We start from the raw sequence: 121,620 nt of genomic DNA, 5'->3' as shown, positions 1-121,620 counted from the left end.
AGCTGGCTGAACATGAACCAGCGTATATCCGGGTGGCCAAGAAGGCCAGTGGCATCCTGGCATCCCTCAGCAGTGGTGTGGCCAGCAGGACCAGGGCAGTGAGAGTACTCGGCTCTGGTGAGGCCGCACCTCAAGTGCTGTGTCCCGTTCAAGGCCCTCCACTACAAGAAGGACATTGAGGTGCTGGAGCATGTCCAGAGAAGGGAAACAGGGCTGGTGAAGGGTCTGGAGCACAAGTCTGATGGAGAGCAGCTGAGGGAACTGAAGGTGTTTAGCTTGGAGAAAAAGGAAGCTCGGGGAGACCTTAATGCTCTATGCAAGTGCCTGAGAGGTAGCCAGGTACTTGCACCTGTAGCCAGGTGGGGCTGGCATCCCAGGTGACAAGTGACACAACAGGAGGAAATTGGCATAAGCTGTGAGAGAGGAAGTTTAGGTTGCACATCAGGAAGAATTTCTTCACAGAAAGAGTGATTAGACATTGGAACGGGATGCCCAGAGAAGTGGTGGAGTCGTTGTCCATGGAGATATTTAAGGAAAGATTGAACATGGCACTTAATGCCTTGATGTGGGGTTTGGTCAGATTGGGCTCAATGATCTCAGAGGTCTTTTCCAACCTAATTTATTCTGTGATTAAGTTTTTAAACTTGGCGCCCAAAAAAGTCATGGAAACTGAATTGTAAAAGCCTCCCTGTTTTGGTCAGTGTGGTATTGGAGTGGCTGTGGGACTGGGAAGAGCCTCAGGCTGGTGTGCTGTGTGAAGCAGAAAGGCAGAGCAGTTCTGCCCAGGCAACAAAACTAGCCCTAGGGCTCCATCATTGGTAAAATGTGTTTAAGCTTTGCAGCAGAACCCCTGTTTCCTCCTCTTAGCTGGCAGAGGGGTTCCTCACCATACAGGCTGGCTGGATTTTAACTAGAGACAGAATGGCCCTATTAGCCGTATAGTTATGGACAGAACAGCTTCCTCAAAGTTTGGCCTATATGAGGATAAAACAGCAGATTCATACAGAAATGACACTATGCTTAAAAGCAGTTTCATCTTAAAACTACACCAGCCCAACCTATTAATAACTAGCTCAATCTAGCTCTTGCAAGAAGAGGCACAACAGCAGTCTGGCTCTTCTTTCTATCCCAGCTGTGCCATCTTCTTCCTTGGTGCCAACTTTGATCTTCATTTTATAGTGCAGGGAGTTAAACTAGCAGAGACACATCCACTGCTCACTTTTGTTTTTCATGAGTTCCTTTTCTGCCAGTTTGGTGCCTTCAGTTCACTGCATGGTCAGCTGAGCAAGGGGCTGTGGGCTGGGGAGAGGGTGGGCTCTCCTGGCTTGTGGGCAGTAATACATGTGCTCATTAGCTCAGCTGCAAAGTGACGCCATGCAGCAAATAGGGGGAGAGTTTTGAGTGGGCAGTGATGTTCAAGGGACAAGGCATCTATTTGGAAATCAGAGCAAGCCTTTATTCTGTCACAGAGACGAGGGAGAGAAGGAGGTTAGGGATCACACTTTAACATTATTTATTTTATTGATTAATGGCCCTTGTGGGCTTACTCTGAGCCTTTCTTCTTCCCTTTTTCTCATGTCTAAAGTTCTCTCTGTCTTGACACTCTGAACCTTATTTTAAACCCTTGCTATGCCTTGAGCAGGATTTATTGTTTGTCAGGGCACCCAAAGAAGGTCATTTAGCTTTGGGTGGAGGCTGAAACTGCTGTTGTTTAAGTTTTCAGGGAGAACCCCTAGATAAACGAATCCAGCTCTTTCAGCTGCTGCCAATTCCTGGCAGAAGGGTTACATAAACATACTCTAAACCTCAAGGGTATTATAAATAAATCTTATAAAATACTAACTTTTTTTTAGTCTCTGAACAAAAAGGGTGCTAAACTGATTTAAACTCATAGTAAGAAAGGAATAAACTGGTTGTTTATATAAAATATTAATCCTGACCTTGTTCTCCGTCATTTGTTCCTTACTGTTCTGTACCTTTCCTTTTCTTATTAAAGTGCTTCTTTTTTTCTTTAAACAAATATTTTAAGTGTCATGTGTAATTATTGAAAATCTTCCTCAAGACTGTATAGATTCTAGTAAGTTAGTTTTTTGTGCCACCAGCTCAGTGGGAGTAACGATTTGGCTTAATGTTTAAGCAAGTTTTTAACGCTGTAGATGAAAACTGAAGCTTTGTAAGAGTCATCTCCAAACTTATTTTTCATTATCTAACTCTCTTAAAAAGCACATTCCATCACCTTTTTCAATATTTCTCAGAAGCTGAAAGGGGACCACCTCTCTGATGTGTACTTCTTAGTGAATATTTTGTCACACTGACTCCTCAGACAAAACTCTGAAATCCTTGAGCAGCTGTGCAAGTGACGGCAATGACTGGTTTAGGCAGAGATAGTTTAGTTATTACTCTAACCTGGCATTTCTGGGAAAAAACCCCAAATTCTGTGTCAAGGAAATGCTGATCAGTTATAGCCCACCCTTGTTATAAGAACATCCAGATTTAATTTGTCAACAGAGAAATGAGAAAAGAGCCCCTCAGCTGTCTCATTGGCCAGAGGCTGAAGTTTAGGAAGTCTGCATATCCTCATGTAGACACAAAAGTCTTCATGCCGAGGAGAACAGAGCAGGGAGGGGAGAGATCTCCCCCAGAATATCCAGTGACTGGAGGCTGGGGGGTTAACTGGGATATGGGGACAGTCACTGGGATCCCTCATCTCTAGCAACAAGAGCAGAAAGTGATCTGACAGTTCTCTGCACTCACATGGCCAAGGATATAGTCTCCCTCTCTCTCATTTTCTGAATAATCCTGGATTAATTCCAATATCAGAGTTAAGGAAAAATCTGTGTGTACTAATGATAGTGTTTCCTGTCGAGTTCCGTGCCACAGCGAACAGACGTATGCAGTTATTTTTACCTGAACTACTGGAAGTATTCAACCAAAAATCTTTGTTTAAGGAGAATGCTAAGAAAATGTGTTCAATGGCAGTCATTTAAGTCCTGGCCAAAGAATAATACATTAATGTGTGTGCTAATAAATACTGGGCCACTTTAAAACACATTTTCCCCATTTTTCATGCTTTAAACATCTCAGTCTTTAATTATGAAGCAGATGAAAAGCTGTCCCAAAGGACATTGCAGTGAAAGGGTTTAATCTTCATTTGCTGCTGCATTTTTAATTTTTGGTATGTTTCTCTGTAGATAAATTGCTGGTAAACCTTTGTTTATTTCTTGTTATTATTGTGCTCTTTCATTTCCCAGCTTCAAGCACAAATGAGGTTGTACAAGGTGGCATGCTAAAAGCAGTGGGAGACAAAGGTCTCAGTGATTTACAGAGAGTGAGAACCACTGCAAGCTTCCTTGGCTTTGTGCTGTGGGATTGGGCTGGAGCAACTGTCCTGCAGAGGGGAAGGAAACAGCAATTCTTCCTTATCCTTTGCCAATCATGGGCATATGCCACTGCACTCAATAGGAATGGCTGCTCATCTGATAGTCCCAAGCCTCTTGGGGTTTTACCTGGGATTCGGGTATACTCCTATGAAACAGATGGATCTATCAACACACTTTACATACACCATCAAGTAAAAGCCAGATGTTACTGACTTCCAATTATTTCAGATTCCGACTGCATGGAGACTTGTGAGTGAAACAGTCTTATGCAACTTTTTGATACCTATCTTTTGTTAGGTTAGGCTCATCTCTTTTCAGACAGGAGATTAAAATAGGACTTCTACAGAGAGTAGTTCAGAATAAGGAATAGCTTCAGCTAATCAACTTCATCCCTCTCCTTTCTGTAGGTTACTGACTGTTTCTGATCAGGAACCTCTCCATAGCTGTGCCACATTCTTTGAACACACAAACACACAGATGCAGAACTTGAGGCCAAGTTTTCAAGTGTTTAGTGCATCATAACTGTCCAACTTCAACTTTGGGATCAAAATAAGACCTTCAGACCTTAAGAAGTCTTTGCTATTAACCTAAGAAGTTCCTTCAAAAATCCTGCTCTCTGGGGGACAATGTACTCTCCTCAGAATTTTGTCTCTAGTTTTTAGCACCCATCATAAAACTTCCATACTGCCATGAGAAGAGATTACTTACTTGGCCACCCTTTCACAGGAGCGTAAGCCCACACAAACACAGTTTGGTTCCGTGTTGTTGTTGGGTGTGACACACAGTATCAAATGCAAATACAGTGAATATTTGAATGGAATTCACAAAGTGTGTGCTTTTAGCATAAATGAAAGCCAAGTCCTTCTACTGCTGCTTTGGATGCAAATGTATTTGTAATGAACTCCTGGTTTTGTCTGTATCCCTTATCTTGCACCTGTTATCATCCTTGTAAAAAGCTTAGGGGGAAGCTTGCCAAATGATATGCCCCATCTGTGCTACCTGGATAAACAGTGTTAGCAAGAAGTATGCAAACTGAAAAGCCACAAGTTCTTGAGAGACAGGTACCAGCACTTTCTCTCTGGCTAGCAAGGACAGGGTCTTTGTGTTCTTTCAGCAAGTTGCCAGCCTTTTCTTTGAAATTCTTGTGAAGTTGTTGGTAGGGAGATGAGAGAAAGAAAGAGAGGAAGCTGAGGGTGTGCAAACTTGTTTGGGGCATGCAGATGAAGTCAACTGCAAATATAACAATGATTTCACCAAGTGAATGTTTCTTCACCAGAAGCTAAATTGACCTAAATGTTGTGTCTGCTGTGTTGAAAGCAGGTCTATTTGTTGTGTACACTGCTTTTGTTTATATCTCTGTGCTTGGACCCCTGCAGGCCAGACTAGCTCTCAGAAGGAGGGAAGGTGAGTAATGAGAAACTGCATCACCAGGAATTATCCCTGACAAACCTGGAAAGAAGTGACAGCAGATACAGGATGGTGAGAGAGGCCTCAGGCATTTGGGCAAGGCAACAACAGTAGAGAGAACAACTTGTTCTAGAACCTTATCATGTTCTGCTGAGGTCTCCACACTTCCCTATGTTTTCTTTTTTAGGAACATAGAGGAGGGACCATTATTGAGTAATTAAAGCACAAAGTTGGCAGCTGGGCTTCAGAAGTCCTGTTATTGGGTTCCTGTGGCTACACATGTACTGTCTGCAATGGTCACCTCTGAGAGAGGTGACCATTCATGGTCCTAGGTCATTTTAATTGACTTGCATCTTTTTGTTCACGTCTAAGGGCCTTTTTGGTGCACAGGGCTCATCAGTACTGCATATTTGTGGGGATACAGGGTGGTATGAGAGCTGTCCCATTTGGGAAAGATTCCCCAGGCCTGAGTCCAGCTTTGCTAACTGAGGCAGAAGAGATGAAACCAGCCACACTTGCAGTGGCTGGATACAGACAGCTCCCTCTTCTACTGTTCTTCTGCCTTGTGCTCCCTGTGCAGGCATGCTGGGGCTTGTTACTTTGGTGTGTTAGAATGAGGTAAAGGGTGGGACTTGGCATCAGGAGGGACCTGCAAGGGAATTTACCTAATGCCATGTCACCAAAAGAAGAGACAGAATTAGGACCGACATTCCTTTGGCTGCTTGTCATATGGGGTCTGTGTTGGGAAGAGCTAGGAAGGATTCCTCACCTGATCTGCACGAGCCTTGTCAGTCAGCAAGGATAATTCATAAACTGGTTACCCTGGCAGAGTCCAAGATGACTGCATGTTTTGGCATTTGGATACATTCCACCAGACACAAGCCAGGAACTTCTGAGGTCTTCTGCTGTTTAAAAAACTGGTGGCCTGAGGGGATCCCTTTTTATTATGGTCAGTTCAGCCTAACCCCTGACCTGTCCAAGAACTTTAACCAGGCTCCAAACTCTTTCAGGGTTGGGTTTGCTGCCAGGCAGCTAGGCAAAACATTACAGGTTTGCTGGCAGTGCTACAGCAACCAATGCACCCTTGCTGCCTCCAAGGCCCTTGTAACAGCTTGTAAAAGGGCTCAGAGAAAACTTTCTGTGCAGAACAGACCTAGGATGTTGCAGACCAGGCAGTGTGCCAGTTTCCAGGGATAAGACAATGCTTTGGGAAGCTCACCTGTAACCAATGACTGGCAGTAACATGTTCAAAACTTGTAGAGCTACAGGGACACAGACAGATTCATTGCATCTTGACTTTCACTCTCTGTCCCAGTGGCAGTCTCCTTCCCTGCTCCTGATATGAAACTAACTTCTCCTCCTCTCTCCTGTCTACATCCCAGACCCTCATGGCAGGTGTTGGCAGCCCCAGTGAGAACAGGCTGTAAAGTCAGCTGCTTAGCAGGAGACTGCTCCAAATCCTGCAAGCTTCTTTTTGAAAAGTTTCTTTTCAAAATCCGTTGTGCAAGGGTGCAGGGTTGCTAACCCAGCTAAAATACCCTAAAATTATCTGATAATTTTTATACCATGTAGGCCATAAGGAACAATTGTAGGGACAGTACTGCAGAATACAATGTAAAGACACATGCCTAGGCTCCTGAGACTGTGCAGCATTTGTTCTATTTGCATTCATTTTAAAATGGTTGCTCAGGGAGTATGAGGTTTCCTGGGACTGGTTCCTGAGGTGAGTAAGGGGTAGTGATGTGCCAGAGGTCCTGTGACAGCCGGCTGTACCGAGATAATGCCACATGCAGAGCCAGGATCTTGGGTGTCTTAAGTATTTTTTCTGACAAAAACTTGGGCACTTCCAGCTCCTCAGATCAACAACCTGGGCCTGACTGTCCAGTCAAACTGCTAGTCTTTCTGCCTAGTCTTTATCTCAGGTATAAATTCTGAAATGTCCCCTTCTGGAACTCAGCCTGGTTCCTCAGAGGTCACACAGAGTGCTTCCATCCTGTCACACTGTTCTGCTCCATCTCACAGTGGGATCCTACTCTTTCAACCATCCACATGAGCATTGTTACAGATGGTGTTGTCACTCCTCAAAGAGAATCCCTCCCAGCTCTGCTTGGACAAAGTAATTTGTCCACGGGGCCTAGGAGAGGGGACACACTTGGGCAGAAGCCAAGAGGATCTTCTGCAGAGGGCTTCAGGGCACAAGTATACATAGGAATTTTGATACTGAAATTTGCTGTGGTAAGTAGAAACAATCACCCTCAAAAGTGTTCCTTATCAGCCAACCATAGTAATTAGCAGAGTACAGCATTTGCTGGAAAGAATGAGGTGCCTAGCTACTGCCCTGCTTTTTACTTCCCCACATCTTTCTGATGATGTGGAATCTCAAAGCATTTCTAAAACACCTTTTAGAAATCAGCTCTTTTCAAATCCACAAACACTCCAGTTCTGAGCATTAGAAATGGTCATGCTAATTAAATGCAGCTAAAATAGTGAAAAGAGTTGCGAGGCAGACAAGATCAATGACAAAACACCCTGAGAGAGCACAGAAGGGAAAAAAGTACTGTAGAAAGGTGATTTATGGTGATTCTCTGGTTGCTGAAGCAGAACAATTATTGAGAATCTTAAGGAGAAAGGAGCTTTCGGTTGGAAGATTGACGACTGAAAACCATGGGGAAGTAATTCTTTCAGCACTAGCATGGCAAAGCTTCAGTTCTGGGAGGCAGGTCAATGTAGGTCAGCGCTGGCTCTGGAAATGCTAAGATGGGGAACCTCTCTGGTTGCTTTCTTACACCATGTTGCCTCCTCCTCACCCCCTCTTTGACAAAGGGAAGCCAGTGCATTTTGGTGTTGTCATTTCACATTCAGCTCTACAATCTAATTCCTAACCAAAGGCTGCAGCCCTAGACAGCCTGATGCCAGGGTAAAATAAATTGCTCCAACATGGTGATTCATACTTTAGCCTAGAGTTAGGAAGTTCTTAAATGTAGGTAGCATTGGAATTTGTCTTCTGTAAGGGGTCCTTTTGTCATCTTTTACCCTGTATAAGCCACTATCACCTTTTAACATAAAGCCATTTCAAGGTCCATCTTGTGCAAATATTCATTTGTGAGTTGCTTTGTGGCCTCCAGTAACTTCATGAAAAAAAAAGTGAGAATAAACTTTTATTCCAAGCGACACTGTTATACTTTTCTGTAGAAAATTGTTCCTGCCCAGGGCAGGGGGGTGGAACTAGATAATGTTTAAGGTCTGTTCCAACCCAAGCCGATCTATGATTCTGTGACTGTATAATCTGAAAACATTGTATGCAAAGATTCTATCTCTATATTCTCACAATAAATAATATTCCAGCCTGACCAGTAAGCCCATTGCTACACAAGATGAGAACTGGAAAGTCACCATGTTGATTTTTGAACCTTTTAAATTTCTTTTGGAGTAAAATAATTGCATATTTGAACAATTGTACTGTTATGTTTGGACAGTTATGACTATCACAGGCTGTAATTAGACATAGTTGTCTCACTTTAAAGATATCATTTTCTTTGTTTCAGACAGCAATTATTGCAATTGGATGGTGTTCCAATAGCTGGTCTCAAGAAAACTCCTATGATGAGTCACACCATCGGCAAAATATGTCAAGTGTGGTGTTATAATGTCACATAATAGCAAGTCAGTGTCTTTGCTAATGTTTTAATGACAACCATCTCAAGTAGTCCAGGTTTTCAAAAAGTGTTTCTTACTCACACATAATGCAAAAACACCCTTGGAGGATAAAGCTAATAAAATAAGCAGCTAGTCATTACAAACTTCTTAGCTTAATTTTATTGTGTGGAAAATAGCAGTTTTCTTGCATGAGAAAGACTCTGCTGTTGCCTGCAAAGTTTCCACGTGGCCCTGCAGCTTTCACATTGCTCCACTCAAAGGCGTCAATCAGACAGTTGCTGCACTTTCACTGTTGCTGACCTGAGCACCTCTCTGTATTTCACAGGTTGGCTTTATTCAAAAAGTTATGTATAGCTGCAAAGCATTAGTCATTAATCTGGCACCATTTGGGTGTAAAGTATTAATAATTAATCTCATTAACCCTTTACATGCTGGGTTTGCATTCTCATTTTCTTTTCTTGATACCAAAATAATGTTTGCAAACAAAATGCAAGCTCACTTTTTTTCTCTGTTTCAGAGAAGAATTTCAGAAGTCTCCTGTTGTGCTTCTTTCCCTCAGAGGGTAAAGCAAACCTGCCCAGCCCATTGAGCTACTTCACTGCTCCTTGCTCACTGTGACTAATGCAGTTACACCAGAAGGAGGTTTAAAATAATTTCGTTAGCATTTGGAGCATGAAGTTTGTCTTCAGCCAGACCTCAGACTGTGCTTTCCACAGCATTTGGATCACTGAAATTCCCTTATATAAGCCTAATTGGCACAATTAGAAGAATGACTCTTTACAGATGTGTGTTGCTGTAGCAACCTGGAGGGAGGGCAGCCAAAGTGCCCTCCATATTTAGCAAAATAATATTAATCATAATAGATAGATGCACTTTATCCTTTTTGTAAGGCACTTGCTCAGGAGGTAACTGCCTTAACATGTCACAACAAGGATCGCTGTAATGGAGTTTAAATAATTTGATGCCAAGCTAAAATTCTCTCAGTAGTAACCAAAATTACATCGAGGCAGAAACACAGTCAAATGTTGATCAAATCTTTTGGAATACAGGCAGAAGTCTTAGCTGTTCAATGCTTTGATTCCACTGCTGTAGGAGCCCTGGAGGAAAAAACCACCAAAGGCATCCATGGTGGCAAGAAGAGGCCTGTGTTGCTGAGCTCATCTCAAGTCTTCCTGCTGAAGACCCCAGTAATTCAGTGAGAGTACTCTTGGCAGACTTGAAATCCACCTGCCACCTCCTTTCTGTGAGAGGGACTCCATGTTGCTGGCAGTGGATGTGGATATGTATGAAAGTGTCAGTGGTGCTGGCAGCACAGTGAAAACAGATCTCCTGCTTCTCATGTGGAAAGAGTGGGAACAGCTGCTTTACAGAGTGGATCCAAATGGTTTGTTCCTGACTCCATCTTGCCTGTCCCAGTAAAATTGCACATCTCATCCAAGCATCACAGTCTCTTTGAAGTGTCAAAGGGACCATGTGAATTACCTAAGACTCACGACTTAGGACTTGTTTTCATGAGCTCTTTTGATTTGAAGCCAATGATAAGTCTGGTATGATTGTTTGCTCATAGTTATTAATTTAACACAGTTTTAAATTTTGTCTTTATGTCTTTGCGCCTTCAACTGTCACATTGTGTTGCTACAGAGTACAAGAAAAACCTGAACTCAGCCCTGACTGGAACTGAATAATGGGATTTCCATTTCTAAGATGAAGGAGCAAGTGACTAGCATGAATAAACAAGCAAGTCTGAAAAAAAGCAAACACTCATCTTGTGGATGAACATGGAAAATAGAGATTAAAAGGTATCCCAAGAAGTTATCTATACCATCCCACTCTTTACAGATGGATAAATTTTATCTCTGTCATTACTGACTAAGTTTTATCTGATCTCTTTTAAAAAGATTTACAATCCCCAGGCAATCTTGCCTAATGCATCACTAGCCTTATTTTTAGAAAGTTTTTCCTAATGTCTAACCAAAGTCTGTTTCTGCTGCAATAGAATGTCTTATTAATCTGTAATATCTTTATTTTTGAAGACTGCTTTCACATTTCTGTTAGGTTTCTCTTCAATAGAACGAGCACCCTTATTGGTCCAGTCTTCCCATGTAATTTGTGTTTTTCTAGAACTCTGATTGTACACATTGGTCTCCTCTGTAGCTTGATGGATGTTTTATCTCTCCCAAGCATGGCTGTCCAAGCCAGGCTTGCTGAGTTCCCATTGATCTTTGCCAGTACTGGGAAAAGTGGAAGAATCACTTCATGTGCTTTATTGCCTCTATTTATATTTGTACCTCTCAGTATATAGTTTGCTTTTTTTGAAAGAGTTGGCAACATCCAGAATATTTCTTCAGGGCTGCTCCCTACTCATTTGCTCTGTGTTTTTTGCAGTGGATTATTCTTGACCAAACATAAAATATTTGATTTCCTATTCTTAAATAACCTCTTATTTTTTTCAGCTATGTAGTTAACTGGTGTGAAATTGATTAGTTGAATGCTAAGCTTATATTTCTTCCATCTTTCAAACTTTTTTCAACTTTATCATACTGGTTTATGCCTGGGAACTATAAATCTCCAGCTTTGCTCTAGTTATAGTCCCAAAGCCCAGGTACATTATGTTCATGTGCAGCCTCCCCTTACCCTGTTCCAGGTACGGTGTTATGATTATAGCTGTTTGACCTGTTGCACCACTGGAAGTTCAGCTTGTCCTGATAATAGTGCAGTTATGTTTACTGTCCTTGCAGCTCTGGCCATTACATCTCATTACACCATTTTAATAACTCAAACACTGACATTTGAGTGATATTATGTCCAAAATTCAGATCCAGAGAAAAAGGGTTCTTTCAACTTCAGAGTCTTTTATTTATCTGTTCTCTTGAACTGCCTGTTTTCTCACAACACATTCCACACTGTCACAACCACTCATTGGGTTTTTCCAAAAAACCCTGGAAGACACTGTAAGGCCCTGCTTCAGCCAGAAGTTTGTTCATAAAAAATTATTTCTTATGCTTCAGCACTTTCACTGCAGCAGGATGAAAGGTGTATCTTTAAAATACATTGGGTGTCATGCCTTAAAGCACTGGCACAGCTGAGACAAGTGGTTTGTAGCACATCAGCTGTTGGGGCTGAGCCCTGGGAGATACCAGGTGCTAGGAGGGCATCATTCTTAAGTTGTTACATGCTGTCATACTGTCACTCATGTTTTGGTGTATTTGTTTAAGAACTGAATACTAACTTACTTTCTCTATGATTTGGACCTCACACCTGCTGAATTGTCAACTGGAAGAATATCCCAGGAGCAGCTCTACTTCACCTTACCCAAGAACCTTTCCAGCAACTTACAGCCATTTGAAAAGTTCTTAGGCAGCCTAGAGTAAAAAGGGTTAAGTGCAAACACCTCTCTTGCATCATCCCAGTGGAGTGCCTGGCTGCCTGACCATATCCTACACATGAGGAACTCAGGCAGAGTTACACAGTCTGCCCAAAGCCATGCAACAGGTTAGCAACTAAATCTGGAGCTACAGCTCTCTCACTGTAAAGGCAGGACAACATGACCTTGCTAGCAAGTTTTACTAAAACCTTTGCTGTCACCTGGGGAGTTATATTGCTATGTAGGGAAGCTAAACCTTTCTGTGAACATTACTTTTTCCAAGCTGGAAGGGCATGTGGAAGGGACAATCTGTCCCTTGACGAAAGGCTTCATTAGCACATATCTTGAAGAGACTAAAACCTCATAAATTCATTATTGTGCAGGACCAATTTGAAATGCTATCTGAAAAAACAGCTGTAATACCAGATCCTGAGCTGCAGAGATTCAGTAGGCAAGAATGATACTCGCACCTAGCTCCTGTGAAATGCTTAACCCCATAGAGAAGACCTCCCACGTTATTTATTCATTCAGCCACACTCAGCTGGCACAGAGTGCTGGTGTTCTTGTGTGTGAGCTACAAAAACATGCATATTCGCTGCAATACACTGCATAAATAAATCATGAAATAGACAAAGACACATATATTTGTATATATTCCATGTTAAAACGGGGTTGGAATGTGCAAACTAAGGACACTGAAGTATTGACTGCTTTGTTACAAATGTAGTGCGTGAGACCTGGGTGCAGGAAAGTTCATGTCCTTTTTATGCACCATGATCACCTCAGCCTCCATTGCAATAGACATTATTTTTTTATTTTTTCTTCTCTCAGAGGCCTTTGGCCTTTTTTTTTTTTTTTCCTAATTGGGACTGGTTTGAGCTACGGTGAGGAACATTGGGCTCAGTATTTGTAAGAAGCATCTATGGCTAAAAAGAATAACAATGCAGAATTATGGTGTGTGGCTTTGTACCCTGAAAAGACTAAGAAATCTTTCAAAAATAATGGTAATTTACACTTAGATGTAATCTTATAGTTGAACTCCAAGTGCATCTAAGCATATGATATGATTTATATTACTTGGTGCTAAACTGATGTTGCTAATTCTTTTGTAACTTGTCACAACAGAGCAAAGATAGTGAGCTCTATTTTAGGAAGCATATGAATCAGTGGGAGAGCCAAAAGGAAACAAATGGATCACTGGTGAGACTAAAAATGCCTCAGAGATGTGAGCAGTGTGTCTGCTGACTCTGAGGTTGTGCAGAAAAAATTCAAGGAAGGGTTTTAAGCATGGCTAGCCACACAAAAAAACCCACATTTTGAGCTGACAATTTAAGGAGGAAGTGATCTTGCACACTGTCCGTCCTTCCTACGTGATTTAAACAAAAGATATGATACAGACAGACACTGCTTATTCTCTCACTGAATAGAGACTGTCATCTGACAGTCTTTAAAAGGTAAATCCAACTGATGAAAATAAATTATATGACCAAGGCAAGTTCCTCTGAAACAACCTGTACTAACTTATAAAGCAGACTTGCCTATACATTGACTGTGGAGTGCTGATCATCCTAAAATCACCACTGAAATGAAGAACAAAAAAAACGAAGGGTTAATAACCATGGTAATAACCCATCAACATCTGAAGCGTGCAAGAATTTAATAAATGTAACAAATACATGTTCAATGCCATAGTCAAAAATTCACAGGTCATTTCCCCTTTGGATGTTAAGAACACTTTGCTTGGCTGTGTTAGGTGGGAGGTTTGCTTCTGGAAAGGCTCTCTAATCACATGGCAAAGAAGAGAACAGTAGAAGAGTATTCCTGGCTGTACCCAGAGGTACAATAGAGTCTTTTATTACTGAGTGCTGAAGGAGAGGACAGGTTCAGGCAAGAATAGTGAAAACACACTGGAATTCTAGTACAAGAGACAAATATGAGAGTGGACAGGCAATCCCAATGGAAAATATTTGATGAATGCCTCTGGGCTCACAAGAAAAATCATTCCCATAATGACAAGAAGAGGCATCTGTCTCTGGCTCTCTGCTGGCTGCCATTGCAGTACAGCACTCCCTAATGTGATGCCCAACACACTTTAGCCCAAGCTAACAATTCAAATGCCGCCACTGAAGGTGCTCTAGAAAAAAACAGTTATTCAGACCACTGAAATGTGTACTGACTTCTGAGAGGATTTTTATTTTGACAAGAAGAAAAGTGCAGCTAAAGCTTACCATTATTTTTTCAATCTGAGTATGATTTATAATGGCTTCCTGCCAATAGCAATTTGAAGGCAGAGTTGTACCTGGTTTTGCTCTCAAACAATACAAAAAGCAGGATTTGTGTTTTGACAGTTTTAAAGGAAAATGCATTTTTTCCTAAAATGCACTCTGCTGAAAAGGGCAGCAGATTGCCTTAAAACAGATTGTTTTAAGATAACAATTATTCTGAAAATGGAATCCCTCAACTTTTTCCATCTGTCTTAGAGGATCGTATCCAGTAATTTCTGCCTCCTTGGATCTTGCTCAGCCAAATCATGAGTGTTCTAGTCATGTCTAAATTGGAATCTTGAATTTGCTGAATTCATGCTGCAGAAATACAGTAACCGGTCTCTAACACCTGTTTTGCATAAAAGTCTGGAAAGGCCTGCTTTTACTCAAATTGTAATTTGCTGTTTGGGAAAATAGCATTAGAAACTTGTGACTTATAGCAGAAACAATCAATCTATCATCTTGAAGCCAATGCTGCAGAGATCTTTGCACTAAATAAAGTCAGGGGAAGAAGAGCAGTAAAGTAAGTGCCTGTTTTAGTTGAGACTGATGTTTAAATCTAGAAGTCCACTTCAAAAATGGGATTGACATTTGTACAAGCACACAAATGTCAGACGGTGCTTTTTTAGGCTTGGATCTGTTTAGACTGTTCATGTTTTAAACATCAGGTTTGAAGTGTTTGTACCTAAATTTGGACAGAAGACTTTGGGCTCTTTTGAACAGTACCTAGTATCTTTTCCATAGGAAAAACAAATAAAAAATCCAAACCAACACAACAGTATTTCATTGTGGTTAATCATAAACTTGAGATATTTTTAAAATTAGAAACCCTGGCTGTTTCAGCATAATACATTCAGTAGGACAGACCAGGATCTATCTGACAGCTGTGATCTTGCAGTATCACACAGAATCTCTTCCCATACAGCACAGGACGTTCTGCCACAGCCAGATGGAAGCTGTAGGGCAGAAGGTTTTAGACTTCGTCTTAACCAGAGTTAAGTTCAGAGAATCGGTTTATAACTTACCATTAAACTGAAACTTCCATTTTGGTAGCTGTGCTAGACTGACCTTAAATCAATGGCACACATCAGCAAAGGTGACTGGTGTGGAGGTTCCTGTACTGATATGCCAGGTTTTTTCTGTGTGGGAACAATGGGTGTGTTTATGCAAATCACTCAGAGTGATATCAAGCTGGTTTTTACACATTGTTTGGAAAGAATTCTTATTTATCTTTGTCTGGAGGATATATCTTGTCCAAAGTTTAGAGGGAGTTTATTTTTTTAGTATGTGCAAGCTCTGTTTGGTGTGGTTCTCCCTCCTGCCACTCAGTATTTCTAATACAGAGACAGATCTGCATTCTCACGTAGCCATGAAACAAGCACGGCTGTGGAGTAGGGCCTCTCCAAGAGGCACAACACATGGCAGAGCTTTGTTGTAAGCTCAATGCACTCATTGTAACTCACAGGTCCTGTGGTAGGAAGGTCACTCTCTACTCCATGGCTAGACACATATTGTGCCTGCTAAATACTGCTGTAGTATTTCATCACAGTGGGAACCCAGACAATAGGTCATGCCTTGCATTAATGTGTAGGATCTTGAAAAATCAATACAATTCAAATAACAGGGGACTGCTGCCCAGGCATTTACTGTTCCCAGGACACACAGAGCAGCAATGGCTGTGCCATTAAGCTGCCACTGAGCACACAGAAAGTACAATGTGCTCGCTGCTAACTCGTACCAATAAATCCAGAATCATGCATGGGCACATGTTACTGCAAACATGAATGGTTCTCTTCCTCCAGACATCTCTTCAGAATATTTTCTGTAATACAAATATAAACATCAAATTCCTCAAAGGAAGGCCAGTTTCTGAGTAAATTTTTGTGTCCAGCAGGTCCCAGACCTAAGCAACTGTATCTCTTTTTGCTGAGGGCCTGCTCTAACAACAATTAGAATCAATAGAAAGGCTAATTGATTTGAAAGGCTTTGGATAAAGCATCTAAGGCCACAACCTGCACTGCTACAATCACCAGAAAATTTATCGTTGACTGCAGTGAGTGCAGGATGAAATACCTGGGCTCTTGCTCAGCAGGTATTTGAGTCCACACACATAATTTATTTCATTATAAACCATTCATATGCTTAAGTACTTGTCAGATATGGAACAAAAGTCTGATGGTTGCCAGGCTGAGAAAGAGAGTAGCTTTCAGAACTACCTTTCTCCTGCCAACAGCAATGATATTTGGGAGAAAGAATAAGCAAGTTCATTGTTTCCACCATTTTGTTACAATAAAGAATTAAGAAATAAGTGAAATGAAAATGGAAGAATTTGAGAGCAACACTACAGGAAGAAGAGAGCTTCTATTCCTTCAATTACTTCTCAAGGGACTTTCAAACATATGAACAGTGACTTTTTATCTTCTTTAGGAGTCTGTGTCTCAAATACAACCCAAGCTTTCCTAGGGCTTGCCTACACTGGAAAAATACATTATGTTAATTGATTAACATTTAATGCTTAATATAACAGTCAGTACAAAGAAAGACTAAAGCTTTGACATTTTTTGTTGTTGTTGACCCAAGGTAACCCAGCTGCCGAACATGACAGTTCTTGTCTACACTAAGTGGTTTGTATCACCTTAATTAACGTGTTCTAACACAATGTATTTTTGCAATACAGATTAGTCCTTTGGGGCATTTATTCTGTACATTTAATTTTCTGTCTCGCCTATCTTGAATTTGCAGATATGTGCTGCTTCTCCCCTCCCCCTTCCATCCTGAAGCCACTATCATTGAAAATTGAAGAGACTTTGTAAGCATTCTCATTTCTTGCTCAACTTCTAAACTGAAAGCTCAGTCAAATATTCTATTTGTTTATGTCCCTTGATAGTGCTGATGTTTTAAAAATAAAGTTGATCTTTTCATACAGGAACTGCTAGTTCTGCATTAAAAAGTATCATCAAATGCTAGCTAATTGAAGCTTTTGCAAAAATATTGCAGATTGTACAGCTAAGCAGTCTCTCGGTCAACTCACACAGCCTATTCCCAGCCACAGGAAGGCACTCTGCAGCATTTTTCCAAAATCTATTTTCTCTGTTTTGTTTTACATATAGAAGCTTTGTCTTTACAAGAAAATGAAGGGGTGGGGGGGGAAGGGAAAGGAAAAAAGTAGACAAAAAAGATATCATTAAACATTGAGGTTAGAAGATCAAGTTTATCTGGACTCTAGCAACCGACACACTTGTGCTGCACACATAGTATTTTATTGCAAAATGCTATTATTTTGTAATAAACCAAGTTCCACAGCACAACTGAAACTGTGAAATATCCTAAATTGGTAGGACATGTTGCATGTAAAATGCTGTTTGCATACAGATCACTGATCCATTTCAGCATCTTCTGAAGGACACAAATCTTTGCCCATCCAGCACTCACCGCAGTCGGAAGTGACTTAACTTTCTGATATACCCAGTAATATTAAGTCACCGAAGGTGTGCAGCACAACCACACCAGCTCTCCCGGACTGTAGCTTCACTGTCTGGAAATTCCTTTTTGAGAGATGAGCAGCTAAAACGAAAAGTGCTGCATTTACATTCATTGCCTCTTCTATCTTTTTCCTAAAAAGATGGGGTAAGTGACCTAATGCATGAGTTTTCTAGGGCTTTACATCTTTAACTTGGTAACTTTACAGCCCAGCTAAGGTTCTTCAGCCTAATAAATGTTAAGAGAGAGAGATGTGATTCTTCTCCTATACTCTGCTCCCCTAAGACCCCATTTGGAGTCCTGCATCTAATCCTCAGCACAGGAAGGACGTGGACCTTAGTACAAGAGAGATATGAAGTTCCTGAAGCAGGTCTGGCAGAGAGCTACAAAATTGGTGAAGGGACTGGAGCATCTCTCTTATTAAGAAAGGGTGAGAGAGTTGGGCTATTCAGCCTCAAGAGGAGGCATCTGAGAGAGGACCTCATCAATGTCTATCAGTCTCTGAAGAGAGGCTGTCAAGAGGATGGACCAGACTCTTCATGGTGGTGCCAAGCAATAGGACAAGAGGGAACAGGCAGAAATTGATGCACAGAAGTTCCACCTGAATATGAGGAAAAACTTCTTTGCTCTGTGGCTGACTGAGCATGGGAACAGGCGAGGTGGTGAAGTCTCCCTCACTGGAGATATTCAAGGGCCATCTGGACATAATCCTGTGCCATGTGCTGTGGGATGGCCCTGCTTGAGCAGGGATGTTGGATCAGATGACCCACTGTGCTCCCTTCCAACCTTGTCCATTCCGTGATTCAGTGACCTGCTGGAGCAAGTTCAGGGGAGTAACACCAAGATGACTGGAGGGATGGATCACGTCTCCTGTGAAGAAAGACTGAGAGAGTTGGGATTGTTTAGCCGTGAGAAAGCTCCAGGGAGACCATAAAGTTTTCCAGGGTGAGGGTGGTGAGGCACTGGAACATGTTTCCCAGAGGATCTGCGGCTGCCCCATCACTGAGAGCGCTCAAGGCCAGGTTGTACGGGCCCGCGAGCAGCCCGGTCTGGCGGAGGTGCCCCGGCCCACGGCAGGCCACCGGAACGCCCCCATGGCCCCGCTCCCGCCCGCCCAGTCCGCCCCAGTCCGCGGAGGCGGGGCGAGGGGCGGGGCCCGGTGGGTCCGCCCCGCCCCCTCCGCTCCCCGCCCGCCCGTCACGTGCGTTAGCGACAGGCGACGGCGGCGCCCATTGGCGGAGGGGCGGGGGGGCGTGGCCGGCGGCCGGTCCGTCAGCTGCGCCGGGCCCTGACAACAAAGGGCTCCGCGGAGGTGGCGCGGACGCGGGGCTGGGGTCACCGCGGTCCGGGTGAGTTCGCCGTGCGGGGAGCTGCGGGCCCCGGGTGCGCTGCCGGTGTCCCGGGTGGGATGGTCTCCCGCGGTCTGAGCGGTGGAGAGCAGCAGCAGTGGCGGAGCCTCCGTTTTCCCGTACGCCCATCCCGGCTTCTTTCCTCTGGGACGGCGCCGCGGCCGGGGGCTTTTGGCGATTTCCCGGCTGTGGAGCAGCCGGCGGTCTCGTCCGTCCGCCCCCCGGCCAGCCTCGGAGCGTGGCCGGGAAGGTGCGCAGCTGCTGCGGCTGTGCCGGGTCAGCCCGCGCCTCTGGCCGCGGCCGTGTGGAGCCTCCTGGCGGCGGTGGCGGAGCTGCGGGCTGAGGGCGCGGGGGATCGGCGGCTCGGCTCTGACCACGGACTGCACTGGGACTGGGAGGTGTCTTTTTTGGTTGTGTTTTCTTTTTGCTTAGCACATACCTCATCTCCTTTTCTAGGTTAGAAACAAACAAAAAAAACCATAAAAAAGGAAAAAATACTTTTTTATTGCAGCGACACTGTATTGACATTCATTCGGTGTGTTATCTATAACAGCCTCTTAATCATTACCGTAGCTGAGTCAGTTGTTCCCAGGCTTGTGTTTTCCTGCAGCTGACAGTTCCTGACTAAGAACCCGAACGCCTCTCTCGGTCTCTGTCCTGTTTTCCTCCACGGACGATGGTCCTCGATAACAGCCTAACTTCTCTGTTGCTGTCTGACTTGCACAATAGCACACAAGCGTGGCCTTTATAAATGCGCTTGTCCAAAAGGATGTCAAAGCATCAACCGCTTTCTAAATGTGCCGTGGTTTTAAGCCCAGCTGGAGACGAAACCAGGACAAAATGATTCAGATGTTTTTTTGGATCCTCTTTGGGGTGGGGGAAGGGAAAAATGGGACAAACTGCTTTTGATCTACAGAAAGTCATTTGTGGGTCAAAAGCTGAGGTTTGTTTAGCTCACATTCTCAGGAACAGTGATCTCTCTCTTACTCGTTAGAGGGTAATTATTTCATGTTGCTGTGATGCCTTGGGAGCCTTACCAGAGGAGTGTAAGCTCTCATCTTGCTCCACTCTGCACAGAACAAAAAGACAGCCTCTGCCTGAAGGTACCTCCAGGCTTGATCTAGGAAAGAGGCAACACACGTGTGTGGGAGTACAGGGAAAGCCAGTGCTCATCAGCAGCCACACAATGGCTTACTAGTTAGCCTAAAGAAAAAACAAACTCATTTTTTCATAGGCCTGGTGCCAGGAGGGAGTTAGGGAAGGATGTGGAAGGTGACTGGAAAACTACAGACTTGAAGCTTTCACTTAGAGTTCATTTCCTTATCCATAGTAAGCTCTGCCTATAACTGAAGCACTCAAACCTTCTCAAGAACGTGCTTAGGAACACTGTAGGCATTTGGCATTTCCTTAGGTAACCCATCCAGGGCTTAGCGACCTTAATGTTAAAAGTGTTTCCTGCTAGTAACCACTGAAAGTTGAGCTTTGCTGCAGTTTAAAGCCACTTCTGCTTGCTCTGGGTATAAAAGAAGGCAATAAATGTTTGCCTCTTTCTTCACGGAATTGAGTACTGTTGTAATTTTTTTCCTTTCCTCTATTAAGCTTTACCATTTTTAAAATTTTGTTGATTTTCTTTAGACTTCTGTTAATTTCTGTAGCTCTCTTTAGGGGAGACCTGATGTTTCATTTTCAAGTGTGGTCCTTAAAAATAGACCTATATCACTATTGCATCTGTGCCTGTTGTTTCTAGTCATGTGTTTTCCTGCAGTCAGTAATTTCTCTTGAGCATAACTTCTTGAGTTTCACTGTACCTTTTCATATTGCTCCTGAAGACTACTTTAAATTCTACTTCTGTCCTTCTGTGCTGTCTGAATAAGGAGGAAGCTGCATGGAGCAAGTGTTTGTCCTTACCTTGAACAAGTGGGTGATGGGGTTTGGTTTCCTGGGATAAGATGACACAGGAGGCCAAATGACTCTTTAGTGTGGCCTGAGAGTTCTAGGGTGAAACTTGTTGTTAAGTTGGTGAATATTTTCTCCATAGTTTTTGGTTTTTCACCTGCTTTAATGGCTTCTATTTATTGGCTCATATGTAAATATCAAAGGCAGTTCTGGGGTGTTTAAGCGTTGTTTCTTGGTACTAATGGGATTTTTCATCTTAACTGCCAAATGGAGATGTCAGGCTTACAGTGACTAATTACATGTAGATTTAAGGGAGTGAATTGAGAAATAACCACTGCGTTTAGTTAAACATATCCAATACTTTTCCATGTTCCTTAGACTTAGGATACATGACTAGTTGGGTGGTTGCTGTGAAAATCATCTCACTGGTAACTGTGTGGTGTACTTTGAACCTGAAGACAGGATGTGCCTTGCTACTGTGTTAACTTGCAGTCAGGATGGAACAGAGAAGAAACACTGCTCTGGGCTTCCCCGGGAGCCCTCACAGGGGCTCCTCTGTGTCAGCAGGGGAGATGAGTTGTCTGGAACAGAAGACATGCCCTTGCCCTTGGTGTCTCTCTGACACGGAGGAAGACAGGGAGCGAGCTGGGGGAGCATAGACACAAGAGTTCTATACACCTCCTCCCTTAGGAGAAGGTGGGACTGACACCTGAACAGACTTTTTTTGGGGAGGACACCTGAGACAAAGGCAATCAGCTCCCAGGAGAGACCTAGGATTGTCTTTTTTGCACGTATCTAGCTGGGAGGGGATGGCAGATGCCACTGGAGCTGCCTCTCTTCAGGGAAAAATGTTCACTGGTACCTCAGACTGCACTAACAAAGGGCTTCTAATTTGTTTCCCTAGGGATATTACCTGTGGTTTTGTCATTAAGATGCTTGTCATCATTTTTTACAGGTTTCACGTAAACTGTTTACAAGTCATGCTTTTGCATGTCCTGTACCTAAGCTGATAAAGCATCTATGCACTTTAATCTCAAGTCTATGCCACTCTGCTAGTAGTGTGAGCTGTGCCTTGAACCTTGGATATAAAGACCTACCAGCCAAAGTCTTGTTCCTGCCTTAGTAATGTTCCAGAGGTTAAATAACATGCTCATGGGAGAGATTGATAGCTTGTCCAGCCAAGAGCCAGAGTTCAGTGAGAAGGAAGATGACGAGTGGATTCTGGTTGACTTTATAGGTAAGATGTCTGTCAGACTTAAGTTCTGCCTTTGTCTTGCTCTGGCTCTTGCTTGTCTTACTTCCATGTGAACAAACCAGTAGCTTGGGGAAGCTTTATCTCAGCAAAACCAGTGTGGGATTAGAGTGTAGGGTGTCTTCCAAACAAATGTTACATGTTGTGTAAATTAGTGAGAAAAATGATGTCAGGTTTATAAGCCTGACACAGATTTCAGCAGAACCGCTTGTACAAATAAAATCTATTTGACTTATTTCGCAATTATATAGCTTTACTGATAACAGTGGTTTCACGTGTCTAACATGGCTTGTCTAGGAGCTCCCTTTTCCCCTCCCCTGCTTTTAAGAAGTAAAAATTTGTGTATGTACTAACAGGGCTTTTTTTTGTTTTCTTTTTTTTTTTTTTTATTATTATTATTTCATATCCTGTTTCTGGCTGTGTGCAACTGTGTTGTTTTCAACCTTCTGCTATCACCAACATCCATGGTTCCTCTCCGCTGACGAATGGTCCCCTGCAGCAGACACTTGCACTAATTGCTCTGTGGAGGAAGCAGACCTTGTTGAAGCGCCGGCCACGGACAGCTCGCCCGTCTTCTCTTGTTTATCGTCTCCCTTGGAACACTTGCCGGAGGCCAGCGAGTCTTGCTTCATCCAGTTTGAGTCATGTCCTATGGAGGAGAGCTGGTTTATTACCCCTCCCCCATGTTTCACTGCAGGTGGATTAACCACTATCAAAGTGGAGACCAGTCCGATGGAGAACCTCTTAATAGAGCATCCCAGCATGTCTGTGTATGCTGTGCACAATACCTGTCACGGCCTTAATGAGACTGGATGTGGGGATGAGGAGTTTCACAGCCCAGGTAGTCCCAGGTATGTCTGAATTCTCTTGCCAAGGAGCTCTGGTGCTGAAAATATCTGGTTTCTCCTTGATCAGCTTAGACACTTAATACTGAATTTTCCAGCTTATTTTAGGGGAGGTGAATAAAGCATGAATACCACACAAGGTGTGTAGAGTTGTCAGGTGCTTGCCTCCTCAGAAAAATGTTGTACAAGATGGCAGTGTTGGCAAACAGTTGGGTATGCATTTTGGCACTGCAGTGAATATTCATGGAGCCTTGTTACTCCCTTGCAGAGTATGTTCCAGTTCTGTGTAAACTGGTGGCAGTTAACTGTATAGCCAGTAATGTAGATATCAAAGCACTTTGCCCCTTCACAACTACGTGTGTTTTTCATAACTGCTAGTCAGTATTCTTTCAGTCACCTTGTGAGATGAAACATAGAACTTTAATGATCCTGACAGGGAAGTGGCTTTGGGTTTAGGTGGGAGGCTTCTATGTTTTTTTCATTCCTCAACCTAGTGATAAGGATAGGATTAAATTTGCCCACAAGTGGCTTGTGGAGCAGAAGTAAAAGATTCCACAAAACTTAATCTCTTCAATGTGAAAATCTGTGCTGCAACCTTCTACTTTTAGTGAAGCTTTTGGGTCCTAAAAATCTATCCTTGTGGGTTTATTGTAGAGGCACGCTTGCCATGCACTGTCGTTCTTTGGTGTTGGTGTATGCACCTATACCAGCATAGTAAACATAGCTGTATGCAAATAGAGGATTCCTTTGCCATTATGACCCCATGCTTGCCCATGTATTCATTGGGTTTGAAATAATTGGGTGTTTTGTGAATCCCAGTTAGTAACAGACTGAATTTTCATACCATCTAGTTGTCAAGTTTAGAAGCAATAGCACTACAGAAAAAACATCACAGCATACTAAGCTTTGTTATACAGGAAGAAATTAGTATAGCACTTGAGTTTCTGTAGGTAGATGCCTGTTGACTGGTCCGATCAGCCCCTTGCTGTATTTAAGTTTTTAGCTCAAAGAAACAGATGACTTCGAAATGACATGCTGCTGTATAATGTTGAAGTATAGTGCTGATGCTATTGATCTTGGTGTGGGATTTGTATAATTATTTGGGGAGGACAGTTTATGATTTAAGCATTAGGGTCTAGTTTAAGTTAAATTGGAGGAAACTGCGAGTATTCAGCAGCTTTAAAATGAGGGTCTGAAGGAATCTGCAGGAGTGCTGCAGGAGATGCCATAGCAAAAGATAGTAAGCCACTTTATCTAAAATACCAATTTGCAGTGAATAGTAACACTCAAAAGTTGGATACTGACTTTTCAGTCACTTGAACCGGGGATCCTGATGTAAATTCAGCCAGAGAAGGATCCTGTCTTGTGTTACACAGTACAGTTAACCTGCTTCAGTGGCCGGGGAAGCTAGAGGTAGGCTCTTCAGCTGGTGTGTAATTAAGTTTCTTCACACTGAACTCTGTGCTATTGCTTTGTCAGAGGATCTGGGTTCTTCTACTGGGTCTTTTATGTGACAACTGGGGTGAGACTTAAGTCTAAAGCTGAGGTAGACTGCAGAATTTGGGAACGTTGGTTACAGTGATACTGGAGTAAGTTTCAAACGCTGTTGTGAAGTCTCTAGTGGTTTAATGGTTGGCCATTTAATATTGTAGGGCCAAGAAAAGCTGCTTAAGGCACACTGGCACAGTAAGTACTACTGTTTTGGAACAGTGCTTTTTGTTTGATCAGGCTGCTAGCAACACTGCTTCCTCTAGAGCCTTGTCTGCCAAAGCAATACTGGTTTTAGGACTAACCTTTGTGCCAAATGATTACTTGATCAAGCCTAACTACATCTGCTTTAACAAGCCAAAATGCTAAGTGCAGAAAAATTACTGAAATGATTGGGTTGGGTGTCTGAAGCCTTTAATGTTTCTAGTGAGCTGTGGTTGTGTAGCACAATGAGCAGGACACTTGTGCTTTCTAGCAAAATAGACACTGGAAGCACAGCAGCGAATGTATGTAGTGATGGTCCGGCTTAAGACACAGCCCCTCTAAAACTCCATTCTGACAATATGATGGAGTCTCATCAACCCTGTTCTCTCAGTGCATAGAGCTCACTAGTGCCAGCCTACCAAATGCACCTAAGGTACTGAAAGGCTGCATTTCGGAAGGGCACGTGGCCATTTAGCTAATTCAAACCACCTCTGCTATCCCGGTGTCACTTTGATGACAAATAGAAGAGTGTTGGTTTGCAAACCATTGCTGGAAAGGTATTTGATAAGGGGGGAGGAAAAAGCTGAAGTATTTTCAGCCATCAAGTTTAAACCAGTTTTTCTCCTTTTGTGGAGGAAATCTCTTTTTTCATTTTAAATTCCTTTCAAAGCAAAAGGATGTTGTATAAACTTCCCTCTTTGTCAGATTAGTCATATTTTTCCATAACAAAACCACAACAGTTTGTATTAACAGTTGCTGCCCTTTGCTAGCTAAGGGTATACTTAGGAAATACAGGTTGCAATAACTATGGTGTGGCTTCCTGGCTCTGTAATAGCTTTCCCTAGAATGGCTTCACTTGCAGTTCCACCTCCAGCACTGTTGGATGCACTAAGGGATCACTCCACAAGGAAAATAGTAGTCCCATATTTGCAGGTACCCTCATATAAGTAAAACTGGTGTTTAATCTGCAAAGATTGTATTTACAAGGCACTGTGAATTGATTTGTGCTTGTTTACTCCCTTACTTTCTGCTTGGTATTTCAAGTGCTAGGTTTAGGACAATATCCAGTGAATAAACAGGGGAAGACCAGCATGCCACATATGACTGTTCTGCAGTCTCTAGTCTTCAGTCAGTCATATCAAACTACGCAAAGATCCAAAAGCAAGATTAGGATATTTAAAATAAGAAAAAAGTAGAAGGGAGGGAGTATTCCCTTGATAACAAGGAATATTTCCCTCCAGTGTGGAGTGGGCGGAGGCAGAAGAGCTTACTTTGTGTCAGGCACCTGCAGCCTCCCAGAGTAAGGCTACAAAGGGCGTACCATGGCCATGGCAGACCTGACTTATGTCTACAGAGACATCATACAATAATTGCAAGTTAAGCTCTTCCAGAAGAGACTTTATGATAAAGTCATGCTAATGTTGAAAGAAACTTCCCAAGATACCTCTTGCTCGTGCCTGGGCAAGTTCCTGGTCTTGCAAACATCTTTTCCAGGCACCACTGACCAGTTGACAGCTGGTTGTTGGGCCCTGAGTGGGGATAGAGAAGGCAAGAAACTCTGCTGCCACTGGTCTCACACCAGCTCTAGCACTCAGATTAGGGTTTTGCTTTGCTTTTAAAATGGCTAGGCTATTTTTAACTTTACTTTGGAAGTTTCAGGAAATGCCAGTGATTGTTCTGTCAAGTAGGGAAGTCCTTTTTCAATATGTCAGTCGCTGCTTGCATAGGCTGCTGGTTTGTTTTTCACTAGTGCATGATGAAGCAAGGGTTTGCCAAAACTGCTGACTCACTGCTCATGAAATTTAGGGGGCTGGTTGAGGAACAATCCTTCTAAGTTATTTTTCATGTGTGTCACAACTGGTCTACCTTTCCATTCCTCTGCATGAACATTGTTTGTTTGGATTTATTTGTGTGGCTGGCAATTGAAATGCACTTTTGTTAGTGTGCTTCTGTTTTAAGGCTGAGCCCCCCATGTTCAAGATGATTTTAAACCAAACTTTGCCTAGTGGATAACTCTCAAGTCTTCTAAAGCTGGAGCAGTGTGACACACATTGTTTTATATTTCTGATCTGTATTGCATCTTGGGCTTAGGGTGTGGGGAAGAAAGTCCTTATGGTAGAATAAGACGGCGAAAGTCCTAAGGCTGTTGTGGGGCCCTCATACAGAAAGTGATTTGGCAGCACTGCATATTACTTACCAGTGTGGTAAGTGGCTTGACCTTACCTCAGCCCAAATCTCTGTCAAGTAGAATAAGGGTACTCTTTTGAAGTGCTGGATGCTGATGTCCATGTTCTATCTACCCTTTGTTTTGCTTGTCTTTCCAATGCACCTCAGTGGTGACTGATACCTACTTGTTACATTTCTAGACAGGAGGCCCGAAATGAAACGGGACAGCGTGTTCACTGCTATGTCACGGCTCTTGCTACTAGTTCAACTTTTCTGGAAAAAAACAAGAGCTTTCGTCCTACCCACTGGATAAAAGAACATAACGAAAGACACTATCTCAACAGGAACAGTCTCCGTCGCCAAAACCTTACCAGGGATTGCCACTCTCGGCAAATCAAGCACAACGGACTGTTTGTTCACCAGCCGTGCCAGCGTCAGTTCAATTACTGATGGTTCTTGTGGTTTTAATCTATGGTCTAATTGTTTCTTAGGTTGCTTTTGTCTTCATGTGTAGGTAAGTGTGGTCAATCTGAAGCTGATTGTCAATCCCTCAAACACAATCGTAACTAGTGTTGCATTATTTTCAAAAGATACATAAATCTCCAGACATCTTGCATCAAGTTGTAAATGCTGATGTTAAATATCAATGTCTTGGAAGCCTATCAGTACGATAGTTTGTGTGCTGTTTTATAAACTTTGATGTATAGATGGGTTATTAGTTGGTATTTTAAAGAAATTTAACTGAGATGGAAATCAGTTACATTTTGCATTAATCAAAACAAAGTTAGAAAATTTGAGGTTAGCCACGTGCTTTAATGACCAGTACTTGACAGCTTGTGTATCTGTCTGTATTCAGCATATATGATTACTTTCTGACAAGGAAATTCTATAGCTGCCAGTGGATATTACATAGCTGTGCTGAGCTGTTGCAAGAAGGACATCTCATCTAAATTCCTAGAACTTACTTGTGTTAGTGGGGTCTGTGTAGGTGTGCTGGGTACTTCATATGGATATTGAAAGAGGGTTAAATGTCCCACCAATATTGTTGCAGTACAATATGGCACCCGTGTTACAGATGTAGTACCTCACAGTGGAGTGGGAAGAAAAGTGAACCTTTGGGTAACGTGCAGATGCACAACTCCGAACTGAACTGGGCTTTACTAGATAAAGTTTGAGTTTCTCTAACTATTTCTGTCTTTGAAGCATGTATTTCCCCTACCCTATCTCATTTAATCTCTAGTCTAGTTAAAAGAGAAAGATGGTGGATTGACTGTTCTTTTAATCCTGTCAGTAGCTGACTGCTCTTCAAAGAAGTGAGGCTGATAGACAGCTATTTCTGAGCTTCAACTTGCTATTAGATTGTCTCATGTTCACAGATTGAGAGTAGCTCAGAAGTAGCTAGAAGGAGCTTTTATTCTAAGGTCTCCTAATTTTCTCTCTTTTTCTCTATGAAAATGAAATCCAGGTTAATGGGGACTGGAAATGAAGGGCAGTGTGAGGCAGGGAGAAGTGGATGCTGAGCTAAACACAGTGATAACAGTGTATAAAAATTGATCAATCAGCCATGGTTGTTCTCCTAGCCCACTGGAGGCTGAAGGACTTAATAGCAATTCCATGGGCCAACAGGAAAGAAAAGCCATTCAAAACTATCCAGTAGTTTTCTTAAGAACACTGAGCAAGATGTTTTGGAAGTTGGCAGGCACTGCCAACTAGAGCTACAGGTAAAGTAAAGTTCACCTGTTAACAAAAGCTGTGTTACACAGCAGCCAGTGGTATGCTGAACCCTGATAGATCAGTCTGGGAAGTGGATTAAATGGGAATGGAAGTAAGGAGGCAGAAATCTTCAGTGAAAGAAGGGGGGGAACCAAAAGTAAGTTTATCTTCTTTTCTGCCAGTGCTTAATGTGACTTGCTGTTTTCCCTTATGTTTAGTGCCTAGGGCATTACAGTGTTAACTTTACACTCAGCTGTGTCTTCCAGTAGTCCTTACACAGAAGTTGGTACAAGAAGTCATGTGAGGAGTCTTTGAAATAAGACAAGGTCGATAATATGAATAGTTCCAGACCTATGAAGTATTTAAATTCAGCCAGATGCTTCAGTTTCACTGAAGCAAAACCCCAGCAATTCAAATTGATCTTGATGTAGTGGTACTGTTGTGTGTTCTGCAGCTGGAATTGTTGTGGAACCTACTTAGCTTATAGGGAACAGCATTTATAACTTATGTTTCACTGCAGATGTGCTGCTTCACTGCAATTAGGATTGTCACAAAGGGATGTTGACAATAATTAAATGTACAAAAGCAAGAGGTGCTTTCTGTGATAGTTTTTGGGGTTTTGTTGTTTGGGTTTGGTTTGGGTTTTTTTTTTTTTTTTTGACAAATTGAATTCACATGGACACTGAAAGAAAACAAAATTGGTCACACCATGATTTTCCAAAAGAGATATTTTGTTACTGCTGTTTTAGCAGTATGTGCCCATGTCCATACAACAATTCTCATGTGGTCCAAATTCTTTGGTTTATCTGCAAATAGCTGTAGTTTCACCAGTCTTTTATCTGTTCACAAGTATTCTTACTTGCCTCAGATTATCTACCTTTATCACTCCAACTTTTTGTCTAGCTTAAACTTCCTTATCCTTGCTGCCAACTTTCTAGCTCAGGAAAATCCTTTGCTTTCCTGTATTGTTTTTCTTTATATAAAAGTAACTACTTTCCTTCAGCTTTAATTTTCTTAAAGTGCAATGAAGGAAGATGGAGTCTCCACCTCTCTTTGTTGGAAGGAGTAAGTAATCCCTTAACTCCTAATGGGGAGGTGGAGCTGAGAGTATAAGGCTCCCAGGCATTAAAATGAGAGCCTTGGTCTGTTCTTCTCAGTAGGCAAGTAAATGCAACTTTAGACTGCTCCTAGAATTGGGAGATACTGATCTTTTTATACTGCATTACTAGATAACTTTCTGGTGATGAAAACCTATATCTTTCAGGATATAAACTATTGTGTTGCACAAAGCTGTGCTTCTCAATTTGTAATATTGGAAACCATATTATTGTGTGAGATAGTACTACATCAACGGCTTTTTGTTAATTTGTTTTACATATTTATGTTGGTCTAGCCCTGTTTTGTGCCTGGAGCTATTGGGCAATTAGATTTGTTTTGGTTTACTGTTTTAATAGTGAGCTGTGTGGCTTTTTATATGGTTTTTTGAATTGTATTAAAGTGTGTGTTTTTTCTTGTAAAAGTGGAGGCCTTGCACTGTCTCATACTGATTGATATTCATGAATCTTGCTGAAATTGTATTTTCATATGTATTGGTCAATGGACAGATTTGCATTTTAAACTGTGCCTTCTACACAGCAAACTTGAAGATTCAAAAGGGACATTTCAGTTGGGATTAATACTGTACATCAGTCTATGCATAAATGGCAGCTTCTCTCCAGAGCCACTTCTCTATTTGTAGCAGTCCTTTTTGATATGGAAGAATCTGTGGCTCTTATTTTTAATAGTTTAACACAAGCTGAAAACAGACAAAATACAGCACTTTGCCAAAAAAGGTAGCATTGCTTAACCAGTGTGTATTTACTAAAGTGATCTTCTGTATTTTGTTTTCATAGTGCGTTCTGCGCACTGTGGGGAAACATGATCTTAACTCTCAATAAAAAATGGCCTACTAAAACTTGTCAGTCTGTTCTTTAATGTTACAGGTTAATGAAAATCCAAATGCCTGAGCATCCTGTTCAGGTGGCAGGTCCAAGTGCTTGTCTCATTGCTTGCTCTAGTACAGCAGTTGCTCTGGGACTTGGTTTGCATTGCTGGTCAGGTGACTGCGTGCGTCCAAGCAGTGCTGCACATCTCTGCTGACTGCTGCCTTTCCTGACCAACATGCAGGAACTCCATGGGTGAACAGGACGGAGATAAAAACCACATGAAATGTGCACTGTTGGGGGGGGATTTTTTCTATATCTTGGCTGAACCTCTCTTGTTTCAACTCATGCCCTACTGCCTATCATTTCCCTGCCATCCACCACCATGAAAAAATCAGTATGGAAAGCTGCTGGTACAGGTATCCTGTGAGGGGGCAGAGACCCTGTGCAGATGCCTAGGGATGGGGTTAGGGAAGGCAAAGCAAAGCCACCTGCAGCTGAACTTGGCCAGGGGTGTGGAGGGGGCCAGAATCCATGTGACAAAGGACTTGGAGAAGGCTGAGGTACTCCATGTCTTTGCCTTGGTGTCTAATGGGAAGACCCCCCCCTGGGGAATGCAAGCCCCTGATGCCTGTGGGAAATGTGAAAGCAATGAGGCTCAACCCTTGGATGAGAAGTCTCAAGGTAAGAAATGCTTAAAAAAATGCACCATACGCAGTCTTATGGGATGCACCCATAAGTGGTGAAGGAGCTGGCTCAGAAACTCAGAGCTTGCTGGGCTGCATCAGGCAGGGTGTTGACAGCAAGGAGGAGGGAGGTGATGTTGCACCTCCACCCTGGGCCAGTGAGACACATCTGAATGGCATGTCCAGTGCTGAGCTCCTACCAAAAGAGGGCATGGATGTACTAGAGGGTATCCAACAAGGCCAGGGCATAATAGGATTGAAGACTGAAATAAGCAGGAGATGATGAGAGCTGGGATTGTTTTGGCTGGGGAAGAAAAGGCAGAGGGGATCTTGTCAAGGTATATAAACAGCTCAAGGGGGCAATAAAGGCAGCAGGGCCAGACTCTGCTCTGGTGGTGCCCAGTGAAAGGACAAAAGGCAGTGTGTGCAAGCTGAAATACAGGAAATCCTTGAATGTAAGAAATGGCCTCAGTGATCTTCTCCATGTTGTTATTATGGCTTTTTCTGAAACTGTATGAATGAGTGGGGGTTTTTGCCTCTAGTCACTGGGGATCCTTGATCTCTGTGGCTTTCCAAAGATCATGGAAATTGGCCTTGAAATTACATCAGCCAGCTCTCTCAGCACATTGGATACAGGCTTCCATGGATTTGTATGGGCTGAGTTGTTACAAGTAGTTCCTGATTTAATTCTCACCCACCAAACAAGCAGGGTGACAAAATGATCTATTTAGCTGACAGCAGTGAAAAGGTATTTGTGCAACAAGGCATCCATCTTCCCAGAGCAAGAATTGAGTAAAATTTTTCCCTTTGAAATGTAGATTTTGTCCTGTACATTTATCAAAGCAGCAGGTTGATGCTGAGAGCTGTACAGTATTCTTCAGGAGAAGGTTTGATCAATTATGCTTGTATTATTGTAGCTATACAGATAACCTAACATAGTTAAGCTGATAGTGTTCCTTTTGGTGGTGTTTATTTCACACCTGATGCAAATTTTGAAATTTAGCTTGGACAGTCTCCAAAACACCATGAACTAGTGGTTTTTGTAACTTCTCTGTGCTGAAGCAAAAATGTTTGTATGAAGGGTTGCATTAGTGTAGCTATTGGCTTAAGTTCTCACTTTACATTCCAGTTTTCTGTCTATATAAATCCTTGTCTGTCTCTGATACAGTGCCTTCATCTGTGTTCCTTGTTTCATTGACTTCTGGTGCATGTTTATAGCCACAAAACATTGTGACTGTTATTGAGTGATACTTGCAAGGAAGGTTTGGGCTTTTTGGAACATATAGGAATGACTCATCAAAAAAACATGCTGATGCTGCTGTGGCATTGTTCTTCCCACGGTGTGGTCATGATCTATCAGTCTTAGAGAAAATGAGACTGAGCTGAGACTTAACAGGATACCTTTTGCAGCCAGCTTTTTCTTGATGAAAATACTGTTCTGGAGTTACTGCTGTATAACTAATACTTCAGAAGAGTCTTGACTTGTTCAAAAGTTCTGTGGGCAGACTGATAGCTCAACACTCAAATGCCTTAATAAGGCAAATAACTATTGCAATTTCATGAGAAAGCTAGGGAAAAGGAATAATAACAACAACAAAAACCCCAACAAATAGATAAGAGTAACAAAACTAGGCTAGTGTCCAGCAGCAGGGTTCAGATCCCAGCTTGCAGACATGGGCTGTGCCATATGTCTATATTTTTCTTCTATAGACTTCAAATTGTTGTGTCAAAGCAAGGTGACTTGGGCAGTATAATAAAAAAAAACCCTTCTGCACAAAAATAAATCTATCAGAGTGCTAAAAGAATTGTAGATTCCCTGAAATGAGGCTGTACAGAGAATCAACAGCAGAGAGAGGTGGAAAAGAGAAGGGAGACCTCAGGCTTTTGGGATATGTGGTTATCAGCCAAGAGCTGTCAATTCTTGCAAGGTAAACAAAGGAGATGAAATCTTGATCAAGAAAGGGGAGACTGACATGGGCAGAAGTATCCCCTTGTCTACTCCTAGCAATGGATTTCAATTCTAGCTCTTCTATCTATGGTGTGAGACTGAAGAATAATTGATGGGCCACAGCCAGTGGTCTGAGATACTGTAAGGCCAAGTGCTGGATCCTTTGCTTGAATCACAACAACCCCATGCAGTGCTGCAGGCTTGGGGAAGAGCGGCTGGAAAGTGGCCGGTCAGAAAAGGACCTGGGGGTGCAGGTTGACATGTTTGCATGGTTACAGGCTCTTTGGGAGGGTTAGACATGGCAGAGGAGGTAGGGGTTGGCACTCTATGTAATGGAAGGGCTGGAATGTGTGGAGGTCACAGTTGGCAATGGCACAGTTGAGAGACTCTGGATAAGAATCAAGGAGCAAACAATGTAGATGTCATTGGGGAGTCTACTATAGAGCTGTCAGGCAGGACAATGACATCAACAAATTATTTTTTGAATAACTGAGGGACACTTTCAAATCAACTACTCTCGTCCTTATGGGGAAGTTTAACCTGCCAGAAATTAACTGGGAGCATCACACAGCTGGTACAGCCTGGGTCAGAAAATTCCTAAAAGCTGTGGACAACAATTTTTTGGAACAGGTACTAAGGGAGCTGACTCAGAAAGGTGCTCTCCTGGATCTGCTGCTTGTCATCAGAGTGGATCTTGTGAGCAATGTGGTGACTGATGCCATCTTGGCCACAGCAACTACAAAGTGATTGAGATGACTAGAGGAAAAGTGCAGGAAAATCCTTGTTGATAGGAGGAAAAGTGCAGGAAAACCTCAACTCTGGACATGAGGTGAGCAGACTTTTGGCTGCTCAGGGAGCTAGTAAGAAAAGTCCCCTGGGAAATGTTTCAGTAATGCTGGGGTTTGTCAGAGATGGTCACTTTTAAACATCACCTCCTAAGGGCACAGGAGCAGCAATTCCCCAGTGTCAGAAGTCAAGCAGAAGGCTGGTTTGGTGAACAGGGATCTTCTTTTGGATCTAAGACAAAAAAGGAAGATGTGTGCCCAGGGGAAGCAAAGTCAGGTGACCTGGAAGAATACAGAGATGCAGCTTGCCACTGTAGGGAGAAAATTCGTGCAGACAAAGATCAGCTGGATTTGAAGCTGGCCAGAAATGTGGGAGACTGAAGTTTTTTCAAATACATTACTGGCAAAAGGCAGCATAGAAATAACATCAGGCTGTTACAGGATGTGGATGGGCACCTTACAAACAGGGACATGGACAAGGCAGAGGTGTTTAATGCATTCTTTGCCTCTGTCTTCAACACAGATGATGAACCAAGGGGGTCTCAGTGCTCGGAGCTGGAGTACCATGGCTGTGAAAATTATCAAATCCCAGCTCACCCTGAACTTGTGCAGGATCTACTCCTCCAGCTGGATCCCTAAAAATCTAGAGGGCCTGATGAGATTGATCCAAGAATCCTCAAAGAACTAGCTGATGTCATCACAAAATCTCTCTTGACTTTGAACTGGGAATCTGGAGAGGTCCCAGCTGACTGAAAGCTGGTTAACATTGGCCCAATTTCAAGAAGGGCAAGAAGGGGAACCCTGGAAAATGCAGACCTGTCCCACTTTAGTGCTAGTAAAATAATGGACAATATTATTATTCTGGGAGGTATTGAAAAACACCTTGAGGTCAATGCAGTCATTGGTCCCAGCCAGCACAACTTCATGAGGAGAAAGTTCTGCTTATCAAACCTGACTTCCTTCTGTAACAGGGTAACCCACCTCGCTGATCTAGGAAAGCCTTTTTGGACTTCAGCAAAGCTTTCGATACTGTCTCTCTCAGGATCCTTCCGGACAAAATGCCCAGCACACAACTGGATAAACACATCGTGTGATGGGTGAGCAGCTGGCTCAGGGCTCAGGCACAAAGGGTTACAGTGAATGAGGTGACACCAGGCTGGGGACCTGTCACTCATGGGGTTCTGCAGGGCCCCATCCTCAGCCTAGTTCTCTTCAAGAACTTTATTAACAACTTGGACACAGTGCTTAAAGAAATCCTAAGTTTATCGAGAACAGCAAACTGGGAGGAGCTGTTGACTCCCTTGAGGTCAGGGAGGCCCTGCAGAGAGAACTCAGATAGAGAGATGGGCAATCACCAACAGTATGTAATTTACCAAGGACAAGTGCCAGATTCTGTGTGCGGGGTGGGGCAGCCTGGGGAACGAGAGACTGCAGAGCAGTGCCACATAAAGGGACCTGAGGGTCCTGGTCAGTGGAAAGTTGAATATGAGTCAGTGCCCTGCCAGCAGTGCCCTGGCAGCCAGAAGGGCCCACCCTGTCTGGGGGAGCACAGCATCACCAGCCAGGGAAGGGAGGGGATTGTCCTGCTCTGCTCTGAGCTGGGGTGACCTCACCTCGAGTGCTGGGGGCAGTTTTGGGCACCACAACATAAAGAAGACATTAAACTATTAGAGAGTGTCCAAAGGAGGGCCATGAGGATGGTGGAGGGAAAACCCTTATTAGGAGCAGCTGAGGTAGGTTTGTTCAGCTGGAGGAGACTGAGGGGAGACCTCAACATCCTCACGAGGGGAGGCAGAGGGGTGGGACTGATCTCTTCCCTCTCATGACCAGTGGCAGGACCCAAGGGAACAGCATGAAGCTGAGTCAGGAGGTTTAGGCTGGTTATCAGAAAAATTCTGGTTCTTCACCCAGATGGTAGAGAACATTGAAACAGATTCCTCAGGGAAGTGGTCACAGCACCAAGCCTGACGCAGTTCAAGAATTGTTTGGACAATGCTCTCAGGCACTTGGTGTGATTCTTGGGGTGTCCTGGGCAGGGCCAGTAGTGGGACTTGATGATGTGGATTATTTCTACTCAGCATAGTCTATGATTCCATGACAGCAGCTGAACATGAACCACCACTACAGGTGCTCCTTCTCAATGGAGAGACACTGTCCCTACTGGGGTGTGACTGTGGGCTTTGTTCAGATTAAGTGTAAGAATTGTTCTTTAAAGGTGTTTCACCTTTCGTGTGTTCACAGCAGGAGTTTAAATCTTCATGTACAGGAAAGGAGACATGAATATGAGTTCTCATGGATACAAATAAAGTGCCTTCTGCATAAAAGGGCTTTCAGAACAAGAGACTGTTTTTTTTCCAAGCTTTCTTCTGATAAGAAAGGTGCATGATCTCAAAAAGAAAGAGGATACTAATAAGAGTCAGAAGGACATAGTTCATTGGTTTGCTTTATAACTGCTGTGAAGTGACACCACCTACCTTCTGAAAGTGAGTTTAAAAGGCTGGTGACTCTGACTCCCCACCTCCTTTAAAAGAGTGCCTTCAAAAACTTAATTCAAAGAGGAAATCTTTGTATCATGCTATACTGTCCAAGGCTTGACACTGTAAATTGTAAAGGAACTAGTAACTTATTCGTGATCTTTACTTGAGTTTTCTTCCTCTATTATTAAAATAATTCTTAGTTATTATCTTTTAGTTAAAACTCTTAGTTTAGATGTCTTAAGCTGATTTGATTATCATACAAGCTGCTTATCAATAGCTGCTCTTTGCCTATGCTCTCTGTTGCTGGTATTTGCCTAAGAAAGAGATATTAATTTGCTTATGACTAAAGGTTTACTCTGCTATTTTTTAGCTAACAGGTTCTTAATAACTGTAATATGAGCTCTCTCCCCACCATATCAGAAAAAAATCCAAAAAAACCAACCACAAAATTAGTTCATTTCGTAGGGTCTTAAAAATACTCTTTAACTCATATTAAACTGCATCATGCCTTGTTTAAAAATAAAGAGATTGTGAATATCCCTCTCACTGGAGATATTCAAGAACTGTCTGGATGCAATCCTGTGCCATGTGCTCTGGGATGGCCCTGCTTGAGCAGGGAGGTTGGGCCAGATGACCCACTGTGCTCCCTTCCAACCTGACCATTCTGTGATTCTGTAAAAAGGTCTCTGAATGAAACAAGAAGAAAGTAGAACACTGTAGATTCTAACAGAAAACAAGAGGTTTTTAAACCTCAGGGTTTCAAGCTGTCAGACTCTTCAACATAAAAAAATACCTTTATGGAAGGGTGTAACTTCCTGCTAAAGTATTTCTCTTTAGGAGGTATAAAGCTTTAATGATGCTTTGTTTAGGTTATGTAGCTGAAGCCATAAATAACCTTAAAACTTTTAAAAACAGTGACATTCATCCACAGAAGAGCAGGCCTTTCCCGTAACTACCTTACAGAACAGCTTTGACAAAATGGCTGTGACTGAGAAGGACAAAGCCTGACAGCACAAGCAGATGACCATAATAATAGATTTACTGCAAGGGAGGAGGGATATGGGACATGATATTCCATGTTATTTTTGTGCCCAGATCACAGTGGAGCTGTGTACAAATGTTCTAATGAAATCCTGCTTCTTTCCTTGGGAACAACGAAATGGATTCAGAAACTCCCTGGCAGAAGAGCTGTATTGGGCACACAGTAATTGGATTGATCCTCACAGCTTTAGATCTGTGCATTTTAGATCCTTTGTAGATTCCAGGCTCCTTCAAATAGATCCATAAAAGGATAACCAAGAAAAACAATCTCAGGTGTGTAAACTTGTAAGGAATGCCTTAACACCTTCTCTGGAATATACCTACAAGTGATATAGGGAAAAAAAAAAAAAAAAAAGAAAACCACTAGGTATCTAAAAGGACTTGCCAGATCCCAACACAAACACTTCTCAGCTTAAAAAAAAATCTTATTTTACATTCATCCTCTCTAAGGAGGCATCCACACAGTGAAACAGGATATATTATGTATCAATCCACTTGGAAATGTCCCAGTGCAAACTAACCCACTTCAGCTTTATTGTCACATCAAAAGGTCAGTGTGTTAACTTGCATTAAAATCATAATTTCATTGTCTGCTGCAGGATTCAATTGCACATTAGCTTCTGGGGTTTTGGTTTGGTTTGGTTAGTTGTTCTGTGTGATTTTTTTACTGATGAAAATTTATAGGAAAAGTTGCTGGCAGGATGAGGAATGCTCATGGGACCTGGTGCATATTCCACTACTGAATCAAAACCACAACAATGTGGCAGGTGACCTGCAGCAGCTCACATCAAAAGGTCTAGAAAAATGAGCAGCATAATCATTACAGTCTTTGTGCTAAGACCTATTCGTGGCCAACTTGTCCCATTCAATTTTTAGCTACCATTCCCTTTACAGTATTCTCCTTTCACAATGCACCATGGAATTTATTCCTGATGTACCAAACCCACTTTGCTGTGTGGAGCCTGGTTGCCAACAAACCCTAATCAGGCATCTCTGAGGGGTATAGGGTTTTTTAGGGAAAAATTCTAATTTGTCTCTCTTCTCTTGCTAGCTGAAGTTTCAGTTGTTTTTAACAAATTATCTATGGTAGAATTTCAACTTCAGCAAGTCAGCTAAAGGCAGGAGGTCAGTTAGGCCAAGTTGGCCCAAATTCAGGGGACCACCTTTTCTCTGTAGTCAGTGGAGTAGGAGATGAGCTTCCAGAGAGCAGGATGCATCTTGCTGGTGAATTTCAGTGGAAGATATACCTGCACGTCTACTGCAGGCATCCTGAACTATGACATGGATTAGATTTCTTGCAATGAGCTGATGCAATATATTCAGTTGACAGAAGATTGTTTAAATGACAGTGAGTTTGGGGCTTTTTTGCATTCCTTTTGAGTCGCAACTAGCAGATTTTCTTCATGACAAGGTCTAGAACAGACATTTTGCAGAGCTGAGGTGGCTGGCTGGCTGCAATGTCCATCTTGCACATGTCAGTGCTTCACATGAAGTTTGCAGGAATTGTTGGCCCCACTTCATCAGCTGCTGTAAGGACACACAGCTGAGAGATGGCCCTTTGCTGCCCAAAACTTGGGACCTGTTAAACTGTTGTCAGTGACCCTATTGTGACATCTCTGCCTTGGTGGGCTGCACTGCTTTTTCTCTTGCCCTTTAAAATGGCAAAGCTACCAGAGGATAAGCACCTGGTTGTTGTGTTTAATTATTATAATACATACTTGGAGGAAAAACTTATGCTTACTCTTCAATAATGTTACACTTGGGAAAAGAAAAATAAGAAAAAAGAAGAACATGTGGAGTTACTTGAAGGCAGACATGGCTTCTCTTTTTGCTGTCTTGCAGGACGTGCTCAGCACTGCGAGAAAGTGCCAGTTGTTCCCCATCAGCAAAATGGCTGTGGGTGCCCTGCACTGGGTGTTTTAAAGAAAAGTGTCTGCTTACAACATTGCTAGGTATGTGTGCTGTGGGGTTTGGTTGCTTTTGGGATAGTGTGGGGTTTTTTTGGGAGTTGCTTTGGAATATGTATTAAGAAAACTCCATGCAACCATTGAGTGATGTTATCAGGAGGTGTACTGGCTCTGAGGGTAAGCTTCAGTATCATTTGCTGGAGAAGGGGATTGCAGGGTGGGTGCTCCTGCAGTGGGACCTGCCGCCCTTGGACACAGTGGGACCCTGAGGTGGGCCTGGCTGGAAGGTGTGGAAAGCTGCTCTGTAGGGAATAGGGCTTGTCCACATGATGCCATGGAGGCTGTGCTTGGGGTAGACCTGTCTTCAGCTGGCACACAATCACAGAAATAATTAGGTTGGAAAAGACCTCTGGGATCATCGAGTCCAACCTCCAAACGAACACCACCATGTCAACTAGACCGTGGCACTAAGCGCCATATCCAGTCTTTCTTCAAACACCTCCAGGGATGGTGACTGCACCCCTCCCTGGACAGTCCATTCCAATGTCTAATCACCTTTTCTGTGAAGAAATTCTCTGTAATGTCCAACTCCAACCTCCCCTGGAGCAGCCTAGGACTCTGTCCTCTTGTCCTGCCCCTTGTTACCCGGGAGAAGAGGATGACCCCTACCTGGTTATAACCTCCTTTCAGGTGGTTGTAGAGAGCCATGAGGCCATTCTTGAGCCTCCTCTCCACCCCGCCGTCGTGCAGTGGGGTGCATGACAGCCTGCGGCTGCCGGCGGCCAGCCCCGGGCATGGTGCGGGGTGTCGGTGCGGTACCGGCCCGGCTTGGTGGCGGGGATCCTGTCAGGCCGGTGCCGCGGGGGCTGACAGCCGCGGCGGGCGGGGCGGGGCCGTGTTTACATCCCGGGCCGCCGCACGCTGCCGCCGCTCCGCGCGCTCCCATTGGCGGCTCCGCCGGCGGCCCCGCCCCGGGGCGGGCGGGCTGAGCCCCGCTGGGCGCGCGGGGCTGCCGGCGGAGCCGCCGCTGTGTTGACGGGGCCCGGGGCCCAATGGAGCGGACTGGAGCGGAGCGGGGTGATGGTGCCGAGGGTGCCCCCCCCCCCCAGCGGGGCAGGCGGCGGAGCGGTGCCGGGGCAGCGGGCGGTGACAGCGATGGCAGCGCTCCTGCCGGTACTGCCTGCCGCTCTGCCGGCGGAGCTGGAGCAGCCGGGCCGGGACGCGGGGTATCCCGGGGGGCGCGGGGGTCGGCTCGGCTCCGCCGCACAGGGGCGGCGCTGGGGCGAGCGGGGCGCGGGCGGCGGACGGGCGGGGGAGCCGCCTGCCGCCCTCGCACATGCGCAACGCGGGCCGGGCCGCGCTATATAGCGGGTTGGCGCCGGCGCCAGCTGAGCAGCGCGGTCCGGGCGGCAGCGGCGGAGGTGCGCGGGGGTCCCGCCGGTGAGCACGGGGGCTGGCTGGGCTATGATAATAATAATAGTAATAACGATGATGATGATGTTAATGATGGCATCAGTGATGCTGCTAAGGATGATAATGGGAACGGTGGCCGTGCTGAGGATGGCGGTGATGATAGTAGTGGTGGTGGCGGTACTGGCAGACACGGTGCCGGTGGTGGGAGTGGGGGGGGGGAGGGGGGGTGTGTGAAGGGGGCACTGGCAGCGGAGGCCGGGAGCGGTGAGGCGGGAGCGGTGACGAGAAGTCGTGACCGGGAGCTGTGAGGCGGGCTGCTCGCCCGCCCGGGCAGCGTTTTGGAGGGAGAGTGGCTGAGGACAGCCTGGGGGGAGATGTCCCCGGGGACGGCCCCATCCGCAGGGGCAGAAATGTAGCGATGGCCCGGACGGCATCACCGGAGGGAGCAGTGCGGTGGGCCGGGGTGCCGGCAGGATCCCGCCATCGGCTGCCCCCCGTCCCACCGCGGAGAGCCCCGCGGGAGGCGGGCTGCCCGGTTTTGGAGGGAGCCCGGCGCGCTGGGGGCGGGGATGCCGGCCGAGCAGCTTGGCGGGCTGACCCCGGCCGCCCGCCTGCGCCGCACCCCGGCGGGACCCGGCTCCCCGCCCTGGCCCTTGGAATGGGGTGCCTGTGGGGACATCCCCTCACAGCCCCGGTCCCTGCACTGGGGGGTCCCGCTGAGGGGTGTCCCGGCGGGGGGTGGGTGTCCCCGCGTGTGAGGCGCCGTCCCGGCAGCCCCTTCCTTCCCCCTCAGGTTTTGGAGGGAGCCGCGCTCTCAGCCAGGCGGGAGCGCGGGGGGGGGTGGGGGCGGGACGGCGGACCTGCCCCTCCCGCGTCCCCTCAGCACCCTCGGGAGCGGGTGGGTGTCGGATCGGCCCTTCGGGAGGGGAAGGCGGGCGCCGGCGGTGCCCCCAGCCCAGCCTGACCCGGCACAGGCCGCCACCGCCTCCCCGCTCGCTGGAAATTGGCGCGGAACCGGCGCGGCGGGAGCGCGGGCGGCGGCGCCCGGCCCATCGCGGCCCCGCCATCCCGGCAGGTGTGGGGGGCATCGCCCCTGAGGGAGCGGCAGCGTCAAAACCTGTGTCTGTGTGGGTGCCTGGAATGGAGGGTGTGGAGGGACTAGAGGGGTCACAGCCCCCGGGACTCCCCACATCCTCTTGTGTGGGAAATGTCCCTTTACAACTTCCCTGCCCCCACCCCCCGGCAGCCTGAGCTAAACTGCTGGCATACCTGGGCACCCTGCAGCAGGACATGGAGCTGCATGTGCTTATATACCACAGTCCTGCTCTGCTTGGGCATTCCTCAGGCCAGTGGAATACTTGTGCCCTTCTGTTTGAGCTGTGTCAATCATGCTGCTCTTTGTGATGATTTCATGACACAAAGTGGGGAACTTGGCTCTAATTTTGTGAGGACACACTAACTGAGCTTATCCTATTACTTTGATCCAGGTAGAGACCTTATAGCCCAGAGAAGATGTCAAGACGCAGGTAAGCTATTAGCATTGTACTAAGAGTATCTCTACTAGTCTAACAACTGCTGCTCTCCTAACATCTAATGTCTTTTTACTCTTTGCTCTTTACAGTAGCCGTTTGCAAGCCAAACAGCAGCAGCCACTGTCCTGTCCAGAAGAGGCTCCGCAAGAGCTGCAAGCACTAGATTATCTCCAGACCAGAAAAAGGAGAACAGCAGAAGTAAGCAATTTGAGCTACTTGGGAAGTTGGGTGATACTGTAAGCTCTCCAGTGCATTTGGATGGGGCAGTCTTTACTTTGCCAAGTTACAAAGTGGGGCAGGGGTAGCAAGAGTTTTTCTGAGCTGTAGGAAGGTGTGCTGGTCACTGTCAGTGTATTGATGTGCATCTCTCTTTTCAGCAGGAGATTAAGAAAAGAGAAGATGGAAAAATTGCAAAAAAACATCAATATGAAATTAAGGTAATTCAGTTGTGAATACCATTTCAAACTAGGTGAGGGAGTCTGTCAGGTTTGTGTTGGGTGTGAAATCATGCATTCCACACCAGAAAGTACTGAATAGGGAAAGTTTGTATTTTTAGGTATTATAAACTATGGGAGTTTAGCACCTTTTTATCTGTTTTACACATGACTTGGTTGCAGATAAAAGATCCTTCAATGTAAAAGCCACTGCAGAGTAAGATTAGGTGAAAAAAGAGAATGACCCCTGATATTTCAGAACAATTCCATATATAGAGCAGGTAAGGCCTAGAGGCAAGTCTAAACAAGATCACTGCACTTGTTTTAACTTTAGGTGTGGTTTCATGGCCATTTAGTTAAGATTCATAACCATCTTTAGTTTCATTTAACAGTTCTTTTGATTATTTAAGTCAATTTAGGAATGTGTTTTCACTAACACAGTAAGCTCTTAAAACTGACAGGTCTTATGGTTTTCTATTGTAAAGGAGACTAGTAAAATATTACAACTTTCTCTTGCAAACAATATTGTTTGTAATTATTCTGTTTGTAAAGTAAATGAGACTAACAGCTATGGTGAAGCAGAACTCTTCTGATTGTGAAGTTGTCTTTGTAAATCTTGAGTAGGAAAAAATGCTTCATAAGTACATCAGCTGTACCTGGAGCAAAATTTAAGTGTTAAGTGTTTCAACTTTGCTGAAAGGGGGAAATCCTGTTTCCCTGTCTCTTCTTCCTTGGTAGCTGGCCACACACTCCATCCCCAGCTTTGCTCCATTCCTTGAGCAAAGCAGTAGGCAGGTTCATCTTGCTAATTTGGCATTAGAAAATAAGTTAAAGTTCTGCCAGGTTAGTGAATTAACCCTGCAGAGGATCTGGCAAGCATTGAAGTGGAACTTGGGCAGTGAGGATCACAGGAGAGAAGGAGGAGTAGGACCTACCCTTTCTCTTGGTTGTGTGCATTAAGGTCAGTTCTGCTGCAGTGTGTACCTTCACTTTTGGGTTACTTCAGTCTGGCTATAAACAGGTTTGGATATACTGAGGAATCCTGTGTAGCTTATCTTGCTAGTCAGCTGTATAGGAAAAGCTTCTGTGTTCAGGGACAGGCGTTGCCATTTTTTGTGAATGGGATTCCCTCTCAGCTCCACAGGGAATAATTGAAGTTCTGTGACACCATTTTGAAGGCTGTCAGCCATTACAGCATTGCATGTGCTCCAGGGATTTGATACCTCCTTACTCATATTGGTTATGTACAACCAAATAAGCATTAGTGAAACAAGTTACAGATTACTAAAGTAATCTGGAATTGCTTCTCTAAGGCTTTCTGTGGGAATACCTTTGCAGTCTTCTTATTTTGAGTCATTGCATCCCATATTTGGCATTGGCAAGCTGAGAGAGAGTTCAGCTGCTGCTTGCTCAGTGGGTATCTAGCTCTGGAGCTGAGATGGGTGGCTCCTCTCTGGAGCACTAAACTGGAAGATAACAAGTTGCTGAATTTCCACTGAGAGACAGTAAAACCTCCACCCCCTCCTTTCTTTTCCCTCTGAACAGATAAGTAGATTGGACTAGCAACCTAATGTCCTGTGTTTTAGTAGCAATTAATGTCTTTGCATTTGTACTGTAACTGAGCTTTTCAAGCAGTGAATAGGCTACTGGTGGGTTCATAAACTAAAGATGGTTGTCTTTCTTAAAGCTGAGTTCCCAAATACATCCAATTTATCCGTCTTGACTATGGAAGGTTTAGTTGGCATTTCATTTTCTTCTTTCTTGGTTTCAGTGCTTGAATCAATGCTGAGATCTAGAAAGACTAATGTACATTACATATACTGTTGCTGTTACTCTAATCTGCTCCTTGCCTTTCTTGCTCTCATAGTAAACTCAGCATTTAAAAGATACCTTGTTTATTTTGCAGAGTTGTTGGCCCCCCACGATAACAGGAGGCATCTCACCTTGTATAATTATTGAAACACCTCACAAAGAATCAGTAACCACTGACTTCTCGAGATTCAAAAAGTACAGATTCAGGAACCTCTTCATAAATCCATCACCTTTGCCAGAACTCAAGTAAGTTTAACAGATGCAGTAATCATTGTTGTCTGAAGTATTCTAACAAAATCTGTTCTATGTACTTATATAATACATACATCTACTTGTCTCCTCATCTCATAAAAGATTTGATGTACAAGCAAAGGATAGAAATTGTTGGATTTGGTTGTTTGAATATTTTTTTCCCTGATCTTATAAACACACCAGACATATAGCTTTCACATTTCAGAGCTGTCCTTTTATAACTTAACACTGGACACTCTAAGGGTTAAGAGGCACATAATAGTTAAAATAAACTACTTTCAGTGCTATTGGAACTGTGGCCAAAAAATATTTAACAAAATTTTCTTAAAGAACTTAAAATGTTCAAATACACTTGTGGCAATATCACTGTGCAGGTAGCTTGCTAATGCAATGCAATGTGCTTGGTGCAGTCACAGTTCTAGACAATTGCCCTTCTGCAGAGAGATAGCTTAGATTAGGCTGTGTTAGAGAAGTCCCCAGTTGCTGTTTGTATCAGCCTGGGGTTTAATGACAGAGGTGGTAAATTTACTGCAACGTGTTAAGGAAAACTTCTGCCAAGATAAGTGAGAAGAGAAGCAGAACAGGTAGCATTACTTTCGGTGAACCTTTCTATAGATATACCTTGGTGGTTTTTTTGTGCTGGCCCAAACTGGATCAGAACTTCAAGATGCTGCCAGGTGATGCTTTACCTCAAAGACCCGTTCAGATACAGAGTTCCATGCAAGGTGCTTAATCCTGTTGTTGACAGGCATCTGGTAAAGCTGAACTCCATCATTTCTGATTAGCTGAATGAGAGGATAATTTACTTTTCCTGCCTTCTTCATCCTTCCCTAAGTACTGTAAGAAGATCATAATTCATTTCTCAATGCCTGACTGCTTAAATGGAGAGAGTTATGTATTAAACAAGCAAATATCTCCCCAGCTTCTAACTTATGAGGGGCAACAGAGTGAAACTGACTTGGGTTAAAATTTGTAGGCAATACCACTGATCAGCTCTGTCTCTCTGCTTCTCCTTGGGGAAAGGTAAATACATAACTCCAAAAATTTCAGTAGGAAATCATAATTTCATTGGTTAACATGCTTTTCCTCTTGGTACCTGCAGGATGAGAAGTGCATCTAAGAAAAAGCCCATATGGATTGATAGTGACAATTACAAATAAAGCCATATTGATGATATAGGCATCAACTTCCCAAACAGACTGGAGTACTAATAAATTATAAGTTAGCAATAAAGAAGAACACAATTTTCCTCTAAATATCTTGCTTCTGAGCCTTGAAGTAAGCTAGGAAATAAAGGGATGGATGAGTGACTTTTAAACACTATCTCCAGTTTTTCTCAAGCTAAGCTGGACAACTTAAGTATGCTTTGTGTTTCCTGAGGAGTATATTGTTCTCTTTTAGGCGGAGGGTTTGGCTTTATCCTGCTCTCTGAACAGCCACCAAACTAGGCAAAACAGGGAACTCTAGTTGCATGTGCAGCCTTGAGAGGCACATGTTCAGTTTTACTGCCTCTTCTGTAGAACTGGACTTGTTGGTCGTCTTGCCAAGCTGCTGTTGCGGTGATGTAAAATGTTCCAAATATTCCTGCAGTTTTCCAATTACCATAAGGATCTTATAGTATGGAATTTTTCTTTTTGTTTTTGAATGTCTGTAAATAATAACGTGTTGTTTTTTGGGTTTTTTTGTGAATTGTGTATATACTTAATAATGCTTTGTGTTACTTTTTTCCATAGCTGGGGAAATTCCAAAGATGTCTGGCTCAACATCCTGACAAAGGAAAACAGATATGCTCACTGCAAACACTTCACATCGCTACATTCTAGTTTGCAACCTCACATGAGATCGATACTGCTAGACTGGCTCTTAGAGGTGTGTATCTTTAGTTACTTTATCATGTGTTATGCCTGTGAAGCAGGCAGGTAAAAGCACAGCTTTTTCATAAAGATCTCATAGTAACCAGAACAAGTGACTGCTTTTGATGCTCTTGGTGATCTACATCTGGGCCTTCCCAGGCAGGAGGCACTGAACTTCCCCCCAGGACAGTAGCTAGCAGTGTTTAACTTTTGCTTGTGGCACCCTACAGCCTGCAAGGGAGAGAAATCTGGTTTTGAGACACTTGTATTGAAATTATGGATCTCTAACTTGCAGGGTAGACTGTATCTAAGCCATGAGAAAACTGCATCTGTTGAGGATTTATGACCCAGACCATGTCAAGAGCTCTTGAGTGTCAGTCCATGATGCTAATTTCTGATTTCATAGCACATTTTAAATTTTATCATAGGAAGAGACCAGACTATATCAGTGGCTGACAAGGAAAGGTTCTTGATACAGACAGCTTCTTATGTGAAAAAGTTACAAATAAGTCATATTAGCAAGGAATTTCAAGAAAAATTAAAGGTTTTTTTTAATACACTCTGAGTAAAAAACTATTCCAGTTGTGTGCTTCACTAGTTCCTCTAATGTGGAATTTACATGTCACCATTAAATTGATTTGTTGCCTTTTTTTTTTTTAAATTTTGAATTAGGAAATCATCTAACTTCCAAACAAAAATATCAACAAGGGCATTGCTTTTGTCCAGCTCAGTGGTTCTATATGCCACAATGGATTTAAATCCCAGCAACTTTGAGACCTCTTCAGTAGTTCCTAACAGACTTCTGTAACATTATAACAGATACTGCTGAACATGACCAAGTGTTATTATGTTAGGAAATACGCTTCTAGAAACTCTGCCGTTTATTTATGGGCAGGCCTGGTCTGTACAGTTTTAGTTCTGAATCTTCTTTGGAGCAGTTGTTAATAGTATCAGGGTAACACATCAATTATCAGGTTTAAAAGAGTGGGGCTGTGCTATTTCTGCCAATCAGTTGCATTTTTGGTGGTCAGGAAGGGCTTTAATTTGCAAATGAGCTTCCAGCCTTATCTTGGGAAATAGCTTTTAGTAGCGAGGTTTTATTCTGACTTTGTATTCAAGTAAAATAATGAAGTGGCTGGGATCTGTTTCTTGGATGTTCTTTTCTGTTCTTGTTCTTTACTGCATGTAGATTATAAGTAATTAAATAAACGGCTTTCTACTTGTGAAAGGAGTATGGAGTTGCAGATGATATGTGTTAGCCCCTCCCAATTCAATTAGAGATTAGATGAAATGTAGGGCTCTCCCTAAGATCTCCAGGTCTGGGCACTCTCCTTTCTTTTTTTGTTGAACTGGCATTTGAAACACTTTGATGCAATGCGAGTATTAAAAGTTCTCCCTGCCAGGGAAACCAGCAATGGGATGGAGCAGATGGCAGCTCCTGCAGTTTTGTTCCTGCTTAGTGAGGCTGTTGGTGTGCCTGAGGGGCTGCAGGCAGTGCTCCTGGCCTGCCAGCACGGCCCACTCCAGCAGGAGCTTTCAGGCTTTTTTGCTGTAGAGCCCAAGATTTTGATTTTTTTAGTGGCTCTGCCCTGGGACAGACCTACTGGGAATTCAGTGAGGATTTGACTTCAGCTTAAGGCTTGAGAGTATTCTTAATCAAGGTAATTAGTGTGTGTATGTGTAGGTGTTGCTGTTCTGTTGGGTTTTTTTCCTCAACAGGCTTTCTTCTTTCAGTGGAAAAATGGTTGCTATTTCATTTGGAAAAAGCATTTCTTGAAAGTCTGTTAGTACATCATAGGCAATTCACATTGAGGTGGGAGCATGGGAAATACCTTTTCCAATCCCATGCTAACCACTGCATCATACCACACCTTGGTATGTGAAGCTTTGTGTGTGCAAAAGATGAACCTGCATTTTGCTGTTAAAGCTTGAATATTCCAGTGTGTGTATACAGAGTTTTATAACAGAAAACTTTTGGGTTTTTTCCCCTGTTGTAGGTGTGCGAGGTGTATGCACTCCACCGGGAAACCTTCTACCTAGCTCAAGACTTCTTTGATAGATTCATGTTGACACAAAAGAACATTAACAAGAGCATGCTTCAGCTCATAGGAATTACCTCATTATTTATTGCCTCCAAACTTGAGGTAAGAAGCTCTGTTACAGGGAGGAGGATATTGAATTTGGAGTAACTAAAAAGACAGTTATAACAATTATTTCATGTCTGAATCTTTTGAACAACACTGAAGGTCAGAAGGGGAAATTTTTTCCTCTTCCTTCAGTCTCTCGGAGAGTAGTTTTCGTCCTCCCTTTCTCCAGCAGCAGGGAAGGAGACCACATAAACTTAAAAGGCATGCAAATGTGCTAGAAGTAGTTTTGTTTTGTCTTGTCTTTTTCCAAATATACAGTAGTTGGCAGACAATCTCAGGAATGGGTGTGGGACTTGAACAAAACCAAGCCTAAGTCTCAAACTGCCTGTGCATCAGGCTGATACCCTTACAATATCCTCCATTTAGTGGAGTGTGAGTCCTGAGTGCAGCAATGGTGATACCTGACATTGTGGGCTACATCCATGGGCCAAGAGCACGTACTTTTGGATAATGCATAGTGGGTTAGACTGACAGGAAAACTTGGGTTTAAGTTATCTTGGAACCCCCAGATCTTACTGTGGCTCCCAAAGCAAGGTTGTACACTGAGAGCAGTCATTCCTATCCTAAGGAATCGCATGGGGCCATGGTGGTCACAGAGCCAGCTGGTAGGGAAGCAGTTTTGCTGGCAAACTCTCTTCTATTTACACACCAAACTATGCTTGGCCCCAGCTGGCATGACTGGCTTTGGCAAATTTCCTTGACCATCTCTGCACCATGGATTTTGACAGTTGCAGTGGCTGGTTGTGGAATTTTCTCTCATTTTTTTTTAGCTTTTCTCTTTGTATTTTTATTTTTTTTAAATTTAGGCAATTTCATCAGTACTGACAGTGCAGGTAACCTTTACCAGCAGCCATCTGTAGGAGAATTGGGATGATGTATGTTTTTACAGCATTGGAATGGCTGAGTAGGAAGATTTATAAATGAAAGGGTGTTCTGATTGCTTGGTCAGCATTTATTTCCCCAGAAGCTCAAAGGGTTGCAGTAAGTCCATTGCATTGTACCACAGATACTAAAACCCAAGAAGGTTATGTGTCATCTCTTTATCCTGTAAGTTTCATGTCAGTTCATATAATGAAAAAAACACTGTTGTAGCATAAGAAATGTTAACATGTCAATATGGACAGAAAAGTATTTCCCAGTATCTTCTCAGCCTTTCTTAGAACTGTAAGTTATACTCATCTTCATTTTCCCTCCCTTTAAAGGAAATCTACGCTCCTAAAATACAGGAATTTGCTTACGTCACTGATGGTGCTTGCAGTGAAGAAGATATCATAAGAATGGAACTTATTATGTTAAAGGTAATAATTTGCTGTGTTTGTAACTGCTGAGTGAAAGACCCTCCAGCTGAGCCTTCTGTTTTAATGTCACTTAGTTGCTTAGGAAAAGGAACCTGTCCCTGTTTCTGCACAATAGTGGAACCTTTGTTTTGTGTGTGTGGACCTCTGACACCCTAGCTGGGATGCCATCCCTGACTGGTAGAAAAGGGCAGGTTTCTCATGCTTGTGTGAATGTAAAAGCTCTCAAGAGTGCAGCCAGCCACAGGCAGGCTGGAAGGCTGTCACTGTAATGTACTGCACTTGCCAACATCCCCTCCTGTCTAGGTGTCTGGGGAGACAGGCAAAAACTTCACACCGCTTGGTGCTCCTCGTGTTGGAAAGGATCTATCTTTACCAGCACAGGATTCTATACATTTATTCTTCCTTAATAGATATGAGCTGCAGGGTCACAGACCTAGCCCAAAAGCTTGAGGAAATAAGATTAATTTTCCAGCTTCTGAATGGAGAAGACATCAGAAATCCAACTACATAGGTGAAAGGATACAGATTTGTGCTTGATCCTAATACAGCCTTTTCAAAAAGCAGTGAGAATGCAACCTAAAAAGAATACTTGTACTTAAAATTGTAAATAATTTTTAGTGTCTTTTAAGGACATGTGCAATAATCTCAGGATAGGTATAGGAAGAAATCAGAGCAAGAGCACAAAACTATCCTTGATTGGTTTAAGGCACTTAACTGTTTGTTAAATGTTTTCAGGCTTTAAAATGGGAACTCTGTCCAGTGACAATTGTCTCTTGGCTGAACCTCTATCTTCAAGTGGATGCTCTGAAGGATGTTCCAAAAGTACTGCTACCTCAGTATTCTCAGGAAAAATTCATTCAAATAGCCCAGGTAGGTGGTAAAATGTTGGAAAATGGTTCTTGGGGCACTGAATGTTACACCTTGAAAGCCACTTTGTCCTAAGTGTTCCCTTGTTTCCCCCTCACCTGTTACGTTGTTAAGGAACATGCAAGTTTGAATCCACCAAAGAAATTCAGTTTTGAGGACAATTAGCCCCGTGTTTCTCATCTCCCTGCTTTCACATACTTTAAGACTTTTCTGTGAGCTGGAAAAATAAAAAATCCATTTTATTTCTTTAATAACTCCAGCCTTCTGTAAACAGTAGTGACAGCTCTGAGAGGAAGGTGGATAATTTCAGACTCTAGGCTGTTTTTACCTGCGTTGCCCTTAACAGTGTTTCTGTCTAATTGCCAGGAAGGCAGCCTGGGGAGTGTTTTGACTATTTTGGAAGAGCTATGGTTCTGTTGGTATGGGCATGTGTTGTGCCCAGCCTCAGAGAGGCTTACTGCAGCCAGGTAGCTCAGTGGTGTAAATACTGCACTAGGTAGTATTTAAGACAATGTCTTCCTGGAGCTCAGCCCTGTTCTGGGGCACAGGCTGTAGGAGGCCTGCCGTGTGCATAGCCCTCTCTGAGAAAGGATCATGCTAAAGTATCAGCTTGCTAAAATTTGTTACTCTTCCTGTCCTCAGCTTTTAGACCTGTGTATTCTGGATGTGAATTCTTTGGACTTCCAGTACAGAACACTAGCTGCTGCAGCGCTCTGCCACTATACCTCAGTTGAAATAGTTAAGAAAGCTTCAGGTAAGATGCCTCTGCAAAGCTTGGCCTTGTTGGGCAGGGAATTCCGGAAGCTGTCACAGACCCAAATTTGCTTAAGATGGTATTGGTTTTCCAAGCTGCAAAGACCAAAACCTACATGGACACTAATATTTGTTCTGTGTGCTTCTTTTCCTTCTAATTTCACTTCCTACCACTATTTCAGATGTTACAGGGACGCAGAAGAAGGAAACACCAGCAGTGCAGCTTTTGCTAAGGAATTGAAACATTTATTGTTCTTGCTTTTGGGCTAATATTTGCTCTATGACTTCCAGGTGTTTGGGGGATCATTAGCTATATATTTGGCCACTTTTTCTCCTGAAATGTAGTTTTCAAGTAGTCGTGCATGTCTGTCAGCAACACCCAGTGTGTTTTTATAGCATGACCCACAATCTTGTGTTCAAGCCATAGATCACCTCAGCCTCCCCTGGAAAGCAAGGACAACCCTTGTGACCTCCACTGACCCTCCAGCCACCACCCTTATAAGTAGCAATCATTAGGAAATGTTGGCTGTTTCTGGGAGGATGTTTCTGAATTTTTATCTGCAGTATTATTTGTGTTTTTTAACTCATGGCCATATGGGAACACTGTGCAACTCCCTCATGATTTCAGAATATATTCTGGTGTTCTACCCTTCAGGATTAGATTGGGACAGCATTTCAGAGTGTGTACAATGGATGGTTCCTTTCGTGAATGTGGCAAAAAAGGTCCCTGTGAAGCTGAAGAACTTCAAGAAGGTTGCAGCGGAAGATCGACACAATATCCAGACCCACACAAATTATCTGGACATGCTGGTAAGTGGTTTGTGGATGTGCAGTTTGGGCAGCTTAGAGTTCATTACACATCCCTTGTCCTGAGGCAGCTCTGAGTGGCCAAAGCACCTCCCTGCTCACACCTGGCCTGGCTCACCTCAGTTGAGTGAGTGCCAACCACCAGTGATGCTATAAACAACACCTGCTTTACCCTAACACTCCCAGCTCACACTTGCATTACCAGTACTGTAGAGCTGTTTGTAACTTTGTTATACAATGTCACTTCGGTTTTCTCAGTATCCTGACTCTAGAGCGCTTGAATTGTGTGAGTGGTGTGAGGAAGCACTGCTGCCTCCTCCTGCCACAAAAAAGGAGAGCTTGTGACAGGTATTAACTGCTGTCTTCTTTCCCCATTATGCAGGAAGAAGTTAATAGTGCAGTAGTGTCTACTGCCCCAGGGCAGTTATCACCTGTGTCAACTGGAGGAATAATAACCCCTCCCAAAAGCACAGAGAAGAAATGAAATACAGTCATGAACAGATTCAGAAACAGGACTTGGTGCTTCAGAACAAGACCACACTAAAGGTGACTCATGCTCTTTACTACCATTAAAGATTTGGGCAGCAAAAGACAGAGTAGATGGAAACTGAGACGAGCATCCTCCTACAGACTTGACAAAAAGAGCTCAGCTGAGCGTTGCACCCTGCTGTCACAAGAGCCTGGACCACTTTGGTCCATTCTGACATGATTTAATGGTGAGAACTGAATTCCTAACTTATAACTTTCAAGAACATTTTTAAATAGGGCTGGGTGGCAAGATTTGTCCACTCAGCTTACATGGCAGACTTGCTTTAATTTGGGTTAGCTGAGCAGGAGAACATTGACAGCTTGTACGTATTACCTCTTCTTGACTCTTTTTCTTTTCCTGGGAAGGTCAGAGCTCACTCGTGTCAGTCAGTGCCCCCAGCTCAGGTGCAGTATTACAGAGGCCCATGGGTGAGCAGTTCACATTTCTGAAACCACTCTGCACGTGCAGGACAGTGCAGCCAGCCTTGTATCAAATCCCAGCTCCACAGGAGGCTGATGTATTTAAGGCCCTTTAGGCCTGCCATAAACTTCAGTTTTAGTGTATCACTGACCTCAGGTAAGAGTACCAGCAAAGAACCTGCTGCTGCAGTAACCCTAACTGGAAGAAGTACAGTCCCCAGCTGCCCAATTGCAACAAGAAAGAAAAGCATGAAAACTGGAGAAGGTATGGAACAAAGGGAGCTGCAGGTACTCTACAACCACTCATGTCATAGGAACAGTATTTTAAACTGTGGAGCTGTATGTCAGCAGTGTTTATAAACAGCATTAACTACTGTGTTTGCCTTGGAATATTCACTACCTCTGAGTCACTTCTGTGATGAAGGGCAGTACTGGGAAAGAAGGGTACCATTCCTCTTCCCTCTTTCATGATGCTCCAATCTGTGCTGCAGACCTAGGGACAAGTGTTACATTACACTGAGCAGCCCACAATGCTGCACTAGAGCATCAAGTGCCACCCACATCCACATTACACTCACAACAACTTTGCAAACTTGAATTCATGTCTTCTCAAACAAGCCATTGTGGAACTAGCTGCAGTTGCTTCCAGCCTTCTGTACAGTTTGTAAAAATAAGGGGTTTATTGTAAGATTTCATCTATTTCTAAGAAGAAAGATACTAGACTGTAAATGTTGTACAAAAATTTAAATGATTTTTTTTTTAAATAATAAAGTCTTGAAAGATTTTTTTTTCACTTCTACACATTTTGTAAGTCTTCCAGCATTAGCCTAAAAGTAAAGTTTTGCCATTGCTTGAAGAAACTTCTTTTTCCTTCTTTGAGCAGCAAGCTGTAGGACTTCCTCGGGATTGCTGGCATTCAGCTCTGTCTGGCCAATGGCTTTTATCTTGAAACAAAAGAGGAGACACAACCAGCATGAGGTCTTCCAGTAGAGCTGTTTCATTTCAAGGCACTTTCAGCACTAGTTCCATGGGTGATTTACTTCTGCATTTATTTCCTGTATGCCCCATCACCCCACCCCTTCAGCCACAACTTTACATAAGCACCCAGATTCTAAAAGAATGGTGTGACAAAATTTAGACTGGAACTGAAACCATCTTTTCAGAGGTGATTTCAGGGGCGGAAAGACTCTCTAAAGAAATCCCAGCACCCTGAGTTAACTTACTGCTATCTGCCGCTTGTCTGTCTCGCCTCTTTTGTGGTGGAGATCTGAGGATGAGTCAAGAAAAGTCACTTAGGTAGGTAATGGACTTTTTCTAATCTGTCAACATCCAGTATGTGTGGTATTCCAGCAAAAGGATACATGTCAAGTACTCCAAGATGGTGACATCCCAGATGTATTCATAGTAAGAATCCATGGCATCGTGACTGAAAGACAAGGCAGGTTAACTGACAGAGTCACATACTGTGTTCAGGCATCTATAAACTTTGTTGTAACATTTACCTGTTCTGTTCCTGCAGTGCCTTAAAAGCAGTTTTATAGTCTACTTCTCTGAGGAACTGGCACAAAATAGCCACCTGTAAGGAAAGACTTGAGTGACTCTGATGGCCTCAATTCCCCAAAACACACCTTCCATGCAATGCTTTGTTCATTCCACTCTTTTCTAGACCTAATCTAGACCTTGTTTCCAGGGCAAGCAAGTTCTGAGCACCTGAACACAGATCATTCTGACATGGCAGTAGCAACAGCTACAAGAAAAGAGGACTGACTCAGATCAGAACGGAGTGACTTGGCTTCCAGGTTTCCAAATGCATTTAAGAGCTTTTAAAGCAGAGCCCAGTACAAGCCTTGTTATTTCTTGGAGAATGACTGACCCCATGGATCAACAATAGCACCTGGAGTTATGAAAAACAAGACCAGGTTCTCAACACCACCCCACCGTTACCTTCTCTCTTAAAATAAAAAAGTCTCTATTAGAGAAAAGTAGGACAAAACACCCCCAGACTACTTCTACTTTTTACATTTTCAATTATGTGTTTATTTACTCATTAATTTTAGTCCTACAACTGTCCTAGAAGCAAAGGTAACAAAGCCTACTCTGCTGCAGATTGTATTTCCAAGGGAAGTTGAATTCAGTCTTTTTTAAATTTATCCCCTATATAAATATTTATAAGCAAATGTTTTAGTTAATACCATGTTTCATCTCTTACCTGGGTGTGGCAATTGAGTAAAGAGCAACACTTGATCATTCTTTTTATCACCTACAGAAAGGTTAAAAACAAAACACATTCTGAAATGCTTGTTTTGGAACACAAACTGCAATTTTTATTATTGTTTTCTTTTTTAATTCAAGGGACCGCTTAAATAGCTATCTACATTCTTCTACCCCTTAGAAATGCCCAGGCTTTAGCACATCCCTCTTCATCACTATAGAGATTTCCAGCACAGTAGGAGCCAGATGTTTTCAGCAGCTGGAGCTCAGGTGAGCACCGCAGCACTGCTGGTGAGGCAGGGCTGCTGCACTGTCCTGGGCAGGTCTGTCCCCAGCCCTCCCAGCATGTGTAGCTCTGCAGGGATGAGCCAGGGATGGTCACACCACAGACCGATCGTGCTCTGGGCTTCTCCATTTGCTCTCCACTCCCCTGGTGTCCCACAGTGCTTTCCCAGCACACAGCTCTGCAGGCTCTATGAACTAACAGAAAAGCCTTCTGTGATTCAGCAAAGGAGAAGTCTTGGGTTTTCTATGGCTTTCATGCAACAAGCCAAAAAAGAAAAAGGACCAGTGAGGCCATCTGTTCCTAAAAGCATCAAGAAGTAGCACCTCACATGCTACAGGAAAGTGTGTGTGCTGGACAGTTTTGTCTCTACATAGAAGCAGGCTGCTGACTGAATCCAAAGAGAGATTTTTGCAAATCCCACTTAAGCTCACCTGATCTGTGTACACATCTGGTGGCACCATCTTATTAAAGAAGTCTGAGCATACAGCTCCTGCCTGTAGGTAATAGTGAAGGGCTGCTGAATACTGATTAGTTGCTGCCAAGGGAAAAAAGCAAAATAAGGTCTCAACAGTAAATACAGCAGTTATTTAAGACTCAGATCAATTGCTTATAGAATTATTCTAATGTGTATCTCATAGCTGAATTCTACTGGGACAATGACTTGTGTTTCACTGTTTAAAAAGCGTGGACACACAAAGTGGTCACACAGTGGTAGATGGAAAAACTACACAATCAGGGAAATAGCACCACAGACAATTTTTTGCCTTTTGGAGATAACTTTTTATTTTTTCAGGTAGTTGGTCTTGAATCCATCAATCTTAGATTGAAGTTTGTCTTCAGTGAGCTTAGCACACACGGGGTAGTGGTTGGTGTGAGTGAGAGAACAGCACTCATGGCTCAGCACTACTGCACTCGCAGGAAGCCCTTCCTGAGCTGCAGAGAAGGCAGCAGCCTCCCGGGGCTCTGTGGCAGGAGCAGCCTGCTTGCCCATGGCTGCTGAAACACAGACCACTGCCATTGCTCCAACCACTGCTCTTTCACACACCAGCTTTGAGGCTCCCTACATAAATGTCCTCCTTCTGGGAGGCTGCTGCACTTTGTACAGGCAATAAATATTGGAAAACAGTTTAACAACCCTGAATCACTCTCCTACAGGTAACACGACAGCACTGAACACTGGATTAAGACTCCTCCTCTTACCCCAAGGGCTATAAAGCTGTAGCTATCCCTCATTTACAAAGCTTTCCTCATTTACAAGCCCTTGATACTTCCCTATATAAAATACAGATCCTCTCCACTCTGCTCATCTTGTGCTCCACTGAAGCTGATCTCCACATTTAAAATCAACCACTGTTCACAACTTTCCATTCACTCATAAAACACTGAAGTGCCATGGTTTTGCACAATTACACCACTCAAGGACCAACTGCACTAGAAGAGTGAAGTTAAGGGTAACTGTAAAAGTTTCCCTTACCCTAAAAAGCAAGTCTGCATGACCTATCAGAAGCGCAGGCTACCTGTGAGCTTAGACACCTTCCCAGACAAAATCCTCCTACACCACTGCATCTGAAGATTTTAACCTCATATATCACTTAAACTTCTTTTCACAAAAGGAAGTACAAGGAGGGTTATGTCAAACACATTTCAGAGCAGCAACACACGTTAAACAGACACACTGGTTTCACTTACCAAAATAAATATCTGCCTGAATAATTAACCAGAAGTGGTTGTTTGCATTGATAGTCAAGGCATAGCTGACCAGCTCTTTTACTGTAATAGCTACAGCTTCAAAGTCCACTGATTGAAGACTAAAGAAAAAAAGAAAGAAAAATAATTCTTAACTTACTGCTTTGGTTTTTTAACCACTAACTTGTTTTCCCATCTATTTGAAGTCCAAAGCACCTTGCCTTAAGTGTGAAGCATAACTAACTCCAGAAAGGATTTTGTGTTGACTAAGACTACTGTTGTTACAATACAGTAAATCTGACTGAACAAATACAGCCTTCACACGCTTGAACTAAAAGCCAGAACTAAACCAGATTCTGAGATCCCACCCCACAGAGCCTCTAAATTTCAGTGGAGAAATACAGTTCAATCCACTCAGAATAAATCAATACATACCATTTGCTACGTCCTATTTTGGCTATTATTCAAGCATACCTCAAAAAATATTAGTGATTTCATCTTAAAGTATTATATAATTCACATATGGTGAACATATAGTTCATTAAAGCATACGGATTTAAAAAACCACGTCTTTTCTTCTCTTTCTTCTTTCCCCTATCTCCTTCAGGACCATCAAACTAGGAACAAAACTCTCCATGTCCTCAAACCAACCTTCCCAGAGACAGAATGGGGGCAGTGATGCCTTTACATGGAGAAACCACACTAACAGTAACTGGGACCAAACTCATCACACACAGTATTTTGAAAAAAGTGTTTTTAATCATCATCTTACTTGGGGATGGATGAGGGCCAGATAGATATGTGTTCTGCTGCAATATCATTCACAATGTCTTCCTAAGAGAAGAAAGATGGTATGAGAAGAAATCACAAGAAGAAACATTCAAGAAAACCAAGAAAGACTTTCATGATGTATACTAACCCGAACGTTATGAAGTTTGACAAACAGGGACAATATTGTAGTTAGAACCAATGGTTCCTGTAGGGGAAAAAAAAAATATTACCATGAACTGACAAAACTCTGCTTTCTTCCCTAAGTTTTAAAACTATGTAAGAAGTTATGCTCTCATTATAGTTTCCTATTGAAAGAGGACAATATTTTGTTAAGAGATCTGCAACACAAGGACACTGCCAGAATATTTCTGTAGAAAGTTTTTAATTACTTCAGATTTTCCTGAATAACTCGTGGATATAAACTTTACTTTTGTTTTACACATATTTATGTTGTTTCTGTGATTACTACCTAACCTTAAACTTAAGCTAGGTTTACTACAACTTTCTATGCATTTACAAACCCAGAAGCTATAAACAATTTCCCTCCTTCTTACTTCTGCTGCTTAGTATGATGCATGTAGCAGCTTCTGTCTCCCTCCAAAAGGAATGCTTTGCTTCGTGACAGCTGCAATAAAATACACTCCCAATGTAAACAGATCTCCATCAGAATTCAGGGTAACTTTTTTACAAGCTATTCCACACTGCTGTATGCCAGGTATAGCAAACTCAAGACGTTTTTCAGCCATACAAAACACCCATATAACTGTTAGATTTTCTGGAATTTACCACAAAGTCCAGAAAAATACTACACCAAAAGGATGTTTTCGTTAAAAACATATTTTCAACACCACTGTGACTTACCCGAAGCTTTTTGATGAAGGACAACAATTCACTCCTAAATTAGGGACACAAACACCCATGTAAGTAATCATCCAAAATAAAGAATATACACACACCTAAAACATGAGTCAGTAGAGCAAATTCTTTGTCTGTTAAAATACCCCTTCACCTATAAGTCCACAAATGTAGGGCATGTAAATGAAAATGCTCAACCAGCCCACTCACTTTTAATACACTTACTAGTAAATTTTACACTAGAAACAGGTTAAGTATGTTCTTCTATCAAGCAATAAAAGGCATGAAAATCACAGAAGTCAACACTGACTCTAAAGGGGAAATCAATTGAACTATACTGCAATTCCCCAAGCTAGGTTTGCAACAATGACCTACACACTTACAGAAGAGGGTACACAGTGATCACTTATAACGTACTTCAGTTTCCTTGTAATGAACATCAGAAATTGTCACCACAGGACAATCCAGACAAGGACAACCTTTGGAAAAGTTTTCACTACTTCTTTTCCATAGTAACAACAGGGTCACTGCCCTTTACTTGCACTTTTTGTTTGAATCAGAGGGATGAGGAAAGGTTCAGTAACCTGGAGTACATCTGTACTCCTTTTCCTTGCCAGAGTACACAACTGGAAGCTATAGCACGTTGGTACCCCTTACACCTGCCCCACAGCAGTGTAAGCAAACGCAGCTGGCCTTTAGCACACCTTGACCTGATTAGCTCAAGGAAGGCAAAGACACAGGCAGAGGTTTGACAGAGGCACCTTTCCCAAGGCTTTAACGAGGAAAGCTGTTCAATACAGTCACATCAGCCAAACTGTACCGTATTAGACAACTTATACTTAGGCTCAGACTTCAGAACAGGCCAAGAACACTGGACAAATCAGAGAGTCCTGAATCAGTCATTTGAGGCTAAGGCTGCCAAGGTGTCTGACAGAGAAGACTCTTGACCAAAGTAATTTGATTTTCTTACTCTTTGCAGAGTTAAGCTGAATTGGAATTTCATTTCAAGATTGAGTAACGTTTAGCTTTAGACTCAGAAACAAAGCTAAGTATAGATACCCATGCTGTGAACTGTGTGCTTGATACAGCTATAAAAGTATAAAACTGATACACATAATTCTATTTGCTGCAAGGCAGACAGCTCCAGCCCATCAGCTCTACTGCCCTCTAGATGCCATTGACTTTACTGGTTATAAAGGGAGCACAGCCATATACACTTCAGTTCCTGCATGGAGAACTGCCTCCCACACACTCCTCTTCTGTCTCTGAAAAGGAAAGTCAGCACATCCCTGCTAATATCCAACTCCCACAGGGGACAGGATTTTTACTCAGATCTTTAGCTGCTGCCACCACTCTGGTAGTGGAATCTAGACAATTTTTCATGAGAACATGGGATCAAACAAACCATTCAAGCCATCTTCAAAAATAATTTTAGAAACCATACCTGTACATAATACCCAATGTAGACTCCCTGTGTTTTATCAAACTCACTCTTCCATCATTGCCACGTTTGTGCTGGTTGGATACACTGCAGATTTGTACAACGACCTCCCAGAGATCTTTAGCTGTGCGTCTACTTTCTTTGGGACCTGGCAGTTCCTTGCATGTAGCAGCCAGCAACTGGCCCAGCTATGCAGTGCAACAGAAAAAAAACAGGAACTAAGGCTTCTCTGCATATCATCTACAGCAAAGGAATTACTGGTCTTTAAAGTGGCTAAGCAAGTGATTTAAAATTATGAACTACAAAAGAATGTGACTAAATTTTGCAGCAGAGAACACTGATGAAGAAGCTGGAAAACAGAACTAAACAGAGCATTTTTCCATTTATTAGCTTCCTTGGTGTGTATTTCATTATTACAAGCTCCAGAAAACAAACTTACATAAAATCTAATCCCCATAAAATACCATTTTACAAAGACTGGCTCTTTAGAACTCAGTTAACTTCCATACAGTAATTAATCTTAAATGTAACTGGCACAATGTTATACAAAAAAGCTGAACCTCAGAACAGAAATTAGGAAGTATCATAGGTAAGCAGAGCAGGGTAAAAATGAACCTGTCCTGTAATACAACCTGCCTTCTGCTCCCTGGCTTAAGTGTGAAGTAGAAACATTGCTGCAAAACAATTTTGAAAACAAAGTTTCAAAGAAGGTGGGGCTTGAATGTCTCCAAAAATTCAACACTGGTGTTGGGTTAAAAAACAGAACTTTAACAGTGCCTTTGGAACCCAAGTATTTCAGGAATAGAAAAGAAGCCAGACTTGAAAACAGAGATCTGCACACTTCTCATACCTCCTACGTAAACCTAAGCTGAATTCCAGCTAAGAGGAGAATCCTTTAGGAAGTGCTACAGCCTTTCAGCCACCGATGGTAACCACGCGCCCCTGATGGAACCAACCTTAGCTGGCAGCCGACAGGGGCCAAGATTTCACGCGTTCCTGCAGCACAGTTTCCATGTTTTTTGTCAAGTGCTAAACATGTTTGTTGCTTAGCCCTACCATGTTCTACCCCATACTTAATTCATTACAGTCACAAAGCCCCACACTCTTGAGCAGAAGGGTACTTGCTTTGAAAAGTACAAAATACTTCAACAAAAAAGTCAATTACAGTCTGAGAAAGCCTTGAGAATGAGCACTTGTTACCTTCACATAAGGATTAGTCTGAACCAGAGGTAATGGAACTTGCATGGTCAAATACTCGTTCTCACACCAGTTTAACAGGAAAGCAACGCATTCTTCAGCTATAACTTGTCGAAGCGGAATATCTAAAAGGAAAGGGATTCTTTGTTTAACTTTATTTTTGAGAAAGGAGTGTTGTAAAATGGTGTTGTACGAAAACAAGCATATCCCATTCCCTCGAATCAGCTGTTTTTGTTCCACAGCTATCACAGGAAAATATGATGCTTAGCCAAACGAGAGACCTCACATCTGGAAATTAGGAGCAACAAGGGTTTCACCTAATCACAACAGTACAATGCTACACTCTAATTGTGAAACCAGGAGAAACCTTTAACAACAGGCAAAACCCTTCAGGCAGAAGTGCAGAGATGTTTATCCAGTTCAAGTCCTTTAAGTGGCACTGAATAGAAACTGTCAATGTTTAGCAACAGGTAGGCATCATGCTCACTTCCAAATTCCAAAAACTAATGAAACTTCTGAAGACTTACTAAAACCACCATCAAAGTCACTGGTTTTCCACTTACATACCTAAGCAGTTAACCTGCAATACAAAGTTGTTTTGTTTTGCTGTGGATTTTTTCCCATTCTCTCAAGGTTTGTGCTTTACTGCATCCTCAGAAAGACAGCAATGTACTTACCAGGTACTCTCATTTCCAAATATCCTCGGACTCTGCTTATAAGATCAGAAGGAGGACGCTCTCCAGAAGCACCAGCTCCAGCTTCGTGAGTGTAAATGTCCAAAAGCAGCATTTCATTCAGCATGACCTGACGGAGCTTTGGAGAGAACTCTGTCACAAGCTCCAAGCAAGCAGCAAAAAGCTGTTTTGCATGGACAAAATCCTGCAATAAAAATACATGCATTATTGATTCCTAATGAATTCATAAGGGGAAATACTACAAGCTAAAGTGCATTCAGTTCTCTCTTGGCTGAACTAGCCTTGGCATCCATTAGCATCAGCACTGTTCAAATATCTCACAGTGTCTACTTATGAGTCCTTTGGACTTGCAATTAAGAGTTCCAGATCTTTTAAAAACAAAATAAGGAGTTTAATCAAAAACATGCTAGAACCAACTACTGGTATGCTCGGTACAATTTTGTTTTAGCTGCAGCTTAGCAAATTTGTCAATTACAAGGAAAACAGAACAGTGTTCCAATAAATTTCTTATGTAAAACACTTATTCAAAAGAACAGCACTTCATTTCAGTAAATCAAATCACCATTGGATGTAGATGCCACATGATCCAGAACAACATAATCAAAACTTTATATGAATGAAATTATCTCCAGGCCCAACTCACTGGAAAGCCATTATCTTTGCTCTGCTGATGAAACTTCTGTCTGAGGGACAGAAATATTTATCCATTACACAACACATGGAACTTCTTACAACACCTCCCCCACCACCCAATTTTTCAGTTCTTTTTCTAAAAAAGGGTCTTTAAAATTTTCCATTTCATTAAGATTCAATTGTCCAAACCAACCATTAAGTTCATATGGCTTGCTCACCTTAATGGCACAGCAGTGTAATCCCTTTGCCATCAGGATGTAGACCAAATCTCTAGTCAGACTGTCTTTGATTCCTAAAATAACACTGCCGTAAACATTTGGTACTTCCCACTGGGAGAGAAATGCATAGGATATTTGCACAGAAACAAGTTTTAGAATTCACATCACTGCTTGAAAAAACACAAACAAACCCCAAATACTGAAAATGACTGCCAATTCCTGTCTTTAAATCTAATCACAAGTAATGTATGGCTCATTTAGAAATACAATAAAAACGCCCAAGTACCCATTGTTCACACTCTGAATATGCAATAATTAAGGGGAGAACAAAAAAAAGGACAAGAAATCTTTATTTAAACAAAGTCTTCCTCTCTCCTGCTTCCACCTTCTAATGACAGCGAGAAATTTAAGGTGAAACAATATTGCTAGCTAGTCAGAACACTAAAAGCACAAGCTATGAAAACATCTTTTCTCATAAGGAAAGCTTGTGATACACCCAGTAATTCCTTAAAATAAAGGTTATAGGTTTTGTTGTAATACTCTTCACATAGAATGTGAGTTTAGATATATATCATCATTCTTATTAAACCACCACTATGCAGAAAGGGAAAAGATAAGTCACCCTGAGGATCTATGAGAAAATGTTTGTTGTTCACTGCAGTATGATACCTAACCAGTCCTTGAATTATAGTCTCTTGTGAGCACATGAACTAAGTTACCTTATTAGAAATTGTCCAGAATTGGCGTTCTGAGGTCATACCATGCAACTCGATCAAGATCTGGCGAATCCTCCAAGGATCCACTGACAGTATGAGCTGATGTTCAAGCTGGCCAATATTGACGCTTGCTGAAGCTGGAGGAAAAGCAACCAGGTCTTCAGCACATTTCTTCTCAATGTAGATACTTCCAATTCTTTAGTATATAACACTTCAATCAGAACATGGTAAGAACAGCAGATATATCATGCTTCCATAGGTCCAGCCATTCTTTTGGGCCCTCTGACAAACCCTGTGCTACCTTCACCCTGACCTAAAGGGCCACTTGCAAGTCCCCTTCCTCACTCCAGCAGCTCTGAGCACTCTTGCTACAGCAAAACAATAGATTCAAGATCTTCATTAAGGGTGTTCCTATACCGCTCTACTGAAAATACACGTTGTCTTAACTGGCTTAAGTTACTGCAGGACTGCATTAGAGCAGAAAAGGTAAGGCCTTTCCAGCTCCAGCCACCACCTGGCACCTCCTGTTGGCTTTGACTTGTGCAGCTGCATAGCCAGCCAGCTGTATCAGGGAATTTAACTGGTTGAAAAGATCTGTGGTTTACTTTGGTAGGTTAAAAATTTCATTCAGATGGCACTCCTGGTCCCGCTTACCACGTCATCATTAATGAAGTAAGTCCAGAGGCAGGGTTCCCTTTCTGGGAACAGCTGCCACAGCCACATTTTGTTCAAACCAATGCCATACTCTCCTCTCTCACTGTATCACTGAGGACACATTAATTTGAGCTTATCTATTACACTCACTTGAGATACAAGCAAGTAACAGCCACCTTCTTGAACAAGCAGGACACGCACCAACTAACAACAGAAGTACTTTCTCTAAAAACATTCTAAACTTTTTTGAGAACATAATGGCACTTCGTAACCTCAAGGTTTTCATCATGGAAACAGGGCACTGTCTGCTCATAAGTTAATGAAAATGCTGTGAAAGTTACCTGGGATATCATAAAAAGAAGTCACAGGTTTTGTGCACAGATTGATTCGAGGAGATCTCTTCCGCATTTGGTCAATGAGCAGCTTCCGCTCATCATCTTTCAGCAGTTTTATGAAAAGCTCATGAGATGAAATCATGAAGACAAACTGAAGATCTTCCATGCCCAAACACAAGTTTCTAAGCAAATAAAAATGTTAGTACATAAGCAGGAAAAAAGTGCTTATTTTTCCAGTTATAAGTTCTTGAAATATTTATTGTGCTGTATTACACTGCTTGCAAATTCATGTTATCTTAATATGGGTACATACTTAAGAAATGCTGCCATTCTTCTCTTCAATTCTTCAGAAGCACTTTCCAAGTTTATTGACCCTGAACAAACCTGGAAAAGAAAGCAGAAAGTAACTAAGCAACCCCCTTGCACATTTATAATATTCAGTTACAGCCAGTGTTACTGTCCAGCTTTCTGTCTCACAAGCAGTAACAGCCAGTAAACCTCTATTTCAAGCAAGGCAACAAAGTTACAGAATCATGGAATAGTTTTGATTGGAAGAGACCTTAAAGATCATCCAGTTCTAAAAGCCCTGCAATGGGCAGGGACACCTTTCACTAGAGCAGGTTGCTCAAAGCCCCATGCAGCCCAGCCCTGAACACTTCCAGGGAGCATCCACAGCTTCTCTGGGCAACCTGTTCAAGCGTGGAGCATCCACAGCTTCTCTGCGCAGCCTGTTCAAGCGTCTCACCACCCTCACTGTAAAGGATTTCTTCCTAATATTTAATCTGCCGTTTTGAGTTTGAACCTATTACCCTTGTCCTGCCCCACAACAAAATGCAAAACAACTTTCTTCTAGTCCCCTTTAGTGACCTGAAGGTGCTCCAAGATCTCTTTGGAGCCTTTGCTTCTCCACACTAAACAATTAAAACTCTTTTGGCCTGTCTGTGGTTTTTACTTTGTAGAGTAATTTTTGAATCTGCTCAAGTGCTGTTGGGTGGGAACCAAGTGAAGAATTGCTGGGTAGTTACCCTAATTCATCTGGAATCAAAAAAGGATTTCTGTTTTGCTCTGTGTAACCTTGTCATGACTCAGTTACTCTAACTGTAGAGATGAGACCAGCTCTCAAGGGTTTCTTGTAAGCCAAAAAAAGTAAGATAAGATTGGACTGACAAAGCTTGATGCAGAAATGTCAGTACAACTGTGTGAAATAAGACTGTCTCTGTAAACCTGAGAAAAGCTATCACCATCACATATGGATCAGTTTCCTTCAACCTGTACACAAGACAGGATGTTTCAGACAACTGTCATCTTCTGTCAGACATAATCCACATTCCTTTTTCCTACTGCTCTGGTACACAGAAGCACTGACACCGAGTGCCACACAAGATCATTTAGCACGTGAGTTTAAAAATGAAGTATTTCTAAGTGTAAAATGATAAGATTCACTAGGAGTTGGGGTTTCTTTTAATCCAGAAGTTGAAAAATAACTAGACAGTTGAATTTATCAGCTTGCAATAATTTTTTTCAGAAGTACATTCCAGTTCCAATATGAGCAGTTGATACAAGCTTTGACTTGCTCTGCAGTAGAGAGCACTGTCAATTAATTTTTGCCACATGCTTGAAGTGACAAGAAAATGAACTAGGCTCAAATTAATAAAAGACTTCAAAATAACAGCAAAGCAATAAAATGATTAAGTTTAGCTTAAGCAATACTCAGTTTCCTAAAAAGCTTCACTAAGGGTAACAGGGTAGGTCTCACACAGTAACTCAGGATCACTTTACCACATGCTAACTTCTACAACAAAGCTGGTAAGGGAAAAGTGGTCCTCCTTCCACAGGTACTTTTTCTACTCATTCTGTCTTGGAGAATTCGATTCTTCGTTCCACTAAAACAAATATTCAGTAATATTGCTACATAATTTAACAGTGTCAGGAATAGCAGTGATTTCAAATACAAGCAGAATCAACAGCTCACCACTGGATCCTCCCTGACAGATGGAAACAGAGCTATGAACAACAGATGCAGAACTGATCACTGAGTGGAGCTGTGCTAAGTGCAAACAAGTTGAATAATGTTTGAGAAGTTACCTTTCTCTGCTTCAGAAAGCAGAGCATCACTTGCAATAATAATAGTTATGCAGGGAAAGAAATCTCTCACTAAATACCATTTTCACTTGCAATTTCAGATTAATGTTTTACCTCAAGAAGGAAGTCTATTTTCTCTTTGCTGGGTTTCAGGAACAGTTGACAAAACTGAATATCAATTATTCGACCTTGTAATACATCACAGACTGTGTTGCACACACAGACTTTGAAACAGACTTCGTCCAGAGCGTCATTCCTGCATGAACACAAAACTGAAGATCACAGGACAGCTCTGACACATGAAGAGTGGTATCACAGCAGTTGGAAAAAATTTTTAAAAAACCAGGTAAGTCATAAAATCAACTGTTAATGTTCATGACATTTTTTCCCATATATGGCCACAGTGAGATACAACCAAGGAGCTGTGGTGTGATGTAAAATGTAATTTAGACTATTGCTAACAGAAATGAAGGCTGCTATTTTTTGCACGTAAGTAGTTTGTTGTTAAAGGATTTTACATACTCTCCACAAAAAACACAACTAGTGAAAATTGCTCTTCATCATTATTGGACATTAAGAAATGATCAATGCCTCACCCTTGCTGAGCTTTTTGGAAGAGTTCTCTCAGCACTGATTGTCTGAACTGTTCAGGTAAACTGAGTGTTACGTTATCTTCAAGGAATATCTTCACTAAGTCCTGCAACAAAAACAGCTGGAATAGTCAATGCATAATGCAAAACAACCAGACAGAAAATTATTTTATCTGGTAAAAATGAGGAAACTAAGAGAAGCATCTCACATCCATATTTAATACTAAAATTAATTGATCAAAAAGGAATCAAGTAACAAAAGAAGTTCTTTATTATCGGAAAAATCAAATAAAAAACAAAAAAAAAACCCCAAAATAAACTTGCACCTCTAAGTAGCAACAGTCTCTGAAATCCAAGGAATTAGAACCTGAGAGTTCACTGAAAGAATAATTTTCAATACCCTAAGAATTACCTGAAAAGCCCTTATCTCAGTTGGCAGGAATTATTTAACATTGTATGGAACCCAAGATATTTTAATCTAATATCTACCAGATTATGTTATATTCCTAAACAAACAGGATTTAAACAGTATGTAAATGGTTAAACTGCCATTTAACATTTCTTAAAATCCATACCAGTTCAAGTGGAAACCTCCACAAAGAATTATAAAAATCCCCCTCAAATATACATGGGTTTGTTTAGGCATTCTACCTGATATTTGCCAGATTTCATACAGCTGTGGATTTTACTGTATGGAGTTGCCTGTTGAGATGCATCATCAGAAGATGAGGTGAGAACTTCACAAGCTTGACAATACCCAGCTAACCGTTCTTCATCTATGGTAAAATGAAGTGATGATGAGCCATTCTGAAAAGAAAGAGTTACAGCAGATCTTAGTAGCCAAAGAATTATGAAATATATGCTTAATTCAGAAACAGAGACTCACAATTTCCCCAAATAGCAGCAAAAGATCAAAAGAATGTAAATGTACACACCTCATTTAAATAAAAACTGGAATTCTGAAGTTTTGAAAATATGAATATGAAGTAAAATAAAAAAGGAAGCCTACCGTACTTATAAATTAAGATGTACTTTTTAAAAAGATTAGAACATGGACAATCTGATTTCCAAGGGAAAGCTAGATTAACAATAAAAACTGGAAGTGCTGTATGGTTACCTTCCTCAAAAACACATCATCACCATGGACACAGGATGTACTGTTCAGTCAACTTAGTATTAGCAATGGAGATTGAATTTCTGCATCAATATAATTTGTGTAAAAGCCTATTCATTAGAAAATGTAGAACAAAGCAGCAATATACCACAACCAATTAATATAATTTCAAATTAAGTACAACATGAAAAAAAAATGCTCTCAAAACTTCAGGAAGGTTTTTTTTTTAAACTCTATGTACCATTAAGAATTATTAAACTGCTAAAGAAGGAAGCAATAATTTAGACAAGGGGTTTTATTTATAAAACAGTTGAATACATATGCTAAAAGAACACTTCTTACCTTTGCAATCAACTCCTTTGTTTTGAAAAACTTTTCCTTAGCCTTTTCATGAACAGCTGCATTTGTAGATCCTTGTTGGAAATAGATTGCACCCAAATCATAGCAAACCTGCAAACAGCACTGATATCAAAGTCTTGGACATCATGTTCCAAGTCAAGATTAAGTATTTCAGTTCAAATGTTGCAAATACTTAAAACTACTCCTACTTTTATCTAATTTACCAACATACACTGCACACCTTACCCCACATACTTCAATTGTTCCCCCTTTAACTGTAATCTCAGTCTGAGTAATTCTGCACAAGCATTACAAAATGAAAGAATGATTTCCCTATAATCACTGAAAGCAATGCAATAAGCTGTACTTGTCATATAATGGGTTATTTCAGGGGATTGAGAGGGCAAAAGTGAGAGGTTAGTGGGAAGTAACAATAGTTACAATGATTTAAAAAAGTTCTATTAATGTAAAAATGAACCCAGTATTATTTCATTGCATTACAAAAGAAACCAACAGATAAACAAAAAAACCAAACACAAAGCAACACAGGGAACATTAACAGAAAAAAAACGGTGATTTACCTCAAAATTACTACTTAACACTTTTTCTAAAGAAACAGATATAAACTGAAAGCTTTAGTACAAAATGTGAACTACCTGGCACTGTATCTCCTCTGCACTGATTTTCAGTCCAGCTGTGGAACTCTCTGTTTCTCCATTCACCATACCAGGTTCCATGGCCAATAAATCCAGAGTTCTTATCGTATGGACATAAAGATCTTTGTTTAATTTAAGTGCTCCTTCCAGGACCAGGATGGAATCAGTAGCCTGCTCCTTCAACTGTAATAGTTCAAATACATTAAAAGAATTAACCTCTTGGTCTTAAGTTTAACTCTGGGTTTAAGTTAATGCTACATTTTTAACAGTTCAGTAAAATAATAGTTTTAAAAAAGTCCTTTAAAAAAATTCTACACAATGTAGAATTGGCTTTTTTATTTCTTATACAATAAAGAAATTAGTCTTTACATGTAAATTTGAGCAAAAATATGAAGGGAAAAGAGTCTCACCACTTTCAAAATATTTTCAGTTAGCTCCTTTTCTTGCTGAATATGATTCATACTGCAAGTTAGACACAACAGGTCAAGAAATCAGTTATAAGGCAGATCTGCACTTTATTTCATGTTCTAGATCACAATAATTCATTCATGCTTGGTTTTGCTTAACTATATTTCGAACATCAAAATGCAGGACCACTGACTGCTCTTATCTATCTATATCTGAAATACAGAACTTTATAATGAAAAGATAGCTTTGTATGAGAATGTGGTTCAATAAAAAAAAAAGTTGCAAAGTTATCATTGCCTTTTTTAAGATCAGATTGCTAATATCAATTCAATAGCAAAACAATAATGAAGAAGGCTTCCATAGCTTCAAGTCTCATGAAGCTTCAACATTTAAATCTTCTCAAATATGTCAGGGGCAGAAGCATGTTCACATGTTTATGTAAAAATTAGAAGTATTTTCCAAATATTTTCCCACATAGATTTTTTTTTTTATTCAGGATCAGACTCTGATACATATAGGACAATATAAGATCTATAGTAAAACCAGGAGGAGGAAGAAGAGTATGTTTAATCAACATATTTAACAGACTGTCAAACAAGTATGGTATAATGCTTAAATGTAAAATAAACATAAAGCATATGAAAAGCACCACTTAGACACTTCAAACTTTTGGAGAAATCTTAACATAAAAGTCTCAGACAAGTTGTTACTAAAGCCTCACAGTTTCTAGAAGGCAAAATGCAAAATTGATTTTAAATTACAAATTATTGCCTAATGAAGCAAATACTTCACTATTTCTAAGGTTATCATACACAACGCTTCCAACTGTTGCAATAAAACAGTCATATTAAGAAAGCTACTGCAAGTAAGGGATGCAAAAGGATGCAATAAATGTATCCTCTGTAAACTAGAGCATAAGCATTCTGCCAAGGCAAATTGTCATCTCTCTTCCTCTCATGATTTTTCATGCCATGACAAAGTCACAGAGATTATAACATCGACAGAGTGGAACAATAGACAAGTATATGTACATACGTATCATATGTATATGGAAATTTCCTGTATATGACAGGAAAGTGAGAATATACTTGAAATAAATCCAAGTTTTCCATGTAACACTAGACATTTTAAGAAACTGTATGTTATTAACATGATTTAATCCACTTAGAAATTACATTCTTAATTATAAAATACCTATGACATCAAAATTAATTATATCTGTAACTTACACATTTAACTGAGGTGGACCAGGCTTCACTTGCTTTACAGGAAAACTACTTTGAACGATGGTCCTTATGGCCCTACACAGGGGAAAAAATTAAGCAAAAAATGGTATTAGCCTCAGAAGTGTAATAAGCAGATTACAGGCCTCTTGATAATAGCAGTTTACCATTTCAGAAACATTATACCATTAGAATACATCCTTTACTCAAGAGCAGCTAAGAAATGCTCTTATGTTCATAAAAAGCTGAAAGATGAAGATTTTTATATTTATAAGGAGAGAGTTCAAATCATTATCTTGACTATTTTTTTAGGGAAGAAAACCAGCTCTATAATAGCTTTTCAGACTCAGCTCCTTTACCATAACCTAGCAACAGATGACATGCTCTTATGTCCATAAAAAGCTGAAAGATGAAGATTTTTATATTTATAAGGAGAGAGTTCAAATCATTATCTTGACTATTTTTTTAGGGAAGAAAACCAGCTCTATAATAGCTTTTCAGACTCAGCTCCTTTACCATAACCTAGCAACAGATGACAACATTTATTAGTACTTTAGGATTCTTTCTCCTTCTACATACAATTATACAAATAGAAGAAAGCACTGCTTTGTTCCATAATGATTTTATATTATTGCCATGTAGTAGTTTACCATCTGTTGTAGAGTAGTATTGCCATTGCAGTGGTTGGGGGTAAGCTGGACAGATCTACATCCACATGTTTAGTTCCTGGGGGAACTTTGCTGATACAGAGAAGTTCATTCAATAGCATGTTCAATACAGGAACAGACAAGCTATTAAAAAATAAAAGACAGAATCAGATACTTCATAGAGTAAATCTACTTATGGAATGTTAAACAATGTACGCTACTATTCAGAACTGGTTACTGAATACTGTTAAGTACTATTCAGTACTTAAGATCACATGGATGTTTCTTCAGCATTTGAGATCAGGTATGTAAAGCAGTTACCAGTATTAGCTGCATAAATTAAGCCCAAGAGGATGGGTCCAAGCAGTAGTTCAACTGTCCTGACAGCTGAACTGCTACTCTGCACCACACAGGCACCATACCAGAATAATCCAGTCACCTGTAAGAGTACGACCCAGCCAAAAAGAAGTTCTTTCAAAGCAGCCCCAGATCATACTCCCTCAAGGTAAGCAACGCTATTTCCATCACAAATGAAATTTCACTCACATAAAGTGAAGTTAAGACTAGGAACTTTTTGAATAGTGGTAAGTACAAGATACATTAGCTGGGACAGGACTCTCTTTAATAAAATGAGAAGACATACAGACTGGACTGCACTGCCCCAAGCTTTTGTGGGATAATTTAACACTACTAAAATACTATTACTGATTTAGACTTTATTTGAAATTAGATAAGCTACTGCCAAAGTACCTTTGATCTTGTGAAAAATTTGCATGCTTTGCAACAAGTATTGAAAACAACCAGTGAAACTACACTTTTAGCAGCTAAAGACAAGATTTCTGTTTAACAAATTTTAGGTCTTGTGTTCAATCAGAAGCATTCTACAAGCAGTGGCTGAGGGAACTGGATGTGTTTAGCCAGAAGAAAAAAAGGCTCAGAGGGGACCTTAGCACTCTCTACAGCTCCTCAAGAGGAGGCTGTAGCAAGTGGGTGGTCAGGCAAGTGACAGGATGAAAGGGAATGGCCTCAAATTGTGCCAGGGGAGGTTTAGATTGAATTTTAGGAAAAGTTTTTCACCAAATGGGTGGTCAGCCATTGGAACAGGCTGCCCAGGGAAGGGGTTGAGTCACTATCATACCCTGAAGGTATTTAAATTATATGCAGATGTGGCACTTAGGGACATGGCTTAGCAGTCTCACATTAACAGTTGGCCTCAATGATCTTAAAACTCCTTTCCAGCCTAAATGATTCTACAATTCCATGCAAGTTAGAACCAGGGCAATTATGGTCCCCTTAAGACTTTACATAAAATTACAGATAAAGGGGGCAAGAGACCCGTGTGAATGAATAAGGAACTTCTGCCATTACCTAAGGGCAAACAGGAAGCCAAGTGTAAACAAGAATCACCTGGACACAAGCCTGTGCCGTGTGTTTTGGGATGACCCTGCTGGAGTATGGAGGTTGGATCAGATGACCCACTGTGGCTCTTTCCAACCATACCCATCCTGTGATTCTGTGAAGTGTAGCTCCCCAACATACACAGCACTGCCAAAGTGAAGTAGTTCTCGACTGTTCTAGCTCATCAGACTATTTTTCAGCTGAAATTTCCAAAGGAAAGATGCTGGGGTCTGTCTATTTCAAGCATAGTCATTTCAGTGACCAAACTCACGCTAGTTTTGTCACTGAAGAAAACATAACCTCCAATTCATCTTTATAAAGCTTACACGTAGATATCTTATAGTCTAAGACATGCTGTTTTTCCACTCTAAACACTGTTGATTTGTTCAGACACGCTGCCTTTATCAAAACTGTTTTTTAACTTACAGCTAAAATAAAACTAGATTTCAATTTTCACACCCAAAAGGGAGCAAGACAGATTTCCATTTTTTAAAATAAGTATCTCAAGCCATTTCAATTTAGTAAACTTAGCATGAAGATATAGAGACTGTACCTTTTTTCTAATACATCCAAATCCCACTTCAGATGAGCAGCAACTTTGAGAGCAAGAAGTTTTAGAATGCGGTTTCTTTTGTTATCAGGTGGTGGCTGGACTTGGTTCTGTTCATTCACTGATGGTTTTGAAGCTTGTTCCAAGAACTGAACAATCAGCTGCACAGGTGGTGGGTCTGCAAAAAAACACAGCCACTCCTCAAATTCTTTATAAGCCCAGAAATTTTTTTTTTTCCCCAACTATGAACACAGTTCTTTTATCCTTGGTGTTTATAGTGCTGACATTGTTACACTGGTAGATTCTAATCCCAAATGGTGTCCTGCATGTGCTGACTGAAATCAGACTATCAACATATCTTTGTTTAATGTTAAAGTTCACTTGACCATGGTAACCACACTCTCACACTTTGATTTATTTTCACTATTTTGTATTAATTATGTTTTGAAACTTGCATCTACTGAAAACAATCTGCCTAATAATATGACAAGATATAAAAACTATACATCTACTTGTAATTATCCTCTGCACATAAACTATATTTACAAGTAAGTGCTGGTACTTCTGAATACATTTAGAAAATACCTTCAGATTGGTTAAAATACAGCATCAAAAATGCACCCAATCTTTCCCTGACAATAAGATAGCCAATACCTTTCAGCTCTTTTGAAAAAAGAGGCCAAGCCGTAGCTATTACACTCTCACTGAACTTTGTGAAACATAAAGCAAATATTATCAAATTACTTAATTCATTACAAAGCAGAGTATAAAATCTAAGCACAGATCTAAGATAGATTACGCTTAAATTGACTTTCTGTAGAGGCAACACTGGCCCAGGTTTTCCTGTTCCCTCCATCTCCTCGCAGAATTCAGGTGCTGAAAAAGACGACTACCACTTATGACTGTCAAAAGATCAGGTAATTTTAAATATGGCCACTTTCTTTTAATACATCAGACAAGATTTCTATTTATTCCTGGTCCAGAGAGCAATTTCAGCACTGAACCTTCCGGAGGACTTCAGCTCCTGCCACTAACAGGACTCCAATGGGAGACAACCAGCTGCCAACTGCAATGATGTGCACAAGCAGCACTTCCCACCGAACAAACAAACTACACTTCCGCACACAACATTCACATACCCAAAAGGAAAAGCGATCTACCAGAAAAGAAAGACAGAGAAATGGAGTTACTAAATAAGAAGGATAAAGTGAAATGAGAAAACCCGCGTTACTGCCGGCGGTAAATGCCGCCGCACGGCCGCGGGCAGTGCCCGGCTCCCTCTGCCCCCCGCTCCCCAGCGAAGCACCCGCACTGTTGCCTCACAGCCCAGGAGGGGCCGGGGAGCGGGGCCGGGCCGAACCCGAGGCCGCGGGGAGGCGGCGGCCAGCAGAGCACGCACCGGGAGAGGGCTTCTGCAGGTGCTGCTCCAGCAGCGCCTCCTCCAGCACGAACTCGAACCACGACGTCTGCGGCGGCGTGCATGGCCGGCTGGAGGTGGCGGCTTCCCTGTCCGCTGCCTCCGCGCTCATGCCGGCCGCTCAGCAAAGACCCCCGCACGAACCCCGGAGCACCGCAGCCACCGCCGGCTGCACAAGATGGCCGCCGGCCGCGCCCCCTCGGAGGCGGCCCGCGCAGAGCCCGCCCAGCGCGGCGCGGGGAGCGCGGCGTCCGTGGGGCGGCCCTGAGGGGCGGGCCTGTCGGCTGAGCAGCCTGGCTCCCTTATGGAATTGGTGGTTTTCTTTCAGAGGTCGCTAGATCGGTGCATATCCCCTGCCTGTCCCCGCAGCCGTCCCTCTGCCTTTGCGTCCACTGCGGTCCTGTCCCCGCAGTGCTCCCTGTGAGCCCTCAGGCCGATAAATGGCTCACTTTCCATGCTCCTGCCCATGAAAGGATAAAGAAATTAGGACTTTGATCCATGGAGGCAGATTTAAATAATGGAATCCTAGAACGTTAGGGGGTTGGAATGGACTTTAAGGATCATCGAGACCCAACCACTCCTGCCGTGGACAGACACCTCCCACCAGGCCAGGTTGCTCAGAGCCCCATCTAGCCTGACCTTGGACACTTCCAGGGTTGGGACATCCACAACCTCCCTGGGCAACCTGTTCCAGTGTTTCACCATCCTCACAGCTATAGGAAAGATGGGTGCTAATGTCTTTACAAATTATTCGATCAGAAGATGATTTAGGAGATTTAGGAGAAATGGGTGTTACTGTCTTTGAAATGGGTCTGTAGGAACATCAAGCTGCATGGGTTTGTGACAGAACCCAGGCGTTTTGACCAGACATTTTGAATTCCTGAACTTTAGGGTATTAGGAGAAATGCATCTGGGCAAAGTCTATTGCAGAGCCCAGATGGTCTGAACTTTTGGTGTATCCACAGAACCTAGACAGTCTGAACTCCCGAACTTTCAGGTAAAATGATGATACATGTTTTTGGGGGGAATATGTGGTAGGTGGTTTGGGAGGGCTGTACCTTCCTAGTACCTCAGCCAATGTGAAAACCAAGAGGACAACCTGTGGTCGGGAGTTTAGGATAAAAAGAGGCTGCGTCCTCCAAAACCTCAAGAGAGACCCCGTGGGAGATTGGTTAACTCTCTCTCTTTATTAGAATAAAATTGCAGGACTCCTCTGCCTCCTTTATGGACATTGGCTTTTCATAGCGTGGCTTTTATGCACACAGTTAAGAATTGTTTCCTTACAGTTAACCTAAATTTCCCCTCTTTCCATTTGTATTCACTCCTCCTTGTGCTATCACTACAGTTCCTGACAAAGAATCCCTCTCCATCTTTTATGTAGGCTCACTTCAGATACTGAAAGGCTGCTATGAGGTCTCCTCACAACCTTCTCTTCTCCAGGCTGAACAGCCCCAACTTTCTCAGCCTGTCTTCATAGTGGGGATGCTCCAGTCCTCTTATCAACTTCATGGCCCTCCTCTGGACTTGCTCCATGTCCATCTTAGCAGTAACAGCTTCCAGTGTTATTAAGGTGTCAGTATTTGCATGATAGTCCATGTGCAACTGTGCTACTCTCTCAACTGCAACTAGCCAGAATCTGGTTCTGAAGCTTTTCGGGTATCCCTGTTCTTAGAACATACATGTCCTGGGGAGAAGCAGGTTGACTAGCAGAAGCTTTTATCTATTTCATTAATTTGGCTGAGTTTCTGTAATACTTTACCAAGAGAAGAGTTCACAAAGGCTGCACAGGAGGTTTGCAATGTAGATATATGATTACATACAAAAATATTACAGTACTGGAAAGGTTTTTCACCCAGAGGGTGGTTGGGCAGTGGAATGAGCTACCCAGGGAGGTGGTTTCAGCAACAAGCCAGGCAGTTCAAGAAGTCTTTGGACTATGCTTTCAGGCAAATGGCACAACTCTTGGGGCTGTCATGTGCAGCCCTCAGCTATAAGTATTCTTGCTTATAAGTGACCCAAGGAGATAGAGGAAGATTTTTCTTTCTCACCTTCCATGAGGAGATATGTCCATTACATGTCCTGAATTCAATGCAATTTATCTTCTGTAGCGCATGTTACTTTGTGTGCTCAGTTATTTGAGGGAAAAAAATTAACTACTGCTTCAGCTTTCCTGAATTATTGTTTAATGCATCCAAATGTAAAATGTTCAGTTTCAGAATATGAATTACAAAATAACCCTCAGGGAGATCATAGTCTGTTAGCATGATTTTTAGCACATTGTTCAAATTAGCCTCTTTTGGAAGAGACAGTTTACCAATAATTATGCTAAGCTTTACTTGATTACAAGTTCAGAAGAGGCAACTTAATAAAGAGCAATAAAAATGTATATCCACTTCAGGAAAATGTTGTATGAATTCAACACTTGGAAGAGTCACCTTACTGAAGTTCTGTGGCTCAGCAGTTTTCATTTGCAGCAATCACATATGTAATATCCCTTGGTGTAAGAAACGTTGTGGTTTCTTACCACACTACACATATATCTTTAGAAAGGAGGAAAAATTCACATTAAACAAGATGTGGCTATATACAATATATCCACCATATTTATTTTTTATGACTTCCTAAGAACAATCAGGGCCCAGCCATGTGAGGTTTTGGCATGAAGAAGTGGCTCATGGTGACTCATTCTCCATATCTTTCTAATAAATATTACTAATTTAGTGTCATTTACACAAATAATTTTATTAAATGAATGCAAATTGTTTCATTCTGTTCACATGGTACTTTTGTTCAGTCCATTTTTGATCTAAACTATTTGTTCTAATAGTATCAAAATCTTCCCTCTAGGTACAAAACTAATTTACATTTGCATTCTTCATGCCAAGTAAAATAATGAAAAGTGATGAAAGATCTAATTTTAAAACATTAATAATAAATCAAAGCAAGTGTCAAGACTTTGATAAAAAAACAAATGTTGAGTATCATGGTAATTTAAAAATCCTACTGATTTGAAAACAGTTAAAAAACCCCTTGGTGCTTCAGAGCTTACGAGCACTCTGTAAACACCTATTAACATTTACACATCATGCCATGCATTGGGAGCTGCCCAAGAGGGGAGCCCCAGCCTCAGAGAGTTTAAGAGAGAAAGGGAAAGAACAAGGTGATTTGCCCATGGTCACAGAGAGAGGTGAGTGTTCAAGTCAATTTCAGGAGCTTCTGATTCCCTTTTCTCCATACTAAAACCACTCGTTTTGTGAAGAGCAGGAGGAGGCAAAGGAATAGAGGCTAGGCTTCCCATGCTTTCTGTGTTGAGGAGCCCAATTTTTACAATGACTGTCCTGATTGAAAGAATTCAATTCCAACTTTTGCCTGGATGCCCTTCTAGCTTGTCTTCACACTTGCTATCAGCTCTTCTGTTTTCCAGCAGCACACTTTGAAGAAGGGTTCCATGTGAAAAGGAAAGTTGGACATAAAAGTTTACTGAAAAGAAACTTTTTCCAGGTCTTACAACTCCCTTTGAGAGTGTAAAATTGTCACAAAGTCATGTTCACAGATGGGATCTTGCTACTCTTTTCCCTTGGTACAGGTAGTTAGGAAAAGTGTCAGACAGAAAAAGTCCCACAGAGTTGGGCAGCCTGTGAGTGAGGTGGTGTGTGTCATGTCATGGAAGAGCAGAGTTTAGGGGGATACAATAAAAGCTGACAAGAAACCAGAAATTGTAAATGTTTTATATTTAACATTGGTAATAATTATTTCACAGTCTAAAATTAATTCCACTTTAAAAAAGAATGACCTATGCATTGTTACCTGCTTGATAGGTTTCACATTAATACTAGGGAGAAAATAATTCAAGTTCTTGCATCCAGGATAATTCTAGTAAGTCACTGTGGTCTACACAAATAAAAAAGGATATTATAATACTATTCTAGAGCTATCCTACATTCCAAAGTTTTCAAGAAAATTCATGCTTTAAAAGTCTTTGCACTTATATAACGAAATAGCTTTGTACAGTGCATATAAAAAGATTATTCAGATTATCACTCCTGGGAAAAATGAGTATATCATGCTATTGTACCTAAAAAATTGCATCATGTAAGTTACTTGATGTAACTTATATATAAAAAAGGGCATTTTTAAAAGTAGTGTCCATATGTCATGACAATGTGTCAAGTTCTTTTAACTCTGGTTATAAATTTTCATTTGAGACTGCATAGAGTTCTTTAAGCTTCTCAAACTTTGATCCCCACTCTTGGAGGCAATCGTAATTTAGATCTTCATCCCCACTGATGGAATCTAATGAGCTAAGGCTCCCTGCTAGAGAGCATTGCCCTTCCAAGCAGTAAAAATGAATAGTGTCAGCTGGAAGACTCTTTAGATCATTGTCTGCATCCCGTATGATTTGAGAAACATATTCCTTGAAATCTGGGATGCTGGCAACAGCTGATATTGATTGCTTTTGATGTGCATGTTTTGAGATTGAGTCTCTTTTTGGGCCAGTTGGTGTCCTGGAGTGTGGAGCAGCTGCTCGCAAGGAGGAGCGGGGAATTTTATGGAGAGGTTTCTTCAGTTCGTCTATATTGTAAGCATTCTGGAAACAAAGAGAATGCAAATATCAGAGAGAAACAACTCAGAAGGAAACAGATTCAAAAAATGTTTTACAACACAAGGCAACACAAGACTGAATTCTGTGAGTTTTCTACAAGCTGAAGAAGAGAGTGCCTAGTTCAGAGGACTGAGTTCAGATCATACAAAATCCCTTTGTGTAATGATAATTTTCAGCTAAATCAACAATGATGTGTCCAGAACAGCTCCCTTGAAAGTGGGCACACATGACCAGCATCATTAAAGGTACAGATGGGGCTGAAATAGAAGCCTCCCACTTCAGAGGACTTCAGGTTAAAAAAAAAAAAATGAAGAAAAAAAGCCAGTTTGATAATAAGTTAGCTTATTAACCTTAAAAAGTCTGGGAAAGGAAAGTGAGGAGATGGTGGATTTGCAAAGCTGGATTGAAGCTGCATCATACCTGGTCACGTTCTCCACCTCCTTCTTCATTATAATTGAAGACATTTTCTCTAACATCCTCCCAGCTTTCACGCTCTTCAGGAATGTGGTAAATTCCTCCTTTCCGAAACCCTGAACTTCCCCACTGACTCCACACTGTGTAGGAAACCAAGAGTGCTGGAAGAAATAAAGACACATATTTGTTATATGACAAGGTATGTTGCCTGATAAACAAGTAGTTATATGATTCCTAAGATATTAAATCAAGTCTTAATTTGACAACTAAATTTGCAGGTAAGAAATTAGTATTATTAATATATAAACAACTAAAATTCATGAATGTAAAGAATAATCTATGTATATTACATCATAAACTTCATTAAAAGGGTATTTTACTTACCTAAAGGGATCCATTTAAATAGAAGGCATTTTGGCCAATCTCTGGCCTTTCACCAATCCTGAGTAAATAAGATACCCAAAGTAAGTAAACCACTGTTTTAATGAAGGTTACAAGTGTAATATGATCATGGAGTCTTTGCTATTATGAGATGTCAGTGCAGCTTATCAACATGAACACAGTTTTATGGTGTTATTGATTTTTCAGCTGAAGTGCAGCTGAAAAAGGACATGTGAACATCTCTCTCTGCCCACACTTTTAATGAGGCTTGACTTTTAAGACCATGAACTTTCTAGATCTCTTCCTTCCTAATCTGTGAAGAGCATATGTAGGTGTAGGTCCTACCTACCATAAATGTAAGGGCTCAGGGCAGGTGGGAGTTTCAAATGGATGTGGCTGCACACAGAGTTGCACACAAAGATGGAAAGTTCTTACTTAAGAAGGATTGAAAGTAAGTGACTCTGGAAAAGTCCTAACTTTGCTGGAACTGTCTATAAAGCAAGTAAACTGTATCTATGTGCTGATGTCTGTCTCTTAGCTTCCTCAAATAGTGATCTCCAGAAAAGGCAAAATACTGATCACAACACTCAAAGGTAAAGCAGACTTAATTCAGCAGAACAAGACTAAAAATAAGGAAAAAGGGTACATGATCTCCTACCTAGGAAGACAAGGAGGCACATGCTGATTGCCAGAATAGAGCCAGAGCTTAGTCCAACAGGTCTTCCAGCCTTCACCTGGCTAATTTCACACCATCTTCCCTTGTAACCTTCGGGGCACTGGCAGATAGTCTTGTCTTGGGATTGAGCCACACAGGTACCCCCATTCCTACAGGTCCAGTGTCCACAAGGGGATGAGGTACAGTGTCTGAGCCCTGTAAGGGTATCAGTCACTTCTACTTTCCCAGCTGGGCACCTGAACAACCAAAGCAGATGATATCTTATAGGCAAGCAAGGCATCTGGAGCTGTATGTCATTTTTTGCAAAGTTTGTTAGTTTCTTTAAAGTAAAGTTTAATTATTCTCAAGCAAACCACAAATCCACATTGAAAGTTTGAAATACATGGAAAGTCTAATTTAGTGAGCTAGTAGACTTATGAAAAATGAACACATGTTCTGGTTTCCTGATCCAGAAGACATGCTGAAGAGCTTCACTCTTTCCTTAAAAGAGAGAGCCATCACTTTCTGACTAACACTTTTTCTACATTCATGTTCTAATCAAAGCCCCTGAAAGAAAATGGACAGCTGAGATCAATAGGTAAAGAGCTAGCAAGCATGTGATATAAGTTTAGTAATGTTCCTTTGGACCCTGGGGAGAAATATCATTGACCTCCTCAGAATGACTTGTCTTGTCTTTTAGGATTGATTTCTTCTTGTGTGTAATAGGAGAGGCCCTGGAGGTATAGTGTGAGGTCACAGATTTCTTTCCGCAATCCAAAGAAAAAATTCTACTGTAAAAATGGCAGAGACTTCATATTGTTCTTTCAGAAGCAGTCTGAAGAATGGAGTGTCCCCAAGCACACTTAAAACCGTCTCACAGCCTCTTTTAGCAAAGAATCACCAGATTTCACAAGCGCCAACTTTTGTCTGAATTCCAAGCATTCAAGCAACTCCTCCTCTCAGTCCTGCGTGTATTTATGTTTGGGTTGTTTGAACAGAAATGCCTGTATTTTGATTTACACGTTTTAATAGATATTTTGAAATTTTTCTTTAAATAATGGATCTTCTCCAAGAAACTAACTGTGTAGGATAACAGCTGTTGGGCTTTGGCTCTGGCCCTGGGAAGCCAATTCTAGAATCCAGTTTTGTGACAATCCGATTTTGAAAGTCTCATTGATTCATAAAAATGATGATTAATTTGGAAAAAAAATTATGATTAATTTAATTTCAATTTCTTTACAGGAAATATATGCAAATATGTATTGTATATGCAACATACACACATGTGTATATATTTATATAAATATATATGTTTTATATACATATATGTATATATCAATGAGTATATAGAGACACATACTGTCTATATACACTATAAGTGCATATAGACCATGTATACATATATAGATAATGTATATATGTACATAATATAATGTATATAATACTAATATACAATATATTAATATTTTCATACAGAGGACAGACCAAAGCTTTTGCAGTCCACCTTTTATTAAAGGACATTTAATTTTTCTCTCTGGTGATCTTCTCACCATGGAAAAAAAAAGGTGGAGTAATTAGGTTCCATATCAGACTTGCAGAAAAAGGCAAGTCTAGTTCATGGTAGGAAATGAGACAGAAAGAAGGATCTGTCCTCAGAATGGCTCTCTCTGGCCAGCAGCCACAGGGAATTCCACTGTTAGAAGCAAGTTGCCTGGTCAAAGGTGGAAAGAAAGAGCTTCCCAGCCATCCCTGGATGAAAACAAAAGCTTCATGTACCGGCACTCGTATTTTCTCCAAAGGTCTACACAAAGGAAGGGGCTGTAACAGGGCTGGCTGCTGCAGGCACTAGAATGGCATCCCATGGTGACCCCTTGCCGCCTCAAAATTAATCCGAACTCTGTGCTCCTGCCCTCCACGAGGAGCGGCTGTCCATCCAGCTGGACGTCACGCATACAGCCTGCAACAAAGCAGAGGAGCAGGCACAGGAGCACATTCAGTTAGCTACTTCCCCACCTCAAGCCTTGCCCCCAACATTTAAGTGGGAGAACTTAAAAGCATTGAAGAAAACTTAGAACATGGTTTAAAAATATCCTTATACTCCTCAGGTTTATTTTAGATGAGCTACAGAAAAGATGTCTATTGTGCTCTGGTCCATCTACAGATTGACAATATTTCTCCAGGAGAGCTGCACTGTACCAATACTACAGTTCAGCAAAATGGTAGTATGAATCAGAACAGCTCCACTAAATTAGTCTAGATTTAAGATATAATCTTAAAAGTGGGGCTGAATAAAAAGCAACAGAATGGGAAAAGCTGTCTTCTTGTTGAACGACAATCTCAAAGTCTCAGCACTCCACCCCAGGAAATGGAGAGAGCACCACAAATTGCCTTGTAATTCTTTCTCCTCCTGCCAAAAGTTTTGTTGCCTGTTCCTTAAATCCTTCCAAGGCAAAAACAGGAGTGAAGATCACACCGTGAGTACACTGCTTGAGGCATGAGAAACCCTGATCTAGTGCCCCTGCCAGAGGGTTTGGAACAAGATGATCTTTAGGACCTCTTTCAACCGATTCCATGAAACAAAAAATTGAAGTGCTATTTTTTTAAATATTTATAGGAAATCTCATGTCTTCACTAGAACCAGATACAGTGGCACATAGGGTTGAACATTGAATTCCCCAGTAAAGGAAGGGCATAGTAGTCAATATGGGAATTGTAACCTGGGTTTTAGACTATCCAATACACTCAAAGATGCCACTTTCAGGCTTTAATTCCCCCCTATTAGAAATCTATCATATCACTTACCTTGGAAATCACTCTCTGAATGACTGGGAAGGCGGTTTCCTAGCACAATGCTTGCCCAATCCATTTCAAACCATCTGTTCACACCCAAGACAGAGGTGACTTCCTGATCACCTCCACCACTGTTAACGCGCAGGGTAAATTCATTGTTGTAGCGCTCCATGGTCAGAAGAACCCACTGGCCATTGTTTATACGCAATGTTCTCATTCTCAAAGAGTGGGTTTTGTCCCCCAGACTGAAGTTAACACTAAAGAAACCCTCAACCACCTAGAAGAAGATGATAAAGAGCTTTAATAACAGAAATATACTTCTAAATGTTATTACACACTCCTGCCTCAAGAAATGGATGTGAGTTTTTAAAATGGAAATGGCACTCTTGTTTTTAAGTGCTTTATTCCCAGATAAAAGTTACCACAAGAAAACTACAGGTGCAGGAATTATCAACTCTTTTTTTTTACAGGCCACTATTCTAACTCACATGAACTCTTTAATCAGTCTTCTCCCTACTGATATCTACTTCTAAGTCTTCCCAGCTGAACCACCTGTTTCAATTAGAACAATGAGCCTCTCTCTGGCTAGTATAGTCCACACAGCTTTTTTCAACAGCAACAAAAATGTAGAGGCAAGTTTCACGGACAGTGAGAGATAGAAGCCAAAGGAAAAAGCAGGCGGGACAAGAAGAACAATGTTCTTCATTCACATACACCACATGAACATTTTACAGGCAGTGGAAATTAGAATTTATGCCATGAAAGAGTAATACTGAAAAGGACAACACAAATGAGAGTAATTACCCTCATATGGAAAATTCTTGCTCTTTACTACATGACTGAACAAGTGTTTTTAATCAGAAACTGCATATTTTTCTCTCGCTGTGGAACTCCATGACAAATTGAGAGCCTCAAGCAGGGCAGCTCTGCTCACCTCCAGGTGGATGTATCTGTTCCCATCGGCAGAGGCCAAGCTGAGCAGGGTGCTGTGGGAGATCCGGGTGCGCACCAGCAGCTGGACCCGCGTGCTGCGAGTGCTGAGGATGCTCCTTGGCTCATAATGGACCCAGCTGTCCCTTCCAAAAGCCCATTCTGGAAGGACTGAGCACAGCACACAAAATTAAAGTGAAAACCTCCAAAATGGCTGCTCCCTCAGATTTCTGCTCTTTGAGAATTTACTAGCTCTGAATGTCAGAGTTTTAGTTCTTAAGGAATTTTGGCAATACAATGAAGCATCGTGGAAAGCAACCTCTGTCCCAATTCAAAGGGAATTAAGAGAAAACCAAGAAATTGAGGATTCAGAATTTAGGCAGGAAAGGGACAATTAGATACTGTCTCTTGCAGTTTGCCTGTTACAAGCTATATGTTCTACCCAAACACTCCTACACTGTACCCAAATCACTTTGGGTATTTTTTAAATCTAAAGCATATTTTCCAGTAAAGTAACTTATGTTGATCTGAAAAATAGAAATACCAAACAACTCCCAAAAAAACCAACCAAAGAAAAGAATCAAATATTTTCTTCAGTAGTTTAGTCCCGTAGTTAAAACCCCTGCTGTTAGAAAATATGCACTTTACTTCCCATTTCAGTTGGCACAAGAGAAAGCCTCAGGGAAGGCACAGGATTTTTTTAACTACAAAGGGAGATTAAGTTAGTGTTTACTATTTTAACTAGGGGAAATGCACTGAAATTATTTGTTTCCCTATCCCTCTGAGGAACCCAGGTTCCAGCAGAGAGTTTTATGAAGTTGCACTGCACACTTCCATGGAAATCAAACACCACTAAACTACCCAGGCCCTGATGCTCCTGCATAGAAGGTACCTATTTCAGTCTCATTAGCTGACAGAAATTCTAGATCTGTTTTGGGCCAAGCTTAGTTGAAAAAGAGAAATTTCTTTTCACCAAATAAAGAGATAGCTCAAGTTAGTTAACAGACAGGACAGACACTGGGTCACCAACAGCTCATCAGACGTCAGTGTTGTAGAAATCCATGCAAGTAGAAATACAAAGAGCACCCACTTCATCCTGGGGCATTTAGTTTGGTTCCCAGGACATGAAATATCAAAAGATCAAGAGACTTAATTTCTGCACTCTCTTGTCCTTTCACTGTTTTGTCTTCTCTCTCCTATCTTGAAGCATGTTTTCTTTTCTCCTCTAGGTTTCCCCCCGTGTTATTTTTCTTAACCCATTTCTTTCTTGTTCACTGTCCCTGCAGCTACAGGTTCTAGCTGATGAGCAGGCATGGGTTTTCCTGGGATGCTCCAGTGACTCCTATCCTCAGCTGTCTGCTCCTGGCTGTGACCATGTCACAGTCGTGCATAAAGCACCTGCTGCACACCAGCATTTTGCAGACCAAAATATTAGAAGAAGATGGTGCCAATCAAAGTTTTTCTGTTACATCAGGATATGACTTACAGATTTTGAACAATTGCTTTCTGAGCCCTTGGTTTGTCCCACAGTAATGAGGGGTAGAACCAATACAGCAGCTGGGCTTGTGAAGCAGCGTTTAAAAATAATGCAAAACAGAGTGGGATTTGAATCCAGGCAGATGTTTATAAACCAGTGTATCTGTCTGTAATACAAATAGCTTAACTATATTAACCAATTTTTTGGTCATTATGAACACCTTAAACAGTGAATGCTCCAGGCCTAGACCATGCCAGTTACAATTCCAGTCTTCCCTCTCATTGGACAGACAGGGCTTCCACTGGGTAATTTACTGTCACACTTTTTAAGTCTTGTGTGGCAGATGGAGAAAGAAGAGAGGGTCTGGCTGCCTGCATAGGGTATTATTATTCTGTATGCAAGAAGGAAAATTAAGTGCAATGAGCTGAAAGGATATGTGTAACGCACCATTGTCCTGTTCATTAATTCAAACACATTGATCCAACACTAGCTTGTAAGCACTCCTTTCCAGCTGCTCTCTGCTGCACATCCTCACCTGTAGCTCACTCAAATTACAGGACTGAGGGGGATAATTCTCTTCCAACAAAAGCCTCCAGAGTTACGAGGCACTGGTGCTCTTTACAGATTGTTACGATCAACCACGTTGTTTATACCTTGTACCTAGAGGCAGGTGAAGTCCCAATAAACATCTGTCACTCCCTTCTGATTCCTGCTTGGCTGATGAAGGGTTTAAGATAGAGGAAACAAAGGCAACTTCAAGTGTATATCCCCTGTACCCCAAACATGAATGTGGGCTACTAGGAGTTAAATAACTTATTTCCTAAGTTTTTGAATTGTGCTAAAATTTCCCACTTTCTTACAACATCTCTGAGGTTTTCATTATCTGCCATGGGAAGCTTTTGTTCTCTGATACATATTTCATGCTGACTTTGTACAGGATAGCACATTTGTTGCAGGCAGCCTGATATTATGCCCTCACATACACCCACTTCTGTGGTCTAGGGGCATTGCTCAACTTGCAATTCATTCTAATGACAGATGCAAATGCATTTATCACCATTTCACAAATGGGAAGTGGGGTCTGAAGATAACAAAAGGGTTATGCCCACAGGTTTCCCATGTTCATTAAACTTCATTTTGAAATCCGCATGAGCAGAGGAAAAAGGCACAATGCAGAATATTTCCCTTTTCACCATTGAGAAATAAGATGGTGATAAAAGTGACAAAACAACCTGTCTGACCATTTCCCTACCCTGCAAAATAAAGCAGCTCTAAACATAACCCTCATCTGTGACATTATCTTTAATTAACAAGAGTTAGGAGGATCTTTACATCTTTGAAGATCTAAATCATTCCCAGAGTACAGCATGCTGTTTTTATTCTGTTCAGTTCGAAGTCATGGCAGCATGACTTTGAACACTGGAACAGAGTGTCTGAGGCTGTTCCCACAGAGCCTCACCACAAATTTCTCCCAAGAACTTGCAGTACCTTTTTCACATGCTAATCCAGCGTATCCTGGGGAACAGTCACAGTGGAAAAAATCCCAGCCACCAACACACTTGCCATGGACACCACAGGAGGCCATCTCACCACTCTGACACATCTCATCCATAAGGACACAGCCAGGAGCACTGTTCAGGGACTCTGCAGGGTGCTCTAAATCATAGACCTGGAAAAGGTCAAAGAAAACCATCACAGCAGGTGCTTACAACTATCAGCACTAAACCCCAAAGTGATCTCTGTGGCCCTACCTTACTGTCAACGATGACATTGCGTATGCAGCCCACAAACCCTCTGAAGTGCCTTTGGGAGTCAGGGTAAGACAAGGTCTTCTTAACTCCACCCAGCTGCAGGGGCTGATGGCCACTGAAGAGCTTTCTCATGCTGAAGAGGAGGGAGGGAAAGAAAGAATTAGTGCCATGCAAAATACAGCAGCTTGGCTGATTTCACCATCCCAACCCCACCTTTTTCTGTAGCTCTTTGGAATAGTTGTGTTTAAATATTTTTGGTTGTTTTTTTGGTAATGTTTGTTTGTTTGGTTGGTGTGGGGTTTGTTTTGTTTTGTTGTTTTGGTTTTTTGTTTACCTTTGAGATCCCACAATCTCTCCAGAGGCTTCACAGGCAGACAGATCCATTTGGAAAATCTTCTTAGTAACACTGCGATTGTCTCTAACTGAGACATTCATGCAATTGTCAAGAATCAGCTTCACTTCCTAGGAAAAGGCATTATTTAAAACAATTATATCCAGAGACGTGCATATATTTTAATTACATATTTTCTTTCACTTAGCACAAGACAGAATAGTAACTAGTAATTATAGTGCAGGAAACTTTGTTAAAATAATAAGATACTCCACATACTAATCTGGAAAGTTATTGCTCATGGCATGAACCTAAAGAGCCACACAAAAGAAAGATCTGACTCTGCCATGACCATGCCAAGTCATTGGTGTAGTAGAGGGAGCATAGAACATTCTTGGAGTTTTCTGCTAGATCACAACACAGAGAGATAACCTAAAAGAGCAGAAGGTCTGTCAGGCTGCATCCCAGAAACTGACCTGCCCTTCAGCTTGTCTTATGTGGGAGAGAAGGGGGAGCCTAGCAGATGCCTTCAGCAGTGTTGTATCAGCAAGATATTCCCTGTACACAAAAGTGCATCTACCTCTATTGTGCTACACATCTAAAGTCTCTTGCTTGGGCAGGGCTTCTCATTCAGATAAAGTACGAATATTTCACTCAATCACATCAGGAAGCATTTAGCCCCTGGATTATCACAACTCTGTTGTCTAAGCAGCAGGCAGGATAACTACATGGCCAGTCTCATATCTGGATCAGAATTCTCCAGGTCTTGTTCTGCTTCACTGCATCAAGACTAAGAGGATGTCCAAACTGACAAACTTCTACCCCTGCCGTTTCAGAGATGATAGAAAATTGACTGATTGAGTTCTACAGAAGGGAGGAAGGATTTGGAAGGAATAACTCGGTACATGAATTAATGCTTACACAGGACTGCCTGTGCCATATTTACACTTGCCTTTCCATCATTTATAATTTTAATATTGTGCCAGCGGCGATCTGCAACATTAACTTTTTGTGACAGCTGCAGGAAAAGCTCACCAGAGCTGTGGCTCACGGTCAGCGACGGGACACCACCAGAGAGCTCTGCAAAGGAAAGACTCTTATTGGTATGCAGTAACCATGTTCCCATTCAAATGAAGTTGAAATAACTGTTGCAGTTAGATCTTAGCTGGAGAAGATCTTTAGCTTAAAAAAAGTCCAGCTTCTAACAGTGACACAAAAATATGAATTAGGCATACTGGCAAACTATTGTGCATTCTCCTTATTCTCCAAAAGTAACTTTATGAGCTTTTTTAAAAATAAAACCCCCAAACCTATAAACTAAGTAGAATCTCACCTTCACACAAACACAAATACTTAATAAGGTGCTAACCTAAAGCAAGGAAGTTTTCCTGTTCTCCAGGCTGCCCTTGTGCCGCTGGTCCATGGTACAACAGAAGGCCATCAGCAACTTCAGTGATAAACTCTAAGGAGATGCGGCTCTCAAAGCAGGGCTGAAGAGGAGGGAACCAGGCATAACCATGGCCTCTGAAGCTGTGTTTTGTCTGCTGACAGTCTGGTCCATGAAAATTTGCAGCACATTTGCACCTATTGAATAAAAAAATAAAAGCAAATATCCACCATGCAAACAGAAAATGCAAAGGTCTCTTCTGACAACAGGAGTGTCCACTTTAAACACTGGACTCCATGTTCCCTAGGCCATAGTACAGGTAAAGCACTAGCAAAACTTCTGTCAAAAAATGTTTTGACTTGTTTGTACAAACACAATATAAATTTAGTCTAAATTATAATATGTCTATGCAAGGATATTCTGTGAGTAAATCATGGACCTGTTGTAATATATAAAGCCCATGAAAACCTCTTATATCTTCAGCATAAAAAAAAAGAAAAACATGGTTTTCACTAGGCTTAGTTATCGGCTTGTTTATAAGACTTTGAAAAGCAAAGGAATCGCAGAGTTCCAGGTGGAATGGCCCTCAAGTAAAATTTGGTCCAACTTTTCTTGGCAAAAGAATGATCTAGACAAGATGGCCTAGCATCCTGGTAGGGTCTGTTGCTGGGTAAACTACCTCCCAACCAACCAACCAACCAACCAACCAACCAACCAACCAACCAACCAACCAACCCACCTCCCTGAGGAGATTAATACAATGGTTGATTATTCTCATTGGGAAAAAAATTCTGCTTATGTCCAATCAGAGTCTCCGCAGAAAGGGTGTGGGAAGAAAACATCACCCAGAAAAAGTGGGATGTGGCAGTCATAAATCTTGACCTCTTCGCATTAATTGTAAGATACTTGATAGTTTATTTCTTTTACACTATCAAACAAGAGACACTTGGAGTTCTTTCCTTAATAAGCTGTAGAAAAATGTAGCCGCAGTATGACAGTAACAGAACTTGTAAGTGGGAAGCCAAAGGAACCACAGAAATGGGCAGAGGGATGAAGGGAGATAGCTGGGCCCCTATTTCTTAGTTTCTGTTTCCTGTAGATTGCTAGTACCTTTGAGAGCAGAATGATGGGGGTAGGATGCAGGAAAAGATGACACACAAAACGACTGAAAATGGAGCAAAAGCAAAAAAACCTCAGAGCTGAACAAATGATAGGTCACAGAGCCTACCTAGAGTTTCTGGGCAGCAAAATTTCCCTGTCTGATTATATCTGAGTAGCAATAAGAACTTTGGCATGACAAGAGCTTCTGCAGCTTCAGTCTGAGTCCTGTCACCCCTTCCAAGGGTGCTATGAAGACACTGGCCAGTGTTTCTGCTTTCCTATATTGGGATGATTATTTTTAAGCAAATATGCTAGAAGCCACATCCTGGAATGGGATCAGGCTAATTCTGAGCTAGTACAATCCTATGATTTTTTCATCTTTATACTATATTATCTAAGAGATCTCATTTTTGGAGAAACAAATAAGGCAAGAAATGTGGGGAAGAGGTTATTAAGTGATGTAAGAGATGTGATTAAAACATTTAACAGCATAAAAATGTTTAAGGCAGGCTGCACAAACTAAAAGCATTTTGCAGGGTGGAATTAATGGAATTGGTGCAGCCTGGAATGTTCCCAAGGTTTTCCTGGAGACTATGTTGAACATAAATTATATGTGCCCGAGAATAGAGGTTCTTTTGCAAGATCTGGGTGTGAAGTATAACAAAACTTAGATTTGCCACAGTGGGAAGACATGAAGTGGTGGTTCCTGAAGCTTTGACTCATCCTCCTTACAGTCTATGCTAGATGCATTGTGTTTGCACACCCTATGTAGCTTTACCAACCTGTAGCCCAAATCAGTATCCACACATGTGCCACCATTGAGACAAGGGTTTGTCTGGTATGAGGAGCAGGAAAGATGAGGATTCTCCCGAGCAGCACAGCCACACACAGCATGGCTCAGGACCGTCACAGACACCAGTGAAACACTTCCAGCTGTGGTTATGGTTGGTACATGGTTCTGTTCATGCTTACTGATGCATCCGCTGCTGTGAGTGCAGGCTGCAGTCACACATTCATCAATGCCAGTCTGGGTGATATTTATGTCCAGAATGCTTTCCAGCTGAAGAAGAATAATTAGTTGCATTCATCTGACTTTTCCACTGAGTTCACCAATGACAGCAATGAAAAGCCCAAGCCATATTTCTTTTCAAAACTGCTTGCTGTGCCAATTCCTTCCAATGTCTACCTCACCCTATACAGCCAAAGGCAGCTCAGTCTGGCATCTATTAAGGCCAAAGCCTTGGTGTTAGTCAATTACAGCATGAATAAGCATTCCAAGGGCAAAAATACTGTCAATACTTGTTAGAGATTGAGTGGATAAATTTTTTATCACTTATGGTTCTGATACACATTATTTGCACAGCATCTAAACTATATTTTTAATCTGAACTTCTGACTTAAAGATACTGGGAATTGGCACTGGATAGTGAAGAAATATCTTTCCTGGTAAGAATCAGTTGGTACAGCTCTGCACCAACATGTTTCCAACAGAGCAAATAATTTAACTCTTTTCAATGGTGGTTTTGTTTCTTTTTTTTTTCTCTTTTTTTTTTTTTTCCCAAGAGGGAATGGAAATTTACTAAATTTTAAACACATATTTCCAACCTGGTTTTGTACTGGAGAATGGCTCTTTTAGTACTTTGCTCTTTTAAGTCTAGAACCTTTGAAATGTTTGACTGATTTGGGAGTTTCAACTAGAGAACTAAAAATTGAAACATTAAGGCATCATGTAGAAAGGCAACAGCCGAACACATTCTTTATACAGTGTTTTACTGTATTTTCAATAGGAATAACATGTTTACAGTCCTAAAAGCATATTGTGTCTAGGTCACTTAATATGTATTGCGTCTAGTTTTCAGAACATTAGTATTTGAAACTTTTAGTATAAGTGCAAAAGGATTGTTTTATTTTACTGATTTAAACTATCTATTTAAAACTATCACACTAGACTCCCTCAATCATTCTAATTGTTCATATTCACTAGGCAATGGGCATTACCTGAATGGACACAATGAGAAGATACTGTGGTTTTATACACAGGATGGATACTTACCCAGGCTCTGGAAGCTGCTACATTGCCATTAAGTTTTTCTGCTTTATAATAAGGCGGACCATAAACTGCAAACCAAACATCAACCCCTCGGATTGGACTTGGACTATTCAGCACACTGAAAATGTGAACATTTTCCAGTTGAACTGAGATAATTTCTGAAAGCAGCTTCTTCATCTGGTAGTATTTACTTTGTTTTTCAGGGGACTGGGATATGAACTCCTCTGGTGTGATACCTGTAACAGCAGTTGAAAATTTGACACGTTTCTTGCAGCTGTGGTAGCAATAGAAGAGAGGAGCATCACAGAAGAAATCATAAGGTTGCAGAAAATGGACTCAACTGCAAATTCAGGAGTATTTTCATTTTTAGGCTCTGAAATTTTCTGTGCTTGCTTCTGCTAAACCTGTGTGTTCTGAAACTTTTTAGACTTTTAATAATTTCCATTTTTTTAAATTAGTTTTTTAGAAGGAGAAACTGTTTTCTCCATAATCCATGTTCCTTCACATGCAGCATCAGAGGACCATGCAAAAATCCATTTTCAAACCCTTACCTAGAAAACTATTAATTCTCATCCCATGTCTAAGAGCATTTTAAGCAGAATTTTAAGTATCAGAGCAGTAACACTGCAGCCCTAGACCGTACTTGAGCACATTGCTTACCTTTTATTCGTACAGAACCAGCATTACGGAGGGCGTCATCTTTGATTTCCTTCACTATAACCTTTACAGAGGAGATAACATCTGGCCAGACTCCATCAATAACTCTGACTCTTATGTTGTATATTCCCGGTGGGGTTCCTTCTTTAATAGTCAGCAAACCTGAGTTATCATTAAGGATAAAGTACCTGTAATAAGAGTTAAGCCAAGGAACAAGCTATGAGAAGTTCAAAAGCTAAGTATTAATTATCATCACTGGTGGTTTTTCTGAACCACTTTCTATTTATCAAAGAAAGCAGTTGTGTTCCGTCATGAAGGATCAGAGCAGAACAGAACTTTTTTACATTGTCTCCTGTGGCTCCTAATGACTATTCACCAATGTATCCTGAAGGTTTTGTCCTGCTGCTATGCTGTATTAACTGCCTAGGAGGACTAAAGCTGCAACAGCCATAACTTTGGAAATAGAGCAAACTCCTGGTGTAGACTCATTCACTGAGAGTGACACCTCTGTCAAGACCTCTGAGTGGCACAGGTACATCTCAGGCCCGTCACAATCCAGACACTCCCAAGTCTATACATATAGTATAAAAAAGGTCTTGAAACCAGTGGAAACACCAGGAGCTTGGATGAAGGAATTTGGAAGTTAGAGGTATGTTTCCTGTAGCAGCTCACTGATACAGATTGTGGGTATGACTGTGAACAGGAATTTAGAATTCTGGCCCATGAGGCAGTGGGCAGCAGACAGGTTTGGCATGCAGTGCAATTTACTGCAGCTTCACACTCAGAAGGGGTTTTGGAGATCTGCACACAGAAGTGTCTAACCAACAAAATGCTTTTGTACTCTTGTTTTCAAAAAAAAAAGTCAGTGTAAATACTTGCTATGATTTTGTGTGTGCTCAATTTTCCAATAAAATTTATGCAATTCCCTTTTTTTCTCTCCAAATACCTTGATGTTTTCCCTTCAAATTGGTAGATTTTGCGATCCCAGTCATCAGCATCAGGGGCACTGACCTGGCCCAGTACAGTCGTGGGGAGAATACCTGGAACAACACAACACACAAGGGGCACAGTCAGACCTCTCACTTGTACACAGACATGTTCTGGTCTAGGCACATGTGTCATAAACCTAAGGCCTCTACAAAAATAGTTGTGGTAGCTCCTGAGAGATATGCATTGGTTTGCAAATGCCACATGGTGCCCTGCTTGTCACATGTTTGCTGTAAGACTACATAGATTTAATTCTACGGGTGACTGCAATGAAAAGCAATGGGAATGAAAAAAGAAAAGCCACCTCTGAGAATTTTCACTATTTTCTCTGCATTATTCAACCAACTTACAAAGTGGTTTGGACAGAGATTGGTGTTTGGCAGGACAAACAACCAAAACGCAGACTGGGTTATGAAGGACAATAACAGCAGCAATTACAGCAAGATAGAAATTACAGCAAGATAGAGAGGATGTCCAAAATGCAGTGGCCAGGCTTATTTTGAGTAAATGGTGAGACTGGGGTGAGATGGAAAGCAGCATATATTCTGCTTCTTTTGCATCCTCTCAGCAAAACTGACAAATTAGTATTTTCTGGATTTACAAAACTTACTTCTGAAGGAAAGGTTTCTCCTTACTTCTGAAGGAAATAGTTATCTGAATTCATAAACCTACTGTGTAAAGAATCAAGGATACACAAAAAGGATAAATGCAGGACTTTGCTGTATGACAAGGAGCAGCACAAACCCTGACAAGAGAGGAACTGAATGCAAGTGGCAGCTGTGGTGACATTCACTGGATATTTTGCAGGAGTCAGTATACAGGATGCCCTGGTGTTTGATTCCCACAGGATATGAATGTAACATACAATGTGATAGTAGCCTTTTGATTCTGTCTCTCCTTTATATTTTAATTAATCAAAGATCTGAGGTCTTGAATAGTCTCTCCCAGAAATTAACTGATGTACCGATGAAAGAAACAATTAAAATGGAATTCAGGCTGAATGAAAATGTTTGGTATTTAAGCTACATGCGGAGTTTCTCAGCAAATACAAACAGACTTGGTTTCAATTTAACAATAAGCTGAACTGGAGTAATCGTGCAACAGGCAGTACAAGGTTTCAGTACAAATAAATGCGAACAGCATCTACTCAGTAGTTCCTAATGTGCCACAACAGACAGTCTATTTAATGTGCTAGCAAACCATAGGACACAGAGCAGAGTAGAAGAGGAAGGAATGCCCTGAGCCAACATGGATGCAAGCATCCCAAAATATTTTTACCTGTGTGTTTTATTTTCCTGATGGGCTTATTAGGGGGGGCACCAGATCACAGGAATACTGCTGCCTAATTGCCAAAGCAAGAAGGGAAAGAAGGCTTCTCTCACACTGCATGCAGCCAGCATTCACAGAAAATTCCTCCATAACAGCATCTTTCAGCTGAAGACTTAGATGAATGTTTCAGCAGTTTACACATGAGTTCAGTTTAAGTGCATTCACTAAAATTCAATGCAGTCTGGAGAAGGAAAAATGTTTAAGGAGGAGAAAAAAGGTTCTCAGCATTCAGACTCATAATTTCTCAGCAACATTATGAACTTTGGTAATTTTTTCTCCCTTGATATGTTAATGCTGCTGAAAAACTGTATCTGAAACCAAGACACCATTACTCAAGTTTGACAGAAAGGTGCCAAGAAAAGCAGCCAGTTATGCTCCTTCTTCAAGGCTGGCTCACTTTCTTCTACAAATCAAGTGGCCCAGAGATCTGCACCCCACATACCTACTGCTCTCTGTTGGGCTGTAAGCAAACTTCAGTAGCACCTCTACTAACAGCTTACGTGGAACAGGACAGAGGCCTGTAAAACTTAAAGCTGCCTCTTTTGGCCTTATGCCACACTTGGAAGCAAACATCAGGGAGTGATTTACCATCATAGCTGTAAATGAGACACTCCATGTAGCCAGCAGAATGCGGGTGGTCATTTTGGTCCCCGATGTTCACGGTCAGCGTGTTGGTGGAGCTCATGGGTGGGATCCCGCTGTCTGTGATCAGGATGGGCAGGTAGAACACCTTGTGCACCTCCCTGTCGAAGGTGCGCAGGGCAGTGAGCATGGCACTGCCATTGTGGAAGTCCTGCAGGCTGAAGCTGGTCAGGCTATCCAAATCACTGAGAAGGTGGAAGGAGAAAGGGGCTCCGTTCGCAGCAGTGTCCCGGTCCTTGGCATACAGCAGTGTGGAGGTCTCATTCATTTGGACGACCTGTGGAGAAGCTGTGTTTTCCCAGACCACTGGGTTATAATGTGCCTCGAACTCTGGCCCATTGTCATTTACATCCTGCAGAGTCACTAAAATAGTGGCACTGCCAGTCAGAGGGGGCTGTCCCATATCAGTGGCAATCACAATGAGTTGGTACTGAGCCACCGTCTCATAATCCAGCAATCCTGCAACCATCAGCCAGCCATCACTAGCCAAAGAGAACTGGCCACCTGGATCAGACTTGTTTAGCAGGTGGAAAGAAAACCTCCCATTCAGGCCAGAATCCAAGTCAACGGCAGAAACCTGAATAATTTTGGTGCCAACTGGTACATCTTCCTCAAGTGCAGCCACTTCATAGAATTGGGGATAGAAGACAGGAGCATGGTCATTCGAGTCCTCCACATAGATCACACAGTGAGCGATGCTGAAGAAATCCATGTCCTCTGCTTTCACAGTCAAATTGAATACCCTCTCATGAGGCTTCTCAAAGTCAACCCGTTTCCGTAGTCGGATAAACCCACAGTTGTTGGCTTCATCTGTCTCTATGGAGAACTTGCGGTCATTGTCCCCATCAACAATGCTGAATGTCACCATGGCATTTTCTCCCTCATCTCTGTCCACAGCAGACACCACTGCCACCTCAGTGTTAATACTCGCATTCTCGGAGACAAATGCTGTGTAGATCCTTTGCAGGAAGACTGGAGCATGATCATTCACGTCAGTCACCAAAATAGTGGCGGTGCCTGTCCCAGTGAGCCCTCCTCCATCTCTGGCCTCAACCACCACTAGGTATTTGTCTTCCTTCTCACGGTCCAGGGACCCAAGCACTGTAGAGATAGTGCCACTAACTGAATCAATTGAGAACAAGTTCAAATTAATTTCATTTTTGACATTCTGAATGATACTGTATGTTAGCACAGCATTTATACCAGCCTTGGGGTCATCGAGGTCCACTGCTGTCATTTCCATGATAGGAGTGTCAGCTGGAGAGTCCTCAGGGATGTGGCCCATGAAACAGCCATCTGACATACAGAGGAAAAGGGGGGCATTGTCGTTCATGTCCCTCACTTCTATGATCACATCTGCAAAGCCAGTCAGGCCCTCTCCGCCCTCATCCGTCGCAAGAACGAGAAAGCGCCACGTCGATCGCTTCTCCCGGTCCAGCCTCGTGTGTGCGCTGATCTCACCTGTGTTCTCATTGATGCTGAATTCACTGCTGGCTCCCTGTCCATGCAGGGAGTAGCTAATGGCAGTTTGATCTGCTGCTTGGTCGGGATCTGTCGCAGAAACCTGGAACAAGCCACAGCAGGCAGGTGTTTATGTTAAAAAAAAAGGGAAATCACAGTTCTCTTATCGATGGCAGCTGCTACAGTGCAGGCTAAATGAACAGCGTGCATTTTAACAGCAAGCATCTATTGACTTGAGTCATTCAAGTACTATAAATATCATGTACATCCTAGAGAAACAAAACCAGGACATTTCCACAGACTAGTACATTCTACTTTCCCGTGTATTTTGGAAAGAGAAAGAACTATAGGAAGAATCTATATAAGAAGTGAAAATAAACTATATAAGAAGTGAAAATAATAACAGTTCTACTCTGCAAATATTTCTTGTGAAATTTTTGGAGCTGGAATACAAAGGCAAGCAGAGGCTGACTCTCTGTTTACAGACTGCTGTGAAAACAGGCCATACATCCAAGCTAATGGTCAGCATAGGCCAGAGAGAGCTCCCAGCTCCTGATTTGCATCAAGGGATTGTTTGGGAGATTGCTAGTTGGGCGTACCAAGAGCTGCTCAAACAACAAAACAAGGAAGGTGATTGAGCTGGAGTCAAAGAACAATCCCTGGTAATGTTTATTTGGTAACATAAATTTAAACATTACATGCATGAAGTACACATGCCAACCATTCTGTGCTTATACAGTCACTCAAAATGTGCCAAATCTTATTTGTAAAGGAAAGTTATCACATTTTTCAATACTTGGAATCACATAATTTTAAAATCAGTTTGGAAAAGACCCTTAAGATCAAAACCAACCGCTATTTATGTAGGTGAAGAGAGCAAGCCCACCACGAAAAATGACCAGGTTTACTTTATTCTATTCTTCACAGAGAGTTGCCAGCAACATCCTTATACCAGGCCTCACCCACCCTAAATGTACTATCTTTTTGGATTTGTGTGAATGCATGGGACTGAGCTGAACACAGAGCCAGGTTTTGCTCTGCTTTGTGGAAAATGCTTTACCTTTAGGACAAGTATGGGCAGATCAGTGAGCTCCTCCAAGACACTGCCCTGGTATTCATTCTGAGTGAAGACTGGTGCTTCATCATTCTTATTGACAACATTGATGATGATAAGAGTGTGGTTTTCCCATTTTCCATCAGAAGCTACAAGCCGGAGCTCATAATGTTGTTCTTGTTCGTAATCCAGAGGCTGAGCAATGAAGACAGTTCCAATCTCAGGTTCCACATCAAAAACCCCTTTCACATTTCCTGAAGTGATCTGATACCTCAGTTTGGCATTTGCACCTATAAGAGAAAGAAACAATTGCTGCCTGTTCACTCTATGAATGCTCAATCCAGCTATGCACAATGGACATGTATCCAAGAGAGACCTTATTCTCCAAGATTGTTGTGGTGTGTGTGTGTGAGATAAAACATAAAAACATACACAGAATGATCTGTGTATGTAATTTGAAGGTTTTGTGTGTGGTAGATAGGAAGCTAGGTTTGCATTTATATTTACAAGTATAATTCACAGACACAGACAAGCACTTGTTGATTGATAATGGAGAAATTGTGTGCCTCTAAAATATTGTGCATTCATTTGCCAATAATAAAAACATAACATACTATGAAAATACAATAAGCTATTTTTATCAATGTTTCCTAAGTCTCTTACTTCAAATGCCAGAATTCCTTTTTTTAAACCACTGGGTGGTGCTAAAATATAACAGAAGTCCTCTATTTTGAACAAGAATTCATCTTAGAACATTCCACCTGCGCAACAGCAGTTGTTGGATTGTGGCAAAACTTGTAGGAACAACAACAAGTTGTTTAGTGCTTCCTGTTTACTTACTTGGAAAGGTAAAAAACAGATTGCATTCCAGTATACAAAGTCATTTCCTAAATTAAATAGGTGAACCACTAGGAGCAAAAAGAACATTCAGCTTTTTAAGTTGTGAGTCAGCTGCAGACGACAAGACTAGAGCAATATGGATGGCTAGAAAGTGAAAAGCTGTGCTCAACATTAGTGCTTGGAAGGACTTGGCTGCCTTTGCAGCAAAAGCTTGAGCATCACTTGCTAGCAGCTTTTGTCAAATTCTCCCAAGTGCAGCAGCTGGTTTCAAAGGCCTCTTTACACCTCACCCATGGGCACTGAGGCACAGGCATTGCAGCACTGTCCCTGAAAGGAATGTCCAGCTCTCACCTGCTCCCAGTAACATGTCCCTCTGGCTCTCATTTGGGCTCTGTCACCAGCTTGCCTTCTTTTAACCAATAGATTTGTTTCTCTTCAGCAAGTTGAGCTGGACCAGCTCACAAAAGTAACCAAAATGCAAAGACAGGGACTGACTAGTGGTACATGCTGTTGGACTGACTCTGCCCATCTGGTGTCACCACACTGTAGGGGCAGCTTCACACCATCAGAGCTGGTGTCAGTGGGAGCCTGAACGGAAGGCCTGACTTTCCCTTTCTTCCTGACTTCATTTCTGGCCATGTCATCCCACGTTTTCCACTGTTTGTCAGATTCTTCCTTCCATAAATAAAGAATATTTAACCCACTAACTCACCAAAAAGCACATATTTGATTTTTTTACAATAGTGGGAAATAGAACTGACTCCTAGGGAGATCTTGAAAGCACAGGAGTCAGGAAAAAGCAAGCATGTGCTCTGGAAAAAGTGAGTATAAAGTTACAGCAGAGTTGTGACTCCAGCTGATTTCATTCTGCCCCAAAGACATTGCCAGCTAACTTAACCTTTGCACTACAAATCTGAGCACCTAATTAAAGAAAACGTTCACATGCACCCAGAACTTCTCTCCCTGCTTTTCCAGATGTTTGAAATTGTCTCCTGAGTGCAGAGAGCTGTTTGTCCGTGTAGTAAGTAGCCCTACACACATTAACATGAAAAGGATTTAAAAGGACATGTAGGGTCCACTCACCCTCATCTTCATCATCTGCTGTGGCTGTCACAACAGGACTTCCCACCTCCCTGTCCTCATCTATGCTGACCTCATACACAGACTGAGGAAAGGCAGGGGCGTTGTCGTTCACATCGCTGACAAAAACCCTCACGTAGGCCGTGTCTAAGAAGGAGATGCAAGAGGAACACAGAGTAGAAATGGCAGAGGTGGAATACCCTGCATTATTCCAAACAGCTCACATACCTGCCAAGCCTATGAAAGTTAAAAAGACCAATGTAGAATTCTTTCTTAGTTTTACCTGTGTTGGGCTGCCCATGAATACCAGGTCTAGCAGATTCTGATAAGTCCTGAGACTGAACTTCAATCAAGTAAGAGGCTCTTTTCTCTCTGTCAAAAGATGCCTGGGTGGAAATAATTCCTGTCTCAGGTTCAATGCTGAAGAACTGATAATCCTCATTAGCATCTTTTAATATTAAGTAGTGAACCTAAAAAGGCAATCATTAGAAGAGGTTACATTTTCAATTTTCACTTGTATGTCCAAGTGCTGTGACCTCCCCCTTCCTCAGCAGCCTCCTGGTTCTGTCTGCAAAGTAGCAACACTCTGAGGAAAGACAGATCATCTGAACATATTTTTTCTAAGTCTTTTGTTTATTTTGATATAAAAAGCTCAGAATTCTCAAACAGAAGAACATCTGTACCAGTGACATCAAGGCCCATCAAGCTCTGTGTCTAATCTCCAACAGTGGCCAGTAGGAGCAGTTAAGAAACTTCATGAATAACAGAAGGAGAGAGAATGTATGGACTGGCATTTTCCCTGGTGTCTCCTCAGCTTCTAGTAATTCATTGTGCTTCTAAACTAAAAAAAAAAAAAAAAAAAGAAAAAAAAAAAAAAGCAAAAAAAAAAGCAAAAAAAACCAAAGCTAATAATTTGGGTCCTGTTCAATGAGACTGGATAAATGAAAACCTCCACCAATGAAAGATATTCACATTTTTCCCTTTAATAAAGGTCATTCTCTGAAAAAACACTTCCATCCCCACTCCCAAGTTACGCCCAGAGCAGCACCAGCTGTTCTACCACACAGGTTGCTCTTCAGAAGCTACAAAATGACAGTTCCAGAGCAGCAGAGTTTCCAGAGTCTCCACTAGCTAGAGTTTCTTCACAGATAAGCTAGTAGGATTTTTAGAATGGCTCAGGAAAATGCAAAAAAAATGAGCAACTCAGAATTCTGCTTTTTCCTAGGTTTGGGTCATTATTACTATGATGGTCAAATGCTGGTTTGACCAATGATGGTATTTTATTGACCATACTTAAAAGGCTGTGAATAACTGACAATAATCACTGACGGTCAATTAAAAAATGAGCTAAAGGGGCAGGAGTTTGAAAACATGTCCTGCAGCCATGCTCCCATGTCTTGTCACAGGAGCAACCCTGAGAATCATGCAGCAGTGCTTTGTCATGGTTGCTGGATCAGCTGCCATGCTGCAGGACCCTGAGATCACTTCTGGCATCTTCTCTGCCTGCATCCCGTGAGATGCACACCAGCCATAAGACAGACAAATGCTTGACAAGTGCTGTAAGAAGTGCTGGTGGCTCATTACCCTGCCATCAGCTGACTACACATTCTCACTAATTACAGTACTACAACTTGAGTTTTGTGAGGAAAAGAACTGGATTAAGGTCAAACCTCTCCATGTAGGCCAGAATCCAAGTCCATAGCTAACACCTGAACCACGGACGTGCCAACATCAGCTCCTTCTGGCACAGACACCTCGTAGTTAGAAGACATGAAGAATGGAACATTGTCATTGACATCTGAAAAAGGAGGTGATGAGGATCATGGTAAGAAAATACTTGAAAACATTTTTGTTTTTTTTGTGGGTTTTTTTGGTATTTTCCCCACAGCTGTATTTTGCTTGGAGGAAGAACTTACATTGATTATAGTAAAAAGCAATCATGCTCTGGGTTTTCCCATTCTCCTGGTAGCAGTCAGGAGACATTTTATAGACATGGGGCAGTAATGGCTAATGATTTGACCAGAGATATACTAAGTCCATGAATGCCAGGACCAGGAGGGCTTTCATCCACAGCTAAATTACTGAAAAAGGATTTTTTCTTGTGAGCAGAATGAAGTTTCTGCCAAATTCCGGTACCAATAACTGCACTATAGGAAAAACTCTTTGGGTCAGGGTCCATAACCTACAATGAGGCTCAGACACTGCCCTACAGCCTGGAGGGGGTTTGCATTGGTGGATCATGAAAGACAGGACAATGCTGGGATAAAGTGAAGCAGAAAAGTTGGATTCCCTCTCAAACTAGTACCCCATTCTCATCTCCATGGTGGTGGGCAAGACAAATGTTTTTGCTGGAGACTTCATTAAATCTGAATGTCTGCCTAACAAAAGTAATTCCACTAATCCTGCAAAAAGCAGGCATTAATCTCAGATTTATAGTTTTATGTGGATCTAGTGGAACAGAGCCTTATGAAAAGATCCTACTATAAGGAGGTTTGGATCAAATTTTTGAAAATTGCACTTATTGTAAGGATCCTTGCAGTATGCAATGGAAAATACTGAATGTAACAAAAATCCCTAAACAGATATCCAACACAAACCCAGCCTATCTGAGCTGTTTCTCTTTTTATAGCTCAGAGTATTTCCAGTAATACTTATCTCCTTTCAATAGCTTGGGAACAAGTACTAGATTTTTCCTCCTTTTGAAAGAAAATCTTTCTAAGTACCTTTACAGAACCAGGCACACTGCTGCCTAAACATTCAAACAGCCCATTTTTGCACTATCACATCTCCACATTTGAGGTTGTACTTAGGAATTGCCTCAGACAGGCCTCTTTAATGACTGCAGAACTATTTACAGTATAGAAATGTACAAAGCATTCTGAGGTGGCTTGGCATTTCATGGATGTTACCTTAATTCATGGCATTATACTAAAAATAATAAGAATATTTTTCTGAACAGCAGCAAAGCTTACCTGTTATATTCACACAAACAGTAGCAAAGGAAGCTAAAGGAGTCATTGCTACATTTTGTGCCCGGACTGTCAGGGTGAAAAACTTAGTAGTCTCAAAGTCAAGTGGTTCAGCGACTAGAAGAGAAGCAGATCCATCAGCTCTGTTTGGCTTCAGATAGAAACGAACTGGCATGTTAGTCTCTGGAACTTGACCCTCCTCCAGGTTATACGTAACCCTGGGATCACCAAGAGGGGATGTGGCTTTGATGGTCTGAAGAAGAAAAGAGCCACCACATACATTCATGAAGCACGGGGTTGCAAGTGTTAGGCGTTGAGTTTGATGGCAGAAACATACACACGTGAATGTTCTCCAAGAACATACACGCCTGTATGACTCTGGTCACAGACAAAATAGAAACATTTACACAGCCGAGTTTTATTTTGCAATATCTAGGTTTGGTGTGCACGTGTTAAATCAACAAGAAATTTATCTGCCTGTAAATGTGCCAAGCCAGAACTGCAGCACAGCTGTAGGAAAATCCCTCCTCTCTCCCCCTTCCAAAGCAAAACTGATCTGTAAGGAGACCATTTCTCCACTGAGTTGTACATTTTTTTCAGCAAGTTACAGAAGAAAAACTCAAACCCTAAATTGTTTCCAAGTGCTTGAATATTACATGCAGGAGGAGGAAGGCAGGAATTATGTGGCAATATATAGAAGACTAAGTCTTCTGTCCTTAAAGTCTCTATGGGTTAAAAAGGAATTGGTTTGAGTTAGAAGAGTCCAAAGCAAACTATGTCACTCCACGCTCTTGTGCTAAACTGAGAAAAGCTTTAAGAAAGACACAAGCAGATAGCACAGCCCACTGAGGATGAGGATGGAGGAGTGAGGAGTTGGCTCTTGGAGGGGACACACAAGAATTTCCTCTCTGGCAGCACATAAGTCTTGCTCCTGTGGAAGCACACCTCGAGGGCCATTAGTGCAAGAATTCACTGGGAAAACTGCTGCCAGCTGAAATGCCACCCTACTCTGTGACAGGTATACCTGACAAACTTTAATGGGTGCAGAGCAGTGAAGCTCATAAGGTCATAGTGCAATGCAGTAAGGCTGCAGAGCGGGCATCCGTGAACTTCTGACCTGGAGCACAACAGAGGAAGAAGTGGAAATGGAGAGGGAGGGAAGTAAGCAAGCTTTTAACATACCACAATCTTGGTGTCACGAATGGTGTTTTCGGGGATGGTTACCCAGTATGAGCTCTGCTCCCACTGGGGTGGCTGGCTCAGTGCACTGGTGACAGTCACTGTCAGCTCCACGGTGCTGCTCCTGTTTCCCCCGTCTGTCGCTACAATATAGCGGCTGATGCGCGTGGTCTGGGAAACAGAGGCACAGGATACTTGAAAACTATTGCACTTAACTCTCTGCAATGGATTTGAGGGGTTGGAGTCTCACATTACCTGGGGTAGTGGGCAATTCACATACACCCAGCCAGTGCTGGGGTTTATCTGGAAGTAGTCCAGCTGATGCTCTAGCATTGAGTATGTGACAGCAGCATTCACACCCTGGTCACTGTCGTGAGCTGCAACTCGGAGGAAACTCATCCCCACTGGAGTGTCTTCACTGAGGAAGTCTTTGAAAAGACAAAGATGCTGTCAGCAGGTCTGCTCTGGTTTAGCAGGCTATATTTGTAAAGAAATACCCCAGTAAAACATCATTGTTCCCTTCATGGGAGATGAAATGTTTCTGTACTGAAGCAGGTTATAAAGTACTGTCACCAACAGTGTCTATCGTTCTCTTTTAGCTTCCCCTTCCCTCTCCCCTGCCACGCTGGGTTGTTAAGTGAGCTGCTGGTGATGCAGATTTACTGACACTGCTGCTGCCAGCACTGGTGCCGCTCCACGCCGGCGCAGGCAAGCCCCACAGCATCTCGCATGCCCACTGCTTTGGATCACAGCCCAGCCTGCTGGGCTCAGCTGATGATAAAAGCAGGTTGGTATCAAAGGGAATTCTGTGTGAATTGAATTAATCTTGAATATGAGTGATCCCAGCAGCACTGCCAGTGGGAGGCACTAGGTAATTGCAAAGCACAGAGTCAGGTCACAGCAAAGATTCCTCCAGCCCCCCAGTGTTTTGGAAAAGCTGCCCAGGGCAAGGGCAATGATCATTTTATGTATGTCTCTTTCCTTGGGTTTTCACTCCCTGTGTCAGAGGTCGTGTCTTTTCTGCCTGTAGTTCTAGAGAGACCAATCCTCCTTTGAACCGGCTCACGCAATTGTCATCTAAAGATCTGGTGGCAAAGTCACGCATTTGAAGAGCCCACTGCACAGAAGAGTAAATAATTTTGTCTTCCTAAAGCCTGATTTCTGGAAGGGACTCCAACAAAATTATGGGAAATCATGAGCAGTCATTTCCTGTTCCCCTCCACTCTGTGAAGCACAATTTCATATGAAACCATCGCATCCCTGCTGTCTGTCTCTCTTCCACACTCATCTTTACATTACACTGATTTTTGGTCCAGCTCTTCCCTCTATGCTCGGCCATCCAGTCCCAGTTCCTCTTTCAAGTAGCTACGTGTGCTTGCCTGACTGTGTTTTTGAGCTGTTTCCTTGTACTAAGGCTCCACCAGCTCAGTGTATTAAAACTGACAGTGGGAAGGCTGTTGCAGTTGAGTTTAGGCAACCCAGTCAGTCTGGTAATTTGTGTCTTGTTCAGAAACTATTTCATATCTTCGATCTCCCTTATATGTGTGTCCTTTAGCATTTTTGATGTGGGATAATCAGAACTGCACGCTACTTATGGAGCAGTCATGTTTTCTGTTTTGGTCTTCTCCTTTAATGTCTACAGTGTGTAGTAGTGGAGCAGTACAACTTTAAACAGCAGCAACCACTTGCTCCATGAGCAGTAATTTGAGATTTAATTGGCTTCACTTGTCCCTGTGTCATTTAATTGTCCTGGGATTCTTGTCTTTGGTATGTCAGTAATGGACAAAGCTAATCTCACAAGAGATTTACCAGCACTAAGATAGATTAATGAAAATTGAATTAACTGCCATAAATCACTGTAAAATTCTCCTTTTCTGTCTTTTTGCTTGTGTGTATGTGTGTGTGTGTGTGTGTGTGTTTATGCTGTCTTTAACAGCCAAATTCAGTTAAATTGCATTGTAATAAAAAAGACAAAGTTACTTGGAAGGGTGGTAGTCTCTCATTTCATGTGCTTTGCTTGCTTCTGACATGACTTTAACATTTACTGTACCATCCCTACTACAGTTTAGCATTTCTTTAATGTCTGTTTTGCAGACAGATGATAAGATGCATGGTTAAATCAGGAATTTAACCAACATCCTAGTGCTGAGAGTTAAGAACCATCAGTTTCCAGGATGAATAGAAACCTATGACTAATGGCCTTTGATCTTGTTTGGGAAGAAGCTATTTTTAATTCCGTGACGTCCAAGCATTGATCACTTATGTAGAGAAGCTGGAAAAGTGCTGGGCATAACGTGACCTCGTTATCTGCAGGTCTGCCATCTCAAAATGCTGCCTTTGCTTCAGAACCTTTGTCAGTACCCTCTGTTCATGAAAAAAGAAAAAAAATCTGCCTGCTCCTCAAAGTGGTGAAGCCACCATAATTACAAATGCAACCTCTCAGCATCACAGCTTTTGAAAAAGAAGAATCCTGGGCAGTTTCACCTGAAGGACACATGTGATGGTAAAATAGAAAGGATCATCTTTGCACAAAAATTACCTCTATCTCAGGGACTGTCTGCTCTGCTCAAAAATATTTCTCTCCATAAAGATCATTCCTACTCATCTTCTCAGTGCTGCTTTGGCTAGGTTTGCAGAAGACACTGGTAAGATTGTAGAAATGGCTATTCCAAATCTACACATTTTAATGAATTTGGCACTCAGAATTAGTCACTACAAGATACTTTAAAAGGTGCAACACAATTTTCCTTCTGTCCTTGTAAATAACTCCGAAGTGTGGATGTATATTTTGCATATTTCCCAGCAGGTCACTTCTTATTAAGCTCCTAAAATATAAACATCCAACTTATTTTTGCATTGTTCAAAAATGCTGGCATCTGTGATGTTAAAGACAATTTTTGTATAAGCCATCTTCATTTTAATAGGGCATTGGTCACTGCTTTGCCCTCCACGACATTTCCACACAAGTGGCAAAAAAACTCCAAAATTAAGTTGCTGGCAGACGTATCAGCAACATTTTTTTTTCCATTTTCAAGCAATTATGCAAGGAAGGACCCGTTCCAGTCCAACAGCTAGAGATTATACTCATGACTTGTGATGACATTCAATGTAGAGAGTCCAAGTGTAACGAAATGCAGGATTCTACTGGAGAAGCATCAAGTCAAATTAAACAAAAGATTGATGTAAAGCATATCATGTGGGGATGAAAAAGGGAATGTCACCAGGTCAAATGGGAAAAGTTGGCTCAGCAGGACAGACATAGCAGGCATTGGCTCCCAGCCAAAGGCAGCCTAGAAACCAAGGATTCTGTGCTGTTTGACAAGACATAAATGCAACTTCAGTCTATTCAAACAGAGATACTGTGCTACAGAGACACAGATGACAATTGTACTTCTGGTCAGGGTTGATGATTTCCCAGATAGGATGTCATGTTTTGTTTTTGGACATCAAATAAAAATTCAGTGTGGAAAAAAGCTGGGCAGAGAAAATCTGCAAAGAGAAGGGATCAGACCTGCCTCATCTGTAGGAGTGAAGTATGTCTATGTTTTTAAGAGAACTGCAGTGACTAAAGAGAACTGGTTAATTCTGCTCATTTCCACCGATGATGGGTTAAACAGTAACTGGCTTAGTGGGCAACAAAGGAGGATCAGTCACCTAACAGGCTGACCACTGCTACAAGGAATAACCTCGTAACAAGATTCCCGTGGCAGTACTGGGACAAGCAGTTAGTAACGCTCACACTGATAGCGGCTGTTCTCAAACTTGGGGTCGTTGTCGTTGAGGTCAGCGATGAGGACGGTGAGCTGGCACACGCCGATCAGCGGCTCCTGCGCCTGGTCGGTGGCAGTGACAGACAGAGTGTGCTCCCTCTGCTTCTCCCGGTCGAAACTCTGCGTGGTGGTGATGACTCCTGCAAACACAGACACCTCCTGTGCTGCCCGTCACAGCCTCAGGACTGAATTTGCAGAGAGCAATCTGCACATCTCCTGCACAAAAGGAAGCTCTGACTGCGTGCTTCAAGCTCAATCCTCACCGACCCTGCAACACATGTCTTGGACTAGACCAGCTCCAGTTCTCTTGTCTCTCCTCACATGCCACCTTTTTCCTGCTGCCCTGAGAAGAAGCTCAGTCTGAGTATCTTGTTATCTCATGGCTCATGGAGCACAGAAGGACTTTCTCCCTCTCATTGAAGGCCCTCTCTAGGTTTACTCCAGTGGTAGTCCGAGTAACTGAATCAGCTCATTATTACTTTGAGGAAGAGTCACACCACAGAAGACACGAGTGATATGACCAAAGTAACCTCTGCTACAGGAGTTGGAGACTGTCTCATTGAACAGATTAAAATTGGGTAAAATCATATAGTGGATAAATCAAACAATTTTCTCCAAATCTTCAGGTTTTTCTCCCTACTAATCAAGTCTCTCCCTACCTCAGCTATTTTCTTCTGATTAGCAGATTTCGAACTGGCCTTCTTGAGGCCACTTCTAGACTTATTTCTCTCCTATGTTCAGGGTTCTTCAGCTCTGTTGTAGTTCTTTCCAATCTCCTGCACACTCCTGGACATAACAATATCCCATATTCCTATTTTGACTATAGAAACATTAACATCTTCATTTGAAATAAATTGTATATAAAATATATTGTTGCCCTGTTCTGGTATGAGGGTTTTGTCTGCAGTGCACTGGGTCTCCTATTTGTGCACTAGATGAGAAATAAACTGTGGCCACATCATAGGGAAGAATAAACTTTACCTGTAAAAATCACACTTTCTGCTCTGCATTTTTATAGCTCCCCTTGATCCAAATAGGAAGGTAAGTGATACAGAATACATTTTTATCCTATTGAATTGGGATTTGTTTCCCTATTTAATTTGCACTTGGGATCCCCGATTATAAGAAAGATGTGGATCTATTGGAGTGAATCCAGAAGAGGGACATGAAGATGATCAGAGGGTTGGAAACCTCTCCTGTGAAGACAGACTGAGCTGGTATTTTTCAGCCTGGAGAAGGTGGTTTACACAAGATCTGGAGAGGGTCTGTGGGCATGTAGTGATAAGACAAGGGGTAATGGCTTTAAACTGAGGGAGAACAGGTTTAGATTAGGAAGAACTTCTTTACTGTGAGGGTGGTAAGACACTGCCCAACACAGGTTGCCCAGGAAAGCTGTGGAAACTCCATCCCTGGAAGTGTTCAAGGCCAGGTTGGATGGGGCATTGGGCAACCTGGTCTTGTGAAAGGTATCCCTGCCCACAGCAGGGGTGTTGGAAATAAATAATCTTTTCGGTATTTTCCAATGCAAACCATTCTATGCTACTATGATTTGAATCACTGCAACCTTCATTAAAGCTTATCTAATCTAATCGAATCTAATCTAATCTATAGCATGGGTATTTACATACCCTGAGCATTTTCCAGTGTTTATCCTATAAACTGTCACAGCTAACCCTGCAGTTACATGGTTAAGCATGAACGTACTGATACAGCAGCATTTTCATCACAACACAACGTCATTTTCATTTTTTCTCAGTAACCCGAAGCTACTGACCTGTGTCTGGGTCAATGCTGAAGCCAAGGGAAGCTCCATCTCGGTGCATGAGCCCGTACTTCACCTCTCCATTGATGCCAAGGTCTGCATCATAGGCTTCCACCTGTAGCACACGCGTGCCTGGAGGCTGGTTCTCCAGAACCCAGGTGCTGTCACTGTAGTAAGCGCACTAAAAACACACCCAAACATCCGACCCTAAATGTTACACAGAGTCACGTGAATCTGCTGCACAGTGTCAATATTTTTTCCAGCAGGTCTGGGAAAAACTTGGAAGGAAATCACTACTATTACTTATGCACACAAAGAAATTGATCTCTAAGGGAGAGGAAGGAAAAAGGAGGATGAAGATTTTACACTTCCTCTAGGAAGAGAGCTTTCTAGCTTCTGTTCACCTACAAGTTCATTCTGCTCTGCACACACAGACCCTTCAGCCCACCAGCAGCCACCAATAGCTATGGAGACTCTATTACCCCAGTTATAACATAGATGGGAAAAGAATATCTGCAGAAAGACATCTTACCTCTCTAAAGACAGGCTTGTTGTTATTAACATCATTAACTCCTACAATAACCTCAGCAAAACTGCTGAGAGGAGTGGGTCCCCCCGAGGCATTGTCATCTATGGCAGTGACATTCAGGGTGTACTGTGGCCCTTTCAGTCTGGGAGGTGGGCTTCTGCGGAGTTTAATGATACCTGAATTTGGAAGCATAAAGTGTCATGTTAATTTACTCTGTAAACACACAAAATCAAGTGAGCATCACATTTCTCCATCACTGTACTGCTGGCTCAGTTTGTATTTTGGTTGCAAAGCACAGTAATCCACTATCTTAGACTGCACAGGCTTGGATGAGGATCCCAGGCTTTGGCTGATAGTTGAACAAGCATCATATCAATGAACTAATGCTCACTGATACAAAGCATCCCCTTTTGCAGATTATATAAATAGGGAGCTCTCTTATGGTTCTTGACATACAGGTGGGAGAGAGTCAATAGAGATTAGACAGCAAATAACTGAGTTCTAAACCCTCTTTCCTTACCTTTCTGGCTATCCAGCTCAAAGTTGCCCTCCTCATTGCCCCCTGTAATCAGATAGAGCAGCCCATCTCCATCAGGGTCCTCTGCCCGAACAGTAGCCACCAAGGTGCCGGGACCAGCATCTTCCGAAAGGAAAGTCCTGTAACTGATGGACACAAGGGAGCAATGGCAGCACACAAAGTATCAGAATAACCATCGCCCTGTTAGCCATCAGCAACATTATGCACTCATTATGAATGGTTTTTAAAATCTTTGGGCAGGCAACCGTGGAATCTTAAATTGGTACAAGATATGACTTAGGTCTTCTTTGTTCAACGTTTGGTACTTGTTTTAGGATTGTAATCCTGTACTTTCAGTATACATAATTCTGAAGGAGGATATCCTTTGGAGGATAAAAATATGCACCATAATACGTTGTACTGTAAAACAGGATCATCTGTCTACTAAAGTTGAGAAAAAGGACTAGTATCTGCCATGCAGTGTTTCTTATACCCCTATATATTAATGGAAAGCATCAGATACTACAGAGATGAATGTAAAAAGTATTTAATTTGGTAAATAAATATATGTATGTTTTGTATTGAAAATATGTTCAGACTTCAAAATTGTACAAAGAATAGAAATTGTCTTGATTGAGGACAGGAAAGAAAAGGGAGTCTTAAACAAGCAGGGGCTCATGAAATTAGCTTACAATACAATCTTTTGATGCTAAAATTATATTTTAGTAGTAGTTTGCTAACTAAAATATTTATTTGTCACCTCTTTATACATGGATAATCACTTTGAGACCTCCTGTGTTGAGGAGTCAACACAGTCAAAATCATTCCCTGCATAGACAGGTCTCTGATTCATTCTGTTCTCTCTCTATAAAGTCAATATACTGGTATCACAAATGACGTAACTTTTTATATACAATCTAGAAATGAAGGTCCAACTCCTAAAGCCTTTCTGTATAGAAACTACCCTTCAATTTCACCAGCATTTACAGTTGCACAAAACAAGTGACCATTTAGCCAAGTGCTATTAAGGCTACATGTCAGAACAGCATCTTTTAAGAGCAGAGCAGGTGTTGAGGGTGCCTTACAGGGCCTGGGAGAAGACGGGAGCTTCGTCATTGACGTTGGCCATGCGGATGCGCACAGACGCCGTCCCCGTCCGAGGGGGGTGTCCTCTATCCACAGCGATCACCACAAACTCGTACATGTGGTTGGCTCGCTCAAAGTTCAGCCTCTGGTTAGAATTGATGACCCCATGACGTGTGATGGAAAAATCAGTGCTCTGGATGAAGTAAGAGATCTCAGAGTTGGAGCCAGAGTCGCAGTCTGTTGCAAGCACTATTAGAGAACACATTTAACAGAACAGTCATACTGCAAGGGAGGTTTGCTTATGCTGTTTGCCCCCATCCAACTCTGGTTTTTTGTTTGTTTTTGAGAACAGGCATCACCTAAATCTGTTTCATCCATAAAAGTTTTTTTTGTTGTTTGTTTTCTTTGTTGTTGTTGTTTTTTGTGGTTAGAGTCTGGGAACTTAGCAGGAGGCTGCGAGTGAAAAATCAAAACAACTCTTCCCTCTGCTCCAACTCAGCCTGAGTTATCTCAGCCAGGTGGATTTGCAAGAGAGCTGTGATCCCAGCACTGCACAAAATGCTTTGCACAAATAGCAGTCAGCACTGGTAATAAGCACACAATCAGTTAACATTATGTTAGTTAACATTATCAGTCATAAACTGGTTCCTCACTCTTTCCAGGAATGCTATGTTCAAATTTAATTACCTTCCAGCTAGTTATATACTTTTTAATTACCTGGTGCTCCAAGGTACGAAGAGTGATTAAACATTCCTCCCCAGTAAGTGTTTATTCAGTACTCTGAGTGTCCCATCTGCTCAGGAGCAGCAAACCAGCACAACAAAGCATCAAAAGTGATTTTTAAGAGTGGAAGCTCACCTCTCCAATTACCTTGCAGTTTTCCTAGCCTAACAATGAGGCTTCCCATTGTACCCACACTGGTAATAAACAAACTCCTTGTTCTACCAATAGGATCCATATGCAGCCACTGTGGTAGCACACTGCCTTGTGGAAGCAGAGCAGTGATTGCAGTGCGTGGACACCCCAGCAAACAGCTGCAGCATCATCCGCAGAGGGGGGGCAGAAACAACCTGTCTCTATCAGAATACTAACTCAAAATAGGAAAAGAGCAGAGAATGATTTCAAAAGTACACTGAAGAACTGTTCTACTTAGTTGCAAAAAATTTCAACTGCATCTGGCTGTGAAAGAAGAATATTCTTGTTTACAAGAATATTTAGAGTGGTTCTAACATTTTGTTTAAAATCTCTTCAAATCCTTCTGTGAATAAATGTTTGTGTTACAGACTACAAAATCAAGGGCTTTAGTGTTGATCACTCTCTTGCTGCACTGACTGACAAAATATATTAAAAACTCAAAGACTAAAATGACAGTGATTTAAATCTGCCAAACATAGTGGCTAAGTATTGTTTTTAGAAAGGCATGCAGAACGTGAAAACCTTTTTTGATTTGAAAAATTCAGATTTAATCTACAGCCATTAGTGAGCCATTTAACCATTCACAGAAATACATTCCATGTGCTTACCGATATGCTTCTGTTCCCCCAGATGTTTTCTGGCAAATAGGGAATGTGGTGCTTACTTGTACCTGACAGAAATGTGCCTTACTTCCCAATAGCACCTGGGAATCCCATTCCCCTCCATTTCATTCCATCCTGGAAACTGGTGTGCATTGCAAAGGATATTTTAGGGATCATATGCCAGCCACAAGCAGCTCTGTGCTGGCTTTGCACATGTTCTGAACTAGCTTAGTGCAATCTAACTGTGGCTCAAAAGCTGACTGAGCTCAGCTGCAGCTCCAAGCCTTGTTCTGCTGGCACAGCGATGCAGCTGGAGGCTGAGGGTCCTTCTGAGAGCACCCTCTATGCTCCAGACTTGGCGTGCTAAAATAAAAGCAGCTGAAAACTGAAACCTACATTCACATCATCCACAGTTTTAACAAAAGCATTTATCACACTACCTTTCTCACTGCCACCAACAGCTATAGACATGCCCAGAATGGCAAAAGCTGTCTCATATTTGCATTTATTTCTGTTTGTGGGTCATTCTGAGGCTGCAACATCCCATCCCTCAAGGAGCTACAGTGAGGGTAAGAGCTCTTTCTCTTTTATCCCTGAGCTACTTGCCTTGGCAGAGTTAGTGGCACAAGTCTCATCCTGCACACGGTACAGCTTCCTTGCAGCTGCTAACTATCCTGCTCAGCCCTGCCACAGCAAGTGAGTCTTCAGACACCCATTTCCACTGACTGGCACTATACTTCCACCTGACATTTTCTTTTCTAAGATGGCTCTTACTCTTGAAATGTACCCCACGTGGCAAGACAACAACATGGGATGCAACTGCACAGCTTTGATATTCTGCTTGCTTTGGACATGGGGGCATAAGTTTTTCCCTCACAAGTGCAATTTTGATGAGCTTTACAAGTCCTCTGGACAGAAGAATATTCATCTCTTTAAGGAAAATCACATGCTTAGGAATTTCAGGATTTGGTTATTCTGATCAATTTCTTTCTTCCCAAGAGCAATTAAATCTAAAAATTAAGTATGGCGAGCTCTGAACTCTCTTTGCAAATGTTTAGAGAAAGCAGGCCCTGCAGCCCCCTGACACAAGGGATGCTAAACTTGTTGTCACCTCTGCAACCTGCAGAGTTCAGCCCCAGCTTTGGGAAATTTACATTTTCATCTTTTTGCTAAGTCTTGCCTTGGCACATACTCATTTCTCAGAGCTCATACCCCCTGAAGTCTCCTATCAGCATACTATTTTAGCCTCTAAAAATGTCACCTGTGCAGTCAGGGTTTATATGCAAGTGACACAAGGCCATGTTAAAAACAACAAATGTGGGATGATGACTGGTAAGCCACAGCCATAAATATAAGTTCAGAGGCTTTCAAAATATTTTTCCTTTAAAACTTTGCAAGTTGGTTATACAGCATTAATGCTTATTTGACAAAACTAGCTGCCCATTTAAAAAAGCCCAGTTTTTTTTCTTAACACATTAAGGAAAGTAAAACTAATTACAGCTGCTTCTGGGACACAAAAAGATGGCCAAGATGAGTTAAAAGACAGCTGCAACCTTTAAAGGAAATGAAGCCACTTCCTATCAGCTGCTTTAACCACCCTTGGATACCACAGGATCTCTCCTTGGGCACAGTACAATGATCCTCACCTGAAGACACTCACAGCTCTACTTCCAGGACACCTAAAAGTCATCCACAGACTGCCAGGAAAGCTGCCATCCACATCCTACCAAGGCAGTGCCTGTGGAAGACAGCCCTTCCTCATGGCCAGACTATGGAAAGGTAACAAACTAGCAGGTCTATGGCAGAACTGGAATGAGAGTGACAGGATGGTCCCCACCTTGCAGAAGAGACGTGCCAACAGGAATGGTTTCAGGAACATTGTCTCTGCTGTAAATGGAGCGCTGGAACTCAGGAGAACAGTCGTTTTCATCGGTGATATGGACCATCACCTGAGGAAGAAGGACACACCGAGAGTGGATTTTAGCTTCTACACTGCTGAAAGAGCACCTCTTTCTGGACACTGCGGGGGCAGTCAGTGCTTTTGCTGCTGTCCCATCCTTACCCCTCTGATGCTGTTCTTCTCACACTACTCCTATAACACAGAGAAGTATTTTCTCCCCCACTCCCAAGAAGGGAGGCAAAGCCGAAGAGTAATAACAAGAGGTATTTGCAGAGCCCAGATGTGAACCCAGATTTCTGCCTGTACTACAAGGCTCCCCCCACCCAGCATCCTCACGAGTGTCCTGGGCTATCCATCTGTGTAACTGGTCCTGGAGCAAGGGGCTGCAGACCATGGAGTGAAGAGATTGCTGTACCTCAGTCACACTGCTGAGAGTGCTCTCAACTTCCATGGCTTTCAGAAGGAGGTGGTAGAGGTGGTGCTCACTCTCGTAGTCCACGGGGTGGGTCAGGCTGAGCTCTCCACTCTCTTGCCTCACCCGGAAGAGCCCAGAGGGGTTTGTCAGGAGAGTGTAGGAAAGAGGCTGGCTCTGGAAAGAAACAGCCTCAACAACTGCCACTCTGCAAAGAACGAGAGAACAACCCTTTGCTTCAAAACAATAGCAACAAAAGCTGTCTCCTCAGCACCTAGAGGAGGAGGACAGGATGAGGAAATGTGTCTTGCTCACTCTCTGTCAATACCTGGCTCAGTTTTGTATCCAGTCTGGAAACCCCTTTTGCTACACGGAGCTCATCTACCTTCTCTTCTCTCACCAAACTTATTCACTGACATAGTAGTACTGAAATAAAAACCCATTTCAACCCCTACTAGCACTAAAACATTTTTTTTCTTCCCTATTATAGCCTTTTAAATACTTGACAGCAGTTACTGGTTTATCCCCAGTTTCCCAGTTATTCAGGAATAAGTGACCTACTATACTTCTGAGTTTCTCTGTAGTTGTATATTTAGAAAAGAAATGGGTTTAGACATAGATGAGAATCTCATGGAGCACAGGGCTTTCCAGATCCTGCTGTCCACCTTGGCAGGATATCAAAGGAATATGTGCCTCCCTACTGTGACTTATGTTTTGAAGCTCCACCTCTCACACCAGTCTTTCACCAGCATAAAACACTTTTAGCTCATCTCACTGAAAGCTCCTGTGAAGTAGAGAAATTTCCCTCCTCCTTCTCATTCAGTCTCTCTTAAGGATTAGTGGCACATCTCCAGCAATTTTTTCCTAGGTCATCAGTTTATTTTGAGGTTTCCTGATCCATAGAGGCCTTATGGCACTGTTCCACCTGCTCCTTAGAGCCCTTAAAGCCCTTTCTCCTCTCAAGTAGCTGAACAGAGACAATAAACCCAGAGCCAGCTTGAGAGCATCTCCCCACTGTGGCTTGGCTTAGCCACTCTTCATGCAACAGCAGAGCCCCTTGGAGACTGAGCTTTATCTATTTGTACTTCACACTGCTGCTGTTATCTCAAGAGTCTGGCAATGACTTGTCTTTCTAGAAATGTAAATACAAGTCAAACAGGACACAAACAATCCCAGATCTGGTCAATTAAAAGACTATTTTTCAAGCATCTGTTTAAATCACCAGGAGATGCATAGCCAGGAGTTTGGCTATTCTAATTCATGATGTAATGCACTAAAACCCCAAAAGCATTAAAATAATTCCAGCATCCCAGACTACATATGACACATGGAGACTCGTGTCACACTAGAGAAAAATTAAAGGAGGCATAATTTCTTTTGGAAAACGCAACATTATTTTTAAGTGTGATAGACAAATGAATATGCATGGCCCTAAGAAGCAAAACCACAACAGTTTCACCCTGTTGTGCTCTGTGAAGCTCCTCTCAGACTGCAGGGAGGGAGTCACCTAAGCAAGTACAACTCACTTTTCTCCTGCTGGAGTGTTCTCAGGGACAAACACGCTGTAGGACATGTTAGTGAACTGCGGAGGTCGGGGGCCAGCCAGGATGGAAACGGAGGCGTAGGGACTTCTATTGCCCTGCTCATCAGAGGCTTCCACAGTCACCACATACTCCTTGTTCCACGTCAAGGGCAGACCAGTGGTCACGATCATGCCAGTGTCCTTGTCCACTCGGAATCGCTCTTCACCACCTACCAACACATGCACAAAGCTGGTCTGACACGTGCCCCACACCAAGAACATTTGCACCTTCACCATTTCAAGGTAAGTCATCCACAACTCATCCACCTCTGTCCTTGTATGCACTTCTTTTTACCTTTCCAGTTGTCCACCTTATCTTTCACTCACACTGTTTTGTTGACCAGCAGTGTAAAAGAGACAAGAACAAGTAAGAAATGGAGCCTTGAGCTAACAGCAAAGCTGCCATGAATTTCAAAATAAGCAAAGAAAATGACAAGAAGAAAGATTCCCATCCGCATAACTTTTACTTACAGCACTTCCAGCTTCTACTTGCTGTACTTGCTGTATCTTTGATCTTTATTTTCCCCAAGAGAAAAATCTACCCATGAAATTATAAAACGGGAACTTGATAAGAAGCTTCTGCAGCTAAACAGAATTTCACCTTTTTTGTTTTCAGACTAGCCCTACCTGCAATGAGTGTGTAAGTGATGCCAGCAGTGGTGTTTCCAGGGCTGCTGCAATGTGCAGTGAGCTGGTAGACGAGCGCGCCTTTGCGCGCATCGGGGTCGACGCGCGCCAGGTACGGGTACGGGTACATGGCCCAGGACAGCAGCTCCTCTTCTGGGGCAAGGAGAGTCACATGGCAGAGGTACCAGTCATCATCTGCAAAAGACACACGGATTTCTAGACAGCTTGGTCACCAACTTAATGTTCAGATCTTATCCATTAGTATCTGCAAACAAACTGAGAAGGAAGCTTCTGCTGCAAAGGACACATAGAGATTTAATCACAGTATTTTTTACCTCTAGGGAGACCAGATGCTAAAGTTATATATGGGCTTCTTGAAGAAATTTTCCTAAGCACATTTGTGTTCTAAAAGTGGCCTTAAGATTCGACTTCAAATTAAAGAATAAAGTTGAATAAAAAGAGAAACTAAAAGTAGAAAGGGGATATGTAGATAGGTACATAGGAGAAATGCACATTTTCTGCCCCTTAAAATATGATCACATACTTCAACAAACTGCACTGAGGTTGCAGATCTGTTAAGGGCTACACCACTGCAAAATGAAACACCCACCCAGGTGTATGTGTGTCTCATACAGGAAACCCTTCAATTCTGCCTTCAAGAAGGCCATTTCACACAGGATGGAAGAAGACAGGACCATGTGGACAAAACCAGCACCAAAAGCAAGAAGTAAGCAAGAAATTCCAAACAATTTCAGGTGTGTGTCTCAGGGATGTGATACTAAATAAAAGGCTACCCACAGATAGGCATTCCCTGACACACCAGACCTGTACTTACAAGCAGCCTTACCCTGCAGTAAAAATACATGCTAGACAAATTTCCCAGAGATAATCATTCCCAGGAAGGAAAAAACTTAACTGAACTTTTGTGGGGCTTTATAGTATTTAAAATCATTTAAGACATGGCTTCCTTAGTTTCCTTAGATTACATGGTTTCTGGTTTTCTTCAGCACTGCATACAGGAGAACATTGGTTCACTTTTTCTTTTTTCTCTGTATTGCTGTGTAGGACAAGGCACAACTCACAGCATGAGGTAGTAGCTCATAAGAGCAGCTGGAGCAGTCACTATTTTATCTATAGCCAAGAAGGAGGGTTGACCAATACATGTCCTAATTCAGACAGTTACAGACTGTGTTATTTTGCTAGTAAAGGGATGAAAACTTGTAAGCATGAGCATTTAAAAATATTTTTGGTCATTCATTGCTCTAATTCAGGCAGTTATCATTTCTGCAGAGATTGAATATCTAGCCAAGTATTTTTCCCATTTAGTGAAACCTGGAGAATGATTCAAAAAATTATAATTATACAGATTATTCTTAATATTGCTCCATGTAGGTGATCCAATTGTTAAGCACCAATCAATAATCAGGTCCTGATCCTACTGTAGGTATTGTAAAACCCACCAAAAGTCAGCAGTAAACCAGAGATTTATGTTTTAAAAAAGACACATGAGGGAATAAATTTCACTGAGTTCAGGACAGCATGTCAGGGAAAATATTTGTGTTGTTCAAATTAACCATAATTTTCTGGACTTTTACAAACACTTCACCTTCCCTCTCTATGAGAGGTGTATTTAAATAGAAATGTAGAAGAATTTGGGTTGGAGAAGACTCTAATATCATCAAGTCTGACCATTAACCCGGTACTGCCAACTTAACAACTGAACCTGGGATTCATCATCCCTGGAAATGTTGAAAAAGCATGTGGATGTGGCACTTGAGGACATGATTTAATGGTGATCATGGTGCTAGTGTTAGGTTGACAGTCAGACTTGATCATCCTAAAGGTCTTTTTGAACCCTAAGAATTCTACAATTCCACAAAACCATGTCCCTAAATGCCACATCCAGATGTCTTTCAAATACCTCCAGGATGGTGACTCAACCACTTCCCTGGACAGCCTGTTCTAATGCTTGGCAGCCCTTTCTGTGAGAAATTTTTTCCCTAATATTGAATCTAACCTTCCCCTGGCACAACCTGGGGCCATTTCCTCTTGTGCTATCACTTGTTACTTGGGAGAGGAGACCAAGCCACTCCTGGCTACAATCTCCTCTCAGGCAGTTGCAGAGAGCAATAAAATCACCCGTGAGCTCCTTTTCTCCAGGCTATACACCCCCAGCTCCCTTCAGCCCCTTCCCCAGCTCTGTTTCCCTTCTCTGGACACGCTCCAGCCCCTCAATGTCCTTCTTGTGGTGAGGGGCCCAGAACTGGACACAGCACTCGAGGTGTGGCCTCAGCAGTGCCCAGAACAGGGGACAATCCCTGCCCTGCTCCCGCTGGCCACACTATCGCTGACACAGGCCAGGATGCCATTGGCCTTCTTGG

The 121,620-nt window shown here is 42.1% G+C and overlaps 4 protein-coding genes across 9 annotated transcripts; 2 read left to right on the top strand and 2 right to left on the bottom strand.

Annotated features, from left to right (window-relative positions):
• The first annotated feature begins 18,762 nt into the window (after window positions 1-18,762).
• On the top strand, window positions 18,763-30,419 carry TP53INP1 (tumor protein p53 inducible nuclear protein 1). 4 transcript variants are annotated; one of them, XM_059863995.1, is made up of 5 exons: window positions 18,763-18,901; window positions 21,753-22,034; window positions 22,552-22,900; window positions 24,547-24,580; window positions 26,953-27,114. In XM_059863995.1, exons 2-5 carry the CDS (start codon window positions 21,923-21,925, stop codon window positions 26,968-26,970), a joined length of 513 nt encoding a protein of 170 aa, XP_059719978.1. In that variant the 5' UTR covers window positions 18,763-18,901; window positions 21,753-21,922; the 3' UTR covers window positions 26,971-27,114. The 4 variants fall into 4 exon arrangements, with proteins under 4 accessions (XP_059719978.1, XP_059719967.1, XP_059719960.1 ...); XM_059863984.1 differs by having other exon boundaries at window positions 22,549-22,900; XM_059863977.1 differs by lacking the exon at window positions 24,547-24,580 and having other exon boundaries at window positions 26,953-30,419.
• A 10,176-nt stretch (window positions 30,420-40,595) lies between these two features.
• On the top strand, window positions 40,596-54,146 carry CCNE2 (cyclin E2). 3 transcript variants are annotated; one of them, XM_059863953.1, is made up of 12 exons: window positions 40,596-40,671; window positions 42,132-42,170; window positions 42,266-42,374; window positions 42,554-42,613; window positions 44,517-44,668; window positions 46,408-46,543; window positions 48,525-48,671; window positions 49,877-49,972; window positions 50,708-50,842; window positions 51,482-51,593; window positions 52,248-52,402; window positions 52,782-54,146. In XM_059863953.1, exons 2-12 carry the CDS (start codon window positions 42,157-42,159, stop codon window positions 52,881-52,883), a joined length of 1,218 nt encoding a protein of 405 aa, XP_059719936.1. In that variant the 5' UTR covers window positions 40,596-40,671; window positions 42,132-42,156; the 3' UTR covers window positions 52,884-54,146. The 3 variants fall into 3 exon arrangements, with proteins under 3 accessions (XP_059719936.1, XP_059719946.1, XP_059719927.1); XM_059863963.1 differs by having other exon boundaries at window positions 40,622-40,652; window positions 42,557-42,613; XM_059863944.1 differs by having other exon boundaries at window positions 40,622-40,652.
• On the bottom strand, window positions 54,077-75,668 carry INTS8 (integrator complex subunit 8). The gene is made up of 27 exons (XM_059863932.1): window positions 75,452-75,668; window positions 74,056-74,230; window positions 72,108-72,248; window positions 71,464-71,535; window positions 70,237-70,288; window positions 69,827-70,009; window positions 69,174-69,281; window positions 68,369-68,524; window positions 67,724-67,824; window positions 67,242-67,383; window positions 65,359-65,429; window positions 65,052-65,227; window positions 64,060-64,193; window positions 63,341-63,451; window positions 62,472-62,673; window positions 61,798-61,919; window positions 60,601-60,785; window positions 59,163-59,196; window positions 58,450-58,506; window positions 58,303-58,364; window positions 57,534-57,652; window positions 56,276-56,379; window positions 55,557-55,607; window positions 54,850-54,923; window positions 54,709-54,773; window positions 54,571-54,614; window positions 54,077-54,291 (listed from the first exon to the last, which is right to left on the bottom strand). Exons 1-27 carry the CDS (start codon window positions 75,579-75,581, stop codon window positions 54,175-54,177), a joined length of 2,988 nt encoding a protein of 995 aa, XP_059719915.1. The 5' UTR covers window positions 75,582-75,668; the 3' UTR covers window positions 54,077-54,174.
• A 1,961-nt stretch (window positions 75,669-77,629) lies between these two features.
• On the bottom strand, window positions 77,630-119,434 carry LOC132336440 (neural-cadherin-like). Its single transcript, XM_059863917.1, has 32 exons — window positions 119,240-119,434; window positions 118,557-118,782; window positions 117,034-117,238; window positions 116,556-116,667; window positions 113,201-113,450; window positions 112,119-112,261; window positions 111,602-111,774; window positions 111,082-111,250; window positions 109,277-109,447; window positions 105,793-105,965; window positions 105,541-105,708; window positions 104,362-104,611; window positions 103,060-103,187; window positions 101,673-101,859; window positions 101,393-101,536; window positions 99,476-99,759; window positions 96,901-98,518; window positions 94,943-95,036; window positions 94,000-94,184; window positions 93,343-93,575; window positions 92,072-92,349; window positions 90,171-90,385; window positions 89,750-89,881; window positions 88,805-88,928; window positions 88,471-88,603; window positions 88,208-88,388; window positions 85,247-85,413; window positions 84,325-84,589; window positions 83,299-83,479; window positions 81,526-81,779; window positions 80,493-80,647; window positions 77,630-80,057 (listed from the first exon to the last, which is right to left on the bottom strand). Exons 1-32 carry the CDS (start codon window positions 119,367-119,369, stop codon window positions 79,656-79,658), a joined length of 7,530 nt encoding a protein of 2,509 aa, XP_059719900.1. The 5' UTR covers window positions 119,370-119,434; the 3' UTR covers window positions 77,630-79,655.
• Window positions 119,435-121,620: the final 2,186 nt, after the last annotated feature.

This window comes from Haemorhous mexicanus, chromosome 1, assembly GCF_027477595.1.
Source record: "Haemorhous mexicanus isolate bHaeMex1 chromosome 1, bHaeMex1.pri, whole genome shotgun sequence".
NCBI classification, from domain to species: Eukaryota; Metazoa; Chordata; class Aves; order Passeriformes; family Fringillidae; genus Haemorhous; species Haemorhous mexicanus.
Note: the sequence above shows the minus strand (reverse complement) of the source record. Positions and strands in the feature narration are given on the sequence as shown.

Coding starts and splice junctions, on each gene's coding strand:
- TP53INP1 (XM_059863970.1), top strand. CDS start 21,923: ATGTTCCAGAGGTTAAATAACATGCTCATGGGAGAGATTGATAGCTTG. Junction 22,035..22,548: donor GATTCTGGTTGACTTTATAG/GTAAGATGTCTG, acceptor GGTCCCCTGCAG/CAGACACTTGCACTAATTGC. Junction 22,901..26,952: donor CACAGCCCAGGTAGTCCCAG/GTATGTCTGAAT, acceptor TTACATTTCTAG/ACAGGAGGCCCGAAATGAAA.
- CCNE2 (XM_059863953.1), top strand. Junction 48,672..49,876: donor TTATTGCCTCCAAACTTGAG/GTAAGAAGCTCT, acceptor CTCCCTTTAAAG/GAAATCTACGCTCCTAAAAT. Junction 50,843..51,481: donor AATTCATTCAAATAGCCCAG/GTAGGTGGTAAA, acceptor TCCTGTCCTCAG/CTTTTAGACCTGTGTATTCT.
- INTS8 (XM_059863932.1), bottom strand. CDS start 75,581: ATGAGCGCGGAGGCAGCGGACAGGGAAGCCGCCACCTCCAGCCGGCCA. Junction 61,920..62,471: donor TTTGGAAATGAGAGTACCTG/GTAAGTACATTG, acceptor CTTTCCTTTTAG/ATATTCCGCTTCGACAAGTT. Junction 59,197..60,600: donor ACATTGGGTATTATGTACAG/GTATGGTTTCTA, acceptor TCCCTAATTTAG/GAGTGAATTGTTGTCCTTCA.
- LOC132336440 (XM_059863917.1), bottom strand. CDS start 119,369: ATGTACCCGTACCCGTACCTGGCGCGCGTCGACCCCGATGCGCGCAAA. Junction 81,780..83,298: donor TGGAGAAAATACGAGTGCCG/GTACATGAAGCT, acceptor TTGGTTGTTCAG/GTGCCCAGCTGGGAAAGTAG. Junction 80,648..81,525: donor GTGCCTCCTTGTCTTCCTAG/GTAGGAGATCAT, acceptor TATTTCTTCCAG/CACTCTTGGTTTCCTACACA.